Consider the following 144179-nt stretch of genomic DNA (forward strand, 5'->3'; position numbering starts at 1 on the left):
ATACTCTTATACATAAGATAAAATACATATACTACTTTACACAAGGGTTATTAATCTGAGGTCCATGAGTTTGTATAGGTATATATGCATATATGTGTATGTGCTTATGTGTACACATATGTATCTGTATTTCAATATAATTGGTTTCCTTTATAATTCTATTATTTTATGGATTTAAATAAAATAAAATAAAATATACTCATAAGAGTTTCATGGGTTTCATTAGGATTCCAGAAGAGTTTATGTCCTGATTTAGAGTGACTATATGCATGCACATATATATATATATGTCTGTATTTCAATATAATTGTTTTTCTTTATAATCTTATTATTTTATGCATTTAAATATGTTATACTTTTAAGGGGCTCATGGGTTTTAAGAGGCTTTCAGAGGAATTTATGCCCTGACTTAAGAGTAAGCCAAAAGAACACCATAATAGTGTTTTTATGATAGAAGCTATGTTGGTATTTACCAGTTATGGTTTCTCTATGTTTGTGGCAAGGAAGAACAATAATAAAAATAATGAATGAAACAATTTAAAAGTTTGCTATTATTTGGTGCATTATTGATAATGCTAGGAAATGGCAGTGTTAATTTAATTAAGGATAACTTACTGATGAAGATGCCTAACTTATGAGCTGGTTCCATTTCAGTAACAAGTTATAATAGAAGATCCACTTTTAAATCTTGGCTCTGTCTCTTACTAACTTCAGGACTTTATGTAAATCATATATATTCCCTGATTTTCAGTTTTCTCATCTGTAAAATTCGGGTAACACTATTCATAACAAACATCACTCATTAGCCTAGTTTATTTTGGCTAATTTGGTAGGAGGAAATGGAACTTAAGGAAACACTACATAGCTGTATGGGGATAGGTTTGCTGTCAGAGTTTCTGGAGTGTAAAATTGTTAAGATTCTACAGGAGAACTGGGTAAAGAGAAATTTTGGGGCAGTTACAGACATGTGTCTGCTCCCTGATTTACAGCTTTCCTCTCTGGAGACTTCAGAGATCTCCTTTCTTCAGTTCCTGTCCTTTTCAGTTGGTGGATTCAGTTTGACAAAAATACTCAGTCTTCCAGAATCTGCTTTCACTGGCATCGTAAATTTAGAACTGGAATGGTCCTTTAGGCTAATGTAGTCCAAGTCCCTCCTTGTACATTTAAAGTAACAAACCAAGAAACAAATATAACTTGTCTAAGATCACACAGTAAGTAACAGGACTGGAGTTCAAATCCAGGTCCTTTAAATCTAATAAATTCAAGGTTCCTTTCTTTCCCCAATCTCTTTCCATCTTAGTTTTTCATTATGTGCATTATTCCCCTCTTTTCTTCATTCTAACCTCACCAGTCATAAACCCGTGAAGATTCCCTATGATGAGTGAAGTCCAAGGGCAAGTAGAACATGATGTTTTGAGAGCATCATTTGGACTCAATTGATTACTATACTCAAAGTAAGAAGTAACTGTAGGTGTGCAATGGGGAGGATGGTTTTTCCCTTTTATTCTGATTTCTCTCTTACAACATGACAAATATGAAAATGTTTAAAATGATTGTACATATATAACTTATATCAGATTGCTTTTTGTCTTGGGGAAGAGGGAGGGAAGGAAGAGAGGAAGAAAAAAATTTAGAACTCAAAATCTAACAAACTGAAAACTGTCTTTATATGTAATTTTAAAATAAAATATTATTTAAAAAAAAAAAAAAAACAAAAGAAAAAGAAAAGAAACTCCTTGCACAAATGAAATTATAGGCCCCATTAAAAATAAATTGTCATCTTGCCTTTAGCATGATGTGAGCCCAAAGCATTCACACAGATTTTTGAAATGAAAGAATTGTTTTCAAGTAATGAATAATATAACAAACAATCTTTCTGGTTTATCAAAATTACAAAGAATTTATCATCACCCACCCCAAAGCTTCATTCCCATTTCTTACCCCTCATTCAGGGGTCAAAGGATTCTACACAAAGTCCCTCTTCCTCCACATTATGATCCATATAACCCAGTTTTTTAATGTAAACCCATGAAGAAATAGGGTAAAGCCAGAACAAAATAGGAATTCTGACTCAGGGCTTCTCTGTTCCTCCAATACACTGTTGAGCCTGCTTTACACAAAGAGAGTTACTCCCCAGAAGGTAGAATGATGTGGGATTGGAGGCCCATATAAATAAAAAGTTAGAAGAGAATTAAAATTTAGGTATTGAGTAAAAAACAGAAGGTAAAAAGAGTTAAAGGTGACTCAGAGGTGGTGATAATGGGGGAGGCATGACAATGATGAAGTACAGTCAATATATAGGAGTGCTGGGGGATTACACATTATACATACTAAATTAGAAGCTGAAGTCAAGAGGAGGGAAAAGAAAGAAGATAAATGAAGCTGTAAAGATGGTGCACTAAGTTATGCAGAGAATTGAAGGTAAAAAAAAATAAGCTTTAAGAAGTTGAGGAAATAGGAATATATAAATAAATGGGGGAGGAAAACAACAGAAGAATCATCAATCAATATGCTTTTATTGAGCAGGACACTTTGCAAGCATAGGGCTACAAAAACAAAGGTTAAACAGTGATGATCTCAAGGAATTTATTATCTATATGGAGAAAATAAATTAGAGGAAGGAAGGAAGGAAGGAAGGAAGGAAGGAAGGAAGGAAGGAAGGAAGGAAAGAAGGAAGGAAAAGAGGAGGAAGGGAGGAAGGAAGGAAGGAAGGAAGGAAGGAAGGAAAAAGGAAGGAAGGAAAAAGGAAGGAAGGAAGGAAGGAAGGAAGGAAGGAAGGAGGAAGGAAGGAAGGGAGGGAGGGAGGAAGGAAGGAAGGAAAAAAGAAAGGAAGGGAGGAAGGAAGGAAGGAAGGAAGGAAGGAAGGAAGGAAGGAAGGAAGGAAAGAAGGAAAGAAGGAAGGAAAAGAGGAGGAAGGGAGGAAAGAAGGAAGGAAGGAAGGAAGGAAGGAAGGAAGGAAGGAAGGAAGGAAAAAGGAAGGAAGGAAGGAAGGAAGGAAGGAAGGAAGGAAGGAAGGAAGGAAGGAAGGAAGGGAGGGAGGGAGGAAGGAAGGAAGAAGGAAGGAAGGAAGGAAGGAAGGAAGGAAAAAGGAAGGAAGGAAGGAAGGAAGGAAGGAAGGAAGGAAGGAAGGAAGGAAGGAAGGAAGGAAGGAAGGAAGGAAGGAAGGAAGGAAGGAAGGAAGGAAGGAAGGGAGGGAGAAAGAAAGAGAGGGAGGGAAGGAGGGAGGGAGGAAGGAAAAAAAGGAGGAAGGGAAGGAGGGAGGAAGGAAAATACTAGCAATTGGAGGAATCAGGAAAGGCTTCAAGCAGAAGGGAGCAATTGAAAATAGAATTTCAAAGAAGAAGTAGAGAGGTAATACATTCTAAAAATGGGGGATGGCCAGTGAAAAGGTATAGAGATGAGAGGTGGAATACTTAATAAGAGGAACCAGAAAGACCATCGTGTTCATGGAGATGATTAATATATAATAAGGCTGTGAAGTTAGGTTGGGGTCTCTTTGTGAAGGGTTTGAATGCCAAACAAATATTTATATTTAATTTTAGAGCAGCAGAGAAGTACTGGTATTTATTAGGTAATGGAGTAAATGATTAGATATGCACTATAGAAAGATCACTTCAGTAGTGTATGGAAAATGGACTGGTATGAGGAGAAAAGTGAGCTCAGGAGACTTAAAGAGAAGGCTGTTGCAGTAGTCTAAACACAAGGGGATGAAGAACAAAATTAGGATAATGTCTTGTGAATGGAAAAAAGGGGGGGGGTATATAACAAAGATATTACAAAGGCGATGATTGATTTCATATACAAGGTGCATAAGAGTCAAGAGCTGAGGATAATACTAAAGCTGTGAAGCTGGACAACTGTTGGAGTGGTGAAATCCTCAATAAAAATAAAAGTTCAGGTGTGACATATTCAGTGAAGGGGAAAATGAGTTATCTTTCACACAAACTGAATTTAAGATGCCTACAGAATATCCCCTTTAAAAAGATCTGGATAGTTATTTTGTAATATGGAACTGGAACTCAAGACAGAAACTAGGTCAGGATACATAGATTTAGGACTCATTAACTAGAAATGATAATTAAGCCAATGAGAGCTAATGAAGTTGCAGACCAAAAGAATGTAGAGATAGAAGGGAAAAGAGCCTGGAAGAGAAGAGAGAATTTCTAAAAAGGGAAAGTAGGCAACAGTGTCAGACACTAAAAGGAGGTCAGGAAGGATGAGGATTGAGAAAAAAAGAACTGTAATATTTGGCAATTATGAGATCACTGGTAACTCTAGAGAGAGGAGTTTTATTATAGTGATGAAATCACAAGCCAGCATTGAAAAATAAGTGCAAAGGGTTGAAAAATAAGTGGAAAAATGAAGAAAATGAATATAGCAAGTTTTTTCTAGGAATTTGAGAAAGAGGGGGAAAAATATACAGCAATAGTTTAAAGGAATGGTAAGATATAGTAAGGGTTTTTTGGTTTGTTGTTTTTTAAAGGATGAGGAAATTTTGGCATGCTTATGCAATACAGAAAGAGGCAAAAGAGAGGGATAAATACAAATTAAAGGTTAAAGAAGGAAGGAATGTTTAGGGGAGAAAATATTCTATAGAATATAAGAAGGGATAAATGAGATCAAGGATACATATAGAGAGGTTAGTGTCCACAAGAATGAAGGGGAAAACTCTGAAACTGTCCTCTGGGGGAAGCCATGGAGGAACTCTTGAGAAACCCCTCTGGGCGAGACTCGCCTCAGGAAATGAAGATAAAATAGTTTCATTCTGTTATCTTGGTGGGACTAGCTGCACCCTCCATTGAGCTCAAAATTACGCCAGGACCATTTCTACTTAACTCAAACTTAAGTGGTCTCATTTTACTGGAAAGCTAGGTCTGGGGGCAGTAGTCTCATTCAATTGATCTCTTATAAAAAAGGCAATTTTAAACACATAATTTGCAGAGGTCCGAAGTGGCTCAGCTCCCTTGTCTGCTGTGAAGAGACATCCTCTTCTCAGTGTTAACACCTCTGTTTATCTCTCTCTGCCAGGATTTCTTTACTAGGATTTTTATCTCTCTGCCAGGACCTTGCCACTGAGGAAGTCAGTCTCCTGGCAAAGCTGACTTCTGCAGTGAGTGCCAACAATAAACTTTCCTTTTGCCAGTCAAACTATTGAATTCTTACACATTAAATCTGCACCAACCAGAAGGGGATTCTCACACCTCAACTCTCTGCATTGCCACTAACTGCATCAAGAAGAGTTACCTCTGAAAGAAAAAAAAATAATTTAAGCAATCATTAAGGGGCAATTAAGCAGTGTAGAAAGAGCACTGGCAGTGGAGTCAGGAGAACCTGAGTTCAAATGCAGCCTCCAACATTTAAAATTTAACTATGTGACCCTGGAAAAGTCATTTAAACCCAATTGCTCCCCCCCCCAAAAAAAGAAGAGCCACCTCTTCATCAGAAGTTAGGAAAAAAGGAAGAGAGAATGGAAAATGATGTCAGTGAGTTTAAAATATAAAAATGATGACCTAGGCATAAAGAACGAGATTATAAATAAATTAGAGGAACATAGAATAGTTTATCTCTCAGACTTGTGGAGGAGAAAGAAATTTGTGACCAAAGATGAACTAGAGACCATTACTGATCACAAAATAGAAAATTTTGATTACATCAAATTAAAAAGCCTTTGTACAAATAAAACTAATGCAAACAAGATTAGAAGGGAAGCAACAAACTGGGAAAACATCTTCACAGTTAAAGGTTCTGATAAAGGCCTCATTTCCAAAATATATAGAGAACTGACTCAAATTTATAAGAAATCAAGCCATTCTCCAATTGATAAATGGTCAAAGGATATGAACAGACAATTTTCAGAGGATGAAATTAAAACTATTACCACTCATATGAAAGAGTGTTCCAAATCATTATTGATCAGAGAAATGCAAATTAAGACAACTCTGAGATACCACTACACACCTGTCAGATTGGCTAAGATGACAGGAAAAAATAATGATGAATGTTGGAGGGGATGCGGGAAAACTGGGACACTAATGCATTGTTGGTGGAGCTGTGAACGAATCCAACCATTCTGGAGAGCAATCTGGAATTATGCCCAAAAAATTATCAAATTGTGCATACCCTTTGATCCAGCAGTGTTTCTATTGGGCTTATATCCCAAAGAAATACTAAAGAAGGGAAAGGGACCTGTATGTGCCAAAATGTTTGTGGCAGCCCTGTTTGTAGTGGCTAGAAACTGGAAAATGAATGGATGCCCATCAATTGGAGAATGGCTGGGTAAATTGTGGTATATGAATGTTATGGAATATTATTGTTCTGTAAGAAATGACCAGCAGGATGAATACAGAGAGGACTGGCGAGACTTACATGAACTGATGCTAAGTGAAATGAGCAGAACCAGGAGATCATTATACACTTCGACAACGATATTGTATGAGGACATATTTTGATGGAAGTGGATTTCTTTGACAAAGAGACCTGAGTTTCAATTGATAAACGATGGACAAAAGCAGCTACACCCAAAGAAAGAACACTGGGAAACGAATGTGAACTATCTGCATTTTTGTTTTTCTTCCCGGGTTATTTATACCTTCTGAATCCAATTCTCCCTATGCAACAAGAGAACTGTTCAGTTCTGCAAACATATATTGTATCTAGGATATACTGCAACATCTAGGGGAGGGGGTGGAGGGAGGGAGGGAAAAAAAATCGGAACAGAAACGAGTGTCAATATAAAGTAATTATTAAATAAAAATTTTTAAAAATTGTAAAAAAAAATAAAATAAAATAAAATAAAATATAAAAATGATTTGAGGAAACTAATCTCCATGATCTCTTTTTTTCTTAATAAAGTATAAGACTAAATCTTCAACTGTGAGGATGTTAGAAGGGTAGTTTTGGAAACTTAGGGGAAAAAAGTTTTGAAAGACCACTTTGGGGAGTGGGATAAAGAATCAAGCAGGGAATTTCTAGATCATATAACCGACAAAATGGAGAATTAGATGTTTTCTGTAGTCCCCACTAGCTCATAAATACACAGACATACTAATCTACCAGAGTCGGGCAATTACAGCCGAATCAACAGTGTAAGGAATTAACTGAATGAAGACATTCTCATAAGAATATAGCCTTAAGTTATACTTTAATTGTGACTTGAAACTTTATAAAAACAGATAGAACTATAGCTAAAAAGTTGCAGGTGTTTGTCCCCTCCAGTTTCCCACCATCTCTTAACATTTAAGTACCTTTTTTTTAAAAGGTGATAATGGATTTGAATTCTCTTATCTGAGGATATCTGCTTGTGTAGCAGTTTTCTAGAGAAATTTAAATTAAAAGTTTATTATTATTGACTTTTATTCTTTTGTTTCCATAGTTAGATTTCCCCCAATTAAAATGTAAGCCTAGACTCCCTCAAATAATAGGGGAAAAGGCCAGGTAGGGGGTGAGGGCTTTTATGTTCAGGGACCTATTTAATCTTGTGTTTTACAATTTATGCTTTGGATTTCTTTGATGACAAACACCTTATCATATGGAAGATACACTTTCTCTCAAAATCATAATAAATCCCTTTTTGCTTTTTCTTACTCTGAGAATCTCTGATTGTTTTTGTGGATGATATTGTCCCACACAATCTGAAGTCTTGTTCCAGGATATTTCCTGTTCATGAAGGGTCTCTCCTGTACTGAATCCTTGGGCAGGTACCCTCCAGAAAGTTCTCCAGTGATCCTTGGACTCTGTTTAGGAACTCCCTCCCCTCCAATCAGGGAAACTCCTGAAGAGAGACACTTGAAGAAAGCAAAAACAGAGATGGGCCAGCAAAATTAGAGGATTAATTCGCCCAGGAGATAAACCAGTTGAGAAAAGTTTGCAATAAATCAAGTAACCCAGGTAAAGGCAAGAACTGATGAGGGGAGGAGAGACTCTGCCAAAAACTGGTGAGCCATCTGGGTGACTGGGATTGGGATTGGGAGAATTTAGGTGGTTAGAAGGCTCCCATTTGTCTTTGATAACAGGAAAATCCTAGATGGTTCAGTCTATATGGATTTTCTAGTTAGTTAGATCAGGTGAGTCCTCCAGTAGAAAAGACAAGAAAACTGTGAATCGTGGGAAAGGAACAATTAAAGTAGCTGGCTTTGAGAATGTATTTAGTATGAGATAGTTCTTTAGATATAGGCTTAAGATTTGGGATAAAGTACCAAGATGTGCCGGAAAGGACAAAAAAAAAATGATTAAATTGTTTTGTTTGGGCCTATGCCCCACTTGGAAAAAAATGTCTTCTAGCCAAAATACAGATCTTCCAAATTCTGGATGTGCCAAAAATTGAATCAGTATGTAAATTCAAAATAGCCTGTTAATTCTGAGAAGAGTGAATGTGCAGCCTTGTGGTTGCCCACTGGGACAATCTGTTTTGAGGGAGGAAGGAGAGGAGCCAGAGAAATCCTATCCTTGGGAGCCCCTCTCAGCACTACCTCCGAGCACTGCCTCCTCCCTCTACTACCCAGCCAGCTACTGCTCCTAAGGTTTTGGCTTCAGAACTCCCTTCCTTAATTCCTTCTCAAGGAGGAGCTAAAGAGGGGAGCTCAATTGATTTAAAACCATTAACTATTTTCTCTCCTCCTGGCCCTCTTCAGAGGGAACTTAAGCAAATATTAAAGAATCAAGAAAATTTTCCACTCCCCACAAACACTAGCTATTAACTTATTTCAATTGTGTATTAGAGGCAGCTAAGTGGTGCTGTGAATATCACTACTACAGGGCACCAATCCTGAAGTCAGGAGGACCTAACACGTCCTAGCTGTGTGACCTTGGGCAAGTCACTTAACCCCGATTGCTTCAGTAAAAAAAAAAAAAAAAAAAAAATCAATTGTGGACTAGAAGGACACATGAAAAAGGATTGCCCACTGAGAAGAAAGGAAAAAAAAAAAAAAAGATTTACTCTCTCAGAGGAGAAGGGGTGTCAGGGGATTCATTGAAAAAAATCCACCCAGAGCTCTTGATAAATTTAAGGGTGGGACCAGACAAAGAGGAACTGGTTTTCTTGATAGATACTGGGGCCATTAGATTTTCTGTAACTCAACTGCAACAGAGGTCCAGATTGTCCAAAGAACCTCTTAATTTGGGGTGTAAAAGGAAAGAATTTTATTGTACCTCTTACTGAAGTTTTGGAACTAGACTATGCTGGGGTCCTGACCTTGGGGAAATTCCTGCTAGTCCCAGAGTGGGGTGTAAATGTTAGGAAGAGATTTAATTACCAAATTGTCTATCCGATTGATACTGCAGAGAACTCTGATTATCCCAATTAGAAGAATGTTGTTATTGAGAAAGGAGGAAGAAAATAGAATTAATCCTGAGGTTTGGGCTTTGCCTCATGATAGAGGCCAAGTAAATATAGCTCCCATAAGAATTAGATTGAAGAACCCAAATATGGTGGTTAGAGTCAGATAATAATAAAGGAATAAAGCATTCCTTTGGAGGGAAAAAGAGGACTACAACCAGTAATCCAAGAATTAGTAATAGAAGGATTACTTGAACCCTGTATACCTCCCTTTAACATCCCAATACTACCAGTTAAGAAGGGAGACAGATCCTATAAATTGGTGCAAGATTTAAAAGAAATTAATAAAAAATCCTTTCTTATCCAGTAGTACCAGATCCATATACAATAATGGGAAAGATTTTTGGAACCTGTAAGTGGTTTAGTATTATATACTTAAAAGATGCCTTCTAGGCTTGTCTGCTAGACCCTGAAAGCAAGAATATCTTTGTCTTTAGGTGGTGCATTCTACTGTAAGGATAAACCGAATCCCTTCCAGGGGTCCTCAAACTACTGCTTGCAGGCCAGATGCGGCAGCTGAGGACGTTTATCCCCCTCACCCAGGACTATGAAGTTTCTTTATTTAAAGGCCCACAAAACAAAGTTTTTGTTTTTACTACAGTCTGGCCCTCCAACAGTCTGAGGGACAGTGAACTGGCCCTCTATTTAAAAAGTTTGAGGACTCCTGCGTCTGTTGGACAAATACTAAAAACTCTTTTGGGGAAATTTAAAGCTCTCCTAGGTATTCAGATCATGCTATATGTTGATGATTTATGGTCACTGGAGAAAAAAAAGAGATTAATGAGGCCTCTGTTGAATTGCTAAACTACTTATGGAGGGAGGGGCTCAGTCTCAAAAGTAAAGCTATAATTTGTGGAAAGGGAAGTAAGATATTGGGGTACCTAATTATTGAGGGGAATAAACTTTATGTGCTCAATCAAGCCCTGAAATTATGGGAAAAAAAAGGAAGGGGATATTTATACTGATTCTAAGTATGCCTGGAGGGTAGTGCTTGTGTTTGGAAAATTTTGAGAAGAAAGGGGTATGGTCAACAGTAAGGGTAAGGAATTAGCTTACATTATTGTTGCTATGATTCTTGAAAAAACTCTTACTGCCTGAGATCTTTCCGCCATTGCACATGTAAATGGGTATCAACCTGGTCAGTCCTTTAAAGCTAGAGGAAACCTTCTTGTAAATAAGGAAGCAAGAAGGGCAGAATGAAAAACCTGAACAAGTTGACCTCCTGTTGCCCTTGATCCCCTCCTTTCCTCTAAGTCTAGCCATTCTACCTGTCTCAGAAGAGAAGAAATGATGAGTTGGAGAGTTGGGAGCCCAGAAGAACTGTAATGGTAAATAGTACCTCCCTGATGGCCCTGAAGTGCTGAATATAGCAAATATAGGCAAATTTTATAGCAGGGTAGCCACTGGACATCCAAAACCTGTGTAATGCAATCTTGACCCATATCTCCTAGCCTGTGTACCCTTATATACCACCTAGTGAAAGGTTGCTTTATTTGTTAATGACAAATAAGTCTGCCCTGAATAGGTACCAGTAAGAGGAAGGGCACCCCCAACCCCATCAGACCTTTTCAAATCATACAGGTGGACTTTACTGAGCTACCCTTGGTAAATCACCTTGACTGGGGGAGCCCCAAACTCTCTCACTGTCTCTCTCAGACTTTGGGGAGAAAGTTTGGGAATCCCTCAAAGAAGCTCTCCCCTGAGAGACCTGCCCTAGGGAATCAAGATAAAGTCATTCTGTTATCTAGGTGGGGCTAGTTGAGTCTGGAACTGGAGAATTCCAACCCTATTGAATTGAAGATTAGCTCAGAGACTCATTCAATTCCAAGATTTTCTCTGATTCCAGTACAAATCACACCCAGCTTCCATCAAGAGCTGCTAGCCTAAGCTTCTATTATAAAATGAGCCAACGTGGAGCTCAGTTTTTGTAGAGGACCTAACATGCCAAGGAACTTCTCTTTCCCTGGCATAGCTGCAACCTCTGCCTGCTGAAATGATATTCTCTTTCAGCGTTACCCTCTTTTATCTCTTTCTCACCTATTTTACTAACAAGACTTTATAGCTCTCTGTTGGGATTTCTCTGCTAGAAATTCTCTCTCTCTCTGCCAGGACTCTTCCACTAGAAACTTTATATTCTCTGCCAGGACCTTGCCACTAAGGAATTCAGTGTTTCTATTCATGCATAGCAAAGGCTGACTTCCCAATGACAATAATAAACTTCTTTTACCAGTCTAGCTTTTCAGATTCACAAATTCCTTTACAAAGAACCTATATGCAGCCAGAAGGGAATTCCCACAACTCCCTACTCTGTATCGAATCCTAGGGGAATTTAGGGGAGTCAAAACTCTTCATTTGGTTCCCTGAACCCCAAACCTGCCACTAACCTCATCATTTAACTCCTGACCATCAGGAACCCTGCCTTCATCATTTCAGTTCCCTCACTGAGAATCCCAAAATTTAGACCTCATCATCAACCTCAAATATCTGCTTGTCATAATAGACTAACTGATCTCATGGGCCTTCCCAGTGACCAAAACTACAATTCAGTCTCTTAGATCTTATTGGAACAAATTATTTCCAGATATAGGATGATGGAGAGGATAGATTCAGACCAGGGGACTCATTTCACCTCTAAAGTTCTCCAGTCTCTAACAAAGGTCTTGGATATGACCCAGGAGTTTCAGATTCCTTGGTATTCTTCTTCCTCAGGTAAGGTTGAAAGAATGAACTAGGAAATCAAGAGGCACTAAATTAGCATTAGATGTATGTTTTCTGGGAAAGCATTTGACTGTGTTGCACAATAAAGAGCTGATTGCTCAAACTCTACCACGAGGATTTCCTGTACAGAAATTTCAGCCTGGGGACTGGGTGCTGATCTGAACGTGGAAAAAGGGAAAATTCATTCCCTCCTGGGAGGGACCTTTCTAAGTCTTGCTGACATCAGACACCGCTGTGAGAACCAAGGAGAAAGGCTGGACTCACCACACTCCAACTGAGGAAGTAGTTCCCACGGAGTGAGACTGTGGATTCAAACCATCCTGTTGACCTCCTGCTGGGTAGATACATGAGGCTTGAGAATATGTGTAAGAAGTTTGTGATCTGTCTGTTTCCTTAAGCATTTCTGTTGTTGCTGACTTTAGTGAAAGACATTTTTACTGTAATTACTGAGAATACACATGGTGGGGTGATAGATGACCCCAGATAGGAGTTGGGGGTACAGAATCCCAATTTGTAAAGATTGAGCAACCTGGAGAAGGAGGTCCAGTTAGACAAGGATGGACCCCAGTAGAGAAAAAGGACAAGCTAGGTCCAGAGGGATTGGAGTCTAAGAACAAGCTGTTTGAGCAATTGTATCAAGAATGGTATGAGAGGTCTTCAAAAGATAAATAAAAGCAGAGGGATTGTGAGGAATTAACTGAGTAAAGATACTCTCATGGGAAAATAGCCTTAAACTATAATTGTGATTTGAGACTTTATAATAACAAATAGAGGTATAACTAAAAATTGCAGGTTTTTGTCCCCTCCTGTTTTCCCACCACTTTTCAATTAGCATAACTTCTTTTAAAGGTGATGATGGCTTTGAATTCTCTTATCCAAAGATATCTGCTTGTATAACAGTTATCTAGGGAAATTTAAATTAAAATTAAAAGTTTATTATTATTGACTCGAATTCTTCTGGTTCTGAGTTAGATTTCTATGACTAGAATGTAAGCCCAGACTCTTTCAAACAATGGGGAACCCAGGTGGGAGTAGGAGCTTCTGTGTTCAAAGACCTATTTAATCTTGTGTTGTGCAATTTATGCTTTGCTCTTCTGTGCTGACAAACACCTTGTCAAATGGAAAATGCCTTTTTTCTCGAGATCGTAATAAACTCTTTTTTTTGCTTTTTGTTACTCTGAGGGTTTCTCTTTTTGTGGACGATACTGTCCCCCACACAGGCTTAGGGAGAGGAACAAAAAAAATCCCAATTAAAAAAAAAAAACAGACAAATAATGAAAAACATAATTCTAATTCTCATATTTTAAACATGAATGAAACAGACAGCCCAATTAAATCAAGCAGGATGGATATTTATTAAGCACCTGTTTTGTGCACCGCATTGTACTAAATAATTCTGTACTGGTGATACAAAGAAAAGTAAAAGGTAGTTATCCCCTGCTCACAGTATAATGAGAGAGACAACATGTAAACAATTATGCACACTAGAATTAAGAGGGATAGGAAAGACTTCCTGTAGAAAGTGAAAGAGATCCCATATTGAATAAAAAAGCAGAATCCAATAATCTGTTATTTACATCAAATACATCTAAAAAGTAAAGCCATATATAGAATAAAAATGGTAATGTAGGAAAAAAAAATTTCAAGAGGATCCAAAAAAAAAAAAGCAGGAGTTGCAATAGTGCTATCAGACTGATGAGATGCAAGAATTGAGGGTAAGAGATCCCCTAACAGCAATGGGTTCTCCTTGGCTGGTTGTGCAGGTTTTGCGAAAGAATTCACAAACCCCAATAAATACAGGCACAAGGTTTGTGGCAAAGAATGGGTTTATTTATGCTAAGAAGACAGCTTTCTTAGTGGGCAAAGAATCCTGTTAGGATAATTTTGGAAGGATGGGTTTACACTGAGAAGAAAATTTCTTCATTAGTGGGCTAAATCCAGAAAGGCAGGCCTTTCTGATTAGGAATGAGCAAAGGTGAGTTAACAAACCCTTAATTATTTTAGCTTTAGTTTTGGCCTGGGGCTGGAGAGCTGTTTGAGCCACTCACTAGTGAATGTTGACTATGCCACAGGCCAAGATTTCCAGTTGAATTGTCTGGGAATGGTGCAGGGAGGGTTTTGAGAGTCAGGAACACCCTTCCCCCAAAGGGGACACAGTTTACATCAGGGCCCCTCCAAAGGTTAAAGGGGACACAATTTACACCAAGACCAAAACAAAACAATTACAATATAGAGATAAATTAGATTACATTCTGCTTAAAGGAACCGTAGATAATTACCCAAAGTCAACATTTAATTAATATTCCAAATAGCATAATGCCTAAAAACACAAAAGAAAATTATAATGCATTTCAAAAATATAAATAAGAATGTACCAAAAAAAAAAAAAAAAACATTCAAAGCAGCTCTGCATGTATATGTGTGTGTGCATCTGTTTCTCTGTGTATCTTTCTTCATTTGAGGAATAGTAATACAAAAAGGGTTACACGAATTAATGAAATATTATTGCTGTATAAGAAATGTCCAAAAGAATGGTTTCAGAGAAACCTAAGAAGACTTGTATTAACTGATGAAGAGTGAAAGACATAGAAACAAGAGAACAATTTTTACAATATCAACATTATTTTTTTTCAGGTATCAAGGAAAATTTATTAAAGAAGAATCTTTTTTTCTTTTTTTTTTTATTTACAAGTTATATGCATGGGTTATTTTACAGCATTGACATTTGCCAAATCTTTTGTTGCAATTTTTCCCCTCCTTACCCAACCCCTACTCCTGATGGCAGGTTGAGCAATATATGTTCAGTATGTTAAAGTATAAAATAAATACAATATAAGCATACATGTCCTAACAGTTATTTTGCTGTACAAAAAGAATCATTGTTTGAAATAGTGTACTATTAGCCTGTGAAGAAAATAAAAAATGCAAGCAGACAAAAATATAGAGATTGGGAATTCTATGTAATGGTTCATAGTCATCTCCCAGAGTTCTTTTGCTGGGTGTAGCTGGTTCAATTCATTGGAGCTGATTTGGTTCATCTCATTGTTGAAGAGGGCCATGTCCATCAGAATTGATCATCATATAGTATTGTTGATCAACATTATTTTTTAAAGCAAATTTAAAGATTTAGGAATCCTGATCAGTTTAATGATAAAAGATTAATTCCAGAGGACTGATGAAGATGTATACTATCTATGCTTAAATAAATAAGATATGTTTTCAGATATGACCAATTTTGGACTTGGTTTTGTTGGGTGTAAGGGAGAAGAAGGATTGGAATAGGTAAGAGAGAAACAGAGAGGAAAGAGACAGAGACAAAAAGGTAAGAAGAAAGGCATGAAGACAAGCAAAGACAGAAAAAAGAGAAAGAGGGACAAAATGAGAGAGAGAAAAAGCATTTAAAAAAAAACACAGAACATTAACAAATGAATTCAAAACAACAAAAACAAGGAAGTCTTGAAATTAGGAGAGATATAAACTAGAAACCAAAAAATAATATTGAACATATAAACAAAACTGAAAGTTGGTTCTTTGATTCTCAAAATTTGTAATCTTTTAACTAACCTGGTTTTAAAAAATAGGGCAAAAATCAAATTAACAAAGTGGAATCACAACAAAAAATAAATAAAAAGGATGATTATAACCTAGTATACAGTTAGTTCTCAACAAAACTGAGAAAATAAAAGAACACAAGTATACAAAATGCCCAAATTAACATAACACCAAATAGTAATCTTATATAATCTAATTCTACAAAAGGAATGGAATTATCTATAAAGAAACATGAAAGAAAGACTCCCATTGCTAGTAAATTTAGAGGAGAATTCTGTCAAATACTGAAAGAACAATTAATACCTATGCTTTATATAATTTTCAAAAATTAATTAAGAAATTATTTTACCAAATTCCTTTTTATATAGCTCTAATATGTAAACAAAGAATAAAACAAATAAAATTAAATGAATATCATTAATAAATATTTATTTTAAAATTTTAATAAAATCTTGATAAAAATATTATGTTAACTAAATAAAATCATTTGTTAACCTAGTTGTAGATGTAAAGATAGTTCAAACATTATGAAAACAATTTACATAATCACATTAAAAGAAAATCTAAAACCACATGATTATTTTAATAGATTCAGAAAGAATTTTTGAAAAAGCACAATATTTGTGCTAAAAAAAAAAAAGAAAACCTTTTTGAAGCTACAATATATAGGCTGGGGAGGTCTTTTTTTTACATGAATATGACTATATATACACAAACACACAAAAACAGACAATATAGACAATGGGATTGCACTAGCAGTTCCCAATAAGTACAGTTATAAAGTAAAAACATTTCCTGTCTATGCTATTATTTGATAGTTACTAAAAATTTAGCAACAGCCATAAGGCAAGTGAACAAAATTAAAAGCATAAATACACATTTAAAAAAGATAAAACTATGCTGAGGACTTGGTAAATGTTTATTTGGAAAATATCAGGGAATCATCATAGAAACTAATTGACATAATAACTTCAGCAAAGCCTCAGACTACCAAATATATCTACTAAAAAGCAGTAGAATTTCTATATAATAACAGTAACAAAATTCAGGAAGTGATACTAGCAAAGGAAATTTCTTTCAAAATAATTATAAAATGCACAAAGTATCATCATCAAATCATATTCAATACTTGTATATATTCTTCTACAAAATGTTCTTTAAAGAAATAAAGAATAACAAGTAGCTAGAGAAATATTCAGTGCTCATAGCTGGAATATACACCAACATAATAAAAATAACAATATTATCAAAGTTTAAATACAAATTTAATATTATAGCAATCAAACTTACTAAAGAGATATATTAGAGTTAGATCAATTAATACATTTTACTTGAATGAAAGATCAAAACAGAAAAATAATTTTAAGGAAGTGTAGGAATGAAGAAAGAATAATACTTCTAGACCTCAAACTTATAAAGCAACTTATAAACTTGTTATAAAGCAACAAATTTGCAAAGATGGAAAAGACAGGAATAATCAGTGTTGGAGGGGTTGTAGAAAGACAAACATATTGTTGGTAGATCCATGTTTAATTGTTTAATTAATTCTAGAAAAAATTGAATTATGAAAGTAAAGTATATATATGATTTTTTAAAAAGTGTATATGTATATATATATATATATATATATATACATACTGGAATACTGCTGTGCTAAAAGAAAAAAATGAATATGATGAATATAAAGAATTATGAAGTTTAACATGAACTAATGCAAAATAAAGTTGAGTCAATAAAACAATAGATACTATGACTACAACCATGTAAATCAAAAGAACAACCACCGCAAAATAAAATGGTTATAAAATTAGACATAATAAAATGTATATAATTAATATATATTATAATAAATAAGAGATACTTGAAGATAATTCATAAGCTATTTTGTTGAGAACCCGGTCCATATAGTATAGAGTATTGAATATCACATTAAATTTTCTCAATGTATTGATCAATTTTGCTAATATTTTTTCTATTCCTTTTTTTAAAACTCTTTATAATTGGGGGGGATTCTTTGTTATTCTTTATGGGGGAGATAGAGAAAAAGGGGGAAATCTAGTCAATCTAAAAATTAAAGATAACAGTAAAAATCCATTTAAAAAAATAATTAAAATAGTTATAAAAAAAAAGAAAACCAATCTCTTTCTATACTGATGATTCAATTGAGATTAAATAACCTAACTTTATAATGGATCTAGCAGGTGTAGTTGTATGTCTTTCTCCAGCTGCATTCTACAGCATGTTACTAGAAGGGAAAGAAGTGAATGACAGGAGTAATCCAAGGCTGCAGTTTGGCCAGGCATAAATGCTAATAGGAAAGGAAACAAAGGATTCAAGAGTATATTAGTATTATATTGAATTAGTTAACTAAAAGTAGCAAGTTGAAAGGAAGGAAAGCAAAGTATTTTAAGAGTTTTGAGGAGGAAGAAGATTTTAAAGGTCATGATAAAGACAAAGAAACGGTTTAGGAAGAATAAGGTTCAGAGAGAACTATAATGAAAAGAGGTTATAATTAAACTTTCAAATGTTAGATTTCTTAGTCACGAAAATGAAACAATTAAGAATGATGGCAAGATTGAGAGTGTAACCATCCTCTGTAGTTGAGGCAGATTAGACAAATAGGCTGTGGAGATTAAGGAATTTGCAGATTAGGGTTTTTGAAAAACATCAACATTTCTCTGGATGTTCTCTGGCATAAGGATCATAGGACTATCTTTTTCCAGCTAGAAGGGACCTTAGGTGTCATCAATTCTTCTCCAGCTCATTTTACATAAACTAAGGCAAACAGAGTTAACTAAGTGAGATTGAATTTGAATTCAGGCATTTCTGATTCCAGGTCCAACATTCTATCCACTGCACTACTAGCTGTCTTCAATGCTTATTTCTTTTTTCTGTTCCTTAATTTTTCAAAGCTATGTGAAATAGAAATGTTTTTAATGGAAATGTTTCTATGTAAAATGTTTCTATTAAAAACTCAAGAAAAATTATTTTCCCTCAAAGCCCAGGCATAGTACCAACTCCCATTCTTACTCTATGGACATGCTCACAGGTAGTTCTGGTGTTCCCAGAGGGGAATATGACACACTGCTACAATTCACTTTCTCTTTTAAAACTCCTAATACTGGGGGAAAGGTATACATTACTACTCACCATAGTGTTTCCTGAGACCCTACCTGTACACTCCCCATTTATATGAAACCAGTCACTCTGAACACCATTATTTCAAACATAAACCATTTATTTAGCAATAAGGCAAAAGCAAGAATAATCATAACATTTATTTAATAGAAGTCAAGGGTAGAAATAACCATAATATTTACCTAATAGAAGGCAAGGGCAGGAATAATCTTAACATTTACTCAACAAAAGTCAAAAGAAGTAATAATATTAACATTCACTCACTAGGAAACCAGAGCAAGAAGGATTATATTATAACTATCCATCTTTGAACCTCGATCATACCATTCCACCAATGTATCTAGTGTTTAGTAGGGAGAAACCTAGCAGGGAGATATGAGTAGGGAAAATGAAATGCCTTGGGCAAGAGGCAACTGGAAGATATTATTCCTAAAGAGATCAAGGAAGATCTTGACACAAAACTGCTCTTCTGGAAGCTGTTCCTCTTTTCCTCCCTGATGGGCAAATGTCTTAGCTGGGTACTGAAGAAATAGTAGTATCAAACTCAAATAGAAATAGATCTCTATGGACTACATATTGACCTAGAAAACCACAAATTAATATTTTCTATATTGTATTGTATTTTTATTTATTTTATCAAACATTTCTATTGACATTTTAATCTGATTCTAGTGACACTTGCTACAGGCAGTACTGTGATACTTATATGTCAATAGAGTTACAAGCAGTTTCTTTATGCCAGAGGACTACCAAATTCCTCAACTCTTCAAAAAAACATTGGATTTTGCTTTAGCTAAGTGATTCCAAGCCTCTCCTCATAGCAAATCACAGCCCAGAGCAAAACATACTGTCTTTCACTATGGTTTCACTCCTCAAAGCAGAGGCAGAAGAACTCAGATGCTCCAGAGGATTCTCTTTTCTCAGACTATAGATGGCACAAGAGAGCAATAAATGCAAACAACTCTACTTATCATCAAGATTAAACTCTCCTCCAAAGAGCCTCCATCTTCTCTTAAAAAATAAATAAAAATAATAAATCATGAAACAATGCATCCCTCTCAATCAAAAAATTCCCAACAAGGAGCCACAGAATCCAAAGTCCCAGCTGGATGCTTTCCTTATTTTCTGTCCTGGCTTCTTTGAAACAGACACCTTCCATGATCTTCTCATTTTCCTACTTTTTCTTTTTCTATCTCTTCTTATATAGTTTCTTGTCCTGCTGACTGCATAACAGCTTCTAATAATAATTAGATCTAATATCTAATAATAATAATAAAATTCTAATCTAATAATAAATTATGACTGATTGAGGGAGACTAGTTTAAACTAGTCTCCCTCAATCAGTCATAATTTTCCACTTTGAAATAATTCAAGAAAATCTATTTTTCTTTTGTGTGAACCTAGCTGCCCTTACATAATCTTCTCATAGTCTCCAAACTGTTATGGGATTTGTGTGGGACAGTAAAACAGAGACTCTCAGAGTAAGAAAAAGCAAAAAAGGATTTATTATGATCTCAAGAGAAAGGGCATCTTCCATCTGACAAGGTGTTTGTCAGCAAAGAAGTGCAAAGCATAAATGCCAAAACACAAGATTAAATAGGTCCCTGAATGCAGAAGCCACCCCTTTTCCTCCCATTGTTTGGGGGCTTCCAGGCTTACATTCTAATCAAATCTAACCCAGAACCAAAAGTATACAAGTAATATTCAAAATCAAATCCACCTTTAAAAGAAGTACTTAAATGCTAATTAAGAGGTGGTGGGAAATCAGAGGAGACAAACATCTGCACTTTTAGCTATAGCTTTATTTATTACTGTAAAGTCTCAAGTCACAATTATTTTCCCATGTGAGAAAATAAACTATTTTCCCATGAGAGTGTCTTCACTCACTTAACGCAATTGTAATAGAGTTACAATTACAATAAACTTTGCCCCTTAACTTGGAATGGGTTCAAGTCTGCAAATTCTTTTGAGACACTTCACAATGCAAGTCTGTGACCCCAAACTTTTGGGGTCCCCTTCCCAATCTCAACATTTGGTGGCCCAGTACAGAGTCTGGCCTCCCCTGGCTTGATTCCCTCCTTGTCAAGGTAAGCCCCCCATTTTTTCTCTTTCACAATCCTATAGCAAGATACTCCAAGCCACTGGGAGAAGGTTTGTCTGGACCATCGTGAGCTCCACGCTTGGCAAGTTTTCCTTGACTGGGAACACCCAGAATGGAAATTCTTGCAATTTTCGGCAAAGTTAACTTTGCCACCTTTTCATCTTGTCTAGGGTGCCAGAGAAGATAGTTTTTGGCAAAATTTTATGGCTTTTGGCAAAGATAGGACAAGTCTTTTTTCATGTCATTTTGTCTGTGTCTGCATCTCTGTGCAGAATGTCTGTGACATGTTTGTTCTGTAAGTTAGATTTTGTTACCTAGAAAGATTTAAAATGCAGGGAAAAAAAAAACTTTATGCTATAGTTAGAAGGCTGGGAAAATTTCTTTAAAAACCCAACTTTTTTCTGTAGACTTCAGCTTTGTCTAAGTGGGGGGCTACACAAAAAGTTAGCTAATTAAAATTAAAATAACATCTTAGATTCTCAAAATTTTGAAAGCAGTAATTAAGGAGTTTGGCAATTAGTCATTTTTAGATTGCAAAAAAAAATCTGAAACATTGAGGATACTTCCAGGAATTTAATCCATTCTAGAAGAAAAAAAAGGGAAAAACAAACCAGGTAAATGGCAACTTTTTGCCAACCCTTCCTTGACTCCTATCTTATTTTTTGGGAAAGCACCCCAGAAGGTATTAAGGTTCCCTCTCCACTCCATTCAATAATATCTCAGTTGTGGGGATTACTAATAAGATCAATATAACCCAAGTCTCTCTGTTTACTAATCCTTCTCATCTCAGATCAGATTAAAACTCAAATTATGCCTCACCTGTAGAAATAAGGAAAACAAAACTGTGGGGATCCCACACAACCTTCTTCAAACACTCCCCAACCCAGCTTGGGGGAATGGAGTTGGAGTGAGGGTCAGGTACCATGGTCAGCATTTCAGGAGCCCTTGCACCTGAATCTACCATCAAAGGGATATCCTGACACCAGTCACCCAACTTTCAGCAGTGTCTGTCCAGAAACTGCCTGGGAAGAATTCAGGTACCCCTACCTCATGCAGAAGGGCAGTATGAGGTGAGAAATCAGTCAGCCTTTGCATTTGGTAAGACCAACATTCTCTGTCTCAATTGTGGATATGTATTAGCTATGTGATTTATGGCAAATTGTTTTACCTCTGCCAAGTTTTCTAATTTATGAAGAGAATTAATAGTTGTTGCTGTGAAAACCATGATTGCAAAAGTGCTTAGCATAAAACATGCTAAATGAATCTTAACTGCTTTATTGGGTATAATTGCTTCATATTTGATAACTTTATGGGGGTTTTTTGGTGTGACCAACAAACAAATGATTTCTATGTGTGTGTAAAGTAATTTGGAAATTTGTCTGATGATAGTGTGAGGGATGTAGAAGACCTTTACCCAAAATGACTACTCAGAGATCACTCAGTAGAAGGCAGAAAAATTGTTTATTGAAAACCTCCGGAGGATGAGCTGTCCCATCGTGAGATAAGAAAGAGAAAGCTCGCAGTAGGGGGGCTAAAGAAGTAGTAAAGATACATCGCTTTTATACAAGAAATTACATCACAAGTAAGAGAGCATTGAGAAGGGGAGGGGGAGGCATCTAATTGGTTATTGCTATTTGGGAAGATTGGAATGGAAGGTTTCTGTTTCCCCGAAATCTCCTGATTTCTAGGAAATAGAAAGTCAGGTCTTCAGGCTTAATCAAGCAGACAGTGGTCCAGCTAATAGACTAAATATCAATAAATGTCAAATACCAATAAATGTCATCAGCTCAGGTTAAGTAAATATGTTTCTATCTGGCCAAGATTCAAGTAGATATGAGCCTGCACATATTATACAGGTCGTAGGGGAGACACAGAAATAATAAAATACAGAAAAAGAATTCATACATTCCTGTAAGTTCTTCACTTTATCTATTCCCCACAATAGTAAAAGCAATTTTAAAGGAGTCCTAATTAAAGCCCACTAAAGGGATATGTAAATTATAATCTATTTGCACTGATAGTATTAACAGAAGAATTTGGAAATTTTAGGAAAACAGAAAAGCAGTTTTCTACAACTTTAAAAACTCTAGTTATCTAGAGTCACACTTCTGAAGGCCCTGTCAAAAACTGGCACCTTTTCTTTTTTTTTTTTTTTTGGCACCTTTCTTGGCTCACAAAAGAGTCATTTGATTTGCATAAATTGGAAAATAACCAAATTGTAATTCAGTTTGTCTAGGACATTTAATCAAAATCTAAGGAATCTCATTAACAAAAGTTAAGTCAATTTTTAAAATCTGTTCTAAAACAAAAGAGAAGCTCATTTAAAAGAATAGAAATTACAACTAAGATCATTTGACTATTAGGAAAATTTTAAAATTGTTAACTAAGTTTCTTGGAGTTATTATCATCATATTAAGTTTATCTCCAAGTATGAAGTGTGTAACCCCTTGCCCTCTTCATAGAGTGGGGGGAGGTATCAAACAGCACAGCTCATGAAAACACTGAGAATAGTTGAGGTGGGCAACAGCAAGCTCAGCCTCTTCCCTTAATTTGTAAAATTGCCAGTTTTTTTGAAACTATCAGAGTAAACAAGGTCATCAGCCCTGAGAAATGAGCCTGTTTAAGATTTACAGTTTCTGAACAAGGAATGCGTTTACTAAGAATCTATAAGCCTGTATAATGGTTGCTCCTTTGCACCAGGATAGGTTTAAACATATAAAGCATGTTAAGCAAAATCTCCTATGGGTTCAAGTGCTGATAAACTTTCACTATGTCTAGCCCTAAGCTGATATTGGTAGAATTTGTTGTTAGATCTCTTGGGGCTATAACTGATATTCTTTTGAGTTCTAAATTGCTTGATCATTGTCAGTAACCCACCATTACAGAGAAATGTCACAAATTACTCAGAGAATGCCTTCCTGAAGTGTCACAGATGGCTGTCTTATCTGACCAAGAGTTAGGAAGACGACCTTAGTCTCTGCTTAAGGTAGGATCCTTCTGACTCAGTTTCCCAGTTCTGTTTCTTTGTTTCCCACCTGGTTATTTCTGAGTCTGGCTATGAGGTGGAGTTATTACTTAACACTTCCTACCTGTGTGATCCTGGGCAAGTCACTTAACCCCAATTGCCTCAGCAAAAAACACATACACACACACACACACACACACACACACACACACACACATACACACACGTCACCCAGCTTTTTGCAGAGCGACAATGGCCCAGCCTTCATTTCTCAAATAATTCAAAAGGTGGCTGAGGCACTTAAGATTAGCTTTCTTTCTTTGTTATTTTCCTTTTTTTTTCCCCCAGGTGTACCGTTAGCAATACTCCAAGGATGAGAGCTTTGCTCTTAGTATTTTTTCTCCAGATCTTTCAGTGTCACTCAGTGGGCCCCTGCCAGTGGTGAGATAAATCCTTAGTCCTCCCTGGACAGTGGGGGCACTCAGGATTGTTGGGTTGCCCTCAGCATCCTCAAGGTAGCCCACATATGCGATCTGATGCATTATTTGCAAAGACCCTATTCCCAAATGTCACCATCCCCACCCTGGATAGCAACCCATTTGTACTAGTTACCCTCCCAGGGGAATAACTTTAACCTGACTATCCCTTGTTTCCTTGTTAGAAAGGATATCTTATTTACATAATAATTATAGGATGTTCCAAAATTGTGGCAAACTCATTCATTATGCTTCTACAATACCTTCCTGGAAGCTTCTTCATAACCTTCTGAGAACTACATTCCAAATCCTGAAGCCAGCCAGTGGAAACTTCTCTATGGCCTATACCAAGCTACTCAGTTGAAAAAAAAAGATGCTCTCCAATCTCTTGTGAAATCTATTTTCACAAGCTAGGAGAAACAATTAAACAGATCTGTCAAATATGTCCAGTTTGTGCCCAAATAATTCTGAAAGGGCTGAAAGACCCCACCCCATCCTGAAGCCTATTTGGATGAAGGGTACATTAGGAATGGGCTGGTTGAGGGATTTTACATATATACCCCCTCTCAGGGGCTTCAAGCTGCTTTGAGGGTTTTGTTGTCACTTTTACTAATTGGGTATAAACCTTTCCTTGTAAGACTGAAAAGCCTCAGAGGTTTTTGTTATAGGACATCAAATCTATTTAAGATTAAATCTCCACTCTGCATGTCATCTTCTTTATCCAATGCTTAGCATCTTTTAAACATTATGACGCTTGCACCCTAGCTCCCCTGAGTGCTCCTTTTGCTGTGTCTAATGTCACTACTTCAGATACTGCCCCCACCTCTTCAAGGAGACAAAAGTGGGAATTTTAGGGAGAGTATTCTTTAGTATTTACCCTGGGAAAAGCTGTTTGGATGATAGCCTCATCTGTCCTCCTACCCCCAGTCTTTTTCTAGGTTGGGTTCCTGGCTATTATCCCTTCTAACTCCACTTTTAATTAATTTTTTTGCTCTTATTTGGCCCCTGCATTTTTAATCTACTTGTGAGATTTGTTTCCTTCAGGATCCAAGCTTTGAACTCCATCTTGCCTCCCTTCCCTGTACTGGACCCCACTGGGCAAAGGGACAGGTCTATACCCCTTATCAACATGAAACAGCTCCAGAAGATGAGACTTCCCTCCATTTGTCCCAAATGAATTTAAGGTTCAAATTGCTTGAGATGGGAAACGAAGGAATATAGCTGCTAGGGAAATATAGCAGTGATTTTTGGGGGCTTCTCTTCTGGCAATCTGATTCCAAAGTCCTCGGGCTTTGTCTCCCCCCAACACACACACACACCCTAAAATCACAGAATTTTAGAATTTGAAAGATCTCAATTGCCATCTATGTTCTTTGCCCTTATCAGGATAAAGAGTTATATCAGCAAGAAAAGTAAGCTCAATCAGAAAAACTACAATAATGAAAATAGAAACAACAATGAAATTAAATGGTGCAATCACAGCTTGTGAATATGCACTAAACTTTCTTATACCAAGTTAACCAGAAGCAATACAAGGTAAATAAGAAGATAAGTAGGAAAGGTAAAGGAAAATAAGTAAAAAAAAAAAAAAAAGGCAAAGGAGGAACATTCCCAGCAATGATTTCCTGAAATGGTGACCTTCTTCCCAAAAAATGAAGTTTAGGGATAAAAGCAAGGATCAGGGATGCAGGTTTCAGCTATCACTTTCTCACTACAGCAGAAACCAAGAAACAGAGCATATGATCACTCCAGTAGAATATTATGATTTATTCAAGCAGAAGAGAGAAATGGGGAATGTTAAGAAATCAAAATTCAATTGACATTGCCATTATTACTATGTAATTCTAAGTGAATTATTTGGTCAATGGAATAAGAATCACAGAAAATCCAACCATAGATACGTTTGTGCTTATTTATTTTGGGGAGTGTTCAGTAAAACAATAAGGAACAAGTTTATTAAATTGTGGTGACAATGTTTTAGGATCCAAGTACAGATCCAACTTTCCTTCTAATTTACTGACATTTGACAAACTCTGGCTTTTCAGAGACTGAAAGTACTCTCTTTTGCACAGTGGGTGGCAGCATGTCCATGAGGTTCAAGCTCAGCATTGCCTAAGGACACAGACTAGAAATTTCTGTTCTCCATTTTAATATTTTTTTCCAACTTCCTTTGTCACTATAATGCACTTGATCTTACTTTGAAGATTAACAAGCAATTACAAGGATTTCTAATTGAGTTCTTCCTTGTATCAAGTTGAAATATGCTTTCCTGTAATTTTATGATAGTGTATTAGATTTATACTTTAGGGTACATAATATCTTTTAATTCAACAATAACATGAAGGAGGCAGAAAATATATTGAATAGAATTTTGAAGGATAAGGAAACAAAGTCTCACAAAGTTTCAAAACTTTGAACAAAAACAAGAATCTGGATGAAGTAAGTTCAAACTCATTTCTTTTTCTACTAAACCAAGATGTCTCCCAGAAATACCATATATCAAACTTAATTCCGCCTTCAGGATCAATCAAAAATAGGTATAGTTGACCCTCTGGGTTAATTCCCCCAGTTTGTACTTGAGGACTTGTTTTTGATTCCTAGAGGGTTTCTAATATTCCCAAATTTGAGGATACCCTCTGGGTCTGTATTCTTAAAACAATAGCTTACAAGGATAAAGTTAGATTAATTAGCTCTTAGAGGAAAACTCTGTGATTTTGATCAAAGAAATTTTAGTAGTTGCTATTCCCAAACTGGGGGAGAAGGATGTTGGTAGGGGGAGATTATGCCATTGAAAGGGACTATAGTTTTCACAGAGGGACAGTTTGGTTGCTGAAGGGTAAGTTTAAAAAGATTTGCATAAGAAAAACTAATTTTAAAAAATGAACCTTGGTGAGGGAAGCAGTGGGAAAACAGCATCTCTGATAAAACATTGAGAGTTACAAATTGATTGAATCATTCTGGAAAAACAATTTGTAATTATGCCCCTCAAAAAAAGTTACTTAAAAATATCTTAAGATATGTTTATTATTTTTTCTTTTCTGAATTTTTATTAATATTTTTATGCCTTACCACATGGTCAACTTTGGTAATGGTGCTATACAAAAATTAGAAACATGTATACTACTTTTAATTCCCATTTAGTGCTTTGGATAAATTACCTTACTATTCCATTTTGCAGATTATTTTTATGTCTCAAAGAACTGTATCTATTAGTGCTTTAAATTGCACTCATATACCATTTTAATAGTTCTCTATAGTTCAATTTTGTTTTGTTATTATTCTCTTCCCTCTCTTAAGTCCTCCCCCTTTCCTCTCCCTGTTCCAATCTATTTCTTTGTTTTCTTTAATGAATTTCTTAATTATCTTTAAGTTTATATGGGTGTATATATGCATTGTACATGTACATTTGTGTGTGTTCAACTTTCCTTTGCCTAGTAAAGGTAAGCATGAAGTTCATGAGATGCCCACTCTATCTATCCTCATCTTAATGCTTGTATACACTTCATCTAACACATTACAATTATAAGAAATAAGTTCCTCTTTTTTTCTTTTTTATTTCTTCCCTAGAATGTTCCCATTTCCCCACTCCCTTTTCTTTACTTTCCTAAATCAAACACAACAGAACAAAGCCACCTAAGACTCTGTATCTGTCATGAGATCATAAATAAAGATCTGGAAAGAACCTTAAAGGATAACTAGTCTTATCCTTTTATAAGTTAAGTAATTTAGGACAAAAGAAGTTAAATGACTAGCCACATGTAACCTTTGTAGAGTTTTGAAAGGATGATGACCCCATCTTCCCCTGTTGAGATATAAACACAATCATTTAACCCTTTAAATTTACTCAGCTATTTTTACCTTTGTAGATTTTATCAATTTCTTATGATAATGTTTCATAGATTCTATCCAATCCTGATTTTTTTCAACAAGAATGCTGGAAAGTCTAATATTAAGCTATAAACAAAAATTTGACTAAATCATAATATATCTAGGGTTGGTTAATCTCATGCCAGCCACCACAGCCGTATGATTAACCTGAATTAACAGAAATAACAGAAGATTTACTTTTTTTTCTTCATAGGATTACATTTAGTATTTCTAGATTAATTACGCTCAGTCATAAGCCTTTTTTTTTCTGACATAGTATATTGTAACAACTGCCCTAGCATCCAGTACACCCCAGAATCAGCCAGAGTCAGGCAAAAATCTGTCTCTATTCTTGGTCTTAGAGACAGGATTGAACAGGATGGAAGCAGAATCTCCTCAATCTGCTTTCCCCCTCACCTGCCACTGAGATTGTGTCCCTGGCTAGCTTTTCTCCACCCCCTAGTCCCTCTTACAATCCTCTATACACCAATCATTGAGCCAGTACAGATAGGCGAAAGGACCATTTTCCAAGCATATGCCCATAGAGTATCGTCCAATCAGAAGTTAGCCTCAAGCGCTCAGCAGTTCCGACCTCAGGGCATCAACCCAATAGTTTCAGCCCTCTACAGTATAGTCCTAACTTTCCTGTTCTTTAAAATATTTGCTGTATGATCTTTGTGATCCTAATTGTTACCTTTTAATATTTGGTTTCATTCTTCCTGGTTACCATCAGCTTTATTTCTTTGACCTGAAAACTCTGGGTTTTGGCTATGATATTTTTGAATATGTGTAATTTGGTGTTTGAAGAAATAACTAATTTTGATTTTGCTATCTGTACCTTCTAGAGTTGGACAATTCAAATTTTCTGGAAATATTGAATCTTGGTTTTTATTTTGGTCATGCTTTACAGAGTAAAAAGATACTTAGTATTTTTCAGGTAACTAGTTTTTGAAAACATCTTTCATGTTTAATTTTTTGTCTTTTAATGGCTTTTTTGTTATTGTTATTGAGTAAATGAAATTTTAGTTTCTGTTTGTTCCATTCAGTGTTCTAATCCACTAGTTTGGTAAGGCTTTCCAGTTTCTCTTCTAAACTTCTCTTCAAAGTATTCTAATTTCCTTCTTTATCTTTTGTTTCAGCTCTTTTCTTCTAGCCAATATTGTATTCCTTGTTTATCAATAGAGTTTTTAAATTATTATAGAATTATTGGCATAAAACAAATCATCAAAGAGATCGCAGTAAGAGAAACATCAAAGAGGACAATAAATAAGAACTAGAAGAGACCTCAGAGATTGTCTAAATCTTTATTTAATGGGTAAGGAAGCTGAATCCTAGAAAGCTAAGTGATTTGTTCAGTTACTCAAGTCATAAGTATCCTAAGAGAACTACTATATCTCTATCTCTATATACTCACACAGATGATCTTCCTTTGGGAAAACTTTAAACAATAAACTGAAGATCCTAAAGCATCTCAAACTGTCTCAGCAGGCCTAAATTATCCCATTGTGAAAAGCTGTTTATTTATGACATCCCCATCACCAGCCTCTCACATGTTTTGTTTTATTTAACAATTCTCTTTGGCATTTGTTATCTACAGCTCCCTTTCTACAACTTTGAGATAAAAACAAAATACTGGCCTGCCTATCACAGAGGGCTTTATCAGAGGCAACAGCAGACTTCTGACTATTTCCTCAAAATCATTCCTCTTCACCCATTCACCCATTCACCTAAGGTAAGCATATTCCAGAAAAAGATTTATTGACTTTCCCCCCCCACATTAACAAAGGTTTCTGTTTTACAGGCTTCTGGGAATTTTCCACACCATGAGACTAAAATACAAGTTTAAAATACAAGTCAAATACAAGTTTAAAAACTACTTTATAATTTTTACTTAATATCAACACTGGGTTGTCTTGCTTTAGAAAAATGGAAGTGGAATAAAGGACATCAAAGAGATGTATGACAGGAAAAAAAGATAGGGTGATTATGTAGCAAACTTGCATACAGCTATCTTATATGCTTTAGTGATATCCACACTCTTCACTCATTCACCCATTCACCTAAGGTAAGCATACTCCAGAAAAAGATTTATTGACTTTTCCCCCCACATTAACAAAGGTTTCTGTTTTACAGGCTTCTGGGAATTTTCCAAACCATAAGACTAAAATACAAGTTTAAAATACAAGTCAAATACAAGTTTAAAAACTACTTTATTATTTTCACTTAATGTCAACACTGGGTTGTCTTGCTTTAGAAAAATGGAAGTGGAATAAAGGACATCAAAGAGATGTATGACAAGAAAAAAAGATAGGGTGATTATGTAGCAAAATTGCATACAGCTATCTCATATGCTTTAGTGATATCCACACAATATCCAAGAGTTGAAATAAAGGTCCCAGTCTGATGGATAAGTTCCTAATGGGAGGAAGATTTATGGGAGGACATAAGAGTCAAATGGGATGAGAAAGCATAGATTGGTTTAGTAAAGATATAACTCCACTAAAGTGAATGCAAATATGAAATAATGGCTCCATCAAAATATTAAAACAAGGAGATTTGGCAGTGGTTATATTGTTAACATTCAGAAAACCAAAGAAAATTACTTTATTTTGTAATCATAAAGTACATTGCAGAGCAACTTCTTCCCACTTCTCCAAAACCAAAACCACATAGTTGCAGGCTTTTATACTATTCAGAAGTCTAATATTGATATAGCATAAATGCTTTTTTTTTTAAGAAAAGAATGAAAAGATCTTGGATATGGTGAGCACTGAATAGTATCACTAAATATTAAATTGCCTGTGTCTTAAAAACAGGAAAGGCCCTCAATAGAATAGGCCCTTTTAGAATTAGCTGTTTAGCTGTTTATATATGATTTTAGAACACCAAAATAAATACTAATTTAGAAGACAGAAAAAAAGATGAGAAGATAATGGCTCAAATTTGAACTATTAAACAAACTGGTGACTTAAAAATGAGAAATAGAAAAATGTAAATACATTACCTCTGATTATATAATTACCTCCATAAAGAAGAAGCCAGAGAGAGACAGCTGACAAAAACTAGTTTAGAGGCTGAAGAACTACTATGGAGGCACTTGGTAGTGATGATTCTCTTGGGGGGAGCATGGATAGACTGCATCTCTGCTGAGTTCTCTTCCAATTTTAAAATTCTGCAGTTTTATCTTTGAATTCTTTTAAACAGACGCTTTTAACTTTACTGTATTGAGTGTTTTCTTCAGTTTATAGTTCTTAGAACTATAAAAATGTGGATATCCTTTGACCCAACAGTGCCATTACTGAGTTGGTATCCCAAGGAAATTATAAAGGAGAGAAAAGGACCCATATGTGCAAAAATATTTGTAGTAGATCTTTTTGTGCTGATAAAGAATTGGAAAATGAGTAGATGCCCATCAATTGGGCAATGTCTGAACAAGATGTGGTACATAAAGGTAATGAAATATTATTGTTCTATAAAAAATTATGAACAAGCTGATTATAGAAAGGCCTGAAAAGATTTACATGAACTGATGCTGAGTGAAACAAGCTGAACCAGAAATACATTGTACACCGTAACAGCAAGAATGCATAATGATCAACTATGAAAGGCTTGGTTCTTCTCAGTAGTTCAGTGACCCAAAGTACTCCCCATAGACTTTGGATGGAAAATGCATCTGTGTCCAGAAAAAGAACTATAAGGGGACAGAGTGTAAAATCAACATATGCTGTATTCACTTCTTTTTTCCGTTTTTTTTTTCTCTCCCATGTTTTTTCCCCTTTTAATCTGATTTTTCTCTCCCAACATGATTCATAAAGCAGTTTATTAAAAATAAATAAAATTACTACAATAAAAGTTTATAGATCTTGGCACAAGGGAGGCATTTAATAAATGATGATTGTTGATTGACTGATTGATTTACTTATATATCTCCCTGACTGCTGTATTAGAACTTTGTTAGAGCCAGTTGGTACTTCTTGTTGGTTGTTCTTCATTCACTAAGAGGACCATGACATCAGGGAGGTGATTTCATGACATGCAAGCGAACTGTACTTAAGTGCAGGAAGGCTGTGCAAGGTCACCTGCCTTACTTCCCCCTCCAGAGCCACCTAGGGCCACTTGGTGCAGTCTTATAACACACTAGATTCTGTCCTCTTTGTAGCCATTGTCTGGGTTCTGTTCCCACTTCTCTAGGAAGTGCCTGTGAACAAAACCTTTCCCACAGCACAGTCCCAAACCAAAAAGTTATACTGGTCATGTTCTTTATCTTGAAGATGCACATGACTGGAAAGACCAAGGAGGGCTTCCCCTCCCCAAGAGGTTTTTAGCCTCTCAAATCCTAAATCTTTACAGGATTTTATCTTTATGCAGCTAAGTGGAATAGCAGATAGAACATTGAGCCTGAATTTAGGAAGACCTGAGTTCAAATCTAACCTCAGACACTTACTGGCTGTGTGATCCTGGCTGTGTGTGAGGCTTTCATTTCTGCCTCAGTTTCCTCATTTGTAAAACAGGAATCATAATAGTATGTACTTCTCAGGGTTGTTGAAAAGATAAAATGAGATGATGTGTATAATGTGCTTTATAAATTTTAAAACACTGTATAAACTCTAGCTTTTATTAATCTGGACTTTTTCACTCACATACACTTTTTAGGCTTGTGTCCCTATCCTTGCCCCTTGCCCTATATTGCCATTTATCTCTTCAAATATATATATCTTATCTGCCCAATTATATTATAAGTTTCTTAAGAGATGGGACCATATCTTAGACTTGCTTGTATCCCCAGGACAGCCTAATTAATTCCTTGAATATATTAGGGACCATGGTGGTAAGAAACACTATTCATTTTCTCATGTTCCATAGGTCTGAGGTAAGGAAAGATTTTCAGTCAGGAAGCTAATACTGGCCCAGGAAATTAACAAGAAGCTGTGTTGTGGCATTCTTATTAAACTTTTAAAAAGGAATAAGGTTTTTGTTTTTTTTTTTTGGGGGGGGGTGTATGTGTCAGACACAGAGGGCATTTCTGAATTTTACTTAAGTTCAGCAATAACAAACAACATTCATTTTAATTATCCTTAGAAAATTCTAGATGAATCCTGAGATGGCAAAATTAATGCATTATCTTTATTTTTAACAGTTTCATCAACCACATTTTCACTTTGCTGGAATTTCCTTTCTAGTGCCAAAATGAAAATGAAATTAAAATATTGAACTATAAATAGGAAGTACTCAGAGGATATAGCCTTCTGAAAGCTATATGTTCTGAATAGAAAGCATTCTAGTTCAACTTATCTGCCAATAATTTTGGTTTCCCAAAGTTCACTTTAGTCTAATATCTGAAATCCAAATCAAGGCAGGACTTCTGTAGGTTATGGGGCTAGTCTTTCCGACTCCAGTCAAGTTCTCTGAGAACTATGATCCAAGAAGAGGGTTACCTTATGATATCTTGTTTTGGCAGATTAGCAGAGTCAGGGCAGTAAAGACTAATCTCAAAAAAGAACTGGGACCTCAGATACCAAGTCAGATACCTGTCCAAATTCATATTCCATAAGGAATTTCCATCTTACTCTCACTCACTTTTTAATCTTTTGTATATTATCTTTCCCCATTAGATTGTTAGTTCCTTAAGGGAAAGGATTGTCTTTATTTGGATTTCCAGTGGTTAGCAAAGTGCCTTACACATAGTTGGTATTTATAAATGTTTATTGACTACTGACTACATGAAACATAACTATTGTGTCCAAACCTCTGAATTTTTTACTACCACCATCACCGCCCTGGTATTTGGAGAATAAACTCTACATCAAAAACATCACCATTCTTCAGTCCATCATGATAGATCCTGGATGATAAAGGGGCTAAGCAACTGTTAGCTATAGCAGGCAAATTTGCATTACTTGTTTTGATCTCAGTGATTTATATTCCAAATGTTTCTTGGAAAATACTCCTTTGGCTAGCTACCTCCAGAGAGCCTCTATTTGCCATCCAACTCAGTTTAACTATAACTTAGTCTATATTTTCCTTTGTCTCTTTAGAACCTCAATTCTTTGTACTCTTTATCCTTAATTCTTCCTTTTAACATTCTTCCCTTCTTTTTTTGAACCCATGGAAACCTGACTCTTTCTAAATGACACTGGCTACCTTCTCCAGTGCTAGTTCCTCCTTCTCTCAGATCCTTTGAAATTCTTAATCTCTGCCACCACTTCTAGAACTTGTATCTGACACCATCACTCAGCAACTTCTCTGCCTTCAAGGTTCACTCCATCCTGAAAGGTATTAGCAATAGGAGTTAGTTCTCCTATTCAATAATTAGGATATGTGCTGTCAATCAAATGGCTTATTTCATCTCTCATGATATATCACCCAATATCAGCTCAATAACTTGGTTCTCTTTCAATTACTTCAAGAGCTAGCTGCCATTAATCCCTTAATTCCTTCCCTTTCTATTTGCTAGCACTTTTCTCTCATTTGTTTAGGAATTAGTAAATTATTCAATCCTACCATCAGTCTATGTCAATCCCCTTTCCCTTTATTACATCTCCATCATATTCAAAATCATTTACAAATACATACTTGTATGTAGTTCTTTAATCATATAACAACCAATAATAAGAAATTTATCAAATAAAAGCCAGTCACATCAATACACTCAGTGAATATGTTGCTCATCCCATTAAATTCTATCAGTCCTGACATCAACTCCAACATCAAGCAAGAAAAAACTCTGGAAGTTCAATTCCTCTCAGATGTCTCCAGTTGGATATTTCTCCAATACTTTACTGTCAAGACAAAATCTCTAAGGCAGATCATGGTTAGATTTTCTATCAATACAATGAAAGTAAAGATGCAAGGATGCAAAGATCCAAGGCTTGAACACACAAAGTAGAAGCAAATACTTGGCATAAGTTCCTAAAGTCCTTACTCCCCATCAGTCTTTTTCTCGTATCTTTGTCTCCCTAATACTAGCACAAATTATGCTGTAATTTCCTATGAGGAAAGAGACACATTACATGCTATCAGAGTCCCTTCCAGAACAAAATTTTCAAGTGTGAAAAGTAAAAGGGTAGCAGTACTTGTACTTGATGATCATTTTTAAACTTTCTTTACTTTCAAAATTGGTCATTCCCTTCTGATTCTACATCCCTGCCCTCTATCTGCCACCCCTTTATCAAGTGCACTGAATCTAAAAGTGCAAAACAACCAGATAAATCAAAGTATCAGTGCACTAGCAGGGATCAAAGTGCCTGCCTCCTATACATACAAATTTATTATTGTGCTCTAATAACTTTCAGAACACTATGTACTCTTTTGTAAGGAGTTCAGTACTTGTCTCATATACTCTCTACAACTCAGCTCTGGTCTTATGTTCATGAATTTTAGCTAACAAACTGATGTCCCCAAATAGTCTGACTTCCCAGTTCATGAGCCTCTTCAATTTCCATGATTTACAAATCCACTTTACTTCAGTCTCACACTGAAATGATCGTGCCTTACCTATATATGCATCTAATAATGTCCAGTGCTATACTACATGTCTATTGAAATGTCTCTGTCAGTATACACAAGGTCAAATGGAAATAGGAAATGAAAGTTCTTAACTAAGAAATCATGTTTGTGGTTTTCCTCTCAGGAAAAAAAAAATTATATATACTTCAGGAAAGTGGAAAAAAAGTCATTCTATTTGGAGCTCAGAATCCATTACAGAGAACATTTGAAAAGTGAATTTTTATACATAATCAAGTTATTCCAAATATTCCTTCTCTCCCGAATCCCAGAGTGCCAATCCATGTGATAAACTATTTTTAGAAAGATAAAAATCAGTCCAATTGATTAATATATTGAAAAATTCTAAAAATATGTGTAAGATGTAATACCTGTGATCCTCCAGTCTCCATAAAGGGATAGGTATGGGGTATCCTCTCATATATATTCATTCTAATCCTACTTAATCTTTATAATTTTGTTACATTCACTTTTTATTTGTGTGTGGGTGATTTTAGTTGTCCATTTATACTGTTGTAATCATTATGTGTGGTATTTTCTTGGCTCCACTAAATACTTACTTGGCTACTGTATCAATTCATATAGATCTTTCCATGCTTTTCTATATTCATCACATACATCACTTCTTACAGCACAATGATATTCTATCATATTCATATCACATATCACAATTTGTTTGACCATTACCCAATTGATAAAAATCTATTTCATTTCCAGTCCCTTAGAGGGATCAGTATTAATGAAGGTGACAGTAGGGCAGGTTACTTCTCCCTGGGAAAATGATCTTCTGAATCAGAAAGAAAGAGAGAGTTTATAGCCTTCTTTTATTGTCCTCATCCTAAGCAAGCCCTCCTGACATTCAATGTTTACTACTTATTTACAACATTTTCCAAAGTACTTGCTAACCCCTTTCTCTCTGACTGAATGAAAGCAACTGATTCATTGAAATTTTCCTGTTTTAGGACATCAGTTCAAAGCACTACAATGACACATAAAGTTATTTACGTGTATCTGCAATATGTTTTGGATATGTGTTTCCAGAAAGAAAAATATCAAAAAGGAAGTAACTGTACTCTCTTTGGGAAGTAACTGTACTCTCTTTGCTTTTAAATGTGGGCATGACTTCAATTAAAAAAAAAAAAAACTTAAGGAAGGAAAGAGAAAAGAATTACACATCTTTCTTTCAAGAAATCACAAGACAATGAACATTCCAATCTTGATCCTGGAGCAATCCCACACTTGCAGTCCAGTGAAGTCCAGTGATGATGGGATATGAATCAAAATACCTACCTATCAGGTCTCTGATATTATCATACTGAGGAATAAATATTTGAAAAGCAACTGATTCCAATGAAGACTAGTGATTTGTTGGAATCAGTTCCAAATAGCTTAAACTTTAGTAAATGTTTTCATCTTAGAAATTAAAAAAAAAAAGCTCCCAATCAAGGCTTTATTTGTTTTATTGATTGTCTAAATGCTGATAATGCAGATTAAACTTAAAACTATGTCCTGAGTACTTTTTTAGAGAATCAGTTGTTAAACATTTACCAGATATCCATGGTTCTGGCTGGACACATAAAATTTTAGGACTGGAAGAGACCTTAGAGATCATATAATCCAACACCTCATTTTAAGGACAAATAAAGTAAGGATTAGAGGTAAATGGGATGGCCAAGATTACATTTCTTGGTTGCCAGACCTAGGGCTATAACTCATGCTTCCACCATCTCCCTAGTACTCTTTCCATTACACCATTCAGAGTGGACTGATCAGTGGGGGCCACATGATAAGATACAACACTTTCATCATGAAAATGAAATTGATGTCAGTACTGTTGCTGTGAAGATCATCATCAATCAACATTAATCAACAAGTATTTATCAAGTGTCTCCTATGCCTAATGTTGGGGCTACAAATACAAAAGTGAGCAGTTCCTGACCTTAAGGAGCTTACAGCCTACTAGAAGAAAGCAACATAGTCACAGATAATACTTTCATCTGTGTGTGTGTGTGTGTGTGTGTGTGTGTGTGTGTGTGAGAGAGAGAGAGAGAGAGAGAGAGGAGAGAGAGAGAGAGAAGAGAGAGAGAGAGAGAGAGAGAGAAATAAAGAGAGAGAGAGAGAGAGAGACAGAGACAGAGACAGATAGACAAACAGACTTTAACCCCTACTCTGTTCTCCTACCCCTACTCATAAGGCTGGGCCCTAAGAGGTATGACCAAGACCCTCAGCCACTTCTCCATTACACCAAGGACATGTTTAAACCTATTGAAAAATCAAAGTGTATTCTCATCTGATATATGTATCCGGTTTGGCTTTTTAACACTTCCTCTAAATGGGATCAATTATTTGATTTATTCACTCATTCCCTTTCCTCTTAACATAAAGAATAAATACAAAGTGATTTGGTTGGGGTCTTTGTGGAAGAGGGAGATTTGCAACTAAAAGAATTAGGAAAAGGGGGCAGCTAGATGGCATAGTAGATAGAGCACCAGCCTTGAAGTCAGGAGAACCTGAGTTCAAATGTGTTCTCAGACACCTTAACACTTCCCTGTTGTGTGACCCTGAGCAAGTCATTTAACTCCAATTGCAAAAGAAAGAGAGAGAGAAAGAGAGAGAGGGAGAGAGAGAGAGAGAGAGAGAGAGAGAGGAAGAGAGAGAGAGAGAGAGGAGAGAGAGAGAGAGAGAGAGAGAGAGAGAGAGAGAGAGAGAGAGAGAGAAAGAGGAAGAGAGAGAGAGAGAGAAAAGAAAGAAAAAAAGAATTAAGAAAGGCATCTTGAAGGATTTCAAGCAGATTTAAAATATTAGAGGAAAGGAGAAAAAGCATTCCATGCATGTGATGGGGAGGGAGGGTGCAAAGGCACAGAGATGAAGAATGGTATGTCAAGATTTTCCTTTTGAATCTTTCATCTGGCTGAAAAGGTATTGTATCTTATTGTATCAGTCACCAATCCTCTTTGACATATTATGTTTTTTTAAATATATTTTTTAACCTTTTACGTATCATGGGGACCAAATAAGTAACCAAGAGCCACTGGATTCACATGCTCCTTAGAGGGTAATCCATAGGAAAGGACCAAGGCATAGTCCCATCCACATATGTTTCATAGATAGTACTTCAACTAATTCCCTGCTCTCAGAGGATGGACCAAAAAGTTATAGTTCATGATGGAAGCAATTGAAATGAAAATAATGGGGAAATGAGGAAAGTCCTGCCTTTAGAGAAGGAAGTGACTGAGCTAAATAAGGGGAGAGGTAAGGCGTGGTGAAGAAAAAAATGCTTCTATAAAAGAAGTGTGGTACTTGTTAAAGTCACTGTTCAAGCTTTATTCCTGGGATTGACCTCCTCTCTAGCTCAGAATGATTCTCAAGGTATGATTATGTTACAGCTCTTTCCTTTGGTTTAATTTTCATTTCTTTATTCTTCTTTTTCCAGTTGTGTGATATTTTTGTTTTGAAAATGGCTTTTACTTTTTTTAAATGGAAACTCTGATTTATAGATCACCCACAAATACTAATGTCTTCCCTCAAAAATATCCTTGTATCTATTTTATTTGTGCTCATATGTTTATAGAATATAAGCTCCTTGGAGAAGTTAAACTTTTTCATTGTTTTTTCTTTGTAAATTCTGTGCCTAGCACAGCACCTGACACATAGTGAATACATTATAAGTGTTGATTAATTGATTGAAAAATTGAATGCATCTTTTTCTTCATTCAATACCATAACTATAAGAGATATAGTTAACTTTTTTTACATTAAGAAAATAAGTATACAATAAAAAAATTAATCAACTCAAATGCATAAATAGTATCCTATTTCTTGTCTTTCAATAGGAAAGACTGAAGGGAAGGATAAAGTAAAGAACTTGAAATAAAATGTTTAAACTTTAAAAAGAGATTAGTAAACATAATATTACTTATTATACCCTTTAAGCATAGCTAGCTAGAATCTTGGAAATCATTTAGTTCAACCCCTCTCCTTTTTCATAGGATGTAACAGAAGTCCAAAGAACTCTAGTGCTTTGCCTAAGGGCAAACATATAACAAATAATAGAGCCAAGATTGGAATTCAGGTTCTTTGACTCCAGAATGAATGATTTTCCATTTCACCACACTACTTTCTCAGCTGCCAAGAAAAAAAATCAGTTAGATCCAAAAAGTTATTTTCAAGACAAGCAGAAGAAAGTAAAGTTCACAGATTGTTGAGTAGTCACTTATTTCTTTTTATCTCATTCTTCTTGAATTCCTGGCCATTTCTTTTAGGGCTAATGTAAGGTTATTTGTCCTTTGGAAACATGAGACACCTTGGCATAGTGGAAAATGAATTGGTCTTATACTCAAGAGAGATCAGAGTTTTAATTCCATGTCTATTATATGCTACTTGTGTGGTTTTCAGCAATCTATTTAAGTTGTCTTAGCTCTAGGTTCCTCATTTGTAAAATATAGGTGATAATATTTAACATAGCTATCTCAAAGAACTGGGAGAGAGAGGAAAAGGAAACTTTATAAATTGCCTAGTACTATATAAATATGAATGACTATGATTATTTAAAGGTTCCTAAGCAGGCTTCTTTATGGAATAGCCTCCTCCACTATTCACTATTAACACCTTCCAGCTCTAAGGTCCTATGATTTCTATGATTGAACATCATCTTGTGAATATCCAACTCTTCCCCAACATCATAGAGCCACTACTGGTTCCAGTAGAGAAAAAAGGAACTGGTACACTATCACTAACCAACTCCAATGAAAAGAGAAGCTTGGAAAGAAGCAGCATTTAAAAAAAAAAAAAAACACTGGAGTTCCCAGAAATAGATACAGCTCTGTTGGTAAATCTCCAAAGTGGCTGCTGTCACAATAATTTCTTCCTCTTTTTCCATTTTAAATTGAATTTGCAGCAATTTCTAGAGCATAAAATGAGAATGCTTCTTACTATGCCTCTCTTGAAGTAGCTGGTGGAATAATGGATGGAGCACTGGCATCAGGAAGACCTCAGTTGACCCTGGGCAGGCCACTTAACCTGTTTGCCCCAGTTTCCTAAACCGTAAAATGGGGATAATAATGGTTTCTATCTCCTAGGGTCATTGCAAGAATGAAATGTTTGTTGTGGTTGTTCAATTGTTTTGGGGGGTTTCTTTCAGTCATGTCCAACTCTTTGCCAAGAAACCCCAAATGAAGTCACAAAGAAACAAGTGATTGGCCACTTTCTCCTTCAGATCATTTTACAGATGAGGAAACTGAACCAAATAGGGCTTAATGATTTTCCTAGGGTCATACAGCCAGTAAGTGTCTGAAGCATAGTTGAAGCTGAGGCTTTCTGACAGGGGGCCTGTTATCCTATCCATTGCATCACCTAGCTTCCCTTAAATCAAATGAGACATTTGTTTAAAAAAAAAATGCTTAGAATAGTGTCTGGCACATATAAATGCTTACTCCTTACCTATCTTCCCATGGTATAGTGAAAAGAACACTGGCTCAGGATTCATCGACTCTTGATGCTTACAATCAATATGATTGGATTGGATATGTCACTTAATTCCTTTTAGACATAACTTCTTCATCTGCAAAATTAGGGATCTGTAAATTGAGATGGCCACTGAACTCCCATCCTGTTCTAGATCTATGACTTTTAACCTATTGTCCGCCCACCCAATCCCATTTCAGAGACTTCATTGTGAAAATCTCAACACACTAGCTTCTATTAATATTAAGCCTCTAAAAAGAATGAAAAGTAACTCATCATGTGACAAAAAAAGTCATAGTGCCCTATACATAGTAGGTCATTTTTTATATACCTATTTAGTAAAAATATTAGAGATGCACTTAGATTTAGAGACAAGTTAGTGAACAAGATGCTTAGCTGAAAATAATTGAGTCCATTTGTGACAGTCTTCCCCATCTTGGCTTCAAAGAAAAGACAGAATGTATAGAGGTGGGAACTGATATTGAATGCCCAAAAATACAGGTATATCTCTTTGTAGTCAATTGGTGTGTTCTTAGAAAATTACATACAATTGCATTTTTACCTTTTTTGTTGTTGGTATTATTTGTTTGTTTGGTTTTTCTCATGGTATTTTTCCCTTTTGATCAGATTTTTCTTATGCCGAATGATGAATATGGAAATATATTTAAAAGAATTGCACGTGTTTAACCTACATTGGGTTGCTTGCTATCTTGGGGAAGAGAGAGAGAGAAAAAAAATTGGAACACCAAGTTTTGCAAAGATGAATGTTAAAAACTATCTTTGCATGTATTTAGAAAAATAAAATACTATTAAATAAATAAAAGAAAAAAATTTTTAAAGAAAACTACATGTAACAAAAAGGAAGTCAATTTTAATCTCAAAGAATAGAAAATGTAGCATAAAAGCTTTCTCCTGCTATGAAAACAGGAGAAATATACTATAGCCAAAAATGGTTGTGACATAAAAACAAAGAACTTAAATAAAACTTGTTTTTTAAAAGTACATAAATCAAATCTATTTTACATTATTTTTCAAAAAAGAAGTTAACATTAAAAACCTTGTCATGATTCTTTTTGTAAAGCAAATTTATGAAATAAAATTAATGATCCATCAGTTAATCTGTTTTGTAAGGATTCACTAGTTTGGTGAAGTAGGAAATACATGAAGCACCTGGAATCAAATCTGAACTCTGCCATAGCCATATGAGTGGTCACAGACAAGTGTCTGCACCAATCTGTGCACCAAAATTCCTTCTTTATAAAAGGAGGGCAATGGTTCAGGTGATTTCTAAGATTGCTTCCAGAACTCAGATTCTGATACAGTGTCTCTGTATATTAGATTCACTAAAGAAGGGCACATATATACAAGTAAAAATGATGAGTCCTCTTGTAAGAAGTAAATATGGAAGTAAAAATGCACAACATCTGCTGCTCACTGAAAATTCTTTCCTTTTAAGTCTGTCACAGAAAGCTTTGCCAGTATCATTCATGGCCTAAGTGTACAGCATCTGACAGACCGAGTCCTTCAGAGAAGCAAGAGGATGATCCTGGATACTCTGGGTGTTGGCCTATTGGGAACCAAGACAGAAGTTTTCCACAAAACTACACAATACAGTAAAGTAAGAGGTCAAAAATATGTATAATTAGTGCAAGTACGCCTGATGAACAAAGTAATGTAATATATCATGCACAGTATAATATAAAATATAATATGAGATGATAATATAATATCAAATGACATAATATAGAAGGGGCAGGATATTGTAGCAGATTGGGCTTGGAGTCAGGAAGATCTGTGGTCATGTCCAACCTCTGAAACGTTGTGACCACTGGCGAATCACAACCTCTAGTGCCAAAGCAAATATTCTACCTCCCCGCCAAACCTTCCCCTTTCCCTTACTACTTACTATCAATCCCTATCTATCAGGTCATACCAGTTTGCAATCAACATGTCATCCTAGACTGCTCGTTCTTTTTCACGTCCCATCTCCAATCTGTTACCAAGTCTTACAGATTCCTCTTATATGCATCCCCTACTTTTCCTTGACGCAATCATCACACTGGTGAAGGGTCGCATCATGCCTGGACTAAGGCAATAGTCTTCTGGTTTGTCTCCCTGCCTCAGATCTTTCCCCACTCCATCCCATCCTCTACCTGGCTTTCAATCTCATACTATATTCTCCCTTCTCCATAATGCCAGTGACTCCCTATTATCTCTAGATTCAAATATAAAATCTTCTGTTTGGCATTTAAAGGTTTTCATAATTGGGCCCTTCCTATATTCCCAGTCTTTTTACACTTTATTCACTTCCATGTATTTTATGATCCAATGACATTGGCCTCTTGGCTGTTACTTGAACAAGATACTCCATCTTCTGATTCTGGATTTTTGATTTGTTTTGTTTTTGTTGTTAAAATAACAACTGTCCACTATATCTGAAATGCTTTCCTCTAATCATCTCTGCCTCCCAGCTTCCCCAAGTTCTTTTGAATCTCAATTAAAATCATCAAAAAGCCTTTCCCAATCCTATTTAATGGAGAAGGGAAAAGAAATAAGCCTTTATATAGCCCCTTTTATGTGCCATGCACTGTTATTTCCTTTGTCCTTGCTATTATTATCCCCATTTTACAGATAAGGAAACTGAGGCAATCAGCAGTTAACTGACTTGTTGAGGTTCATGCAGTTAATAAGTATCTGAGAACACATTTGAACTTAGGTCTTCCTGATTCCAGACCGAAATTTCTAGCTACCACACCATCAGCTGACTCTAACAGCACCTCTACACGTTTCTCTGATGCTTCACTTTGGTGATTAGCTCTAATTTATCCTGCATATATCTTGTTTGTATGTTGTCTCTCCCCATTAAACTGTGGGTTTCTTAAAAGCAAAGATCATTTCTGCCTTTCTTTGTAAGCTTAGCACTTATCATAGTGCTTGGTATCACATAATTGGTACCAAAAAAATACTTTTTAACTCTAAAACTATAAATTTCAAACAAGTTTCTAAACTACATCAGTAAAATCAGTAGAAGTACTTTATATAATTTCTTTATACCAATGAGATCACAGGTCTAGACAAAAATCAGTTACATATACATATACACATAAGATATGGAATTGCATATATACATGTGAGTATTATACATAGGTGCTGGTGTGTGTGCCATGATAGATACAAAATATAGCAACATATACAATGTATAGAGTAAAAATAATAAACATGTCTATGATATAGATACATATAATATATATATAGTAAAAATAATGAACTTTGTATAATATGTATAATAATGTATATAAATATAATAAAATATAGGCACTTATTTTTCATTTAGACAAAATATGTCCAGCATGTCTATAATAATAAATATTATATCATAGAGACAGATTTCTACAATATAGGCATTTTGAGTAATTTTTTTGGATCAGACTTTTGATTTCATAGCTGTATGGAACTCCCCATGAGATGAGAAAACTCCCTCTACCAAGCAGATTGGTATTTTCTTTGTACCTCAGAGTCTTAAATAGTTGCCCGAAGATTTTTAAGGATATATGTGTGTGCGAGTATGGATATATATGTATGGATTCATATATATTTGTATATATAATAACTTGCATATTTATGTTGCATAATATTATTCATAATATGCCTATATAGAGAGATATATAGATATATTTGGGGTCACATGGAATAGTGAATGGCAAGCTGGTCTCTGAGTCAAGAAGACTTGGATATAAATCTCAGCTCTAGCACAAAATGGATATTAGATCTTTGGCATTCACTTCGCCTCTAAGTGTTCCATACCATGCTCTGGAACTAAATTGCAGAGCAGGGCTCAATTTCAATAGTAGATATTTCTCACCAGGAGCTCTTTACACTGATAAAATCATAGATCTAATTTTTAAAAAAAACCACACACACATATAAATATAATACACATATATAAAAACATATATAAAAAGTAAATTCTCATTAATTTAGTACTGAAAAGTTTTTTAAAATGTGCAGATAAGTCAAACCTTTCTGTTCCTGAAAGTCCATCTGCATCAGGAACTTGTATAAAAGGCTGACAGTCTTCTCTAATCTATATGAAGGAAGAATTAAAAAATCCTTTGGGTCAAAAAAAGAAGAAATTTATGGAATGTGATTTACATTTGTCATCAAAATTAGTTAGAATCATGACCCCAATCATGAAAGAGGAAAGAAAAAGCAAAAGAGAGATGGTGACCTGATATCCCAATTTAACTCTTCTGCTTTTGTTCCAGATCTACAATGCTAATGTATCCAGCTGTGTCTGGGGACATCCAGACCTCAGGCTCCCACCTACATATGCCGCTTTCGTGAATGGAGTAGCTGTAAGGATCTTTATGCTGCTTTTCAAAGTCTCAAATATTCATTATCACCAATTTATCTGTGTTGTTTCTAAAACTTTTTAAAGATGCTTTTAGAAGCATCACAAGATAAAATTATGAACACATGAAGCAAAGGATTTGGGGAAAAGGAGGTTTTCATGAAGTACAGAACACTCCTAAGATACCCCAACTATAATTCTGAATTCTTTCCCTAGGGGAATCTTCTCTGTGGCAAAAGATTTAAAAAAAAAAAAAAAACCCTCAATGCCAAAGCGCCTTCATCTAGTGGAAAGCATAAAACAGTAATGACCATAAAAGAAGAGCTTACTATGAATGATACTGACACTTTTAAGAGGATTTCAGAATGGAGACAGAACATTTTCAGCAGAGGTTATCAGGGAAAGCTATATGAAAGAATGAGCATTTAAGCGCAACTTTGAAAGGTTTCAAAAAGTAGAAAGTGGGGGCATAGGTCAAAGAAACAGAAAGTAATAGTGTTCGGAGTGCTAGCACTAGGAATCAGAAACCTTGACCTTGAGAATGCTTCAGACCCATACAACTTATATAGTGATAGACAAGCCTTTTACCTCTCAAAAACTACATTTTCTCCATCTGTAAAATGGGTATGACAATACTTGTATTTTCCTGATTTTCTTTACAACAGCTTAGAATTGTTGTGATGTAAGCACTTCAAACAAAGCATTATATAAATGTAACAGCAAGGAAAGGAATTTGGAGGTTAATTTTTTTTAATGTGGAAGTAATTGGAAGAAAAACTGGGAAAGTAGGTTAGGGGCCAGATAATAGAAGGTCTTGAATGTCCAGATATAAAATCTGAACATTACTTGGGAGGTTTTGAGGAGCTTTTGAAGACTTTTTTTTTAACAGGAGATTGAAATAATCAAAGCAATGTTTAGGAATATAGCATGACAGTCTAGAGGTGTGAAAAGCCTGAAACTGGGAAGACAAATTAAAAGACTTCTGCAGTAGATCAGACATGAGTCATATGTAACTGAGCAGTGCAGCAAGTGGATATGATAAAGAAGGGAATGAGGGAAAGATTATTGAGGGAAAAATAGCTAGACTTGTCAACTAACTTGATATAAAAAGTAAGGAAAGGAAAAAGTCAGAGACAACTACAAGGTTAAGTCCTGCATGACACAAGAAGTAAGAAGGGAAAGTCTCTTTAAGAGAGAAAATAATGAGTTCAGTTTTATAAATATCAAGTTGCATCTAATAGCAAGACATCCAAGTGGAAACATCCAGGAAAAAATTGGAAATGAAACAAATAAGTATAGTAATAGCCACAGATTTTATTTGAGAAGGCAATATTTGGAATGGGAAGTATTTGGCCCAGAAGGAAAACTGTTTCTTTCCTTTCTCTGGATAAAGATACTCTTTTCCATCTCTTCTCTTGTGAGACTTTCTTTCTAGCCACTGGGCTCAAAACTTCTGGGAGGTGCCTCTTTATATCAATACAGGAAGAACATCATCCTTGTCAATTGTCAATGAGTGAATGGAATGCTGTTTCTGACTTACCAATGTGACCCTATTACTATCACTTAGATTTAGTGTATCCAAGATAATTCATGAGTGGTGCTTTTATGCTTTCAAGAAAAATCTCAATGGTTCCTTTCAGTCCCCAAATAGATTTCTCTTTCTTTCTTCCTGTCCCTTTACACTTTCCTTCCTGTCCCCTTCTGTCCCCAACTCTCTTTCTTTATGTCCTCCTACCTCTTTCCCCTTCTTCACTTCTTTCTCTCTTCCTCTTTACCTCTTTGTTTCTTTCTGACTCTCTCCTCCCCCTTCCACTTTCAGCTGCCTTTGAGTAAATGAAATACATATAGACCAATAATGTTTTGGGGTTAACCACAGTTTTTTTTTTTTTTTTTTTTTTTTGATACTGGCTCTAAGAGACTAGGTAAAGAGTTAAGGAACAATATAGAAACTTTCAACATAGATAAGTTTTAGAAGCTTATATAAACATGGTTCCAGGAATTTTCTCTATATTTATAATTCTATAATTACTAAATTTCTGATACAATATTTGAACCCAGATCTTCTGACTCCACCATACCCATATCATGCTCCTTCCTCAGACCTTAATAAAAATATAGAGAACCTAATATAAAATCTCATATCTGACAATGTTATCTTCTCCTCTGTTGTTTTTAGTCCATTGGGACTGAAGGGAACTGAATTTGTATGTCTGTGTGTTTTTCCTCTCCTACAAAGATTCACTCAATGGATTTTGATGATACATGGTACCCTGCCACCCATCCTTCAGCACCAGTACTTCCTGTTCTCTTGGCTTTATCAGAAGTTCTACCTCAAAATCCCAAGGTCTCTGGACTTGACCTGTTGCTGGCTTTCAATGTTGGGATTGAAGTACAAGGCCGATTAATGCACTTCTCCAAGGAAGCCAGTGACATACCAAAGAGGTATGAAGATAATTTGTCCCCAAGTTAAGCATAATTGCATTATTCCTTGCTCCATTTATAAACTAGTTGGTATTTTTAGGGCTCCAGAATAATCTAATTTACCTGAGATGAAATCTATTTAATACCAAAGGCTAATTTTAATCAACAGGTGGTATCACTAGCCACTATCTTGGTCTTATTTATCCACAAAGATCAGCTTTTAGCAAATACTGACATATAGTTAACACAATAAATACTTTTTAACTGATTGATTCATTCACCTGACCATCATTAATTCTACTCCATTTAGGGAAATTGCTGGTAAAATGCAGACTTTCTTTTGATTCTTCAAGAGTAATCCCTAGATCCACTTCCCTGTGGTGGGGCTAATCTTTTTATTAACCAAAGGGTGAGATCAGTGAGGATTTTACCTACTCAGAATAGTTCTGAAATTTCTTACCTACAAGAAAACTTTGCCTTAATCTTGAACCTGCTACATTTCACTGAGCCCCAGTCATGTGCACATAATGGAATTAGCCCCCATTTTAAACAAATGTGTGGATATTAAATATGGTGTTCTGCTCTTTTGTATAGTAATCAATAAGAAAAATAAATATTCTGTAATAGAAAATCAGTCACACAGCTGGAGACCAGGATTTCTCCTAAAGCCAGTATTCCCCCAGTATATAAGCATGCTCTCTATTTAGCAGTTGCAAGAAAGACACAATTCTGTGTATTTTGACTCTCCACAACCATTATCTGCTACATGGAGGGAAAGAAATAAAGGGAATATAACGCAGTTTACATCTAAATGTTAATTCATAGCTTCTAATAGAGCCAATCATTAGATAAAAGAATGCTGCATGTGAGTCTTAGTTCTTCTTTATGGCACAATGAATATTGTGAAAGAATTCATTGTAGAATGAACCTCCTATAACCAGCAGTGTCCCATCTTTGTCAGGGACTTCCAACTTCTTTTTGCTAAAACTAACTGTAGAGTAAACTAAACTATCCTTACTATCATATCCCACCATCCTTTGATCTCTTTAACTTTATTTGTAATACTGCCTCATTGACTGTCCCGTCTACCTCATTTCTTTCTTAGATGTTCCTTGTGAGTTAGTTGCTAAAATTGATGCCAAAATCCCAAGTCAAATTCCCCAGAAATTTTTATTTCACCATATAAATTCAACAATAAAAATTTCATTTTGTATTTGATCATGCAAGAGTAAAGGATAACATTGGCTAACCTTTGCAAACCACTGCCTGCTTTGTCTTTTTAATAATCCCCCGCAAAAGTTTAATCCTCAATGTAATATCAATTTCTAATGAAATACAATTAACTAGCCTGTTCTGTGTTCTGCTTTCCAGATTCCACCCACCAAAAGTTGTGGGAACTTTGGGCAGTGCCGCTGCTGCAGCCAAGTTTTTAGGGCTTGACCAGACAAAATGCAGAGAGGCCATGGCAATTGCCGTTTCTTATGCAGGGGCACCCATGGCAAATGCTGCCACACAGACCAAACCTCTCCATGCTGGCAATGCAGCCAGACATGGGTTAGAAGCTGCTCTCTTGGCTTTGCTGGGCCTTCAAGGGAACCAGGAGATCTTGGACTCAGAGGCAGGATTTGGGGCCTTCTATTCCAATTACACCCCACAAGTCCTACCAGCTTTGGAATCTTATACTTTGCTGTTAGACCAACAAGACATTGCCACCAAGCGCTTCCCTGCCCATTTAGGAACACACTGGGTGGCAGATGCAGCTGCTGCTGTGAGGAAGCACTTGCTCCCCACTGACAGAATCAAAAGAATTGTGCTCAGAGTCCCTGATGTCAAATACGTGAATAGACCTTTCCCAGCTTCTGAGCATGAAGCTCGGCATTCATTCCAATTCATTGCCTGTACTATGCTGCTTGATGGGGGCATCTCAGTACAGTCATTCCACAAGAGCCAGGTTGGCAGACCACAAATAAGGGAGCTGCTTGATAAAGTAGAGTTGGAGCATTCACCTGACAATCACCCTAACTTTGATACACTCTACTGTGAAGTGAGTATCATTCTTGAGAATGGAAAAACCTTCACAGAACGCTGTGATACTTTCTATGGTCACTGGAGGAAACCACTGAACCAAAAAGACTTAGAAGAAAAATTTAGGGCCAATTCTTCTACTGTGCTCCCCTCTGATGCAGTAGAAGGCCTTATAAAGGCAGTGAACAGATTAGAAGACATAGAAGATTGTTCTTTGTTAAACACACTCTTAAAGAGGCCTTATCTACCAAAGAAAACTTCAAAATGTACTCAGCATATGCTTTCCAGTCATATCTTCTCTTGATACTTCCAAGTGATTGAAGGGTTTGGGCACTTTAAAGAGTCAGAGGATGATAGATTTAGAAATGGAAGCACCCTTGGAGGCCATTCAGTACACTCCCCTAATTTTACAGTTGAGGAAACTGAGGCACAATGAGGTTATTTGTCCACAGCCGCATAACTACTGTCTGAGAAAAGAAGTGATCTCAGGTCTTCTTGACTGTCCACTCTACCTTCCAGCTGCCATGATTTAGTAATTGCTTTCAAAAGGCAAGCACCTGAAACTTGGATTCCCTATCAATCAACAGATTAAATAAACAATGTTAAGTCAGACAAGACAAACCCAATTCAGACACAAATCTCACTAGGCATATATGGAAACCACAAGTTTATCTTGGTAGAAAAGTAATAGACATATTTCTTGAACAATATGAAGCATTTTCAAGATAATGTACAAATTGTTCAAGATAGCAGGAGAAAGTTCCAAGACACTCAAACAATGACAGGATTATATACCTGAAGCTAGAAGAGACTTCAGATCCATTGTAGTCCTAACGTTTCATTTTGCAACAACGGAAACCGGGGTCCAGAGAGTATGAGTGTCAGAGGCAAGACTAAATGAAACTTAGTCAAGGAATGCCTTGCCAGCCAACTTTCAAATAGAGGGACTTCCAAAAGCTCCATATCCAAGGAGAAATATCCACACAATAAACAGTTCCTTAACTCTAGAGAAGAGGTGTACAGCTTCCTAGTAAGAGATTTCTTAATTAGTCCCAAGCTCACCCTCCCCAAAATTCCATGATGGCATAAATCCTAGCGGGTGGGGGGGGTGGGGAGGGGAAGAAGAGTCAACTTTGTTATTTAAATTATGCCAAAGTACACTTACCTGGCAAGAGATCCTGGTAGCCAGATACGGAGATGCACATGCTTAGGACTAATGAGCCAAGTAACAAGCTATGTTAGAATTTGTGGAAACCAACAGATGAGGGAATAATCGGAAGCTGTCAATTCTTAGAGAACTTGGGCAAAAATTAGTTAATTTTTTTGTGCTCTTTTACCTATAAAAGGACACCTAATTATTGTAATCATACTTTTAGTCCTATTTTGTTGAAATATATATTTATATAGATAAATATAGATGTACTTGATAAAGTATGGATATTTTGTATCCATACTCTGAGTATGTTCTTTCATCATTATTTACACTATGTTTATTTATACTTGGTTTACCTTGGTAAATTGGTTTACATTGCTCCTCAAGAGCAGGGACTTTGTATTGTTTCAGTTGATATCTCTTTTCTCCTCCTCCTCTGTTGGCCCTCAATATTCCTACTCCTAGCCCTCAGATTTAACCTATGAAGCATTTAGTAGGCATTGTACTCCTTAATTAATAAATTTTATTAAACTGTCACATGCTATACTTCTCATCATTCATTCTAAATAAGAAATGAAAACTGCCACCTTCCAACCCTAAAGAAGGAGAAAGGAAGCAAAGGGACGCAATATAATTGATTAGCCAGAATACTATGAGCTAACAAAACTGACATTGATAGTCCTTCAAACAAAATATGTCCTGCACATTAGCAACCATAGGTGAATGGAGCCACATTAAGACAGTGACAGTTATATTTACCCTTCCACCCTGGCCCAAATGGCAGCATAGAAGTGCTGGCTTAGGAAGCAGCAATAACCTAAGTTCAAGGATAACACTGGCTAGCAATCTAGAGGCGGCTGCCTTCAATTATGGTCTCAGAGTAGAGATTGAAGATAACATGTAGAAGTGCATCAGCATTTCACTAGTGTTTGGAATTTTTTATACTAGTCACTGTTCTTTTGGAAGTCAAAGCCTTCTAGCAGTCAGTCAACAGCTAAGACATATTAAGTTCTTACTATGTACCAAGTTCTGTGCTTAGCAGTTGGGATACAAGAAAGGAAAAAACATAGTCTCTGCCCTCAAAGACTTCACACTTTAATATGAGAAATACCATGCAAATAAGTACATATAAAATAAACAGTGAAAATGGAATGCAGCCTCAAAGGGGAAGGCGCTTATCAGTGGAGAAGACCTAGAAAGGCCTTGTGAATCTTGAAAAAAAAGAAAAAAAGAAAAATAAAAAACATAAAAATCAGGAGATGACAAAAGGAGAATATTCCAGACATGGGAGTAAGACAGTGAAAAGGCACAGTCATGAAGTGTCCAAAGGCCAACATATAAAGTAGAGAGTAAGTTTTTCTATCAGGTGTGACAGGCATTATAATTTGAAAAGCAAGGACATGAAAGTGTTGACCATAAAATAGTGCCTGATCTCAGCCACATAGTACTGCTACTTCTCAAAAGCAACCTCAAACATGCCTAAGAATAGGAAAGATATAAAGAGGTATTGCCTAGGGTACAACTACTACTTCTCTTATGACACACAAATATAATTACCCAACTCTTCAATGTTCTTTGTTCTATGATATCAGGCAGCTTGTTGGACAGCCCCATACACAAACCTTCTCCCAGTACACAGACAATCCCCAATTTCCTACTATAAGTATTTGGTTGGCTAGACCAATTGCAGTCAGCCACAATCTATCCAGTGGTTCTCAAACTTTTGTTTTCACCTATTAAAGATTATTTAGGATCTCTCCAAAGTGTTTTTGTTTATCTGGGTTATATTTATAGATATTTACCATATTGGAAATAAAAACGATTTTTCAATTTGTAGACTCTCTAAAAGGGTTTCAGAGATCCCATGGATTCTTGAAGGGGTCCTCAAACTATGGCCGCGGGCCCGATACGGCAGCTGAGGATGTTTATCCCCCTCACCCAGGGCTATGAAGTTTCTTTATTTAAAGGCCCACAAAACAAAGTTTTTGTTTTTACTATAGTCCGGCCCTTCAACAGTCTGAGGGACAGTGAACTGGCCCCCTATTTAAAAAGTTTGAAGACCCCTGCGAGACCATACTTTGAGAACCATTGATCTATACCAAAAGGAATATCTGTTGAAAGTCAAATAAAAAATTCTAGCAGTATACTGAGAAATCAACAAACAATGAATATATTTAAGATTTAGGAGAACTCAGGACCCCATATAAACTTGTAGAGATCCATCTAAGTACCTCATAAATAGATCTTAAGGCATCTATTTGGGTCAGGTTGTACATCCAGTTCTCCAGCCAGGAAAAGGCTTGGTAGTGATAGAAGGAAGACAATACCTTATGGATGTAAGTGATACACTGGGTCATATCCTGAAAGTAAATTAAAATGTCATCTTGATACAATATTGCATCACAATCCAGTCAATCTCAGAAAACACTCTTCATGAAGTTTTGGAATACTAAAGTTATGTTGCAACTTTTTTGAGTTGTAACCAGCCATGTGTTTCCTGGCTAAACAGAACTCTCTATGTACAAATGTCCCTTGCATGTGTACCATCTCCAACACTGAAGGTGTGCTAATCTCTGTGTGTGTTGTGTGTGTGTGTGTAAGAAATTTTTATTGGCATTAATTGTGCTATGCTTTTGTATTTTCTGCTTTGAACATGTATACTTTCTAAGTGTAAAAATAAAGATGTGATTTTATAAGGATGTTGCTCCACAGTTTCTTCAAGTGAAATCATTTTCTGGGAATCTCATATATGAGAAGAGGGGCAGATGCAACATGTGAAAGGGGGCTGAAATATGACAAATAGGAAAGTAGTGAGAGCACCTAGCTGCCTTCAATGATTTGAAATCACCAGTCAATAAATATTTATTAAGTATTTACTATGTTCCAGGGATTGTGTTGAATGCTAGAGACATAAAAGACAAAAGATAACCCCTGCCTTCAAGGACTTTACAATCTAACAAGGGAAGTGACGTATGAATCCCCCAGGTCCAAACTGACCACATTATGCTGCAATATGAAGAGGTTTGGCTCAAGATTAGAAGGACATGTGTGTTTAATTTCCACCTCTGACAGTTACTACCTGTATGAACACTTAACATCCCTATACCTCAATTCCCTCAGCTGTAAAATGAGAGAGTTGGACTATATGGTTTTTAGGATCTCCTTCTAATCTGGCTCAAATATGTCAAACATGGTATATAGAACTAGAGAAAGGCACATACTATTTCACTTCAAAATTTAAAAAAAAAAAAAAAAACCTTAGGAGAATGCAGCTTTCATACCAAGGCCCCTTAAGTTTTCCTGGAAGAATTCTAAAATGTAACTAAATGGATGCTTAGTAACATTCTAAAAGAAAAAAAAAAAAACAATGATTACAATAGACTATGCCAGACTGACCTCATTTCCTTTGCTCTGCCAGGGTTGCTACATTGAAAAATCAGAGGAATAATATAGACACAGTTTCACCAGAATCTTTCAAGCTATTGGAGAATATAGAAACAATATGAATTTGGCTTGCAGGTTTGGGGGTTTCAGATTTCCTGAAACTGATCTTCCAAAACTGTTCTGAGTGTGAGAATCTAAGGATGATAATATAGATACTTTCCTCTTATAACCATTCCCCAGCTAGATTACCCTCTAAGAGTCTTTCCTTGCTGTTGGTCTGAGGGACCCAAAGTTATTTTGTCTTACTGCCTTCCTCATTCTTTTTCTGAAAATGTCCACACTTTATTCCCCTGGAAACTGCTTTCTCATTTCACACTATCCTTTTTTTTTTTTTCCTGATATCTGCCTAAAACAGATTCTACCAGCTATCAGCTTTAATGGTGAAATTGTTTCAGCCACTTAAGTGATTTTCCTGAATAAAGTTAGATGATATTATTCTGTTAATAAATGCTAGGATCCCCTTTTATCCACAGGATCAATAAGACCCTTATTTTGACATTTAAACTCCTTCACAACCTTCCTGCCTTTCCATATCTAGCTACCTTTGCATTGTCCATTCCCAGTGCTTGGAACTCTCACTTTAACTGCTCTCTCTTAGCTTCCTTTTCTTTCATTAAGACCAGCTCAAGTTCTTACTTCTGTTCCTCCCAGTACCTTCTCTGAAATTAGCTCATTTCTATTCTATGTATATCTTATATATACATAGTTATGTTCATATAGAATCTCCCTTAAAATGTGAGCTACCTGAAGACAGAAATTCTGAGGGGTTTTGCCTTTCTTGTATCCTTAAAAACTTAGCACAATCTGGCACATGGTAAATTCTATATAAATGCTTGTTGATTGAATATCTCATGCCATATATACAACTGTTCATGAATTTCAATTTCACCTAACATTGTGTTTTGGTGAAATTAAGGAATAATCAAATGATGTTACCAGGTCTATTATATGCCTGCAGCAAAAGAAACTTATAATCTTAATAGCCATAAATATGGGCTGACTTTTGCTGTTAATATCACTTTAAGACATTTTAATGAGAATGTGAGATGACAAATCACTTTTTAAAATATATTTCACTTTTATAGCAACTTATGTGGAAAAACTAATTAAGAGTGCTACTCACCTTACAACAGAGAGGTGATGGACTAATATGAGACACATTCTTGGCTGTGGCTAATATTTGAATTTATTTTTCTTGTTTAGATGCTATAACAGTTTTTGTATTTATTTGGGAAGGAGATAAAAGAAGAAAAAACTGCTTGATGATTGAAAAACAATAGCTTTTAAACAAGAAAAATTATTTTAAAGAGATCAATGTAATAATTGAACAAATATTTATAGGATATCTATTTTGTATAAGATCCTAATCGTTAATATCTTCCTTGAAATTCCCCTAATTTGAGGACTAAAAAGATAACTCTCTTTCTCCTCAAATTATATTCCATTTACTTATCTGTTTGCTTTTCCCAAAGAAATGTAAACTCTTAAAAGACAGGGACTGCTTTTAATTTATATTTTTGAGTTTTCAGTGCCTAGCACACAGTAGGTGTTTAGTAAAAATACTGGATGAATTGAATTGGATAATTCCATTTTATTCTTATATATGTTGCTGAAATTATGCCAAAAGCATATTCCTGTTAATGATTCACAAGAACTGGCCAAGTAGATCAAAGGATATATATAATTCAGAGAAAGTACTTTGCAAACCTAAAAGTGTTGTAAGTGCTATTATTAGTAAGTATCCTTTAAAGATATCTCAGAATAATAACAAAACCCAATCAATGCTACCAGTTATGGAAGACATAGATTTGTATTGATAATTTCTCTCTAAATCAGCATTATCTCTACAAAAGTAAGAAAGAGATGTCTAGTACCTTGGGCACAATTGCAGAAAACTGACAGAAAAAAAAATTTTACTTTAAACAACTAATGAAATTATTTCAAGCAAAGTACAGAAATTCAAATACCAAGTGTTCTCTTTGTCACTCTCAAGTTCAGTCTGAGACGCATGTCATATTTACAAAAAATTAAATTTCAAAGCCAAACCAACCTACTATGTAGCCATTGGCACCTGTGAAGGATCCAACTGGCAGTTCAGGAAAAAAAATTTGGAACATTTGCTATACATCTGCTTGAAAGATAGAATTACAATGTCTTCTTCTAGCATAAGAATAGTAATTTGCTTGTCTTTAGACTTGCTTTCTCAGTAAAACAATGAATGTTATTTAATGATACATGGTCAAAAAATAATGTTTAAGTTACCTTTAATCAATATGTAACACAGAATCCACTTGGCTATGATTAATCTTTTTTATTGGTACAATCAAGAACATTCAAATGTTTTATATTTAAACCACTGCTCTTATGCCAAACTGATGCTGAATAAAAGCCATAATCACAAATCAAATAAGTTTTAAGACTTCTCCCACCATTGTTCCAATTCCATCAAAAATCTCATGCAGAGGGGCTTTGCACATGAAAGCACAAGTAGTGACGATTTTGTTGGTAGAATCTACGTGGGATTCACCCACATCCTTACAAACATGTTTGCATCCAAGTTCTTGTATAGCAATGGCCGTTTCTGCATCAGGAAACCTATTGAAAAAAAGAGAGATGATGTATGGTTGTATGCAATAGGGAAGTTCTGACTGGCTCACATTAGCCCTCATTTATGAGATGCAACATTAAGACCAAAGTCAGGCAACAAAGACGAAGTCCTCTGTAAAGATAGCACTCATTCTTAAACTGGAAAGATAAAATTTTTCAACTTGACACTGAAAACTAAGCATCCATTAATGTTACAAAAATAGCTAAGTATAACAAATTCAATGACAAATGATTATAAAAAAGAATTATTTGGTCCACATAATCAAGCAATATAATATAACAAAATAGAATGAAAAAAATTCTACTGCAATAAGCCAGTGATGGAAGGAGGAAAGGGATAGAGGGAGAGGAAGCATACTGTATCTTGGATATGATTAAAAACTATTGTCCTTCCCACTTCAGATCAATTCAATTCAAATCAACAAACATTTCTCAGTACCTTCTATATTCCAGGCACTGTTCTATCTACTGGTTAATCAAAGACAAAACAAAATGAATTCTTGCCCTCAAGAAATTTGGAACCTACTGGAAGAACATGACAAAAACACTAATATTTAAAGTTTATATAAATACAATATAACTACAAAGTAATTTTGGGAGAGGGATAAATAGCTAGAAGAATCAGGAAAGGTTCTTGTAGGAGCTAGTATTTAAACTGAGTTTTGAAGAGAGTCAAGAGGAGGAAGTGAGGAGAAAGGGCATTCTAGGAATATTGGATAGCATATAAAAAAGCAGAGAGGAGAGGGGATAGCATGTATGCTAAATAATAGGTACTGTGAAGAGGGAATAATATGCAGTTATTCTGAAAAGAGAGGTAACCAGATTTGAAGGGTTTTAAATGTCATGCTGAAGAGTCTGGAAGGGCCTGGTCACACCTGTGTTTAGTAAAATCTGTTTACTAATTTGACAGATGTATTAGATATAGAAAAGACTAGACACAGGAAATGAAGTAAGAGACTACTGGAACAAGTCAGGCAAGAGACAATGAGGGCCTGAACCTGTAAGATAATTGTGTGAATAAAGAGGATATGATAATATGAGAGGCACTGTAAAGATAGAATGGTTTAAACTTGGCAACTGATTTGATATGGTAAATAAGTAAGAATGAAGAGTTGAAGATGACTCCAAGATTGAGTGACTGGAAAAAATGGTTGTCCTCAAAATAGAAAGGGAGAAATTAATGTAAGGAAGTTGGATTTACAGGAAAAGACAAGTTGTGTTTTCAATCCGTTGAGTCTGAGATACCTAAAAGATGAATGAATATATGTCAAACATCAACTATGCACAAGCAAGCAATGGAGATAAAATGACAAAAGCAAAATAGTCCCTCTCCTCAAGAAACTTACTTTACAAATATGGCTTGCTATTACATTTACAAAGGTAAGTACATAAAAAAACAATTTCAAGAAGTCAAAGATACTGACAACTAAGGGAAGTAAGTAAGAAAGGCAGCTTAGTACCTGAATTGTGCCTTGTTCCACATTTCCACACACATGTGAGATGATTGCAGTTAAAAAAAAAAAAAAAAGCATTTTGGCAATATAATAAAAAGGCCAGTCTTATATTCATTTGGGAAAAAGAAATCAAAAAGCATAATGGCATGCTCAGTCACAAGTAAACTTTTAGTCATTTTTCTTACCTTCCATCCACATTTTTATCATGGCCAACTGTAACTTCACAACCAGGGAAGACTTTGGCTGCCAGCACAGGAGATATGCAGCACAACCCAATGGGCTTCTTAGCACTATGGAAAGCCTGCAGAGTAGCCTTCACAATATTGTTGACTGTACAATCCTTTCCATCCACAGCCCAGGAGCAGAGATTCTTGGCTACACCAAATCCACCTTGAAATATAACAAGTACCAGGACCATTTAAAGCAACAAAGAACCAGGATCTAAAGAATATTCTATAATACTATGGGAGGAATTGGGAAGCCAGTATACCACATTAACAGCAGAAACTTGAAAGTGATATAGAATTAACTTTGACAAAAAAGAAAAATCTAGAAGGAAAAAAAAAAGCAGCAGAGCAACCTGGATTTGATAATGTGCTCTGAATGCCAGAGAAAGGGAAAGCTAACATAAAAAAGATACTAAGTAACACGGTAACCCAGATGACACATATAAACACAAAAGAACAAAGACTGTCATTCTGTCTAAAGGGAACTGGCCCAGTGATAGTGCTTAACAGAGGAGAGGGTATTAAATATTATTATCAAGCTTCAGTAACAACCAAAAACCAACCCAGGCACAAGAAACAAACTGACTTTACAAGTAAGAATCCAGTTACATAAAGCTAGATTATAGAAGCTGATAAAATTAATTTATTTTATCTTTTACCAGTAATACAAGTTCAAAATAGGAAGCTAGGAGCCTTTTATAAATACATAGAATTAATTCTTTTTGTAAAAGATATTAATTTTTATTTGGAACTTAACAAACAGCAAGGGAAAAAAAGGCATTTCCACATACACAATAAAAGGGATTAAAAGAGGATTACACATGAAACTGCTGATCTCCAATATACATAGATTACTTTTCTCTACATATAAGTATAATAAATTCTACCTATAGCTTTCAAAACTAGTATGCTTCTCTGTGCTTCTTTCTGGCCTTCCATAACTTACTCTTTTTTTTTCTAATTAAATTTTATCTTTTCAAATAACCAAACTCTATCTTTCCTTTCTCTCCAAATTTCTCTTCACAACCAAAAAAAAGAAAAGAAAGATCTTGTATCATCTTTGTATATTTAAGTAAAACAATGGCTGGGGGGGAGAGATGTATGTGTGTGTGCGTATGTGTGTGTTTGTGTAGAAATGTATTGTGTTCAAATCTGTCAGATGGGAAGTATGTTTGCACATAGTCAACACTTGTAATTTTTTTCATTCATTCATTCATCATAAGCTCTATTGAATAAGTGATCAGTGTTCTTAAGTCTTTCAAACAAGTTTGAAACAATTTTTTACCTTATTATTGTTCTTGTATAAATTGTTCTACTTCAGCTCACTTCATTATGGATTGGTTCATATAAGTTTCTAGGTTTCATATAAATTACCAGATTTCTCTGGACTTGCCCCTTCATCATTTCTCATAGCACAAAAGAATTGTACCACATACAAACATCTTCAGTCATTCCCCAATTGATAGTCATCCCCTCAGTTTCCAATTCCTTGCCACTACATAAAGAGCAGGTATAAATTGAACATATGGGTCCTTTTCCTTTCTTTGATCTCTTTGGGGTACAGGCCTAGTAATGATACTGTTGGGTCAAGGGATATACAGAGTTTAACAACTTTGGGGGCATATTGTTTTCCAGAATGGAGAGCCCACTTGGTAAGTCCACCAAAAATGTTGTATCTTTTTCTAAAGATGTCTCAGTCTCTTTCCTTTTCCTATCCCTATTCCCACCTCAACCTCCAATCCTACTGGATAAAAAAAGACCTTATAACAAATATGCATTGTCAAGCAAAACAAACTGCCACAATATCCATATTCTAAAATATATGATTTAATCTAAATCTTGAGACCACTACTTCTCTGTCAGGAGGTGAATGATATGCTTCATCAGACCTTGGTCTTGCAATGATTAGAATTTTTAAGTGTTCAAAGCATAATAAAGAGTGAATTCTTAGAAAAACGTCAATAGTTTATACTGAAAGAGTACCAATCCAACAGAGAGACCTATCAAAATGTTTACTCCTACATTTATTCTGAACTTTGCCACAAAATAAAATCCTTTAACATCTGCGATTTCACTCCCATGGGTATTTCTTCCATTGATATAGATCACAACTATATCTTTAAGTAAGTATGTTTTTCACAAGTTGCTAGAGCCAAATATATTCATCACCTAATGGCCAAATTCTGATGAAAAGCCTCTGAAAACATAAACAGGCTGTCCTCAAGGATCCAACCCACTGTCCAGTACTGGTTTGTTTTCCATTTACCAGATATATGAGAATTTGTCCTCTATTAGTAAGACCTTTAAAGACTCCAGGGTATATCCATAAAGTGAGAAGATTTTGTAGAGGCACAAAGTAAAAAGAAAAATAAGAGTACCTGAATAAATCAAATTTATCAAAAATACAATCTCTCCTTTCAAAAAACTAAAATAGTTTAAATAATTGAGGTGATTTAAATGTTGTTCTCTGAAGGTCAAAATATCTAAAAATATTAGAATGCCAAATCAGCATCAATCCTCAAAAGCAATCACCACAGAGAAGTTTTGAGATAATCTTGGTTGCTACAAGGGAATAAGAATGACCTACTTTGCCATTTATCAGTTCATTTTGTAGATAATACTGCCAAATCACCTGCAATCTAAAAAACAGATATATTGTATATTGACTACAATAGTGATCCCAGATTATGGTTTTGGAATACATCAGAATATCTTGGATATTCTGGGATATACTTTGAAGAAATGTTACAAATTTTCAGAATTGTCTCAAAAGAATTAATTTTATAATTTTAAAAATGTATGCCATACTACACTGCCATAAAGAGTAGGTAACAAAATCAAAAATATAAATTATTGTTTTTCAATACTATAATAAGCATTTATTAAGAATCCATTATGCATAAGGCACTGGGAATACAAAAACAAAATGAAAAATAGCTAAAAGCTACCATTCTACAGACAGGATTTTAAGCAGAAAAAAACATTAACAACCATTGCTTGGCAACAGAGAATCACTGAATATTGGAAGACAGAATTGGATATAACACTTTTGACAGCTATATGGAAAAGGCATTGGAGGCAAAAAAGACTATAAACAGGGAGATCAATTAATCCAAATCCTCAAAATAAAAATTAAATTATATGAGTTAGGCAAGTCAATCTCATTAAGAATTACTATGAATAAAGATGAATATTTTACTTTGTAAGTAGATTCACAGACTTTTAATCCTGGAAATGAAAGGTCCCCATGAAGAAGAAAGAAAATCCACAGGCTTTAGAGACAGAGATCCTGGGGTTGGCTCCCAGCTCAAAGTGATTAGTCAATCACTATTTAGATGAACCTCATGAATCCCAGGGCTGACCCAGAGCTGAAAGACACTTTATAGCTCCTCTAATTCTTAGATTTCTCACTTATAAAACTAGGATTGACCTTTAAAGTGCAATCAAATCCTTAGTTTTATGATCATATGACTTTAGGATCCATAAATCCAATCTCCATTTAATTAATGACAACTAAAGCCATTCATAGCATTAGCCTACACATTGCTTGCTTGAGCCAAGTTTAAAATTCTTTATCGTCACTCCCATATCACTGTTCTTTCCAATACACCAGAACTTCTAGTAGTTTTCCCTCTAAACAAAATATTTTAAAACAGATAAAATAAGAGATTTTAGGCCAACTTACCAGGGAAAATAACAGCATCAAACTCATTGACCTTCAGGTCTGCCAAATCTTGAATATTACCTCGTGCAATTCTGGCACTTTCCACTAACACATTTCTCTTCTCTTCTGTTGGGTTGCCAGACAAGTGATTAACTACATGCATCTGTTCCATGTTAGGAGCAAATACCTTTACCTTTAAAAACAAAAATGAAAAATAAATGGTATTGTGTCACTATTTTAAAAAAAAACACAAAACCTCTTAAAGATATGAAAATAGAAATCTAAGTTAAAAAGCTATCCCACAACTGTGTGGGCTCTCAGAAACAATACATGGCATAACCAGGCACACAGAGAAGCCAGGGAACTTATAGGTGCTTTCTGGAGAAGATAAATAAACCCTCATCCTTGTCAGTAAGAAACTGAAAATCAAAAAAAGTTTTAATAAATATATTTGTAAGATGGAAATTATAGTAGAAAAAATATTGGTACTTTTCATAATGTTATTACTGAAGATGAACCTAATTTTTAATTTTAATATTTCATTCTGTCTTCAATATGAAAATGATTTTATAGCTACAATTTCAAGAAGCCCAAAAACACATGGGAGTATACAGATCAAGCCATTCCCTTTTAACATACCAAAAGCATAGTCACTCCTTGAGTTTATGACCATGTATTTTGTTCTAAAAGAAGAATCTAAATGAATTTTTTAAAAGAGTAAATGGAAGGCTCATAGTAAAAAAAAACAAACAAAAAAAAAAAAAAAAACAATTGTTCACTTTATTAATTTCTAAATCCCATCAAACTCTGGCTTACTAATTTCTAAAAAGCTGATAACTTGTAAAGACTATATATATTAAGTAATCTGTTAATAAAATATTAAATTGTAGTTAAATATACCACTAAGTATTAAATTTAAATGTCATCTCTTTTTAAATTTTTTTTATTTATTAAAAACAAATGAATCCCTATCTTTGGTGTATATAAGTGAAATTCTAATATTTGTGTTTATGCATCTTCTTCACACACACACTTTTTGGAGCAAAGGTTAAAATTTTACAAGGAAAGGAAAAATACAAACAAAAAACAACCCATAGACACATGGAATGAATTCCTGTTATTTTACAATGATTCTTCATACATATCTTTGCCTTAAAAAGGCATTTCATTTCATTCATTATTTCATCATTATTAATATCTATTCTGTGGAGGAGTTCCAAAAACTGTACTTTAAGACTTCACAATTTATATTCATGAAGCATTTATCCTTTGCTAAAATAAGCTATATTTTAGCTAAAGACCTGGGACAAGTCACTTACCTGTTGAGAACTCATATTCCTCTCATTTGAAATGAGTATTAAGATTAAATTATCTCTGAGTTCTGTTACAATGCTTAAAAAAAAAAAATCTATGACCATGTAAAATGCCTTTTCTATTAGTTTTTTTTTTTTTTTTCTTAAGGAAAATCTAGGTTATATTATATGCCACCTAGTTACAAACGGTATTATTACACGTTAGAAATTCCCAGTTGCAAGAAACAAAAAACAAAGTTTCAAGGACAAGACCATATAAAAATAGAAACAAGGTAATCCTGGACAAAGCCAGATGGCCATTTTTAAAAGGTGTTGGGTTTTGGAGCGGGAAGGCAAAATACGGGAAGTGGCATGGAAGATTTAAGGGCTACAAGGGGCCGTTTCCTAAAGTGGTCCCTCGGAAATGCAGTCCTTATAATAGCCTTCTCTTTGTCTCGAATATTTCTGCTTCCATCAGGAAACTCTATTTGCACTGCATTCGAGAAATTTGGTGATTAGGGCAGAGCATGAAAACAGAGCAAGAAGCACGTTCATTGCAATTTTTTAAATGCTATCACTAGCAAATAAATAGAAAGAAGGTGTGTATGGGAAGTGAAGGAAGGTAGGCCTGGTAAATTCATCCCGTTTTCCTCATTTCAGCCCGAGACGATATTAGAGGATTGGCCAAGATAATAGCTTCCCAACCTCGGCCCAAGCCCTAGCCCCAACCCTCGCTGCTGCGGCCGGTGCCGGGCTGTGGGCGCTCTCTAGTCTAGGCGATCCAGGCCAAGTTCTCTCTGTCCTTCCCTCTCTCCCTTCTTCCTTCCCCGGAGTCCCGCCCGCCCCTGACCTCAGCCCCGCTGCGGCTGAGATGAACCAATACGGCCGAGGCTTCATGCAATTCGCTGCCATCGAACACGCCGCAGCCGGCCAGGACCAGGGCTACTCTCCGCGGGGCCATGATGTCCGGGATGCAGTCACCTCGCGGGCGGACTGCGGGACTGCGGCTCTTGGCTGGGCTAGACAGCGTCACTGCGCAGCCGGATGGGGTAACCTCACTCCCCCGGACTCGACCGCGGCCCCTGGAGGCCACGAAGAGAAAAGCGAGAAGAAAGTTCAGAAGTTACTGAGTATGACTGGTCCCTTTTAAAAAAAAAAACTGTATGTGGGTGTAGGCAGTGGAGGGGAACCAAGAAGTGTGTGTGTGTAAGAAGTAATTATTAAATGCATAACCATGAACTATCTGTGTATAAGAATTATTAAATGCATAACCAAGAAGTGTGTAAGAATTATTAAATGCATAACCAAGAAATGTGTGTAAGAAGTAATTATTAAATGCATAACCAAGTGTGTGTATGTAAGAATTATTAAATGCATAACCAAGAAGTTGTAAGAATTATTTAATGCATAACCAAGAAGTGTGCATAAGAAGTAATTATTAAATGCATAACCAAATATGGGTTTGTAAGAATTATTAAATGAATAACTAAGAAGTATGCCTAAGAAGTAATTATTAAATGCATAACCAAGTGTGTGTATGTAACAATTATTAAATGCATAACCAAGAAGATGTGTGTATGTTTAAGAAGTAATTATTAAATGCATATGTGCCCAGGTTCTGTGACAGTCTCCAAAGATACAAAGAAAAGCAAACATAGACTTTCCCTCAAGGAGTTTATAATCTAAAAGGGTAGAGCCTGTTTGTTCATCCATAGAAACAGGGTGGATTAGGTGATCTCTAAGGCCCTTCTTGAATAGTGTAGTCTGGAAATGTAAAGTAAGCTGGAGACACCAAGTGGATGAGATGTAGAAAAAGAGTCCATTGGAGGTAGAAAAGTTCTTTCAACAAAAGTTAGTTTGGATGGTTAGTTAGGATTAGGGTTAGGGTTAGGATTAAGATTAAGGTTACCCAACCCTGGGGAGGAAGGATATGCCCTCTTGGTCAGAATATATGCTACTAGCACCAGAAGAGCATAACACCATAGGGATGGGCATAGTTCCATGAAAAAAATCTACCATTATGATCATCCAGGAAATTTTGAAGGCCTGAATTGAAGTCCCAGTTCTATAGCTTACCAGCTTGTAAAAAAGAAGAAAAAAAAAATTCTTTATAAAGACCCCTTGAGAAGGTAGGAATACTGGGACAATAATGCATTATTGGTGGAGTTGTGAATGATCCAACCATTCTGGAGAGCAATTTGGAACTATGTCCATAATGCTATAAAATTGTGCATACCTTTTGACTCAGCAGTGCCATTAATGTATCTGTATCCCAAAGAAATCATAAAGGAGAGAAAAGGACCTACATATACAAAAATGTTTATAGCAGCTCTTTTTGTAATAGCAAATAATTGGAAGATAAGTAGATGCCCATCAATTGAGGAATGGCTGAACAAATTGTGATATATGAAAGTAATGGAAGATTATTGTTCTTTTTTTATTCAAGCTTTTTCTTTTCAAAAACATATGCTTAGATCATTTTCAACATTCACCCCTGCAAAACCTTGTGTTCCAATTTTTCCCTCCTTTCTCCTCCTCCCCTAGATGACAAGTAATCCAATATATGTTAAACATGTGCAATTCTTCTTCTATACATATTTCCACAATTATCATGCTTCAACAAGAAAAGGCAAATCAAAAAGGAAAAAAATGAGAAAGAAAACATAATGCAAGCAAACAACAAAAAAAGTGACGATACTATGTTCTGATGCACACTCAGTCCCCACAGTCTTCTCTCTGGGTGCAGATACCTCTCTTCATCATAAGAGCATTAGAATTGATCTCAATCATTTCATTGTTGAGAATAGCCTCATATATCAGAATTGATCATTGTATAATCTTGCTGTTGCTGTGTACAATGTTCTCCTGGTTCTACTCATTTCACTTAGCATCAGTTCATGTCAGTCTTATTAGGTTTCTCTGAAATCATCCTGCTGATCATTTCTTATTGAACACTAATATTCTATAACATTTGTATACCATAACTTATTCAGCCATTCTTCAATTGATGGACATTCTCCAAATGATGGGCATCCACTTAGTTTCCAGTTTCTTTCCACTACAAAAAGGGTTACCACAAACATTTTTGCACATGTGGGTCACTTTCCCTTTTTTATGATCTCTTTGAGATATAATCCCAGTAGAAATACTGCTGGATCAAAGGGTATGCACAGTTTGGTAGCCCTTTGAGCATAGTTCCAAATTGCTCTCCAGGATGGTTGAATCATTTCACAATTCCACTAACAATGTATTAGTGTCCCAGTTTACCCACATCCCCTCCAACATTCATCATTATCTTTTTTCTACCATCTTAGCCAATCTGAGAGGCATGTAGTGGTACCTCAGAGTTGTCTTAATTTCTAATCAATAGTGATTTAGAGTACCTTTTCATATGACTAGAAATGATTTCAATTTCTTCACCTAAAAATTGTCCATATCCTTTAATCATTTATAAATTGGAGAATGGCTTAAATTCTTATCAATTTGAGTCAATACTCTATATATGAAATGAGGCCTTTATCAGAATTCTTGAATGTAAAATTTTTTCCCAGTTTATTGCTTCCCTTCTAATCTTGTCTGCATTGGTTTTGTTTGTACAAAAAATTTTTAACTTAATATAATCAAAATTATCCATTTTGCATTCCACAATGTATTCTAGTACTTCTTTGGCCAAACATTACTTCATTTCTTCCACAGATCTGAGAGGTAGACTATCCTTTGTTTTTCTAATTTGCTTATAATTTACTCTTTACGTCTAAATCATGAACCCATTTCAACCATATCTTGATATAGGGTGTTAGGTGTGGGTCAATGCCTAGTTTCTGCCATACTAATTTCAATTTTCCCAGCAATTTTTGTCAAATTGTAAATTCTTAACCCAGAAGGTGGGGTCTTTGAGTTTATTAATCACTAGACCACTATAGTCATTAACTATTGTGTCTTGTGAACCTAACTCTCATTCTTAGCCAGTACCAAATGGTTTTGATGATTGCCACTTTATAATATAGTTTTAGAGGGAAGCAACAAACTGAGAAAACATTTTTACATACAAAAGTTCTGATAAAGGCCTCATTTCTAAAACATAAAGAGAATTGACTCAAATTTATAATAGTTCAAGCCATTCTCCAATTGATAAATGGTCAAGGGATATGAACAGACAATGGAAAAAAAATGAAACTATTTCTAGCCACATGAAAAGATGCTCCAAATCATTATTGATCAGAGAAATGCAAATTAAGACAACTCTAAGATACCATTACACACCTTTCAGATTGGCTAAGATGACAGGAAACAATAATGACCAATGTTGGAGGGGGTATGGGAAAATTGGAACACTGATGCATTGTTGGTGGAATTGTGAACAGATCCAACCATTCTGGAGAGCAATTTGGAACTATGCTCAAAAAGTTATCAAACTCTACATACTCTTTGATTCAGCAGTATTACTACTGGACTTATATCCCAAAGAGATATTAAAGAAGGGAAAGGGACCCACATATGCAAAAATGTGGCAGCCTTCTTTGCGGTGACAAGAAACTGGAAAGTGAATGGATGCCCATCAATTGGAGAATGGCTGGGTAAACTATGGTATATGAATGTTATGAAATATTATTGTTCTGTAAGAAACAGTCAGCAGGATGTTCAGAGAGGCCTGGAGAGACTTACCTGAACTGATGCTAAGTGAAATGCACAGAACCAGGAGATCATTATACACAACAACAACAACAACAACAACAACAACAACATCATACACAACAATAACAAGACTATACAATGATCAATTCTGATGGACACGGCTCTCTTCAACAATAAGATGATTGAAATCAGTTCCACTTGTTCAGTGATGAAGAGAGCTATCTACACCTAGAAAGAGAACCATGGGAACAGAGTGTGGACCACAACGTAGCATTCTCACTCTCTCTGTTATTTGCTTGCATTTTGTTTTCTTTCTCAATTTTTCTTTTTCTTTCTTCTTGATCTGATTTTTCATGTATAGCAAGATAACTGTATAAATATATACATGTATATTGGATATAACATGTATTTTAACATATTTAACATGTATTGGACTACCTGCCATCTAGAGGAGGGGGTGAGGGGAAGGAGGGGAAAATTTGGAACAAATTTGGAACAAAACGGTCCATGTTGAAAAAAATTACCCATGCATATATTTTGTAAATAAAAAGCTTTAATTAAAAAATAATAATATAATATAATTTTAGGTCTGGGACTATTATTGTTCTATAAAAAATGATGAACAAGTTGATTTTAGAAAGGCCTGGAAGATTTACACGAAGTGATGTTGAGCGAAACAAGCAAAACTCAGGAATATATTGTACACCATAACAACAAAAATGCATGATGATCAACTATGAAAGACTTGGTTCTTCTCAAGGGTTCAGATATCCAAAGCAATCCCAATAGACTTTGGACAGAAAATGTCATCTGCTTCCAGAAAAAGAACTTTTTTAATCTCTCCATGGTTTTCCCCTTTTGTTTGTTTTTTTCTCTCCCAATATCATTCATAAAGCAATGTATATTAAAAATAAATAAATTTACTAGAATAAAAAAAGGTCCCTTGACCACTCTGGCTTTGAATTCAATTAGATAGAAATTTATTAAGCACCTACTATATGCTGGACATGGAGTAATAAAGAGCTGAAAACTACAAATTGCCAAGATGGAGTAAGTACTGACCTCTGAGAAAGTGGGACTTTCCTAGGCTATGATCTCCCATACCAATGAAATTGTAGGCCTGTTTATTTTCAGTATCCTTATATTCAAGGTCCTAAGATCATCTGACAGAACTAGAGGGGTAAATAATCTGTAATTCCCTTATAGCTCTAACTATCTGTATGATCCTGTAGCATCATAGGGCTTACAACCGTTATCTGAAAGGTTCTGCGCTCCAACCACATGTTTCATGGAACTGGGTATAGTAGCAAACATTAAATCCTATCCACAACTATTAAAATTCCCATATAGTGATATGTAAGATTTTGAACAAGAATTTCAATAGACATGTGATGGAAAAAGAAAGTGTACTATGAAGACTGAATGTGGATCACAACACAGTATTTTCACCTTTGTTGTTATTTGCTTGCTTGTTTATTTTTCTCATTTTTTTTAACCTTTTGATCTGATTTTTCTTGCATGGCATGATGTATGTGGAAATATGTTTAGAAGAATTGCACATGTATAACCTATATTGGATCACTTGCTGGGTAGGGAAGAGAAGGAGAGAGGGAGAAAAATTTGGAGCATGAGGTTAGAAATTGAAAACTATCTTTGCATGTATTTTGAAAAAAAAAAATTTATTATTAAAAAAAAAAAAAGATTTTCAAAGATGGACAGAAGCAGCTCCACCCAAAGAAAGAACACTGGGAAATGAATATAAACTGCTTGCATTTTTGTTTTTCTTCCCGGGTTATTTATACCTTCTGAATTCAATTCTCCCTGTACAACAAGAAAACTGTCCGGTTCTGCACAAATATATTGTATCCAGGATATACTGTAACCTATTCAACATGTAAAGGACTGCTTGCCATCTGGGGGAAGGGGTGAAGGGAGGGAGGGGAAAAATCGGAACAGAAATGAATGCAAGGGATAATGCTGTAAAAAATTACCCTGGCATGCGTTCTATCAATAAAAAGATATTAAAATTAAAAAAAAAATCCCCACTGACCAAAAAAAAAAAAAAAGATTTTGAACACGGTCATACAGCAGTGATCTGTTGTGAAAGAGACATTCATTGGTATAGAACTTCTAACTGATATAGTACTTCTCATTTAATCTCTCTGGATGGGCTGGGGATGTCCTGGAATTCCAGTAGATTCTACATTAAAATGCAAATGGACCTACCATCAGCCAGCCAAAGACTGATTCTCTTTTGAAACTAACAGTCATTCCAATTCTAAGGACATATAACAGAATTTGAAGCCTCTTAAGAACTGTTAAGAGGTCCCCATACTTGTCTTTCTGAGTTGCTATATTTTTCATAAACACTAGATCCAGATCATGCAGGAGGGCCTGAATGTGTCAAGGACAAAGTCCCTGACACCCAACTGACATAATTTGTTATCTGCATACTAAATTGGCCTAGTCTGCCCTAGACTGAGAAATTGCTTGTACAACTAAGACTCTTGTAGATAAGCAGCCTAGCAGTTCCAAGAGAAAAGAATTTGACTTTGCCATTGATCTACTCCTCCCCTTCAGGGGTTCTGTCCTTTTCCCATTTTTACTGTTTAATTTCTGTAATTACCATGGGATTCTGGGAAGGTCTTTGTGGGGATCCACTGAATAGTCTCGCTGCTGCCCCAGAATGAGATCCAATGAATTGTCTGGTAGTTTCCCCAGATAGCTTCTATGTAATTAACCCATTATAATTATCAAACCATTCATATAATCATAAAGGAACTCCTTGCCTTTTTCTTTGGTACAATGATCTTGTCCCTTGATTTGGAAGGGGAATGGGGAAAGGAAGCTTAGTTCCCTTGGTAGGGAAATTCCAGATCCTTCATCAGGTATATAGGTATATAAAATAGGTATACAAATTAAACATTTACTGATAATAAATCATAATTTTGTGACTCCTCCCCATTTTCAGTTAGGAGATCCCATATGAGATTGCAAACCATGACTTGAGAAGGTAGGTACTATACTACAAATAGCTCCTTGTCTCATATCGTGAAATTTTCTTTTTGACATGGATAACTTGCAGAATCAGTATGCAGATGGCCACAGTGTGATCGAGAGTATGTCAGCCTGTGATAAGAAAGACCTTACAATGACATGTACACATAGATTTCTACAATAAAATTTTAGAAGTGCCTGAACAGATCAACTGTTACTTTGGATTGTTGAATGGTTCTTTATGAAGAGTGTCAAGTAGGATGCCTTGAGTCATTTGAGCAAGTCTGTGAGAAGTGATATCAGAGTTTACTATAATATAATTTGTTCCACTGATATACCACTTTTTCTTTGCCTGTACCAGATTATTTTGATAATTATTACTTTATAATATAGTTTGATATCTGATACAGCTGGACCATCTTTCTTCACTTTGTTTTTCATTGAGTCCCTTGACTTTTTGTTCTTCCGGATGAATTTTGTTATTATTTTTTCTTATTACATAAAATAACTTTTTGATAGTTTGGTTGTTATGGTACTGAATAAATAGATTAATTTAGGTAGAATTGTCTTTTTATTATTTTATTATTGACCCTGAAAATGATGAATAAACTTAGAACTAAGCAGTAGAACTTTTGAACTAAAAAAGTCTTTAGTTTAAAATCTGTTTCTAATTAAGATTTAAAAGTTAAAAAAATCTGCTGTTTGACCTCAGAGGCAGTGTGGTACCGTGGAAAGAGTGTTAGGTCAGTCAAAAGATATGAGTTTAAATTCCATTTCAATCATTTAATAGCAATATGATCTTGAAGTTGGAACCACATGATTTATTAGGTCCCATCCAGGACTGATTTTATGAACTACAAACACTGAATCTCAGTTTTCTCATTTCTCATAGAACTGAGTTATATAAGGGATTTTGAAAATCTTAAGGAACTGTGCCACAGTTCCCTTTTATTGTTCAATATGAATGGGAAAGATGGTGGGGTTTGCGGTAGGATATTTGAAACTCCGCCTGCAGCTCAGTAAATATAATAAGATATAATTACAGATTTTGAAATATTAAGATTTTAACAATGTTAGCGACTGACACAAATACAGAATCAGTCATTTGAGGCTGGAAGTGAATGAGATAAGGTGAGATCTTTCAAGACAGTTGTGAAAATCGAGTAAGGCTTCATCTATTTCAAAGTTTGAGTAGACCTGAAGGACTTTAAGCATTAAAGTGTCTCCTCCCTGCTATTCTCCTAAGGGCATACTTAAAGTCTCCTCCCTGCTATCTTAAGGACATACTTAAAGTCTCCTCCCTGCTATCTTCCTAAGAGCATACTTAAGCCCCCTTCTTGTTATCCTCCCTATTTCAGCCAAATATGGGCAACTATGTACTTATTGATCAAGTTCAATTTCTTGGGTAGTTCCCGCGTTTAGAATGTAAGATCCTCAGCCAATAAGGATGAGATGTGGTGGGAGGAGAATTTGCGTTAGGGATTAAAAGCGTTGACCCTGCCCCCTATGGTGCTTCCTCCCTTCTACTGTGTGCTCGATTGCTGTGACGCTCCTTCTCGAGAAGGTATAATAAATTTTGCTTTGCTTCTAGAGATCTATCCAGTCTTTTTTTGTTAAATGGTTTCTGACCCACACAGAAGCAGCTTCAAGGAGCAGGAACTCTGATAGCAAAGAGAGACATATGTAGACTAAAGAGAGTTCTAGCCTTGGCAAACAAAACTTGACACTGAAGAGAGGATTCCAAAAAGATAGAAAATAGTTTGAAGTCCTGTAGTGCAACATTCAAAAAGGCATTATAGCCTTGACCAGTACAGTAGGAGAGAAGTGGCACTCCATCTATATCTTAACTGAGGATCTTTTCTATCCTATAACTAAGTACACCTCCTTTTATTAACTACATAGTGATATGGTCTATGACTATCTCATTTTATTCCATCTTGGAACTCCAATTTGTGGAAATCAGGCCTACTTACAAGAAGTAGGAGTATGAAATCTGGTCTTCCAAAGTGTTCAAAGGTAATAAGAGTTTACATTCTCTCCTGGATGACAGTTACAAGAAACTTCTTTGGATTGTATCTTTACCAGGAAACTAATTAGCCATCAAATGCTGCTCATCAAACACTCAATTGCTGTTTAAAAAAAAAAAAAAAAGTACTTTGAAAAAATAAAATTTAGCTCAGGAGTCTCCACCAATTTAGCCACAAACTTTCCTTGAAAACTAGTAACCATAATGAAATCGGCATCCAAGGCAAAATGTTTTAAGAGACCTGAAGACAGCATACTGCATTTTTGTTTCTAGTGATGGCAGCTATGTTCATAAAGTGAAGATTGGTCTGCTTTCTAAAGGAGCCTGAAAGAAAGCTCTACTTTCTAAGTAATCAGGAAGAATGTTTGTCTTAGAGCAGGGGTTCTGAAGTGGGGTATGCAAAATTTTAAAAAAATATCTTGACAATTATTTTAATTGTATTTCCTTTGTAATCTTAGGATTTTAAAAATTTTATTCATTTCAAAACATTATTTTGAAGTGTCTGTAGGTTTCATCAAACTGCCAATGGGGTCTGTGACACACACAAAAACTCAAGTCACAAAGAAGAGAGACAAACTAAGAGCCACTTCTACAAATTACTATTTTAGAGAGGGAGGTGGGGGAGAGAAGGAACTGAAACCCATTTCCTCAAATCATTATCGACAATTAAAGTCCACTCATTTTGATGTTTTGGGTGGGGGAGGAGAAGATCTAGGAATTTAATATATGAAAGGATAAAAATTGGAAAATGTTGCTACAGAAAATTCTAATATGACTAATGAACTAGACCAGCAAATAAATTAAGAAACCTTAAAAAATCCTATTACTGGGACATTCAGTAATAGAGAAATAACTGGAAATTACTGTGGGTTGGTGATCATCCAACGAGGGAAACATTTATTGAATTCATATGAACAACAAAGATGTCTGGTGCCTTTGATGCAAAGCCAGGGATTTGATATGTCTAAATGTGTATGTATGTATCTATGTGTGTATATGTATAATAACACATAGCACATATGTATGACATATTATGGTGTATATATTTTATATTTTTATTAAAACATTTTATGTATTGTACATATTGGTTATGTATATATTACACACACATATATATTCATATATGTATATATATATGTATATGTATTGGCCTATAGTCTTTCATCTAATCAAGAAGGATTTAAAGTGAAAATAAAGCAGAAAGTATAGGAGTAGTCAGGTATGAAAGAAAAAAGTTCCTATTTTTCTGACAAGTTAAGTAAAACAAGAACCAATAGTTAAAACCAAGAATTCACAGTAAATAATATTCAAGAAGAAAGGCAGCAATAAAGCTCATAGTTTATGATATCTAAGCAAGAGGGTAAATTCGATCTCATAAATATCACTGATAACTGGTAGAAAGTGAGTTATGACTGAAATATGTCAATGAGAAGGTATCTATTACTAAAAATGAACAAAATGGATTTTTGAAAAAGGACAGTGGAATAGCATTGTAAAATAAAATATAATTAAGTAACATTCAGGAACTATAAGAGTTTTATGCTGTCAAGCATCAATTGAGGGAGAAGCAGAATCATTATTGTCATGAGTGTATATAATAAATTATCTGGATAGAGGGAGGAATTAAGTGAGAAGTTTAGTGATCGTGTCACACTTTAGAATAGAGATATAATTTTGTAATGATGGGCCAATCCATCTTTTGACATTTGTTGGAATATGATTTGGAGAGATAAATCAATTGGGAAACTATTGCAATAGTTCTGAAAGTTTAGGAAGGAGAGCTCTAGTAATTGGGAGTCTCTGGAAAGACTCCGGTAGAAGATGGAGATGATGAATTATAGAGATAATGAATTAAAAGAAAGACTGAACTACTCAAATCTAAATGCTTAGCTACCTATATCAGGTCAGGACAAACTGCACCCTAAGGCAGTAAATTAGTCAAGCAATAAGCTTTTATTAAGTGCCTATCTACTATATGCCAGGCACTGTGCTAAATGCTGAAAAAAAATTGAAAAAGAGCTTAAGGAGCTTATATTATAATAAAGGCACTTACATTCTAAGAGTTTATATTCTAATGGCATAATTGACAAATATGTTTGCTGACTTATTGCTGGGTGATCCTTGTAGAGAATGCTGGAAATAGTCAAGACTGAGATGATTTCATCTTACTTGTTGGAAGTAGTTGTTTGCAACCATACCTCTAAATCCTAATTTGGAGGGTCTGAAATATGGCAAATAGTGACTCCTAGACATGAAAATTGCAGAAGTTTGTTTTTCTTTGTTTGTAGCATTTTTTATGGAACTAAGCATGTCTTTTGGCCCCTCGCTAAAGAAAGTACATGATCTATGCCTCATTCTGAGCTGGTTGTTTGATTTTTTTTTGGCTGGGACTATTTCCAAAATGATTAGACATTGATCCAGATATTCCTGTCCACTCGGGAGGCTAGGAGAAGAACTAAAGAGAAAGATTTTTTTTCTTTCCCTTCCTTTTCTCAGCAATTGATTTGGATATCTGACAGTTCTTTTTTAGATTCCTACTGAGGGAAATCCTCATTTTCAGATAAGGAAACTGAAGCTTAGAAACATGAAGCTATTTGCTCAAGGTCACACAGTTAATCAGACTTGTACACAGGGCAGAACAACACAGAGAATCTGGGTTTTGAGCAAAAATTACTGAACTTAGCAACCTTTTTCTAACAGGCACACGCATTCACCCAATCCTAGGAAAAGAAACAAAAAAAACCATCATATTCTTGTTTTCCTGTGTTGTGTGGGTGTTAGTAAAGCTTGGGCCTCAGTGTGCATCAAGGTTTAAGTAGGTCATTCAGGCTTTGGAGGAGCAGGCTTTAGAGGAGCAGCTCTTATGTTCATCTTCAATCATCTCCATCCCCCAGTGTCTGGCACACAACCCAAGACAACTCATACTCTGAGCTGATGGTAGGGAAGGCCTGGCTTTAGGCAAAAGGTGAAAAAGACCTTAAATCCTATGCAAAAGTCTCTAAGCAGATTGAATAGCTATCAGTCAGGAATATAATAAAAGACATTTCTTTAGTAGGTGGGAGATTAGAACTTTTCAATTCAACTCAATAGAAACTGAGATGGGTATAATAAGCTTTGGTTCTACTACTTAATAGAATTATCTGTTTGTGAAAAAATGACATAACTTTCTGCTTGAAAGGGGATTAGGAATGGTGTTTAATGTGGAGCCATTCATTCTGGAATTTCCCCTAAAAAATAAAAGAATTCTTCCTAGGCTTCTAGTGGTCCCATTAATATCTATTATACCAATATAAGAATCTCAGAAAAAAATGGGCAAGAACATAGAAGGATTTGGGATTTCACTTCTTTTGGAAGGCAAAGAATGTACCTGTAGCTGATCTGTGAAAATAAAAATGGAATGAGATGCTGTGGGTAGGGTGGTCTGAAGGAAAAGGATCTGAAAAGAAAAAAATTCAGTCAAGGAAGAGGGCAATTCAATTCAATTTAATAAACAGAACTAAGAGCAGAAGTAAGACAGATTAGGATCCATTTCCTAGTACTTCTGCATGAAAGACATAAGTCAGCTTTTCTGACTGTTGAAATCCTCCACTATTATCTTTTTAAAAATCAGTTTCTCTTCAGTGATACGTAACCAGGCTTTCAAATGCAACGTGCAACCCTCCTTAAGTTAGCATTGAAAACTTCTCAATAGGTAAAAAAAAATAAAAAAATAAAAAAGATGTACTTTCCTTTTAGAGAATAGAGGTGTCGGGGAGAAGAGATCACAAGACTGCAGGAAAATTGAATGAAGGCAATCTAAATAAAAAGTTTTGGCAACAGAAATCAGTAGGGGGAACAGAATCTCTAGGTCTGGTGTTTCCCACAGAGTAGAAAAGGGGAGCTCCAGGACTGGGTTTCCGCAAACTCATGACTCTTTCATAAGAGATGAGTGTGATGAACTTGAGTGTCTGACTGTATTGCTAAGGAGCGATGAATAATACTAAAATGTGTATGACTGTTATTGTAGGGATTTTCTTGAAAAAAGCCAGGCTCATTTTGTTACAAACTTTATTTTACACTGTATATCTTTCAAATATAGAATTGAAAGCTGAAAAAGAGAGAAATCAGTTTACCAGATTCGTATTCCCCCTTTCCTTTCAGCTTGAGATTGCTGGTAGGGCTTTGGGGAAACTAACCTGACTTTGACTGTTTTATAGAGGTTGTAAGATCAGATTGTTTAAATAAGTTGTTCCCAAAGGATGGTCTGTGAGCTTCTCCGTTATCTGTAGGCTGGTCTTTTGTACAAGAAATATTTACAAAGGTAAAGTCTAGGCTTGTTTTCCGTTGACAAAGATCATTGTGATATTCATAAAGCTAAACAAAAAACAAAGCCAGACAGTGCCTCAAAGGGTCATAAATTGAGCTAATGGGTCTTAGAAGATCACCCATTCCATCTGATCGTTTTACAGCTAAGAAAACTGAATCCCATAGTGGGAAAATGACCTTATTAGCACTTATTGAAATTAGAGCCATTTATCCCCTCTTCTTAGGGGGAGGGGAAGTGTTGAGTGGCTTCTAGTTTTGTCTCACCAAACTCTCCAAAAGTACACACCGCCGTTCCTTTCTCCCTCCAACTCCCCAACTTCAATCATTTCAGAATAATAATTGTATTTCACAACAATTCCAGGAAAAGAATGTCACCAGACCACTAGGATTTGAGATGATTGGTACAAGGCAAAAAGCACTGGCTCTGGAATTGGGGGACTTGGATTCAAATCCTACCTATCAACCCCGTTTCGTCTCTGGGCCTCGGTAAAAGTAAAGCTAACCTTTTAGATAGTTGATTACAATCTTCCGGAAGCAATAGGCCCAGTCTACCGAGAGAGGAACAATGGGACACCTCCCTCTCCGCCCATCACGAGGGAATTTTGGCTGTTTCTTGAGTGACATCTGAGTGAGAAACACGTGACACAGAATCTTGCAAAACTAGATGTCAGGAAAGCTCCAGACTGAGCATGCGCGGACTGCTCCACGCATGCTCCGTTGCTTTGGGATAGCTTAAAAAATCCCTAGCTCAGAGACCTTGGAAGCCCAGATTGTTAGGGGGCGGTTGTGATAGTAGCGTGGGCATGGGGACCAGAAGGGAAGAAGGGAGAGAGTGTGGCGGCCAGGCACGCTGGACCGTAGCGTTGTTTTGGCTGACGGTGGCCGCTAACTTGTCTTCCGCTTGGGGAAGCGGCGGCCGCCAGCAGCGGCAGTGGCCAGTGCCCTACAGGTGAGTGCGCATGCGTCCAGGAGAGGCCAGAGAGCGCAGGAGGTCACGTGCTGCTGCGCGCGCACTTGCTGGGTGGCAGAAGTTGCTTTGGAATCTCTATTTGGATTTTTAATCTCTCCAATCTTTTACCTCACTACACTGGCCCAGGATCGGATTAGGTTGGCGGGGGGGGGGGGAGAGGGAAATCTGTGGGGAAAATAAGAAAAAAGGCCAGAAACTGGAAAGGTTTTGTTTTTTCTTCCGGAATTCCTTTTCCTCTCCGAGCTTTTAAAAAAAAAACTCGGGGGGCAGCTAGATGGCGCAGTGGATAGAGCACCAGCCCTGAAGTCCGGAAGATCTGAGTTCACATGTGGCCTCAGACATTTAACACTTCCTAGCTGTGTTTCTCTGGGCAAGTCACTTAACCCCAATTGCCTCACAACAACAACAACAAAATTAGGCACGTAATGAAGAGTAAAACTTGGATATTGGTGTAGGAAGCGGTTGGGAGCAAAACAGATTTTTCTTCTTGGAGAAGTTCTGTGGCTACTTAGGGTAATGACAGTTGCCAAACTTCAAAATAGACGAACCGAACTAAGGGTATATATGGACATCGTGATAACAGGGTTGTGATGAGACTTAGGTAAGCAGCTAGTTAGTGTAGTGGATAGAGCACCAGCCCTGAAGTCAGGAGGACCTGAATGCAAATGTGACCTCAGACACTTCCTAGCTGTGTGACTCTGGGCAAGTCATTTAACCCCAATTGCCTCAGGGAAAAAAAAAAAGGATAAAAATAAATGTACATAAAGTACTTTACAATCTTTAAAGCAGCGTGCAAATATGACAATTATTGTCACGTATAAAAAAATAGTCGATGTGATGGCACAGATTAATTGCCTGTTACCCCCTTTTGATATTCTTCTTTCTGGCTTTCTCTATATAGAGGGATACTACTCAGACACTGAGGAGGCAACTCGGTGGCACAGCTCATAGATCACCAGCCCGGAATCAGGAACCCCCCCCCCCCCAAGTCTAACTTCAGACCCTCACTAGCTGCATAACCCTGGGCAAGTTAAAGTCTACTTAAGAAGGAAGTGGCAAAATACTCCGGTTTTCTTGTCAGGGAAAATCCATACAGGGTCATGGAGAGTCAGACAGGATTTAACAACTCACATTGCTGCTAATGAAACCACCAGAGTCAGGCCTCGTGTAACAATGAGGGGCATTAATCTGGATGTAAGAACACCTGCTCTGCATAGCTATATTGTGTGTGTGTGTGTTTTTAAATTTGTTAAATATTTCCCGATTACATTTTGTTCTGGCATTTAGGTGTTTGACACTTCTAGAGTATTGCATTCTCCGTTTAAAAATTGGATGCCCCAGACTGTTTTGTGTATTCATGAAATCTTAAGGAATAAAAGTTCATTAATAAATAATAGATTTAGAGATGGAAGGGATTTATATGGTGTCAAACAAATCAAGCTCAAATACAAATAAAATAGATTTAGAAAACCACAAAAAACAATTTGTGTTCTATTTTTTTCATTTATGAAACATTTCCCATTTAAATTTTAACGTAGAGTTTTATGGGCCTATGAATCTGATACCTGTGATCTAATTTTACAAATTTGATTTTTAACTTTTTAAAAATATTTTTTCTATATGTTGTCAACTGGCACAAAGTGTCTAATAAAATCAGAGTATATATGCTAAATATTGATAATTCATGGCATGTTAGTACTAAAAGAGATTTGAGATTTTTTAGTCTCTTCATATTTAGTCTCATTTTAGTCTCTCTTCATTTTTAGCTTTCTTCATTTAGTGGATTAGAAAAGAGAGCCAATAGTACTAGGCTTCTTATGTCCCTAAATCCAAAAGAATCGGATATATAGAGATACAAATATGTAGACATATATCACAGCACATATACATCTTATCCTTAAATAAGGAGACAGGTATCCTGTTAGGAACTGTAGGAAAGGGAACTTTTCAAAGAAGCATACTAATTAAATTAGGGGAAGTGGAGGTAGGGGCAGCACTATATTCTATACAACATATCTCTTCAGGAAGTAAAATAGCCTAAGTAGGGTACTTGCAAGCTGCAGAGTAGTATCATTATGCTTTGGTGATGGGAGTGCTCAAAGGAGCTCCTGATAAATCTTCGAAATCACAAATCCCGTCTGTTAATTTGTTCTTGGTCTTACTTTCTGGGATCGATCAATCAGAAGACATTTATTAATTACTAGGCACCGTCCTAAGCACTGGGGGGATATAAACAAAGGCAAAAACATAGTCCTCCAGAAGCTTACATTCTAAAAGGATAGAATAAAAAAAAAAGTTTTGGGGTTTTTTTTTGCCTTTACTTTCAACCATTCTCACAGCAATCTTGTGAATTTGGTAGTAAAAAAACAGAAATTGGACCTCTGGTGTCACTGATATATGGGACTCTACTTCAGGAAACTACCTATCAATCACTAAAGATCAAAACTTTTTCTGCATCCCATTATTGTTTATTCAAGTCTTTAAATTTAAATTTTTTTTCTCATCTCCTCCCTCTCCCCTCCAATCCCCCCAAACAATTCTCTTGTAACACAAACATTCATTCATAATCAAGCAAAAAACTTTCATCATTGGCTATATCCAAAAAATATGTCTAATTTTGCATCTGTCATTAGTTAGAAAATTTACTTCATCATCAACCCTTTGGAATTGTGGCTGGTCATTCCTTGTCACCTATAGTCTTTGGAGAATTGACTAAGAACATTAGAGAGAGAAGCCCATTTTACATGCTAAGAAAATAAGGCTCAGGTCAACTACATCCATGTTTATACAGCTATTATGAACTAGAGGTGGGATTCAAAACCTCATCTTCTGGTTCTGATGATCAGCACCCAATGGAGAGTGGATGAAATCCAGACTTGGAGTCAAGAAGACTTGATTTTGAATTCTTTTTCTGTCACAATCTGTGTGACCAAGTCAGGAATTATTTATTAATCACTTAACTTCTAAGGTTCCGTATTTTCATCTGTAAAATGGAGACTAGATTGCTGCGAAGCTCAAGGAGAAATCTATGTAAAGTTCTTTGCAAATTGTACAGTATTTTATCAATGTCAATTATGTAATCTTTAGTGATAGGTTTTGTGGGATAGTAGATAGAGGGCTGGACTTGCTAATCACAAAGACTTAGGACCTTCATGTCTTGCCCTTGCTATCTGTAATTGTGGGCAAGCCATTTAACCTCTCATAGACTATAAATATATTACTATTTGCCTTGTTGCAGGAGTTTACGCCCACAAAATCATGCATTTTTGAAGTATTGACAAACCATGTTTAGACCATCTCAAGAAGATGTTAAAAAAAAAAAAAAGTATTTTGTAAAACTTAAGAGTGCTGTGTAGATATTTTTATTGTTACTTATACAATCTAGTTGTATATATGTTCATTATCCTGCTGTATAAATAAAGAGGACTTCTCTTTAAACAAGAGATAGAACAGGAAGAAATAATAATGAAGGTTGTATTTAATAGGCTTTTTTATATTACATAAAAAGTATATTCACCATAGACTTGGTCAAATTCCTCTCAAGTTCTTATGTTGAACAAAGTGAGCAATGATGGAAGAATAATTACATCATGTTTAGCTTATTATGTCTAATATTATAGCTATATTAACTTTTATTTAGCTACATAAATCTAGTTGGCATGATTTTTTAAAAATACTAGTAGAATATTATTGGAGAATATACATATTTTCTCCTTATTTCCTTTAAGGAAATCAGACAAAACTCAAGGTAACCTGAGAGTAATTGGAAATAAAATTCCAAAATATAAAATTAGAAGCAAGCATGAATTCATCAAAGTTTTTTTGTTTTTTTGTTTTGGTTATTTTGGTATTATAAGTTATGCTTACATTTTCTTAGCACTTTTATAATTATAAAATCCTTTAACATGTTACCTAATTTTGACCTTCATAATAACAGTTCTGTGAGGAAAATAATATAACTGGTCCCTATTTTATAACTAAAGAAATTGAGACTCAGAATAATTAAATGAGCTGTTCAAGATCACATAGCTGGAAAAGTGTGACTTGAATCCCAGATCATTTAAGCTTTATAAACCCCAGTTTCCTTATATAGAAATGGAGAAGGTTGGAGTGTTTATCTAAAATGACCTTTAAATTAAATTTGGATTCTTAATTATATATGGTCACATCAATTCCTTTCAAGTTTATATTTATATTTTTTTCTTTTTTCTTAAGGCGTTTTGAATTCCGTCCTAAACCAGATCCTTATTGTCAAGCTCAATATACTTTCTGCCCAACTGGTTCTCCTATCCCAGTTATGAAGGATAATGATGTCCTAGAAGTTTTTCGATTACAAGCCCCAGTATGGGAATTTAAATATGGTGATCTTCTGGGACATTTGGTAAGGATGGACCTTTATTTTGTCATGACTGAATTTTTGAGTGCGGTTTGATTTGGGAAAAACAAGATAAATTCTTGGGTGTGTGTGTTTGTACATATGTTTGTACATATATGTACAATTTCAGGAGCATTGATGTTATGGTCAACAAAATAGATTGTGCTAGTTCCAAGAGACATTAAAGCTTTCATATTCCTATGTACTTTTATAGTATGTACATTATCTATCATTCTAAGTTCCCTAAGTTTTACATATTTGTGGTGCTTAAATTTCTTTGAAGTATTGCTTAGTGTGTTGAAATATAGAGCATTTTAAGCAAATTTATATTACTTTAGCAAGTATAATATGTCCCTACTGGGAGCTAGAGATGAGATCCCAAGGCAAGAAACAGCATCAAATTATTCTTTCCTCTTTTTTTGTCTTTTGTATATCCTTCCTATGTGATAAGATTTGGAGAAGGGGCAATAGGAAGAGAGAGAATAGAGGAGGTCCAGACTGTTGATAGTAGCATGAAATTGAGTACTTGGTGGAAGCTTCTGAGAATTTAGTGATGATTATTTTATTTACAGCTCTCATATTATATAAAAAGTATATTCACTATAGGCTTGAAGGTTAAATTTCTCTCAAGTTCTTATGTTGCATAATGTGAGAAAAGGTGTTGGAATAATTATATCTTACTAGCTACATTAAAAAAAATTTTTTTTTAGGAAAATAACCTTGGTCAAAAAAAAAAAAAAAAAAGACCAAAGGTTTCCTAGTCTTTACACAGCATCATCTGATGGGGATTTTTTTTTTAAGTCTCTGGAAAGGGGAGTGGTTTTTCTAGGTCAGACATTTGATCAGACTCGATGTATTGTTGTACAACTCCACCTCTCATTTCTGTGCTTGATCTATACACCAACTAACCAGCATTAATTACCTACTGGGTACTAGGCAAAAAAAAAAAAAAAAAAAATCCCTACTTTGAAGTAACTTCTATTCTCCCTCTTAAAATCTATGCCACTGCATCAGAGAACTCTCTTTGGACTGTCCAACATTGTTTAAACTCCAACAAAAGTAAAGATTGAGAATATTTGAAGAACATTGTAAAAACCTTAATATTCTCTAGGATGCCCTTTATCATAAATGAATTCTGTAATCCAGGATTACAACTATCATGATGTAATTATCAGTAGTGAAAATAACTGTAAAACCAGTACTTCTGTAGTTTTTCTATTTTCCTATTATCACATAAATTGATGTACAGCACTTCTTATTTCTCCAGCTCTCAGCTTGGACATACCATTCCCTAAATTGAAAAAGAACCATTGTAACACCCTTTCCCACTAAAAAGAATCCAAGAATTTTGTCCTGGAGAGTATTCTAGCACAAGATGGGGTTAAGCCAGGGAACAAAAAGCCACAGCTTGGGGAAAATGAGAATGTGCAGAAGTAAAACTTTCAAGTAGCTCATGTTCCAGGTGCCTTGGCCAATCTCATTTATTAAGAACCTACCATGTCAAATGCTATTTCTAGGTATTAGAAAATAGTTTCTGCAGATTTGGGAATCATCTTTTAAAGATGGATATTTGAATATCTAGGGAGTAGAGATCATCAGCAGGTTATTAAAGAGTCTAGAACAAAGATCTGAGGGACACCCAAACTTAGAATACAGATGATTCTTATTTTGTAACTATTTTTATATCTGACATTTTTACACAGAATATTATGCATGATGCTATTGGATTCAGAAACGTTTTGACAGGAAAGAACTACACCATGGAATGGTATGAACTTTTCCAACTTGGAAACTGTACATTTCCTCATCTCCGACCTGAAATGAATGCCCCATTCTGGTGTAATCAGGGAGCTGCCTGTTTTTTTGAAGGTATTGATGATATTCACTGGAAAGAAAATGGGACCTTAGTCCTGATAGCAACCATATCAGGTAGGTTTTGAGAACATGATAACATTTGACTTACAGCATAAACATACAAATATTAAAACTAGCTTTCATTAAGAGTAATTATTTTTCTTCACAATTTTAGAGGCCAAGGTAAAATATGTTAGAACTACTAAATTTTATACCAAAATATTATTCATGTAGTTTATTGCCTGTTGCCACTGGAAACTAATAGAAAATTATGGCTCATAATTTGGTAAATTTGTAAAAAATTTGGCAAAAATGATTTAAATATTGAAGTACTATTTGAGCCTCTGGAATGCTTTTGTTCCTAGAAGTGGTATTGGTAAGAAATGGCTTGGGAAAAATGTGTTTAGGGTCTTTGTAACTGAGCAAAGTTTCCCATTAAGCTATTTTTAAAAGATAAAACAGATGTTATATTATTAACAAAGCTGCACTCCTAGAGTCAGTTCTTTTCTGTAATTTTTGCTCTCAGTGACTAAATTTGAAATCCAAAAAGCATTACTATGTTATTTCGATTACTGTTTAATATTAAGTGTGATAAAATTAAGCTATCTCCCTGTTTGCTATAAGGAAGCTAAAAAGCTTAGGTTTAATGGCCTCTCAACAACTAACAACAAGCCTTGACCTTGGGCTAGCTCCTTACTCCTGGGATCTCTGAAATAAGTATTGGCAATGAACACATGAACAGTATATAATCTGATTATGACAGGGTATAGTGTGATATCTGTGACATATAAGAGGTATGCCTGTCATGTGTATGTGATTTCTAAGCAACCCTCTGAAGCTCTGAATTATGAGTTTTTAATTATAAAATTAATGAATTACGAAGGCAATGTGCCTGGCAACATGCAGTATTACTATGGGCAAATCAACTAACTTTTCTGTCTCTTCTTTTGTAACTGGGATTTTATAGAGTTGGTGTTAGGCTCTGAGAATTGTATATGAAGTACTATGTAAGTAAATATCAACTGATATTATTCTTTTACCTTTCTTACATGAAAAATGGTTTGAGATATTGCTTGCTTTGATAAAGATGTGAGCATGAGTTTGGATGTGCTGTGAAATCCAAATATTTTCATTTATTCATGTCTATTATAGATACATGTGTTTATATATGAGATTTAATTATGTCTTTTTTTTTAATAGGAAAAATATTTAACCAAATGGCAAACTGGGTGAAACAGGATAATGAAACAGGTATTTATTATGAGACATGGACTGTCCAGTCCAGTCCAGAAAAACAGTCAACAACATGGTTCGAATCTTATGACTGTTCCAAATTTGTGTTAAGAACATATAAGAAGTTGGCTGAACTTGGGGCCAAATTTAAGAACATACAAACCAACTACACCAGAATATTTCTGTATAGTGGAGAACCTACGTATGTGGGAAATGAAACCTCAATTTTTGGACCTGCAGGAAACAAGTCTCTTGCTACGGCCATAAAGAGTTTTTATTATCCATTTCGACCTCATTTGTCAGCTAAAGAATTTGTGTTAAGTCTTGTAAAAATTTTTGATGCAGTGCTGATCCACAGGCAGTTTTATTTGTTTTATAATTTTGAATATTGGTTTTTGCCTATGAAGTACCCCTTTATAAAGATAACATATGAAGAAATCCCTTTACCAAACAAACAAAACACCAGTTTCTAAAGTACTGGGACTCCTGAAGAAGGAAATGTCAATATATTTTCTTGAATATTCAGGGAGTAATTTGGTCCTATTATGAATCATTCCAGGTCTCTTCTTTCATTTAAAAAAAAAAAAAAAAACCTTTCTAGTTTTTGTAAGTGACAAGGAGATAAAACTTAAATCAACAAATCCTTTTGCCTGTTAATATCTATTGAGAGCTTAAAATACGATATTATATTGGTAAAAGTTGGCCTCTTGGATTAACTGGATTTCTAAGTTAACACAAAAGAAAAGTAATAGTATCTGGGCTATTATTAAACAGATTATGTTATAGTGTGCCTTTTACATAATAGGTGCTTAATAAATATTTAAGTATATATAATTACTACAATGCAAAAGTTATATCTTCTGTTCTTCATGCCACTTAGGACTTTTTAATCAGTATCCTGTGTTGTAATAAATTTAGACTGCCTTTGGATCTAAGTGCCCTGAATGAATTTTATTTATTGGAGTTTCTAAGACATTTTTTCTCCTTAAACCTAGCAAATGTGAAAGCTCATTTTCTCACTATAGACTTTCAGCTTCAGAATTTCCTGGGATTTCAGTGTCACATTTTAAGCTGGGAACATAGTGCTTCATGGTTTGTCATTAAACATCTTAGAACCAGTGGGCACAATTAACCCTTAATATGTTTTACCTCCCTTCCCTAACTAGCAGTGATATGTAGGATTAAGTAACAATGTTCACATATCGCATTTAACTCTCTGAAACACTGTATTTCTTGGGTATACAGGTCTATGTCATAAATTCATGACATGCCCCAAATTACAATTTTTAGTCCTTTACCTTGCTCATTAATCGGTTTTAGACATAGACAGTTTTTGAAAAAGCAACCTTGTTGAAAGGATGGCTATATTGTAAAGTATTCCTCTAGAGGGCAAATTTTAAACCTCATACACATTTTTTAAAAAACCAAATAGTGTAAGTTCATATACAATCCACTCTGGGTACACAGTAAATAACAAAAGGCAGGGGGCTGCTAAGCTCTAAGCATCTGTATTAAGTATAAGTTAAGTTGTTAAACATTATTGAAAAATTAAGTATCTTTAGATGTAATTATGATGTTGCCGAAGGATATTATGAATCATATCATATCATACTTTGTGTGATGTACAAAGTTGCTAGGAGAAAATAGTTGTTGGGTTTTTAATTCATGCAATGAAATTTTGGTGTTGTATATTTGACAATATATTTATCATTCATACCAATGAATCTTATTTCAAATTATATTGAATGTAGGCGTAAGAAATCATATGAAGGAAGGTTACACTGAATTCAGACTTAAGTCGTAGTCAGAAAATATTTAGATGTATCAAACATTTACCTCAACATACTAAAAAGTATTGTATTTAATAATATTCTGGGTTATTTGCAAAAAAATTGCAAATTTACACAGTAATTGACTGTTAAATATGAGATCCTCTCATGGAGATTGGAGCTATCATATTTCTAAGTTTAAACTATTTTAAATATATCTCTCAAAATCATTTTATAAAAAGAATGCTATATTATGAATTCTTTTCAGTAGCATTAATTATGTTCTTAGGTTTAGTGAGTGTACTTCTGGGGCTTTTGCTTGGTACTAGTTCTGATAAGTTGATAAAATTAATTGAAATAATACAATCAAAACAAAAATAAGAATTATGGTATTCTTAAGAAATAATTCTTTTACTTCTAAAAGAAAAAAATTGCAGTTTTTAAAAGCCTTAAGCTTATTACTATATTATAATAAAATCTTAAATCTTCAGAGAATGGGCTTTTAAAAAATCAGCAATGAGACTATTTGATTTATAACTTCACACATTCTGCATCAGTGATAGAGTGTATCATGTAATCGAATGGTGACATGTCTACTGCCACACAGCTTTGAGACAAAAAGATCTCTACGCTGATTGAGCACATATTCAAAGTAGGTGAAACCTGATTTGACTTGTTCAAACCACTTCTCTTTCTCTTCTCTCAAGCAGGGACCAAGTTTTTTCTCTCCCCTTAAACAGAAAAGGATGATATTTATTTATACTTGATTGATGTTTTATACATATATATGAATGTATTCCATTCAAGATGATTAAAATCAAGTAATTATTTCATAAACTTTTTTCTGTGAAATGAAGAGCCTTATTAAGTTAATTTTAGATACAACAAAAAGGGTGGGGATATATTTTGCAATCAATTATATTTATAAGAATAGTTGTAAAGGTACTCCTACAATTTTTTGGTGAGAGGCTGAGAGAGTCTGCAATCTAGAAACTCTTTTGGTGTGGTATCTCACTCCCAATCTCTGATAGGAAAGTTCAAAATCCACTAGATTAGTAGTCTTAAATCCTATATCCAAATCTTGTTCTACTTACTTCAATATGAATTTCTACATGCGTCAATTTCCTCATGTAAAATAATACAGAAGTATGCTGCCACTGAAATATATAGTATATTACCAATTATGTTGGATTTACCAAACAAAATAAAACCCAGAACACACAGCTGCTTTTGTTATAAAATATAAAAATCCTTTTCCAGAAAATTAAGATTTTCCTATGGTAATAAAAGATTTCTTAAGGCCTTTAAAATCTGCCACGAAGATGAATGAAAACATTAGTAAATGAGAAAGATTTATTAATTAATAAAAAATTGGTAGTTTATTGACAGAATTAAGGGGAATGATTTCAATAATGCTTTATATATAAAAATTCTTCTCACAGATCAAATTGATCTTGTATCCCTAAAAGCGCTCCCCCCTCTCACCTACATATTGGTGAGAAAAAAAATGTTCGAGGGCAGGGGATTGTAGACAAGTTTAACAAATTTGAAACGTTTTAAAATTGTGGATTTGCAAAATGGTGAGAAAAGCAAAATTAATCTTTTAGGGATACTTATAACTAATTATAGTTCATTTTCTCTGCTTAGAGGTAGAATGTAGTGCTAATTTTTGCCACTGTCCTACTTCTGGATATCAATTGTCTATAGATTTTTTTCAAAAATAATTATTCTTCAACAAAATTTGTGTTCATATTAAACTGAGCACAGATCAAATAAAATTTCTCCAAACCAGAACATTATTGAAGCTGGATCTAAAACTTGAGTTTTAAAGTCAGAAAATAATTTTTAAATGCTTATGTAGCTGTTTGATTATGGTAATACATCAGAATTAAGAACTATCTTTATTTTCAAATAGACAAAAAAATATTGAACATATAAAGTATAAGTAAAAATTTATCTTAAAGACTATGCATATTTTTATAAATTGAAATTAAGTATCTCAAGCATAATACAAATCAATTTTTACAAAACGTAAATTTCCAAATAAAGCTTTGGTTATTAGGATGTATGTTTGTCAAAACCATTTACTGAAGATGTTCTTTTAAAATACTCCAAGTATTTAATAATTATTTCTGTTAAAAAGTCAAGCATATGTGTTTGTTCATATGAGCATGTAAAAACCATTATTGTTTACTTGTTACTTATTTTTAAATTTGGGCCATTATATTGTTTCTGCTTATTTTACATATAGCTGAAGATTAAGTTCTTGTTTCAAAATCCTAAGGCGGATCAAAAGTATTTAGAAGACCTTAAACTACCCTAATCAATATGCAATCCTATTTTGAAATAAATAAAATTTATAAACAGCACCCACAACTACTAAGACAAACTGTTTCTGAAACACTGATGAAGTACTTTCAAGCATCAATTTATAGTTTAGGGAAAAAATACTTTAAAAAAATGGATAGTTAGTGCTCTTCCAATTTCTCCCAAAGAGGGAAATATTTGGCATTAGTCCCCAGAAGCAAGGTTATGTAAAGACTAAGAAATCCAGGTGTTTACTTCACATTTTTAAGGGCTATACAATATATCATTATCTTTGTATAAGTGGTGACAATTTAAAATGACACTTTGAAGTAACAAAAACTTCATTTAGAAAATAACTCATTTAAACTGATGTGATTACCAAGTACAATAATCTACTGAAACTTCTGTCTTTTGTTAGTCCACTTACCAATATTCACTCAAAAAAAATATAAACTTAAATATGCCTTTTAAATTTATTATAGCTCACTCTAAAAATATACATTTGGAGCTCCGTGTATGATTAATAAAAACCAAAATATCTTACACAATTTAGCTGTACAATCTCTAAAAGAAAAATAAGTCACCATTAAGACTTACTTATTACAATCTGATCATCTTTTATACAATTTATAAACATTTTAGAGTTTACTTTATAATTTTGATTTGGCTTTTTAAATAGTTTGCCATTATGAATTTCAGATACAATATAACCTCAAAACTAGTTTAAACAATATACAAAAACCAAAGAAAACTGGTTTAAATATTCCTTACTTCACATACAAATAAATGACTCAAGTGCAATTTACAGAATAACATAGTACAAGATAGACTTTATAAGGTTAGTAGATTACAAAGCAATTTCCAAAATGTAAATTAAATGCTTTTCATTCTACTCTTTGTGCATTTGCCTTGTGGTAGTTTGATCTTGGCTCTAATTTGTGTTCTTGTACAACAGCCACTTTGTTAAATTTACCATTTACCTAATAAATGTATACATATTTCCCCCCTCAAGAAACATGTTCAGTAAGAAAAAACTGGGCTGTGTAAAAAACTGCAAAAATTTGGCCAATCTTCATGAACAAAACGTACCTACACCCATGTCCCAAAAAATCTTACCTTCCTGAGCTATGTCTGACACCTTATAACAGGTGTATGAAGACCCTAAAAATTGTCAATTTTACATTTTAAAAAACTGCATAGAGAACAAAACATTTTTTGGAAATCTATTACTACTTCTTGGATTTCATAATCTGTAGTAGACAAGTTTCGCATACTTAACATGTTTAAACTTTACAACTGCTGATTATTCTTATATTTGAATCACTACCAAATTTTCTACTGACATCTGATTGCTACTGGGCTAACGAAACAGATTTTTTTGACCAAATCTAGCCCATGAAATCTTCCACATTATTTAAGCCTGTTGTTTAGTCACTGACTGAAAATATCAAATTTCTATGCCACAGTCATAAAATTATTTTAAAACCATGTTAAATAAGCTTCCCCTCCCCTCCTTTTAACAATATGGTATGCTCAAATTTAAGGTGCTATTAAAAGTGCCTTTTGGCTTAAGATCTTTACCAAGTGGGCATCATGTCTGGAAACCAAACTCTACCAAGATGCTTTGATACTTCCCAATGAATCTGCTCCAAACTATACTTTTGGTCAGGAATTAGGACTTCTTCCATAATGGATAGCTGAGACAAACGGCCACCACACAACTTCACAAACTCAACAAAGGCACTGCAAGAGACTTCACATTCACCTAGTCCAATAGCTGACAAATTTTTGCAGCGTTCTGCAATGCGAATTAATTCCTCATCCAGTGGTCGTAATCCATTAGCACATACTACTAGTTCAACTAAACGAGGGCATGTCATTCCAACACGGCCAAGAACATCTTTACTTACTGATCTGCCAAAATAAAGATGGGTGGCAGGAATTTCATAACGAAAGAATGGGTCAAATTCTTCTTCATACAAAAAAAAATACATCACTAAATTTACTTTAGGTGAATGTCTGACAAAAGCATCCCAGCTGCTCTTCTGAATTGTATGGAAATGTGTCTGTCCCGGATTTTCACTGACTACATCAATGCGCAAGTGTTCTAATCTGACGTGTTTCTCAGAAGACAAAGCCAGAAGCAGCTCATCACTTAAGAGGTGGTAGTTCAAGGCCAGTTCACGTAAGCCATGACATTGGTCAGCCACACAAAGGATACCTTGGAAAAGAAAACAAATTCTGCCAATTCACAACTGAAATTGTACTTTTGAATAAATTATTAATTACAATTTTAAAAACAATTATTAAGACAGATCTACAATGTTTTACTGTAGTTTTAATGGGATGCAGCATGGTGTAATGGAAAGATCATTCGCCTTGGCAGACAAAAGACCTGGAGTTCAAATCAGCTATGCAATTCTGACCTACTTAGTCTTTTAACTTTTATGACTTTCAATTTTCTAATATGGGGTTAAAAACACTTTTGCACTACCTACACGGTAGTTGCTAGGAATAAATGAAATGGCCTATTTAAAGTACAGTGTAAACCTTAAAGTGCTATTTGTATATCTCATAGCCAAAAAACAAAGAAAGGCTCTATATGCACTAAACTATTTAGAGCAGTTCTTTGTAGTGCAAAAGAATTGGAAGCAAAATAGATATCCCTGAACTGGAGAATAGCTAAAACAAACTAGCACATGAAAGCAATGGAATATTACTGTGTTCTAAGAAACATGATGAATGAAGAGAAACATGGAAAAATGAATGCGAATAAACAAAGCCAGGAACTATAAAAGGTAAATATGGAGCAAATGTTAAAAATATTGTGAAATTATAAAGAACAACCTTAACCCCCCAAAAGTCCACAGGGTAAAATACTTAAGATTTTTTTTTTAATGTTCAGTGTTGCTAATTTTTTTTCCCAAAAAACTGTTATAAGAGGAAAGTATGGGAGGTGAAAAATAGGAACATTCAGACATATAAAAATGTCAAAACTTATTTTTTAAAAATGCTATTTGGAAACATAATCAGTAATAGGAAATGTCAACAAAGTCTGAATATCTTATGAATAAATTTTTAATAATAGCTTTGAAAGCTGATTATTGATTTAGATTAACCTATATGCTTAATCTTTATTTAGCTAATCAAATCATAATTCTATAAAGTAGAAGTTCTAAAACTTTATTCTTCAGTGTAAACACACTAAATATTTAGAATCCCAAGTTCAACAGTTTCATCATCCATAAAATGAGCTGGAGAAATGGCAAATCACTCCAGTAACTTTGCCAAGAAAATCTGAAATGGGGTCATAAAAAGTCTAAAATGTCTGAAAATAATGGAGCTATAGACACTGATTTTACCTACTCTATTGGTAGGTAGAAATCAGAAACAGCACTTAAGTAAGTGTAAGCTAAGAAGGGAGTCCATTACTGATTTTGCTTAAACATTTGACAATATCCTTTAGTATATAATAACCAGAATTGAACACAATATTTAAGATGTGCCCTAACAGTGCAGAATACTGTTTGTTAAAATCTTCTGTTCCCTTTTCATAACTTCATTGAGAATATTGCTGATACACATATTTCAAAGATATTGTTGATATGGGAAAGTTAATAACATTTTCTTAATCACCTTTTTAAAGTAATGGATTTATGATTTCACGTCTGATTAGCAGACACCCTTTTCTCAATCCAGATAGGCACCTGTTCTATCTGAGGGGGCTACTTGGGGCACAAACAGATTAAAAAATTTACAGAGAGTCATACAATCAGGATGTCAGAAGTTGTATCCAGGTCCTTCTATGAAAATAGCTATCTATTCATGATAGTATGCTGCCTCTCCAGAAGTATAAAATACAGCACCTAAAAACAGGCTCCCCCATTCACTAGTCCACACCGAGAATATTGTGTTCAATTTTGGGCGTCACAGATAAGAGATACTGACACATTAGCAAAAAAAGGAGGGTAATATGTTAAAAAGCCATCTCAAAAGGAATGGCTAAAGGAATTTGTAATACTTAAGTCTCAAAAAAAGATAAAAGGGAGAAAATAGTAGCCTTTAAATGTCTGAAAAACTCACATACAAGAATATGTTTACTCGCAATGCCCCCAAAAAGGTGAAATTTTTTAATTTGTTGATTTAATATACCATATAACTTTTATTTAAACTGTAATGAGCAAAATATAACAACATACCTGCTGGAGAGACATGAGGACAACTGCTCATTTTTAACAATTTGAGCGTATCACTGTTGTTAGCCACTAGTACCTTGAGAGATGGATCATCTACAGGTGTATCATCAATCTTTAGTGAAGACAGTGACTTGGAGTTTACAAACACAACGGTCAGTGCAGAGATAAAATGAGACTATAGGGAAAAAATCAGATCATCATTTAACTTTAAAAAAAAAAAATCAAGTTTCCATATAATACAATAGCAAACATGTCATTCCAAAATTTATGCTAATTTGCTGCTTCAGTAGTTGCTGCCATTAAAGAGGGAGGAATGTTAGAAAAAATGAAATAAAGAGAAGCTATTCATTTTCTTTATTTATGTTTCCAAATAGTGAAGAAAATCAAAGATACTGATTGAGAATGAACAGGCTCAGAATGAAGATCCCTTGAAGTTACTGTGGTTACTAGCAGCAGAAGGGAGAAATTATTTCTATCAGCTTATGGTGATGGTACTACTTAAATACATCACAGTACTCTATTTGGTAGCCAGTGTTAATGTAGTAAAATGTAGTAAAAGTAGTCTACCTTTTTTGTTTTAAGACCTCAACACTATCAAAAAACCTTCATATTCAAAATGTATGTAGCAACCAAATTAAAACTAATAATAAATTCAGACGCTATCAGAAACTAGTTGAAAATGCTGGAATTTGCAGATCTTATAAAATTTGGTTCTAAAAATCAAAACATTATTAATAAGCATGATAAAATTAATTCCTAAATTGTTTTCTAACAACTACAACTATACAAAAAGTGGAAAGGAGAGAAGAACCTCAGGAAGAAATGAGTTCTCTATCACCGAATACCTTCAAAGGCTAAACAACCACTGAAGGGATATTATAGAGAAGATTACTGTTCAGGAATAGGATATTCTAGATGATAAGGTCATTTCCCATTCTGAGATTAAAATTTAAAATATATTTTGCATAAGGATAATTGACTAATCTCCAGTCTTTATGAACAGCCATAACAACATTTGTTGGACAAGGAAATAAACCTGATTAGCTACTATGGACAAACTGGGTAGGAACAAGATTCAGAAGATGCAAGCCAAAGAATAGAGAGAGTGACACATGCCCTTACATACCTTAATTAGCTTGTGCTCTCATTCAGAATCTCTCAAGTCAGAAAGGTATCCCAATTATTTACTTGAAACCAGATCTCATGAAGAATTCCCTTCCATTATATGCCCAGAAAGTTGGTAGCTGGCTTTTCTTAAAGACAGTTAATATGATGAGGAAGTAATTTCTAAGATGATCCAACCAACCTGTTTCCCAAGCTCTCTCTAGATTTTTCTTCTCATGACCCTAAATCCATTTCCCACAACTCTTCACCTTGGGGTTTTTTTTTTGGGGGGGGAGCCAAACAATACTTCTTTGACATGACTGCTTTCAAAAGTTAAAGACAGTTTTTATTGTCACTAACCTCCAGACTGAATATCCTCAGTCCCTCCAACTTATCCTGGTCACTTTCCTCTATATATTCTCCAGATCTCTCAATATCCTTTAAATCTCTCAAAATCCTTTAAATATTCCAGTTATGGTCTAGTTCCCTAGTTACAGACATAATTCTTCATAATGCTGTTTAATATTACAACAGATTTTTTTTTTGGCTGTATGATAATACAGCTGATTCACATACAGCCTACAATCTACTAAACTTCCAGATTTCTTTCATATAAATTGCTATCTAGTCATAGCTACCTCCTATCTTGTTCTGAATAAGTTGACCATTTCCTTAACTCAACTTTTAGCCTTATTACATTTCATCCACTAGTTTTGGCCTAATTCACTCTAGTCATTCTCAACATGTGGATCCAAGAAGTCAAAGCTATTTGCATAATACTATCAAAAACTTTTAATTTCTAACAAAGTAAATGTTATAACATCCCCATAATGAAAGGTTTTGGGGGATCCTTCTGTATTTTTAAGAGGGTAAAAGGGTTCTAAAATTAAAAAAAAAAAAGTTTGACAATCATTGCTGTAATCTATTAAGATTATCTTTGGAGAGGGACAGCTACATGACACAGTGTATAGAGTACAGGAGCCTTTGAATCAGGAGGACCTGAGTTCAAATTTGAGCTCAGACACTTAGCACTACTAGCTGTGTGACTGGATTTATCACTTTAGCCCCAAATGCCTCTCAAAAAAAATTTATATATATATATAAAAAATGATGCAGCAAGTGAACATTGCCAAAGCTAGTAATGCACAAGCTCTTGCAGATTCTACCATGCTGGAAATGTTTTAAGATGGCTTCAGGAAAAAGAGAACTAGTTTATTTTCTAAGAAAGGGACTAGGTAATCATCACCAGAAGGCTGACAACCTACTGATGAAACTCTTTGGGTCAAAGCAATGCATAAAAATGGGAAAACTTTTTTTTAATGTTCCTTAGTCCTTTGAGACTCTTTTCTCTTTCTATATTGATGTTGGAAAGATGGGGGGGGGGGGGGGGAGGGGGAGGAAGAGGGGAAGAGGCATGGTGTCCTAAGAATGACAGTTTTTAGGCCTACAATAAAACCTTAATTTGATAGCTGGTACTCTAAAGTGACATCCTTAATCAATGACGAATTATAAACATTTTTGCTAGAGTAGTTGAATCATATGAATCATTACATTCTTGTAATAAATGAAAACTGAAGGAAGAAAAAATTTTGAACTAAATGGAAGGGCAGGCAATCCTTGGAAAGGCAAACAAGAAAACTGGAGTTGGTTTTACTGTATTCTCAAAATTTTAAAAGATTTATCATGGGATATTTGATCTTCATAGATAACAATGCTAATTAAAATAAGTGCAGCTTACACAAAAACATTAGTTGCTTAGGATGAAAGGATAAAGAAAAATTCAATGGAAAAATGTGCTAAGACTCTCCAAATCAAAACAATATCTACGCTGATACTTGGTGACTTAAATGCAAAAGAACAAGGATGGGAAAAGTGGCCAGGATGGATCAAGTAAATATATAGAAAGCAGGGATTCTTTTTTTCCCCCTGAAGCAATTGGGGTTAAGTGACTTGCCCAGAGTCACACAGCTAGGTAGTATTAAGTGTCTCAGGCCACTTTTGAACTCAGGTCCTCCTGACTTCAGGGCTGGTGCTCTCTTCATTGCATCACCTAGCTGCCTCTAGTATACAATTGATCTAGGGTTCAAGGATAATTTTCATAGTAGTCAGTAAAATATTTTTTAACATTTAAAAAAAATTTTTTTAACATTTTGATAAATATATTTCAGTATAATTTTCCTTGTAATCTTAAGTATTTTATCTTATGAATTTAAAAATATTTTGTTCATAAATTTCACCAGATTGCCAAAGAAAGCCATGAAATTTAAAAGGTTAAGAATCCTTGACATACAGGATATCTGTGATGAAAGTGATATAACTGACAATACTGGGAGACCACTTTACCAGATACCAATTTATACACTATCTAAAGGAAGAGAAGATATCAAAGGTGTAGGAAAAAAATATCCCAGATCTAATTGATTCCAATACAAGATGAAAAAAACATCAGCTACCACCCAACTATATACCTGTTCTGCCATCTATACTATATCTTTACAGGGATAATCTACACATGAATTACAAACATCTTCCATGAGAATATTAGAAAAGAATAAATACGTTTTCTAGAACAATATTCCACAATAGGCCAAATCTATACCATAGCACAATTGACAGAAAGATGTAGAGAATAAAAGATCTCATTAAGGGGTGGAGCCAAAATGTCAGAGCTTATAAAATCAAGAACTTATTCAACCTCTTCCCTGAACCTCTCCAAATTTCTTTAAATAATGACTAGTTGAATTTTAAAACTTTTCAGAACGCCCAAAAAGATAGAGCAGAACATTTTCCAGTTGAAGACAACTTACAAGATCAGCAGAAAAAGTTTGTGACAAAGGGGTGGTAGAGCAGTCTTGGTGCTGGCATCAGTCCCAGCCGAACCCTGGGACCAAGTATCAGCTAAAGCAAGACCTCTGAATCAGTGCCATTATAAATGACTTCCAGATCTCTCAGCTCAGAGATACCAAAGAGGATTTGGAAGGTCAGCAGCAAAGACCTATGGAACCAGAGTGGTAGCCCACTGCAATTCCAGCACTGCTCTGCCCTGGCCTTAGGCTTAGAACCACCTCCCTACCTGCTTCTACCACACACCCCTTGCCCCAGCATTATGAGGCCAGACCTCTGAATCAGTATCAGTGATAGAAGCTTCTGGACCTCTGAGCCAGGGGACACCAGGAAGGACTTGAAAGGTCAGCCTTTCAAGGTCTGTGGAATCAGGGTAGGAGCCTAGTGCACGATCCCAGTACAGACCATGCCAGCACAGCCCCGGCCTTGGCTTCAGCAAATCAGGAGTCTGGTGCACACTAGATCTTACAGCTGCAGTGCGGTGGGTATATTCCTAAAAGTTCCAGGGAAGACAAGAGTGCTTGTGGATCAGGTTCCTAGAAGGATCTCTGAAAACAGCTGAAGAAGCTTGGGACAGTGCACCTTCCACTCTGGAAACAGGCCTCCACTTTAACAAAAGATAGGAAAATGAGCAAAAAACATTTTTGCTGATCATTGAAAGGTATTATGATGACAAGGAAGATCAAAACATACATTCAGAGGATTATAACAAAGTCAAAGCTCCTACATCCAAAGCCTCCAAGAAAAATAAGAATAGGGTTCAGGCCATGAAAGAGTTCAAAAGGAATTCTGACTATCAAGTAAGAGAAATAAAGGAAAAAATTAGGAAGAAAATTGAGAGTGCTGCAAAAGGAAATACAAAAGGCTAATGAGAAGAATGCCTTAAAAAGCAAAATTGGTCAACTGGGAAACAAGTTACAGAAGCTCACTGAGGAAAACAATTCCTTAAAAATCATAATTCAAGGAGTGCTAGGTGGTGCAGTAGATAGAGCACCAGCCCTGAAATCAGGAGGACTGATCTCAGACACTTAACACTTCTGTCTGACCCTGGGCAAGTCACCTAACCCCAATTGCCCCAAGGAAGAAAAATAGAATTCAACAAATGGAAGCTAATGATTTCATGGAAATCAAGATACAATAAATCAAAAAGAAAAAGAAAAAGAAAAAAAAAAAAAATTTTAATGTGAAATATCTCATTGGAAAAATAACAGATTTAGAAAATAGATGTAGGAGAGGTAATTTTTAAATTATTGGTCTACCTGAAAGTCATGATCAAAAAAAAAAAAAAAAGAGCCTGGACATCATCTTTCAAGAAAGTATCAAGGAAAACTGTCCCGATATTTTAGAACCAGAGGATAAAATAAAAATGAAAAGACTCTATCAATCACCTCCTGAAAGAGATTCCAAAATGAAAACTCCCAGGAATATTATAGCCAAATTCTGGAACTCCCAGGTCAAGGAGAAAATATTGCAAGCATCCAAAAAGAAAAAATTCAAGTACAGCAGAGCCACAGTAGGAATAAAACAAGATTTAGCAGCGATTTAGCAGCTTCTACTTCAAAGGACCAGAAAGTTCAGAATATGATATTCTGCAGAACAATGGAATTAGGATCACAGCCAAGAATCACCCACCCAGCAAAATTGAGTATAATCCTTCAGAGGAAAAGGTGATCATTTTAAAAGATTCATTATGCTTGTTTGTACATTACTGAAAAAAGATTCAACTTGTATCAACACCTCACAGACTCTTTACAAAAAAAAGGTCTCTCACTCACTGAGCTGGCCCCAAAGTTGAAAAAGAAGAGCAAAGGATAAATTGCTCTTACTTACCCCAAGATGATCATTTTAACAAATGCTTATCTTTTCAGTACAAATATTGTTATTGTGTTGCTGTATGGCAGTAAACCGTATGTTTGCCAAAACATTTATAAATTCTGATAAACTACAAATAAGCATCATAAATAGAACAATGGAAAACTATATGGTGAATGTGAGAATATAATAATTAAGAAGAAATTTTTAAAAAGAAAAAATAGGAACAAATGTATGGCAGAAAAAGAAGATGGGATGGTTGGGTAAGAGTGAAGGATCACAAGAAGACAGAGCCAGACTGCTCTACTGGTACTTTACAGATATTAGAAGAAAGTGTGGAAGACCTATAGCCTACTGACTGGACATCATGTATGAACTTTTGGGAGACCTTGAATCAGAATTGCACTGTCACTGGAGGGAATTCCTGAATCAACAAAAGCACAGATCCATTTGAGTATCTCACAGTCAGGAAAAAAACAATCCCTACCTATTTGAGCTGGGCAAAAATGGAATGGGCTACTTACTACCTTTAAAAGTGGTAAGTTTCCCCTCTTTGGAGGTCTTCAAGTAAAGGTTGAATGACTGCTTATCAGCATTTCATAAGGACTTCTTTCACAGAGAGGTTAGACTATATGATTACTGAAGTCCTTTCCAACTCTAAAATTCTTTTGACTATGAATTGTGTTTTATAATCAATTAAAAAGTACAACTGGACTTTATACTTTCTACATTCTTTAATCAATGGTATGATAGTAAGTAAATATGCATTCAACTATGGAATACCATTTGAAAAATCCTTTTTTCTCTAAAATCCTCACTAAGAATGACTTCAGTATGTGTAGATGATTCTAATCAAGAGTGTACGTATATACAAAGAGAAATTCCATTCAGAATAACTGTTGATACCATAAAATATTTGGGAATCTATCTACCAAAGGAAAGTCAGGAATTATATGAGCAAAATTATAAAAAAGTCTCCACACAAATAAAGTCAGACTTAAATAATTGGAAAAATATTAAGTGCTCTTGGATCGGCCGAGCGAACATAATAAAGATGACAATACTCCCTAAACTAATCTATTTATTTAGTGCTATACCAATCAGACTTCCAAGAAAATATTTTATTGATCTAGAAAAAATAACAACAAAATTCATATGGAACAATAAAAAGTCGAGAATCTCAAGGGAATTAATGAAAAAAAAATCAAATAAAGGTGGCCTAGCTGTACCTGATCTAAAATTATATTATAAAGCAGCAGTCACCAAAATCATTTGGTATTGGCTAAGAAATAGATTAGTGGATCAGTGGAAAAGGCTAGGTTCACAAGACAGAATAGTCAATTATAGCAATCTAGTGTTTGACAAACCCAAAGCCCCTAACTTCTGGGAAAAGAATTCATTATTTGATAAAAACTGCTGGGATAATTGGAAATTAGTATGGCAGAAATTAGGCATGGACCCACACTTAACACCATATACCAAGATAAGATCAAAATGGGTCTATGACCTAGGCATAAAGAACGAGATTATAAATAAATTAGAGGAACATAGAATAGTTTATCTCTCAGACTTGTGGAGGAGAAAGAAATTTGTGACCAAAGATGAACTAGAGACCATTACTGATCACAAAATAGAAAATTTCGATTACATCAAATTAAAAAGCCTTTGTACAAATAAAACTAATGCAAACAAGATTAGAAGGGAAGCAACAAACTGGGAAAACATTTTCACAGTTAAAGGTTCTGATAAAGGCCTCATTTCCAAAATATATAGAGAACTGACTCAAATTTATAAGAAATCAAGCCATTCTCCAATTGATAAATGGTCAAAGGATATGAACAGACAATTTTCAGAGGATGAAATTGAAACTATTACCACTCATATGAAAGAGTGTTCCAAATCATTATTGATCAGAGAAATGCAAATTAAGACAACTCTGAGATACCACTACACACCTGTCAGATTGGCTAAGATGACAGGAAAAAATAATGATGAATGTTGGAGGGGATGCGGGAAAACTGGGACACTATTGCATTGTTGGTGGAGTTGTGAACGAATCCAACCATTCTGGAGAGCAATCTGGAATTATGCCCAAAAAATTATCAAATTGTGCATACCCTTTGATCCAGCAGTGTTTCTATTGGGCTTATATCCCAAAGAAATACTAAAGAAGGGAAAGGGACCTGTATGTGCCAAAATGTTTGTAGCAGCCCTGTTTGTAGTGGCTAGAAACTGGAAAATGAATGGATGCCCATCAATTGGAGAATGGCTGGGTAAATTATGGTATATGAATGTTATGGAATATTATTGTTCTGTAAGAAATGACCAGCAGGATGAATACAGAGAGGACTGGCGAGACTTACATGAACTGATGCTAAGTGAAATGAGCAGAACCAGGAGATCATTATACACTTCGACAACGATATTGTATGAGGACATATTTTGATGGAAGGGGATTTCTTTGACAAAGAGACCTGAGTTTCAATTAATAAATGACGGACAAAAGCAGCTACACCCAAAGAAAGAACACTGGGAAACGAATGTGAACTATCTGCATTTTTGTTTTTCTTCCTGGGTTATTTATACCTTCTGAATCCAATTCTCCCTATGCAACAAGAGAACTGTTCGGTTCTGCAAACATATATTGTATCTAGGATATACTGCAACATATCCAACATATAAAGGACTGCTTGCCATCTAGGGGAGGGGGTGGAGGGAGGGAGGGAAAAAAATTGGAACAGAAACAAGTGTCAATATAAAGTAATTATTAAATAAAAATTAAAAAAAAAAAAGAGTGTACGTATACAGACAATTTTCAGATAATGAAATTGAAACTATTTCCACTCATATGAGTGTTCCAAATCACTATTGATCAGGAAATGCAAATTAAGACAACTCTGAGAAACCACTACATACCTGTCAGATTGGTTAAGGTGACAGAAAAAAATAATGAATACTGGAGAGGATGTGGGAAAGCTGGGATATTGCTGCATTGTTGGGGGAGTTGTGAATGAATCCAAACATTCTGGAGAACAATCTGGAATTATGCCCAAAAAGTTATCAAACTGTGCATACCCTTTGATCCAGCAGTACTACTACTGGGTTTATATCCCAAAGAGACACTAAATAAGGGAAAGGTACCTGTCTGTGCCAAAATGTTTGTGGCACCCCTTTTTGTAATGGCTAGAAACTGGAAAATTAATGGATGCCCATCAGTTGGAGAATGCTTGGGTAAATTGTGGTATATGAATGTTATGGAATATTATTGTTCTGAAAGAAATGACCAGCAGGATGAACACAGAGAGATGAATACCAGAAGATGAATACATGTAATGGAGACTTACATGAACTGATGCTAAGTGAAATGAGCAGAACCAGGAGATCATTATATACTTAAACAATGATACTGTATGAGGATGTATTCTGATGGAAGTGGATTTCTTCAACAAAGAGGAAGATCTAATTCAGTTCCAATTGATCAATGATGGACAGAAGCAGCTACACCCAGAGAAGGAACTCTGAGAAATAAGTGTAAACTGTTTGCATTTTTGTTTTTCTTCCCAGGTTATTTTTACCTTCTGAATCCAATTCTTCCTGTGCAACAAGAGAACTGTTTGGTTCTGCACACATATATTGTATCTAGGATATACTACAACATATTTAACATTATAAGACTGCTTGCCATCTAGGGGAGGAGGTGGAAGGAGGGAAGGGAAAAGTCAGAACAGAAGTGAGTGCAAAGAATAATGTTGTAAAAAATTATCCAGGCATATGTTCTGTCAATAAAAAGTTATAATTTTTTTAAAAAGAGTGTACATATAGTTAGTAAGTCAGGACTAAGGTTGTTAATATTCTATCCAGTTAACTTTTTGTTGTATCAATACAGTCTGAAATTTTTTCCCTTGCTTTTTAGTGTCTTTCTTTTTTTCCTTAAGGCATCTTGTGAATCAATACCTAGACATCTTAAAATAATGTTGTTTCCCAACATACTTATCTAATCTAGGTACTTTCCCCATTTTTGTATTCTTTAGTGCCATTTCTACACTCTAGAAAATAATATCTGAGACTGTGATTAGAATCTTGTGATTAGGAACTATAAACTCCAAGTGTAGTAGAGTTCATTTGGACTGTCCTTGATGGTAAAAAGTTGGCTACGAAAATCTATGCAGACATTTTTAATGGAAAAAACATTTCTTCTGTTTGTTGTCTTCCTTTTATTTTCCTCCCTGGGATGACTTTGTTGAGTTGGGTTTCTTTCCAAGTTTTCATTAAACTGCTTTTACTCTCCACTGGCTCTGTTTCATAAGATAAATACTCCTTTCAAAATTTTCCATTGTTCTCTATTAAAAAATTTATATTAATTAATATTTTCCTTTGGTTTTCTTCTTTCTCTACTTTATGAAGTGTTTAATAATTAAGGCATTTTCTGAACTCTCATGGTCTCCCAGTAGGAAAATTCATATTTGTTAAACTAGTTCCTTTCTTTTGATCTGAATGAGCCAGAATTGAGTTGCTTTAACTACAGACCATACCTTTTTCCTCATTTTTATTCCTTCTAGTTCTGTTCCAATTTTGATCCTCCACAAAATTCTGTCCCAATACCTCACAGTGTAGAGTGCTAAGTCCTGGAAGATTCTACAAGAAGATTCTACAAATATAATCCTGGCAAAAAAAAAAAAAGTCTGATATCTGAGTACTGACTAGCTTAAATGTATGAAAAGGTGTATTACTAGTAATACTAGTAGGCCAGATATTTGGTGATGAGTTCTTTAGCCAAGGCAACTCATGAAACAAAGTTACAAAATGATCCCATGTACTTTCTGCTTGTGCAGTGATAGTAGCAAAGGTGATGGGGTGGTTATGAAGGGGTGAGATTGAAAGCTAACAATTAGTTTTTAGTTTATCAATGAACTTTAGCTTGATTGTTGGTGATTTTAAAATATTACATACTTATCCAGTAACTAACCAGTTGAATTTTTACTATAAAAACATAATTGTACTGATATTAACATTCTTTCTATAAACCAGAGAATTTATTGCTGTTTGTTTTCAGTTGTGATCGATTTTTAAAATTTCATTTGGAGTTTTCTTAGCAAACATACTGGAAAGATACTGGAATGAGTTGCCATTCTTTCTCCAGCTCATTTTACAGACAAGGAAAATGAGGCAAACAGGGTTAAATGATTTGCCCAAGGTCATATGGCTAGCAAATGCCTGAGGCCACAAATCTTTTCGACTCCCAGCCTGGCACTCTATCTACTGTGCTATACCTACTTATACCTACACTGAAGCTAAACTGAAGCATAGGTTCTTCTTAAAAAGGTGAATTAAAAAAAAAAAAAAAAAAAAAAAACTAAGTTGCTGTTAACATGCACCAAAGACACCAATTTAACATCATTTGCACATTTCAGGGCTCATAATACTAGTTAAAAAGATTATCATGAAAATAAAATAATGTAGCCCATGGAGCAATGTTGGTTGTGGAAAAGAGATTAAACTGAATGAGGAACTAGATAAGATCCTTTACATAAAATCAACATATACTCTGATACTTAGCAATTTCAATACCAACATGGGAATAGGTAAGAATAATGAGAAATGCAATCTACTAGGGAAAAAACATGATCACAAATGAGAGAAACTAAAGACTTGTAGATGACACAGAAGTCTCACCCTTTATATCAATACTTAATTTAAGAAAAGAAACAGATATGGGACATGGCAAGCACCAAATAACATTAGAAAATGATACTGATTTTTTTTAAAGGACATGACTAGTTATTGATACAAAAATCATTCCTGTTCAGTGGTTTGTGTACAGTCAGACCACCAACCTGTTATAACAATCTTCTTTCTACTAGTCTTTTAAAAATCTAAGGTAGGGGCAACTAGTCAGTCATTTGAACCTGAGTTCAAATCTGGTATCAGACACTTAACACTTCCTAGCTGTGTGATCCTGGGCAAATCACTTAACCTCAAATGCCTCAGCAAAAATAATAATAATAATAATAATTTAATTTAATTTTAAAAATAAAAATCTAAGGAAGTCAATAGGTTTCTATACATCAAGATCTATCTTTTTTAGACATTTCCTCTCATTTTTTTTTTATTAGAATTTTTTGCTGTGTACAGAGAATTTTATTATTCTTAAGAGCATCCCATTTGTCCTGGACTAAGTTCTCTAAAACTTTAGGTTCATAAGTGTATACCTATTCTTTCAAAAAAATAAAAATAAACAAGCAAACAATTGTATTTAACATATACTTTAACAATTGTATTTAATATATACTTTTAACAATAAGTGAAAATGGACAGTGAGAATCTCACTGGCATTTCAAAAGTTTAAAATCAAGTTCATCATCTTTCCCAAAAACCTGCTCATCAATCCAAAACATTATTTCTCTTCTTGTAACTATTCTCATTTCTTAAATGTTCAAAATCTTGTTATGATTTGATATTTTGATTATTTTTATTTTTCTTTATTCTTCAAATATAGTCTATTCTACCTTCTCAAAAATCTCTAGTATTTTCTCTTTCTTTCCCATCTTTTTTACCACCATTCCTAGAAGCATGGCACAGGGTTTCATTCTTATCTATAATACTCTTCTCTACCTTCTCTATAACTCCAGTTAAACTGGAGAGTAGATATGCTATTCCCATGTGCATCCTATATTTTCCCACTTCACTGCTTACTTTTATTGTCTCTTCGCCCTGAAATGATCAAGTCCTCTTCCCTCTCACTTAATGAATTTCTACTTGTCCTTTTAAGACCAAGTCAAATGTCACTTTGAACAAGCTCAACTATTACATTCAACAATGACTTCTCTTCCCTACTCCTTGGGATGCATGTAATATTAAATCATTTTATTTTTAATAAAATTACTTAAACTAATACAGATATACCTTCACTAAGATTACAAATTCCAACACAAGTAAAATCAGAAGCTTTAAGCTACTTAGGAAAGATATCTAAAGAAATGCTTATGATGTATGCAAATTATCCCCAGGTTTTAAATGCAGATTTAGTGCTAAGTTTTTAATCACTTCAAATTTAACCAATTTGCTTTGATAATGCCAAAAAACAAACTATATTTAATTTTTCATACCTCAAAGAATGGAGGCTGGAAATAAGTCAAAATAGAGTTAACAAGGAAGAAACTAACTTTTTAGGGGCAATTTTTCCACTTTCCTACTTTTTCATATTTCCATTTGTCAATTCAACTGTTTCATCTTTACTTTATATAAATTATGTCAGCAGGCTCCTTAATCTCTCTTGTAAATCCTGTCATATTTTCACTTTACCAATGTAGAATCACCACCTACTGGAAAAACAGAGTAACTAGAATATGTAAAGTGGTTTGTTTAAAAAAAAAAAAAAAAAAAAAACTCATTCTATTCAATTACTTCTCAAGAAAAAGAAGAAACTGGCCATGGCTTATGCATACTGCTTTTCTTTCATTCCCCTCTTATTCAAGAAGGCAAATACCTAGGGTAACATTAAAAATTTTCTATCAATAAAAAAATAAAATATTTACCTTTGGTAAATCCATAAAGCTTGGCCGAGCAGTAGAAATAAGTCCAAGTGTTTTCAAAGAACAATTTACGAGTTGAGATAAAATATCACAAGCTGCTTCAGCTGATTCCTTGCTGCTGTCCACCTAATGGAAATAATTATTTTAGTAAAGTTCTTTAAATTTGCAAAAGAAGTAAATTTAATTAACATTTTAGAATAATACATATTAGAGACAGCCCTGAAGGCAGGAGGACCTGAGTTCAAATATGACTTCAGACACTTAACCCCAATAGCCTCAGCAAAAAAAAAAAATAAAATAATAATAATAATAATAATAATACATATTAAAGACTATTCTTAGAACCTCCCGTCTACATAATAAAACTTTAGATTTGCAAAAAAGTTTCACTGAAATATATTTCCATGACTCTCTATGGTACATATTTCTTTGGTTCCCAAGGAACTGAAATTAAATCAATTATTTTCTGAGAAAGTGAAGGTGACATACAACATTAGAATCACTAAATTTGTACTCATACAGTCCTTGGATAGATAGGGATCTTCAAATAAGATGATCTGATTTCCTCAGAAAATAGCTGCTACAAGACCATTAATTTTAATTAAATTACACTATTATAGGAAGCAGGGAAAATAATAACACTTCACGCCTAATCCTATTAAGACATCCATATGAACTACTCTATGCTATTTTAAACAGTAACAATTTAAACTATCTTACCTTGAAACTGACATACTGTAGATGATTTGAATGTTTTTTAATAATCTGCTTTATCAGCTCTGGATGTGTAGCTTTCAAATAAGATGTAGCTGGTTGGTTAAGTTCAAACTCAAAGCACCTCCACAAGTCAGGCATATGAAATACCTGATTCCAGTTTCGACAAACTTGTGATGCATGAGCCCGATCAAGAAGGGGTAAGTATTTAAATATATGTAGAATAATGTCCTGAAGGAGATTACCCCAATCACATGCTTGAGAATGCTCACTGGTAGTTCTCCGTTTCTTGGATTGTTCTCTACTGTCCTCCTCTGAAGAAGTTTTGATTACCCCAATGTCTTTCCCACTTCGTTTCATCCTATTAAGGAAAATACATCAAATGTTTCTTTAGTCCTGTGTAATTTTTACACAAAAATCCAAATTTTATATTCTTCTTTCTAAATCATTTCCACTAAAATGAATATAATGGAAGATTATGTACCCAAATACAAATAAAAGTACAATGGCATAAAAAAAAAAATGACCTAACAGAAACCAGATGTAATTCTACAAAAGATCTGGGTACAACTGTTTTTTGAATAGGCAATTTAATACATTTGGAAAAAAGTTTGAATAAATTTTCAAATCAGAGTTAATAGATAATATTTAAAAGTAATGTTTTACCACCTACATAGGTAGTTGAGGGTCATCAATCAGTGTGAAAACAGGCAATTTCTGGAAATATTTTCTAGAATACTTTGAAATGTCATTAGGAGATTCTTCAGCCTCCAAGAATCATCCCAAACCATTCCTTTAAATCTCAGTCTTGAGTTTGATCCTTTAAGGGTTAAGACCCTTGATATCCCAGTAGCCTAAAAAAAACATTTACTAATGAAAAACCAAATCGTTCATTTCCTCCTCAAGCCTGTATTTTCTTCGATCAATATAAAACTAATTAGTACATATTAGTTTAGGTTGACTGCCTATTCTTTTTCTTTATTCTGAACTTGAAACACAAAAAATAAAATTGTGGAGCCTTTTGAAAAACACTTTAGAGGAGGAGAAAAAGGATTGTACATGAAAACTAGAAGAATTTGTTTTTCCTTTTTAATTAAAAATAAATTAAACATAGAAATCTTGAAGCTGGCCTTCTTATTTCCATGTGGTCTTCCTACTGTTCTCTTCAGTGCCTTTTAAAAATATGCTTTAATTATCTCTTTTCTATTTTTTGGCAACCCTATTGTTAACCCCTCCCTCCCATCCCCCACCCAAATTTAGAGGAGAAGAGAGGAAGGCAATCTCAAAACAGAAGAAACAGGAGCAGAGCTAAAATAAAAAGAAACCCTTAGTTAATATATGGATCTGATTACTATTCCTTTTCTTCTCTGCAACTTCAATCCATTACATCTATTTCTAACTTTCTTAGGCCCAAGATAACAGTCCAATCTCTTTTTTATTTGGCAAATCTTCAAATACTTAAAAATGGCTTGTCTCTCCTTCCCCTCCCCCCCCCAAACAGTCTTTTATTGTCCAAGCTCTCATGAGAGATGTAGAGCTGACAGGAATCACAGAGGACAACTAATCCAACCTCCCCCATTTTATGATTCAGGAAACTGAGACCAAGGAGAGACAAATGACTTATTCAAGGTCACACAGGCAGCCAACATCATACCAAAATTTGAACCCAGGTCCTCTGACTATAGAGCCAGACCTCTTTTCCACTATATTCCACTGCCAGGTCTTTCAACCAATCCATATATGGTCTCAAAAGTCTTTGGCTGTCTGATATACTCTCTCTAGGATACTTTTCAAATTATTCAAATCCTTACTAAAAAGTGACACAAAATAAATATGAACTAAATATGCTATCCCAGATGTCATCTGACTATAGCAGAACCCAAGACTCCACTGGCTTTCCAGGCTGTCAAGTCACAACATGAACTCATATTGAGCTTTCAAACCACTAAAACTCTTAGATCAGAAAAACTGATCTTTTTCAGAAAGATCTGCTATTTAATCACATCCTGTACTTGTGAAACTGAATTTTTGAACCTGAGTGTAATATTTTACTTTCTGGGGAGAGGGGAAAGGAGGGTGTAGGAGGAAAGGTAGTAAGGAGAGGATCCAGACACTCCCTATTTCATTGGTGGGGAAAAAAAAAAAAAAAAAAAAAAAAACTACTGGTCAAAAACTTCTAACTTTGCAAATCATTAACTATTTACAATTTACATTCTTAAAGATAATTAAGCAGAGCCTTCTGAAACTATAAGTTGCAACCCTATATGGAGTTACATAATGAATGTGAAATGTTGTGGAAAATGCTGTGAAATTATGATTACCAGTAAACATTTGATTTATATATCTATTTTATGTACCTATACATCTTGAGTTGCATAAAAATTTCTCTAGAGAAAAAGGGTCTCAAGTAGAAAAATTTAAGAAGCCTTGGCCTATCAAGAAATTAGAATACTTGGCTGAAGTCATATAACCAGTATGTTAGAAGCATGCCTTAAAAGTCAGGTTGTCCTGTCTTTGGGGGCAGCTTTATAAACAATACAACCACAATGCTTTTCATTTTTCTTTGTTAAATTCCATCTTATTAGATTCAATCCAATTTTCTGGCCTATCAAGATCTTTCTGGAGAAAATCATCCAATGTGTTAGCTATACCTGCCAACTTTGAGTCACAATGAAATGAGATACTAAAGGAAGACATGGACAGTGAGATGCTAAGACTAAGTAGATAACAATCAGAATACAAGAAGTGAAGATTATTTCATTCTTAGATTTTGTGTTCCGACTTTTATTTTTCCTATATTGTAGTTACTCTATGTATCTAGCTTGATATTTATACTTGAAGCAATTTTCTCTCTCCTATTTCTATTCAAAACACCTTTTGGTAAGATTTCAAGAATGGGAAATAATTTTTTATTCTATTATCTTGTTAGGTAGCCAGGAACTTTTTATCCTCAATTTTAACATGTTCAGAAATCCAAATTCCATTTAGACACTAACCACTTTTTAGTATCTGAAATTTCTAACTAGTACTTCTCAAACCAGTCTCATTCTAAAACTCTTGTGTGCTACTGGCAAGAACTTTTTTTAAATAGCCTGAATTCCTAAGGTCTTCAATTTCTTGTTTAAGACTTCATTAGCAAAGTTTCCCAATTCCTCTTGACAGTCTAGTTTGTATCCATGTGAAATTATAAGAAATAAGTAGCATACATCAAGCTTGAGGAGTCTTAAGAGGTTCTCTGTTACACCCTAGTTACATTCCCAGAAGACATCAGACTTTGGGATAGTTGCTCCACAAATCAGCGCATCAGCATCTCCTATTGAAGAGTCACCAACTGCAGTCTTTCACTGATGATCTCTCACCTGCCGTAATGTGTGGATTCACAACATGATTCCTTGGAGGATAAGCAGATTCTTCTTCCTCCTCAGACCATTCTATTCTGATGCTTCTTCCTCAGAGATTCCTTTTATCTTTCCATGAATAAAAAATGAATAAAGTAGCCCAATGGGTCTTTTCTCCTTTTTTTTTTCCTTAAATAAAAAATTTGAGAACACTACCATCAAGCCCACTTAAAAGATTACTCTCTTCTATAAGTAAAGAGCAGATAGTTCTAAAAAAGTGAGTTATGTCAAGGGGAAAATATTTACATATTTACACTTCCAAAGCAACAAAACCATTTATCAACTGCTCAAGTTTTAAAGGAAGACAGAGGATGGAGAACCCCAAAGCAGCAGGAGAAAAAGAGATCTAAATGGAGAGCAATAAGAGAATCCTTTTAACCAGGGCAATCCCTGGGACACAATGGGATTTTCTTCACAAACCAAACACACAGCAAAACATATATAGAATATAACTCCTACATCATTTGCTCTGATCCATTATATGCAAGTTTTACTTACTTTTTTGTTTGTCGAATTTGATAATTGGCTTATATTTTAACATCTAATATCATTCAAGAATAGTTTCACCAAAGAAACATAGTTTGCTATCATAGAGAAAAAGGAAAGCAAACTGACTAATAGATTCAAAAGAAAGATAATGACCTCTCTGAATGCCATGGGGTCAGTATACCACAAAGTCTGGTAAATTCAAAAAGTACAATACAAGTAACATTTTTTTTAAAATAGTATACTACAAGCATAATTCAAAGGAAAACATAACTCAAATATATGAGAGAACACCTCCAGCACAATCTTTTAATAATGTGAGAGATCCAGCAGTTACACATTACACAAGTTTTCAGACTTTTCCAATATACCAATCAGTTGTGCTGATATATTTTGTCTTAAAAAAAAAAAAAAGTTTTATGATTTGGCTCTCTGGGAATGGAAAGAGATATCATAGATAACCAATATGACAAAAAACAATAGCATGCCAGAATTCTGATTCATTTTCTTCTAGTACATCAGGAGAAAATATCTTCTGACTCTCAAATTGAAGGGAAGGAAAGAAGGAAGAAAAAGGAAGAGTGAGGAATAAGATACCTTGGGCGTACATTGCAGTAGGTACTTATTATTCAATGCTATAACAGTTGAAGATGTTGAGATCTTAACTACACATTAAAATGAATTCAGAAATTATTAAATAGAATCCAAAAAGAAGTCATTAATGAGTTGAAATCAAGTTGAAAGGAGGTGTTGAACGCTTCTGTAATCTTTTTTTTTTTTTTTTAAATGATGTGCTATTCCCAATTTTATCAACTGATTACATAGCTGGCTTGGAAGAAAAGCAGAAAACATAAAAGACAGAGTTGTCATGGAGACAGAAAGATCTAGGCTAAAATGCCACCTCTGATACCTACTGACTGTGTTATCCTGAAAAAGTCACTTAACCTTTAAGTACAGATCTATATTCAGTAAAGGAAGTTCCTCACCAGAGGCCCCATACTGACTATAATTAGGTCCAGTGGATAAAAGGAAGGCTTCTAGGGAGTATTCTCAACAGATTAAGTGTCAGGATGCAAAAAGATATTTAAAGTTTGTATAATGGGCTGAATTTAGTCAGGTGATATTTAATAGTTCTATGTTTGACTGCAATTGTTCTAACTTCCAAGATATTTAAAGTATTGGTTAAATGTATATGAGCCAGCTTTGCCTCAGAAACCCTTGACCTACCAATTTATATCCTTTGACCACATATTCAATGAAAAATGGCTCAAATTGGGTTAAGAAAAAATGGTAAATATTGGTCAGTATTCTGGGGACATACTTATATAATGCTTTTGGTGCTAAGTGTTCTTAAAATTGTCCTCAAGAATAGCCAACAAATTGTAAATAGATTTTATATTTTCTTATATAATTGATTTTTTTAGAGTAGGTAAATAATTTTTGTTGAGAATGCTCTAAAAGGATTTTTTTTTAATCCAAAAGGAAGGCAATGTTACTGGCATATTGTTAATCAAATTTATCCTTTCTGTTCAATTTCTCTAGGAGTAGCAATGGCTGGATTTGATAAGTTTGTAAGATTTGAAGCTGAAATTAATAATTATTAAGTGCTAGACATTGAGGTAATTAATAAAAGGGCAAAAATGGTATAAGTCGTGCCCTAAATAATGAATATACATTCTACTGGTAAAATGTTATAGACAAATAAATACAAAATATGGACCAAAAATGAAACTCAGAGGAAGTGATTTATCCAAGGTCACACAATAAGTAAAAAATGTATTGAAATACTGGCTCCATCCAATTGAATGGACAGTTACTATCTTTGCTGTTCTTTATTGTCATTAAAAATTGAAATATCTATGTAATCTTTTTTTTTATAATAGGCTTCCTTAAAGTTATGATGTTTCATGTTGAAGGTCAAATGAGACAATAAATGGTCTCACAGTTTAAAAAAAAAAAAAAAAAGGAAAAGATGACAAAAAAGAAAAACGGCAAAACACTGGAGGGATTGAAGGTAAATAAGTATTGTGATGAATTGCTAGAGGAGGTATGAATTGTTGTAGCCATTCTGGAAATCAATATGGAGGAATGCTCCAAAATTCGCTAAACTGTGAAAATATCCTTCTAGACTTATATTTCAAAAAAATCAAAGAAAAAGCGGGGGGGGGGGGGGGGGGGGGGAGGGGGGGGGTTGGGGAGGAAGAAAAATTTAGAACACAAAGTCTCATAAAAAAAGAATGTTGAAAACTATATTTACATGACTCCAGGGCTGGTATTCTACCCACTGTGCAATCTAGCTGCCCCAGATGATAGTCTAGACAACCTTGATGTACTCCCATCCTTATCAGACCACTATCAAACATAGTAAGTCCATTTCTGGGCATTGTATTTAATATATTTACAAACTGGCTACGTATTTTAGTAGGCTACACTACTGTATAGTTTCTATGCAGTATCCTGCACTCAAAAATAAGATTCAAAGAATAAGAGAATGCTTACTTACAATAGCTACTGAAAAGTAAGACCTATATGAGGATATCCTCTCTGTGAGACCAACTTCAATGAGCCTTGCAAATTATCTCTAGTTGATGAACCAGACTAAGAAATGAGACATAATATCACATCGAAAAAAGAGTGGGGGTAGGGAAAATTCAAATAATCTATACTGAGAAGTTAACTGAATGGTTTAAGACAAATGACAAATTCTTATAAACAAAGATTGAATTCAAATAAGACTCTTTCAAATGAAAACATAATGTATTATAGAGTGTCATTGTGACCCTTTTTTTTTTTTTAAACTTTAAACACATCTTGAAGGCTTTCTTTAGTTTTAATATAGATTTGGATCAAAAATAAAACACAATTTGCTAGAGTGCTTTAAAACTGCTAAAGATTTTAAGAAATTGATATACTAGAAAAGTTTTTTAAATTCCCATTTATAGTTCTTTTAATAATTTCCTTCAAACATGAAAATTACAATAGAACCAATTAAATCTAAATTTAAATTACTTGCTTTATATCTGGAGTATATGTTAAAAAACACACATTATAGTCAAATTCTAGGAAATTAATTGAATAAAATTCTTCTTGTCCTGAAAATGCCCTTCAATTTGTTTTCTATTCAGTATACAAACTTAAAGGTGCTCTGAGTTTGTTAAAATAATAATAAAAAAATTTTTATAAGAGCACACAAATTATAATTGCAGCATTACAATTATAATTCTGTATTTTTCAAGAACAAATGAGATATATATCACATTATTTGATGCTATTCAGTCATTTCAATTGTGCTGAATTTGGGGTATTCTTGGCAAATATTTGAGTGGTTTGCTACTTCCTTCTCCAGCTCATTTTGGAGATGAAGAAAGAGTTAAGTGACTTGTGCAGAGAGTTACACAGTGGCCTGTGTGTCTTAGTCTTGAGTTTAACATTTCTGAAGCTTGTTTTGAATTCAAGTCTTAACTCCAGTTAACAGGTTAACTCTTAACTCTTAATTAACTTCTTAACTTTAACTTAACTTCTTAACTAACTTAACTCCAACTTCTTAACTGGGCCCTATATCACATATTATCACTAAATATGTGTGTGTGTGTGTGTGTGTGTGTGTGTGTATAGTAATAATATATACTTTTTCTGTAAGTGAAAAAAATCATAATAAGCTGCTTATTAAGGTATAAGATAAACCACTGAATTGTAAATACAATGTCAATACACAATGTAATATTAAGTCCTTTAAACCAGAGGTATCCAATACAATGAGGCCCAAAACAAGTCCCAGAACCAGAATAAAATTGATATCAAGGAGACAGTATTACATTTTAAAACTAAGTTATTAAGTAATTCACAGAGATGCTTATGGCTGTAGTACTCATTCTGTTCTTTTAAAGTTTTTATTAAAGCACTCTCTGGGTAAATAGTATCTTGCTAGGTCCTTTGAGAAGTAAACAATTGAACTATTTCTTACAATCCAGTAAAACGTGCTTTCTAAAATAAATACTAAAATATTCAAATGCATTAAAAATGTTAAATAACGTTTCCGTAAGGAAAAAAGAATGGTTTCCTACAGAAGGTACCATCTGTATGGACTTTAAAAGATGGATAAAAATACAAAAGAGGGAGAGGGCAGAGCATGTGGGGCAGGAAAGGATAGGGTATGTTCAGAGGACAGCAGCAATAGGATATTAGTGATCCAGTTTGTCTCTGTCATGGAGCTAGAGGTGACTAAAGGTTAAAAACATGGCCTCTAAAGCTATAGATTGGGGAATAGGGATATGAATGGAAGAGGTGTTTTTATATATAGTGTCTAGAACACTAGGTAAAAGTCTATATTTTATTCTATAAGTTAGCAGGAAGCTAATTTTAGCTTCTGAGCAAAGGAGTGACAAGACCATATCTATATAAGGAATATTAGTTTGGCAGTGCAACTGTGGCACTTTAACAATTAAAGACAGGAATGAATACCAGTTATAAGATTATGCTACAATACTTGAGATAGGTAGTCAAGAAGTGTAGTAGTGGGAAAGAGAGAAGATAACTAGTTAAGTTTAAGGTGAGGTACAATGAAGAGTCAAAAATAATACCAAAATCTCAAAAAGAAAAATAGTGATTGAGGCTAAAAAGAATTAGTGGTAATTTTTTAAAAATAATGAAATTGACTCACTTAAGTCTTAAGTGTGTCTTAAGTGTGACATAGCAGGGAAAAAAAAAAAGCTAACGTGATATTAGGCTGCATTATAAACATTCTGTACAGAATTCAGGAAGTAACAGTTCCATTATACTCTGCTCTAGCCGCACATCTGTAATACATCTACCTCTGGTTGCCACATTTTAGAAAGGTAAAGCTACAGCATATTTTAAGAACAACCAGAATAAAACTAGGACATAAAACCATGCCATATGAAAGTTGCTAGAAAGAATATTCAGCCTGGAGGAAAAAAACAAAAACAAAAAACTTAGCCAACTAGATAGCTATCTTCAAGTAGCTGGAAAGAAATATAATCCAAAAGGATTAGTCTTGTTTTGCTGTTCTTGGGGGCAGAACTAAGAGCAACGAGTAGAAGTTGATCAGATGTTGGCCTTTTGATCTAGAAGGGACCCAAAAGTCATCTACTCCTACCCACTTATTTTACAAATGGGAAAAATGAAGGACAAAATCATTAAGTGACTTTACAAGGTCATACATATAATAAATGGCTGGGCTAATTTAATTCGCATTCTGTCTCTAAGCAATAGTACTCTTTCTACTGTACCCTGCTATTTTCTATTTGTAGGAAGATAAATATTGGCCTGATATAAAAGTCAAAAAGCATTTTAAGCAGCTACTCTATGCCAGTGAGTGGGACTACAAAGAAAACGGCAAAAACAATGCTCTCAGGATTTAATGGGAAGATAACTTGTAAATTGCCTTGTGTAAAGATTTGATCAGAATAAAAGGGACTATTGATATTTATTGGACTAAGACAAGGTTGTTAACAACCAGTTAAAAGTCCTATATACTGAATTACAATTTTAAAACCAAACAGTAATTTTAGAAGTCAGAGTTAATACCTAGTGCTTTAGAAACAAAAGTTTTCTTTCTTCCAGTCTCTTATTCTATGGGAAAGGCAAGTAGGGAATGTACTGAGAGCCAATCACTTCTTTTTCTTTCTGGTCATCTATATACACAGAACAATTTTCTAGAGTTCTGAAGTACAGTTCATCTTCAAGCACAGGTTGTACAGTAATTTGTTGGAAATGGTATAGAAGTCATTCTTGTTAAGGCATGATTTAGACTGGATTAGAGATTGAGAAAAGGGGAAAAAAAAACTATCTGGATTATGAATGTGTTGAGTGAACAGCATATAATTAAGACTTTATTTTTAAATTTGTTTTTGCCAAGAAAACACAATTTATTATTAATATACCATCTATTTATCTACATTAATTTGGACCATCTTCAAACTTTACAAAGTTATAGATACCTGAAAGTCCCCACTGGTTGCAGTTAACTCAAAGAACTATTTATCTCCCACTTCTGGTCAATTTGAGAAGTATTTTATTCTCATATTTAAATAGAGTAGTACAGAACAGATTTTTTTTACAAAACAACAAAAATCAGGCCTTTACAGGTACACTTGTTAAATGTCAAGTTACCACCTTTTCTTACTACGGAAGTTTTTAGCACATTGCTTTTGTGTATAGCTTTTCTAGGTTCCTAAATGTTGTAAGGAACTAAGAGTCTTTGGATTTGAACTATAATCATTTAGTAAAATGCCAGAAATGCAGTCAAAGTTTAAGTTAAAACAAGTACAAGGCTAAAAGAAAGGTTTTCCTTAAAAAAAACTGGGCTAAGTTGTAACATTTCCCCAAAACTACAGAAAAAAATACCTTGATCATATTCAAAACTAACTAAAGGAAAAGTCCTATGATTTCATTAGAAGGAACTCCCCGATGTAGCAATTCCTTTTATTAACGAAATTTAAAACTTCTCTTTGGAAGTTGCCTAAAGCAGTGGTGTCAAGCTCAGGGCCAGCAAAATTCCAGTCCTTACCAATGGAATGTGATTAAAATGTCATTGGGAGGGTCAATGTTGAAAATTTTTCTTTGTAGATTTTGAAAATAAAGTTTTAAGAAGAAAAAAATGTAATTAGGAAATGGTAAACAAAATAAAAACATAACACAGATAATGTAGGTCTACATTCAAGTCAAAACTGTTTCTATTTGAGTTTGACTCCATTGACTTGGACACTGAAAGGTTAACTTACCATGGTCACAGAGCCATTATGTTTCAGGCAGGTTAACTCGGGTCTTTCTGGTTACAAGATCAGCTTTCTAAAGATTAATATTATGCTCCCTCTCAAGTCGGAGGTGTTCAATTTAAGGCTTATTTGCAGAATGAAGTATGTCTGGGCAAGAGTCCATTTTTCTTATTTATCTTTTGTTTTGACTAATGCTATTCAACTCCTGCCTGACATATATTCCTCTACCCTTAATTTTGGGAATATTAATCTCTCAGTGTCCCAGACAACTCTAAAAACTAAAACTTTGCTGAGAAATTTTACCCAATGGTAAATGTTTAGCCAATTAAGAGGTCTAGATTTCAGTGAAATTACAGGTCTAGTATATTAGTACTGACTAATATTAAAATTAGCGGAGCGTGTACTTCCAAAGTAAGAAGGAAAACAATGTAACTCAGACACATCTGGATGGCAGTTTTAAAGCCAGGAGGGTGCTAAAAAAAAATATCCAGGTAAAGACACCAAAAGGATAACCCACACAAAGAAAATTAGTTGATTGTATTTTAATAAACTTTAATAGATAACAAAGCATCAATTTCACAAAGTAAACAAGAACCAAAGTTAAAAAAAAACTCGGGCCCTCCCAACAGAAGGCATATTAAAATGTTTAATCTTTCATCATATTTCTTACTTTGAAAATGATCCTCACAATTGGTTTTCCAGTTCAGCATAAATGAAACAAAATTAAAGGTGTAAGGATAACCAGGTTATTCATCATTAGCTAATTTCCGCTTCAACAGACGGTCCTCTTCCTCCTAGTCAACCTGCCAAAGCTCGTGCCTTCCCCAGAAACATACGGACTATAATACCGTGTGTGCGTAGGATCGGTGTATAGTAGCATCTTTAATGCTACTCATTCCAAACTCCACATTCGGGAGACCTTCCCCGCCTACGCGCCCCATCGGAAAGCGGCGCCCCACTTCTGAACCCCGGACGGGAGGCGCCCGGTCTGAGCAAAAACAACCAGTGGGACTGGGGCGCGGTCACAGTAACACGCCCCCAGCTCACCTGGCGGACCTGTTTTCAGTGCACTGTGGGGGGAGGGGGAAAAAAGGGGGACCGATCAGAGCGATCCCCCCTTCCGCTTCGGGTTCTCAGCGGGAAGGGTCCGGCTCGCGGGGCGCCCGGACCTCCCCTCCCCCAGCCCTCGGTCTGCCAACCCCCCCCCCCCCTTTCGGGGAGGTCGCGGGATGGGGGTGGGGAGGAGGGCGAGGGGCGGCCGGGACGCAGAGGCTCCGTTACCTGGTGCTGGTGGCGGCTTCCCTCACACGCCACCCCCGGCTCCGGAGGCGGCGGCGGCGGCGGTTGCTCCCGCTGCTCTCACGTCAGGCCCGCCGGGGCCCCCTCTCCGCACACCGGCCGCCGCGGCCCCTCGCGCTCCGCCCGCATTCGAGCCCGAGACTGGCGCGGCTGCCCAGGCTGCACCGCCTCTCCGGCCCCCGGGGCCCTCCCCGAAGCCCCTCCGCACCCCACTCTCCGATGCTCCGAAGGAAGCTCTGAGCTTTGATCACATCCACTCCGAATCCCTCAGCCCCAGCTCCAAAAAGTCCCTGTCGGAATGCCGCGGCCACAGCCGAGCTTCCCTGCCCTCTCGGTGCCTCTCGGCCGCCCTAACACTCAGTCCAAAATGGCGCTCGCTGCTGCGGCCGCGCGCCTCGACTCTCCCGCCCCCACTCCCCAGAACTGGCCGGCGAGCAGGCGCGCTCTCGCCAAGGGCGGCCGAGGAGCCCGGATCCGAAGCAGGCAGTCAGAAGAAAACTAGAGGCCACGCCCCCAGGCCTGGAGCATGCGCCGTGATGCGCCGCGGTCTCCTCCGAGCTCCCTCCCTAAGATTTCAGAAAACTCCAGATTTTTGGAAGATGTACTTGTTTACTAGGTTTTTAGCTTGCAACGGGAAGGGGTGGAGCGTGCAAGAATCCCGCAGTTTTCTTACCAGGAAAGTGTAGGCCCAAAGTGTAGAAAACGGAGGTTCAGGGATTTAGTGATTTGTCAGCATGGTTGTGTTTGACTTAGACCTTGAGGTTATATTAAACTGAGTCCCCACGGTAACAGTGGTACTCGAGCGTCTCCGCTGAAACTGGGATACTTTGCCAGTTTTGTTTTCCTTGAGTTTTCCTAAGTCATCTTTCCGATGAAGTGAATAAGACCCCTGCAAAAGGTCACCTTCCTGCTAGCAATCCAGTCCACAATTTACTACACACGATCTGGATGCCAAGCTACAAATGTTAACTCTAAGCTTATTTTGTACAATTAGCATTCCTTGTTTTGAGACCTTCGCTATAAGCGGTCCTCCTTTTGTCTTTATTAATTTCCAGTTCATTAGGAACTTTGCTATCCTTATGACTGGCAAAATATGACTTTATATACTATAAAAAACTATTCCCCTTGAATAAAGGATGGATTTCAGTCTGTGAATTCATTACAGATGACTCTGCAATCCTGACTTCATGAATCTCATCACCTCCTGTGATGCAGACCATTATCTTTCCTTTCTTTATCAGATAATCTGGTGTTTGAAATCCAAAACCTTGGAAATGAATTTTTTAAAAAATGTTGTAACCCCCAGTGCTCAGCATAGTGGCTGGTACATATTCTTTGTGACTTAATTTGGTGTTCTCTTGGCAAAGATATTGGAGTAATTTGACATTTTCTTCTCTGGCTCATTTTACAGATAAGGAAATAGAGGCAAACAGGATTAAGCAGTTTGGGTCACATGGCTTTTAAACTGAAGTCTCTTAAGCATTCTCAGCATTGTACCACTTACTTTTCTTTAATGGAATGGAGTCTTGTGGAGTACTGAGTGAGTACCCACTCCATGGAAGTATTCAGGCAGAAGTTGTTTAAGCCAAAGAACAGCCAGTGATGTTTAGAGAATCTTTGACCTGGAAACAACCTTGAAGAACATTTTCATTTTATAGATAAGATATATGTGGGACACTGAAATTACTCATCCAAAGTCACGTATGTAGCTAGTTACCTCTAAAGTTGGAACTAGAATCTTGGTCTCTTGATATCAAGTTCAATCTTCTTTGTATCACACCAGAAGCATGAATTCCATCCAATGAATTTAGTTGGGTCAGATGACCAAGTTACTTCTATTTCTGAGAGTCTGTAATTGTTTTATTAATGTAAACTTAAACTGTCAAACCCACCCAAACCTAAGGAAAACACAGTGGCAAAGTTGCCTGCCCAATCCTGTCCAAAAGCCACTACCCAACAGCCTAGCAGGAAATGTCCAAAACAGTCTATTTAGGAGTCAATAAAGTCAAGTTTAGCTGAACCTCTAGAGACCCAGTCCCTGGAAAGAACCAACGGAACTAAAGAGAGGAGTAATCTAAAGTGAATTTTGTGAGGTCAGCTTAAATGAAAGAAAGAGTTTCATAGTGAATTTTGTGAGGATTTTTGAGAGACAGTTCAAGGCACTGCAATTCCAGAGTTGTGAATTCTCTTGGCCATACATATCTGCATATATGTCTCTGTATTTTGGGTTTCTTTTTACCCTCTTTCCTCTCCTCCCTCTTCCCTCTGGATTCTGGGTATATTTATGCAATGTCTGCCCCTAGTTTAGGGTTATTTATAAAAACTCTTATAGTTGTACCATTTGTATAAATGCCTATTCTAAAGCTCTTAGTCTAGTGGCTAATTATTAAGGTGATACACAGTGGGAATTCATGAGAAAGTTTTTAGGAAGATAGTTGCCCTCAGGGTTATCTTTCTAGAACCCTTGAAAAATAACAGCTACTCTATAACTCCAACTCACACCATTTGAATTAAGCCAATGAGTCTCAAGGAATATTAAAGATTATTTTACCTAATATCGGTTGATTTTCTCTTAGAATTAGACAAAACTCCAAGAAAAGGGGAAGAAAAAAACATTTTCAAAACACCTACTATGTTCCAGGCACTGTGCTATTTTACATGTTATTTCTTTGATCCTTATAACAACCCTATTAATGAGGTCCTGGGACACTAGGTGAGGTTGGCAGAGAAAACCTGAAGTACTGATAAGATTATTCCCTGAGGCAATAAGGGAAGGGCACTGATGGAGTTCAACCTTACAAGGTCCATAACCTCTGGAAGTCAGGTAACTCTTTAATGTATCCAATTGACAAGTGTGAATTCTGTATGACCTGTGAGCCCTGTAAAATTATGTAAAATCACAAAAAAGTCTCCTTTAATCTATAATCCCAAATGATCTGGCATCCTTTCAGAGCAAGCAAAATAAGCTTTCATGGGGGAAGTCACAACCCCAGGCAAGATTTCACATTTACTTGAAATTTCCCTTAGACTCATTTATGAGTCTTCAAAAAAAGACTTTTGCAGATCACTTCTTCTTTGAGAATGATATGCCCTCCAAGAGAATCCCTCTTGGTGTCTCTTTAACAATAAAGCTTTTTGCCATAGCTCTGGGTTTAGCGAATTCTTTGCTCAGAACTGGAGCTTTGGAGAGAAGGAACCCCACCCATTCCTGCCTAACCTCTTCATCCATACTCTCATAGCTCATCATTTGGTGGCCCATCCTTGAGCTTTTTATCCAGGAGAGTTTTTCTGGCTGAGGTAAGCATACCATACCACCATTTCTATAGCAGGGGACAGCTCAGATTTCCCCGGACACACAGGGTTGAGCTGTCTAGGGCTTTGCGCTTGTGCAGATTTGTCTCTCTGAGGACATTTGGACAGGCAACTTCTGTGGATTGACAAATAGCCCTCTTACCAAGGGGAGCTTTTGTCACATCTTTCTGTTTCTCTGGGGACACCTAGAGCAGATGAGAACTATAGAACTGGGAAAGCTTGGGGCTTGTGGAGGATAGGTCAGGTTCCTTCCTCCATTCCTAAAGATTCTCCCTTAGGCTATCTCTTAAAAAATAGGGACAAATTTGGCTTGAAAGATTTAAAATTGAAAAAGCTCATCTATTGTTGCAATGCTGTCTGGCCGCAATATAAGTTATACAACCAGGAGGCATAGCCAATTAATGGCTTAATCAATTTCACTACTACTAGGGAACTAAACTTATTTTGCAGGAGACAAGGTAGATGGACCAAGGTTCCCTATGTTCAGACCATCATGGGTCTGTCTCAGGACCCTAAATTAAGATTAAATTGCAGAATGTTGCTAGTTAAAATTTACTGCAGGGGAATTGGAGATAGAAATTGATCCCCTAAATGACCCCCTCTTTTCCATTCCTTTAGGGGTACAAGGGGCTTCTGCCCTACCCCAAGGCCCTTTCAGCAAGCTGCTCCCAAACTGCCTCCAGAGTCGCCCCCTTAACAGAGGAGGTGTGTGGGAAAAGGTGAAGAACTTACAGCACATATTGATCAGAGACTGTTAGCTAAAGTAGATCAAGACTATAGGCTTCTATGGAGTCACATGATTTTAGATAAGGCCTGGTCTACATTCCATTGCCCAACATGGCTGAAGAAGCTATATATCACATTGTCTACTACATTCCACTGACCAACTAGGGGAACAGTAGACGTATGTGACCAATCACAACATAGCGAGGGCAGGATTTTAGAGGTTTTTTGCCTGAAATGTATAAAAGCTATAAGCATTTTCAAGGCTTCAGCCCTATCCTGCTGTGAAATTTGGCTCACAGACCAGGGTGGGAGCCGCTTTTTGAGATTCTAATAAATAATTCTGCTTTCTCTGAGTGATCTCTGTAGTAGTCAAATTGGGTAGGTCTTTTTATCCCAAACAGGGGAATTTAAGGTCCCACACTAGCCAACTCCCCTCTCTTCCAGAGCCGGACTCTGGGACCATCCCACTCCTTAGTCCTTCTCATACAAGAAGAGGCCCTCCCTTCTCCTCAACCTATTCCCTCCCACCTCCTTCTGAGGCTGCCCTGCCCCCAAGCCTCTATCCTTCTCTTACTCCTCCTCAGGAGCCTGATTCAGCTACAGCTGTTGCTCAGGACCTTGAATTGGCTGTTTCTAAACTCTACCTTTTGAGGGAAGTTGCCAGTCCTGGGGGAAGCGGGGGACAGGACTCTTAAGAGTGCAGATGCCCTTTTCCATGTCATATCTTTCCCAAACTAAGAAGAAAATGGGCAGATATTCTGAGGACTCCACTAAGTATATTGAGGGGTTTAAATTACCCTCTAATATGATCTGCCCTGGGGAGATATCAATATCAATATCATTATCTCCTCTTGTACTATAGAGGAGAAAAGGAGGATCTGGGACTTGGTCTAGAAGTTTGGGGATGACATGGCTGCCTCCTCCCCTGCTAGATGTCAAGCAGGGGCCATAGCCTTGCCACTCTCAGACCCTGGGTGGAACTAGCAGGAGGGGATCAGGGACAGGGAGAAGAGGGATCATCTCCTAACCTGCTTCATTGAGGGCACGAAGAAGGGGATTAAGAAGCAGGTTAATTATGTGAGGGATAGAAAATGCTATCCAAAAATGATTACTCAGAGACCTTTCAAAGTAAAAAGCAGAAAAGTTGTTTAATTCTCATGAGAATGAGCAATTCTGCCATGAGGAGGGAAAGAGAGAAAGCTCACGGTAGAAGGGCTAAAGAAAGGGATAAGCTATGCAATTTTTATAGGTTTTAGTTACAAAGGATTACATCATGAGTTGGAGAACATTAAGAGATTGATGCCCCCCCCCCCTTTAATTGGATGTTATTCCTGCCAAAAACAGCAGATTCCCTAGTTCCAGGAGGAAACATACATCAGGCAACTAATTGTCCAAACATTGATAACTTGAACAGCGATAAATGTCATCATTCGAGGTTAAATACATATGTCTAAAATCTAAATACATATTGACTACTACTCAACATACTTATGCAGGTCACAGAGACCTAGAGAAACTAAAAATACAGAAGAGGAAGTTAAATGTCCTTGGAAGTTCTTCACTTTATCTCTACACCACTCCACATAGCTGGAAGTTCTTCACTTTATCCCTACTGTACCCACACAATTATGACAAGCTTAGAGAGATCACCCAAGCAGCTGAGGAAAAACCCTGCCCTCTTTCAGGATCACCTTGTAGAGGCCATGAGGAAATACACTCCTCTGGACCCCACTTCTCCAGAGGGGACTACTGTCCTTCACATGCATTTTATCAATCAGTTTTCCCCAGACATAAGATGGAAACTGCAGAGTTTGGCTCTAGGGCCCCAGACTCCCATGACTCAATTATTGGAAGTCACCTCTGGGGTATTCAATAATAGGGATCAAGAGGAGGATCACAGGGCCAGACCAAAGAATAAAGAGCAGGTCCAGATTTTGGCTGCCACTATTTCCAAAGAACACAGGGATTCATGCTTTAGGTGCAAAAGGCGCTGCCACTGGGCAAAAAGTTGCCCTCTACAAAGTCAGCCTCCAGGTCCTTGCCCTGGATACAGACAGGAAGGACATTGGAAGAGCGACTGCCTGGAGAGGGATAGGGCCACCATCTCCAGCCTAGCCCTCCAGAATTCTCAGAACTTGGATTGATGAGGCCCGGGGTTCAGTCAGGCCCCCTCTTACTTCATCACCACTGCCAAACCCAAGGTCACTTTGGACATGGCAGATAAGCTCATCTCATTTCTCTTCGATACAGGGTCTCTCTTTTTGTTCTGCTCTTGAACTCGGGTTCCACTTGCCTTTCCCTCTCCTTCCCCTCCCCACCCCCCAAGGTGGTGGGGCTTGATGGGAGAAATTGGAACTATTTGGAAACTTTCCCTCTGACTTGCCAGTTCGGAGAGCTATTGTTTGCACATTCCTTTCTAATTATCCCTTCCTGTTCCACTCCTGTTACTAGATCTAGACTTGATAATGAAGCTGGGAGCCCAATTCTCTCTGCTGAAACCTCCAAATAATCTCTTCATACTCCTTTCAAGACTCTCCCATATTGTATATGAAATCTGGGAGAACATAGACTCCTCTGTGTGGGATCAAGGCATCCCCCACAAGAACTATGCATGCAACCCCAGCCCTCATTAAGCTGCGGGGATCCTAGTGTTTTTCCTTGTAGATGCCAATATCCAATTAAACAGGAAGACAGAATAGAATTACAATTTCTGATTGAAAAGTTCCTTAAATTTAAACTCCAGATTCCCTGCCAGTCTCCTTGCAATACTCCAATTCTTTCTGTTAGAAAAGCCAATAGAGACTATCGCCTGTTGCAGGATTTCAGGGCAATTAATGAAGCAGTCATTCCAATCCATCTTCTAGTGCCCCATTCATATATGATCCTCATCCAGATTTTCTACCCTGAATTTTAAAGATGCCTTTTTCTTCATTCTTTTGCATCAAGATTCCTAATTCATTTTTGCATTTGAATGGGCTAAGCCAGGGGAACTACTTTGACCCGACTCTCCCCTGTTTTCTGGCTGAGAAGGATCTCATATCTACACATCACCACACTACAGAGACTGGTTGTCTCCATTTCCCATAATGGCCAGGTTTATATCCCTGATGCTGGGACACTGACCTGTACCACCAAGTGAGTGTGATCTCTCTCAGGACTGCTGCAATTTCACCTCGGCAACTTGCACCAGCTGCACAGGTAGGTCACAGGCCAGGTGCACTTATGATTATGCAGCTCCCCAAAGGGTAACTGTGGGGAACCATTCCAGGATTATCCTGGCAAGCTTCTTCATCATGCTTCTATAGCTCCTCCCTTAAAGATCCTCCAAAACCTCCTAAAAACTAACATTCCGGTTGACAGAATGCTATGTGACTATACTCATCCATGGGGCCATGTAGTGTTCTTTGGTTCAGTTTTCTGAGGATCTCTGGGAGAGCCTTCTTTTCAGTTCATTAATCACCATAAGAACAGCCAGGTGTTAAAGTCCAAATGCTTTATTATCTCCTTCCTGGGGCTGGGCAGCTTTCTGGAGAGCCTTCCAGACTGGCCTTGGTCTCATGGAGAAATATAGGAGAAGGGCCACCAGGAGCCTCACTGAAGGTGGAAATGAATCTCTGTCTCCTTGGCTCCCAAAGCGTCTCCTCTGTGGCTCTCAGCCTCGGCTCATATGCTCCACACTGAGTATAAACCAAATCATTATATCACTAGGAAATAATGGTTTCCTTCTTAGTTGGCACCTTGTAAGAATCCTTGTTTCAAGTTCAGAGTTCTGGCCCCTAACAGGGCCAAGCTACCAGAAAGCTACTACAAAATCTGACTTTAGATTTGCTTCCTTCTGTAAAGGGAGTTCTCCGTTCCACTCCAGTGTCTCTAAGAGGCCCGTTAAGAGGAATGCCTCTGACTGGGATCCTCCCCCACCTGTGATTCTCTCTACCTGGTGCCTGACTCCTTTCAAACACTACAGGTCCTAAATCGTAGGCTACTTTAGTGCCCTTTTCACTATATATAACACCAGTGCCCCAGACACAGCCCCCATCCCTCTGAGGAGACAAAAGTAGGGATTTGGGGAAAATGTTCTGTGGTATTTGAAAAAAGGGGCTGGGATGCTAATTCCCTGGTTGGGTACTTAGAGCATGAAAGCATTCTCTCCAACATAACAGCCACAATCAACCAGCTTGCCAACAAAACCGGCATACTCTTAGGGAGATCCAGGAATCTCTTGGCTCAGCTAACATGGTCTTAGATAACCGAATGGCCTTAGATTACCTCCTTGCCTCTAGTGGAGGTGTCTGTGCTCTGGCCAACACCTCTTGCTGCATGTATATTAACAACTCAAAGAAAGTCGAGCTATACACTGAAAGAATCTTATAGAAAGCTTCCTAGATGCAAGATGTCCATGAGCAGTTTCTCACACCTCTCCAGTCTTTCTCTGGATGCAATTCCTGGATATGGTTCCTACTGGCCCCTAGACTAACTCCTCTTCTGATTATTATCCTTTTGTTCCTATTTGGCCCCTGCATTACCGATTGCTCGTGAGATTTGTTTCCTCTAGGCTTCAAGCTGCAAACTTCCAACTTCTCCTGCAACCTGGGGATCATGAGACAACTGATGGGCAAACTCAACATCCACTGGATTCCGCAGCTTCTGTTTTCAGATCTTGTTTCTCTCCTTTGTGCACGACCCCCCATTAGGACCAGCTCTATGACCAGTTTCAGCAGGAAGTAGCTATAGAAGATCTGAGACCCTCGACCCTTTTCCCAAAGGAATTTGCTTATTGCTTGAGGGAGGAGATGACCAGAGTGAACTCTGTATGACCTGAGTGAGCCCTGTAAAATTAGGTAAAATCACCAAAAATGTCTCCTTTGATCTACAAATCCAAATAGTCTTATATCCTCTCAGAGCAAGATAACTTTCTTGGGGGAAGTCACAATCCCCGGCAAGATTTCACATTTACTTGAGATTTCACTTAGACTCATACATAAAATGAATGTTCAAAAAAAGACTTTTTGCAGATCACTTCTTCCTTGAGAATGATATGCCCTCCAAGAGAATCCCTCTTGGTGTCTCTTTAACAATAAAGCTTTTTGCCATAGTTCTGGGTTTAGCGAATTCTTTGCTCAGAACTGGAACTTTGGAGAGAAGGAACCTCATCCACTCCTGCCTAACCTCTTCATCAGTACCCTCATCCCTCATCACAAATAGATGTTAAACCCCTGAGATTAAATGTTTCCTATAAATCTATTCATGGCCCACGCCATTTTTGCTTAATCTCTTTTGGGTTTGCCTCTTTCAAGACATTCTACTTCGTGGTGTCTTCTCACCCCTCACTCATGCCCCATGGTATCTTTCTCCTCGTTGTAGCCAACTACCTATTTTGGGGTACTAAGCTCCTCTATGGATTCAGCCTGCCAGCTAATGGCATACTCACACCTCGTTGTTTGTTCCCTTTCTCCTGCTTAATTGTGAGTTCCACTAGGGAACTTGTCTTTTCCCTTGTTGATTGTTAACCCCTTTTCCTTAACCACAACTATATATATAATTATATAACTAAATTGCCCTCTTCAATTTCATCATTTCTTGCCTACATCAATCTCATCATTTGGTGCTAAATCTCAAACACATCATTATTAGGGAGGAGCTGTTATCCTAATTTTCCAGTTAAGGAAACTGACATAGAGATTAAGTGACTTGCCCAGGATTATATACCTAATAAGTGTCTGAGACTGAATTTTAATTTAGGTCTTCTTGATTCTAGCCTAGCTGTATCACCTAATTGTCAAAAAACAGTTTAGTGACTAACAAAAATATTATGAAAGACCACTGAGTTTTTGTGTAGCCACAATCAAGCATGTTATGGCTTAAAATGTCTTTATGCTATAATGGGGAACTGAAGCACTTACCATTGAAGCAGGTATTAACTTTGGCCTTTTCCTTTGGGACATGTGGTTTAGCCCCTTAAGAACATTAGCTAATGGAGTAAGTCCTGTTTGGGTTCTTGGTCCCTGTGACTGGGGCTAAGTCAAAGATAATTCCTTGATGGAGGGAGAAGTAGGGAAGGTACTCAGGAGACCATAAGAACTTTTGATCACTTTGTGATTCTGCCAATTCTTCCTTGGATTGTGATTGCTTCAGGGGAGGGAGGAAGAGAAAAAAATAACTCTCCCTCTGCCCCCAACTCCAAGGGAGACCTGGAAGGATCCCAGAGATGAAGAGGCAAAGAAGGGACCAATGCTGTGGAAGAGATCTGTTCTGGAATAGAGTAAAGTTTGAAGGTGCTCTAAGAGAGTCTCAAGTTCTGAGATTACCTACTGAGAATACAGTTGGATAGGTGAACAGAAAGAAAACACTGACTTTTCTCCCCTTTCTATTTTTATCCTTATCATCTGTAGCCCCAAGAAAGGGTCCTGGAGACTTTCCCTTATTCCTTTCCATGAGTTAGAAGTGGTTTAGAAATTTTCCTACTATCACTTCTAAGAGTTAAGAGGGCAAGTAGTAAGAAGTTTTAGGAGATGGCAAGAAGTAGATGGCTCTGTATTGGAACATGTAATCTATTTCTCTTCAAATTCAGTATGTCAATTTGTGATGATCACAATATGTAAAACATTTGAGTCTTTTGGATGTGGGTAAAGTTGTGATTAAAGAAAGAAGATCTGAATCAGAAAAGGTAAGAGCTAAGAAGCTATCTACACACTGTATGTTCAATGTTTTAATATGGAATTTAGTTGTCTTGATATGACTTTCAAGAAGACATCTCTAGTATCTCTTCTCCAAGGGAAATTTTAATTCCTGCCAGGTGGGGAAGTAGGTGTCTGGGAACTCTACTTTCCTCAGAGAAAAGAGCCATTGGACTAGAATTATATCTATCTTCTCCTTTAGATAATATTAGTCTAAGGGAAATAACTTTAAGATTCAAACTAAACAACTGATCACGATTAATGGAGAAAAGGAAGGCTCTAACGGTTATATCCAAGCCATAACTTCTTTTTATTTTTATATATATTCTTTTATTAGATGTGTAACAAACAATAACATTATATAATTTTGTTGTTTTTAGTTGTTTTTTAGTCACATCTCACTTTTTATGGCTCCATTAGGAGTTTTCTTGACAAAGATATTGGAATAGTTTGCTATTTCCTTCTCCAGCTTATTTCACAGGTGGGGAAACTGAGGCAAACAGGTTTATGTAATTTGGATAGCTAAAATGGGAGTGGAATTGAAGCATTAGAAATATCATCCCTCTATTGAGACAGGCAGACCCAAAATAATGAAGCAGTGGTTGCTGCTTTGTGATTTCTGACTAGCTGCTTCCTAGACATGTTTTGTGAATTACTCTTCAGGTAACTAAAATTATTACTTTTAAAAAGCAGAATTAGAGCATTGGAATATAAGTACATCTTCTGTTGACTGGCTGAAAACATCTGGGGACAAAGCCAATAGTAGCAAGCCATAACTTCTTTCCCACCAGATACCAGTTTCCCAATGAACACATATAGCAAATAGCAAAGGAATTCAATTATCCAAGTCAATAGCAAGTGAAAATCAGAATAAGTATACATATGACAAAGGGTAGCTAGGTGGCACAGTGGATAGAGTGCCAGGCCTGGAGTCAGGAAGACTCATCTTCTTGAGTTGAAATCTGACTTTAGAAAACGACTAATTGTGTGACCCTGGCAAATTTCCTCATCTGTTAAATGAGATAGAGAAGGAAGGCAAACTATTTTAGTATCTTTGCCAAGAAAATCCCAAATGACTTATGAAATGTTGGACAAAACTGAAAACAACTGAAAATAATAATATATATCAAATAATAAAAGTTGAAGGATCTCTCTCTTACTGAGCTAAGATAGAGAAAAAGAGAGAAAATACTCATCAAATAGAGAAAATTCTTTAAAGTGTCTAATATAATAGCTGGTGTTAGGAGCCTGACAGTCTTTCAGCTGCTCTTGTGTTAGCTTCTTTCCAGAGCCCCTCTCTCTTCAGCAACCTGAAGACAGATTGGCATTCCAGATTTTCTCTCTTGAAGCTAGAAGCCAGAAGAACCTCTCCTATCTCCCTCCTACCAACTCTTCCACACTCCTCATGCAGATATAGGGTATTGGTCTCCTCCATTGAAGAAAAAGTTCTATATTAATAAGCACTGAGACTCATTACATATATAAGATAATATTTCTATTTCATAAATTAATTTATAATTACTTTATTAATGCAAGTTAAATTCCGTAGCTTGCCAGTGCTTTTTTCTTGAAGCTATAGGTTTGGAGATGAGGGTAATGGTGGGGAGAAAAGCAGTCTGGGTATATACCAAAAAAAACTCCATCTTTTCCAAAAGTTTATACTGTGTATAACCTCTATCAGATTGCTTATCTCTTGGGGTGGGAAGGTAAGAGAGAGAAAGGGAGAAGAAAAAAAATTGGAACTCAAAATCTTACAAAAATGAATGTTAAAAACTATACTGTAGTTGGTAAACATAAAATGTTAAATGAAAAAAAATTTAATTTAATTACAAAAAAAGAAAGAAAATCTATGCTGCACATATACCAGAAAAACTCTGAAAAGATCACTAGTCTCTATTTGATGAATAATTAATTGAACTCCCTTGATGAATAATTAATATTCTAGATGGCTAGATAGAGTAGTGAATAAAATACTAGACTTGGAGTCAGGACAATCTGAGTTCAAAGGTAGACTCAGACACTAACTGAATCACCCTAGACAAGTTGCTTAATCTCTTCCATTCTTGATTTAAATGGTGGTAAAAATAGTACCTACCTTTCAGAATTTTTTAAAGATTTAAAATGTTATATAAATGTTAACTGTAATATTATAGTAAAGAGAATTAAAAAACATGAAGGGAAAGGTGGAAGAATGTGCATAACATTAAACATAACATAAAACAAACTTAACTAGATATAGAATTGAACAAATGTACAAAAGAATTGAGTATAAAAATACCTTTAATTCAATTGGGAAACAGATAGGGGAAGAGAAAGAAGACGGATGTTGAAGAGATAGGGTGGGTACAGTAGAATTAAAAGTTAAGTCAAAATAAAATTAATATTTATTCTTATTTTTCCTGATTTATTTATTTACTTATTTATCCTGATAATGAAGGAAAGGAAGAGTAAGAAATAATACTGGGATCTGAATGAAGAAAAGAGAAGAAAGGTATAGTAGAAACATTTTGTTTCAATTAGAAATCACCATTGTTTTTCATATTCCTCTTTTAGCACCTTATTCTTCTTTGTAAACAACAACAAAAAATTGGATGTAGGCCAAAGAGAAGAAAAAGTATAAAAAGATATGATGGCAGGAAATACACAACTAACAATCATAGCTGATTTTGAATGGAATGAATTCACCCATAAAAACAATGAAAAATAATGGAATAGATGAGGAAGGAAAAGCAAACAAAATATTGTTTAAAAGAAACATGCATGAAACACATAGATTCAAATCAGGTTAAAATGAGGAAACAAAGTAGAATATATTAGGTATTAATTGAAATTTTAAAATAGGAGTAACAATTATGACCTCAAAACAAAGCAAAACTAAAAATAAACATGGTTAAAATAGATGAATAGGAAAATTAGAATACATTTAAAGATACCATAATCAATGAAATATTGACTATATATAAATATATATAATATTTTAATATTATATATTATTTTTAAAATATATATATGAAACAACAATGTACTAACTACTTAAAGGGAAAAAATCAAATTACAGAGTAAAATAGACAGGAAATTTAAAATAACGGGGATCTCATAATAGCCTTTTAGATCTATTCCAAAAAACGAACAATATAGAAATTAATGATCTGAATAAAATGTTAGAAGTATTCAATATGACAGGGTTTTTTTTGGTAATTACTGAATGGAAATAAAAAGGAATATATATATATTTCAGTTCTAATAACACATTTATCATTGATCAGAAATATTAAACACATCCTTTAATACAACAAAATATAAATTATATTCAATAAAAAGCCTTTGAAGAAAGGATTAAAATTTAATGTATTGGATTACCTACCCATTTATTTGGAACAAATCCTTTTTTTTTAATTTTATTTTTTTATTATAGCTTTTTATATACAGAACATATGCATGGGTAATTTTTCATCATCGACCCTTGCAAAAACTTCTGTTCCAATTTTTCCACTCCTTCCCCCCACCCCTTCCCCTAGGCGTAAGGTAGTCACTTGGGACAAATCCAATGTCTCATGGGATGTTATTAAGACTTAGGTATGGATTGTGTGATGATCAACTATGAAAAACTTGGTTCTCAGCGATTCAGTAATCCATGGCAACTCTGACAAATTTTGGATAGACATCACCATATATATTCAGAGAGAGAACTATGGAGACAGAATGTAAATCAATACATGTTTTGTTCACTTCTTTTCCTTTTTTCTTCTTTTTTTTTTTGCTCTTATGGTTTTCCCCATTTGTTCTTATTTTTCCTTCCCAACATGATTCATAAAGAAACTTCCATTTAAAAAATTAATGTACATGTATAGCCAAAAAAACGAAAACAATAAAAAAGGGGGAAAAAAAGACTTAAATATGTTTCCATGAGCACCCTGCCAACTGCACTAAATACTCTCAATAATGAAAGTTATCTGTTCTTATCTGCTCTTTTGGTGAAAAGAAGTTAAGCTTATTAGATAACTGTCCATTGAAATGATAGAAGATCTGTTTCATGTAGGACCTCATAGGGTTAGTATGATGACTAATGAGTTAACATTGTAAATAACAAAAAATTAGTCAGAACACAAAGAAGCTAAAAATATAAAAGATTATTGCTAAATTCCTTAAGCTAAAAAAAAGGTGGGAAAACTTAGTATCTTCCTCTGTCATGATACAACAGTCTTCTTTCTTTTCCTTCTGGTTTTCTTACCCTGGAAATTCACTTCCTCCCTGGCTTTCTTTAAGTTAAAATCCAACAGTTCTTCCCAAAATCCCTATATTAAGGAAAGTGTCCAAGTCAGCATGTCTTCATTCTTCTCCAGACAACCTTTTGACTCTTAGAACTTGGTCCATGGTGCCCTGACATGGGTAATTTTTTCTCCCTTCTCTTCATATCATCTCAATACTCCCTCCAACCCTCACTATCTCCATCCCAGCTTTTTAGTTTCCTTTTATGTATTGTCTTCCTTTATTAGAATGTTTCCTTGTGAAACAAGGTTGTCCACTATCATCATTACTATTCAATATTTTATTAGAAATGCTAGTTTTGGCAATAAGAGAAGAAAAAGAGATTAAAGGAATTAGAGTAGGTAATGAGGAAACTAAATTACTACTCTTTGCAGATGATATGATGGTATACTTAGAAAAACATAGAGAATCAACTAAAAAACTATTAGAAATAATCCACAACTTTAGCAAAGGTGCAGGATACAAAGTAAATCCATATAAATCATCAGCATTTTTATACATCACTAACAAAATAGAGCAACAAGAGATACAATGAGAAATTCCATTTAAAATAACTGTAGGACTTCCGGTTAAGATGGCGGAGAGGAGGCTCACAGCTGCATAAGCTCCGCGCTTTCTCTCACTATCCACTTCATTACAAGCCTCTGAATCAATGCTTGACTGAAAAAAACCCACAAATAGTTACCAAGAGAAGCCATCCTTGAGATCCGCCAAGAAAGGTCTGTCTTTACTGGAGGGCTGGGGCAGTTTTAGATCGGGCGCAGGCTGAGGGCAGCGGCAGTGAGAGCACGGGAGCAGAGCTGAGAGGGGGTGGGGAGTGATCGTAGCCGTCTCTGCGGGGAGAGCTTCGCTACAGGTTTGGAACCTGCAGCAAGTCAACAGCCCAGCAGAGAAGCTAAAAACACCGGGGCTGAAGAACACAGCCCCAAACAGCTGGAGTCTCTCAGGACCTGGCCGCCCCCCCTTCCCCCCCCTCAGTGACTCAGCACGCTTTGGGATCTCAGAGCGCAGGCGCAGCACAGTCCTGCTAGTGCCTCACTGCTGCCCCCTGCAGTCTGTAGAGGAAGCTCGGTAACACACCCAGCTCCCCCCCCCCTCAAAGAAAGACTCCAGTTTTTTCTGTTTTTCTTTGGTAGTTTATCTCTGATTAATAGACAGAATGAGCAAGAAGCTGAAGAGGACTTTAACCCTTGACAGCTTCTATACAGATAGAGAGCAGACTCTAAATCCTGAGGAGACTAAAAACAGGCAGTCCCCAGGTGAATCCCCAAAGGAGGAGATCGTCTGTTCTTCAGCACAGATGAACCTCATAGAAGTGATTAAAAAGGCTCTCACAAGGGAGCTAGAAGAAAAATGGGGAAAGCAGAGTGAGGCTTGGGAAAAGGAGAGGGAGGCTTGGCAAAAGAGCCTGGAGAAAGTTAAAGAGAGAGTGGATAAAGAAGTAAAATCCTTGAAAAATAGGATTAGTGAACTGGAAACAGAAAACAGCTCTCTAAAAAACAAAATTGGCGAAATGGAAAAAAATTCCACAGAACAAAAGAACTCAATTGGACAATTAGAGAAAGACTTTAAAAAAGTGAGTGAAGAGAATACTTCACTGAAAATCAGAATTGAACAAGTGGAATTGAATGACTCGAGGAGACAAGAAGAATCAGTCAAGCAAATCCAAAAAAATCAAACAATGGAGAAAAATGTGAAATACCTTCTGGGGAAGACAACAGACCTGGAAAACAGATCCAGGAGAGACAATCTGAGAATCATTGGACTCCCAGAAAAACATGATGAAAAAAAGAGCCTGGACACTGTCTTCCAGGAAATTATCAAAGAGAACTGCCCAGAAGTCATAGGAACAGAGGAAAAAATAAACATTGAAAGGATTCATCGCTCACCCACTGAAAGGGATCCTAAAATCAAAACACCAAGGAATATAGTGGCCAAATGCCAGAACCCTCAGAAGAAGGAAAAAATATTGCAAGCGGCTAGAAAAACCCAATTCAAGTATCAAGGAGCCACAATAAGGATCACCCAGGATCTGGCAGCATCCACATTAAAAGATCGAAGGGCCTGGAATATGATATTCCGAAAGGCTAAGGAACTTGGTATGCAACCAAAAATAACTTACCCAGCGAGAATGAGCATCCTTTTCCAGGGAAGAAGATGGACATTCAACGAAGTAAGCGAATTTCATCTATTTCTGATGAAAAAACCAGAACTTAACAAAAAGTTTGATCTACAAATATAGAACTCAAGAGAAATCTAAAAAGGTAAAGATTAATCTTGGGAACTATATTTTGACTATATAGATGTATAAAGAATACATGTATACCTTGTTCTAGAAATTGATGTGGAAAGGACATTGTACCAGAAAAAGGGTAAAGTGGGGGTAGTACATCTCATGAAGAGGCATAGGAAACCTATTATATCTGAGAGAAAGAATGGAGGGGGATGAATATAGTGGGTATCTTACTGCCTTCAGAATTGGCTTTAAGTGAAAAATCTTAAGACATATTCAATCTATGGTGAAACTTCTCCCATCTCATTGAAAAGTGAGAAGGGAAAAGTGGAAAGGGAAGGAATAAGCTAAGCGGAAGGGAATACGGGAACTGGGAGGGAAAGGGGTAAGATAGGGGGAGGAACTCTAAGGCGGGGGGAGGGACACTAAAAAGGGAGGGCTGTGAGAAGCAAGGGGTGCTCACAAGCTTAATACTTGGAAGGGGGGGAAAGGGGAAAGAAGGGAGGAAAGCATAAACCGGGGTTAACAAGATGGCAAGTAATACAGAATTGGTCATTCTAACCATAAACGTGAACGGGGTAAACTCCCCCATAAAGAGGAAGCGGTTAGCAGAATGGATTAAAAGCCAGAATCCTACAATATGTTGTTTACAGGAAACACACCTGAAGCGGGGAGATACATGCAGGTTAAAGGTAAAAGGTTGGAGCAAAATCTACTATGCTTCAGGTGAAGTCAAAAAAGCAGGGGTAGCCATCCTGATCTCAGATCAAGCTAAAGCAAAAATTGACCTAATTAAAAGAGATAAGGAAGGACACTATATCTTGCTAAAGGGTAGCATGGATAATGAAGCACTATCTATATTAAACATATATGCACCAAGTGGGGTAGCATCTAAATTCTTAAAAGAGAAACTAAGAGAGCTGCAAGAAGAAATAGACAGTAAAACTATAATAGTGGGAGATCTTAACCTTGCACTCTCAGAATTAGATAAATCAAACCAGAAAATAAATAAGAAAGAAGTCAAAGAGGTAAACAGAATACTAGAAAAGCTAGATATGATAGATCTCTGGAGAAAATGTAATGGAGACAGAAAGGAATACACTTTCTTTTCAGCAGTTCATGGAACCTATACAAAAATTGACCATATATTAGGACATAAAAACCTCAAACTCAAATGTAGTAAGGCAGAAATAGTAAATGCATCCTTTTCAGACCACGATGCAATGAAAATTACATTCAACAAAAAAGCAGGGGGAAGTAGACCAAAAAATAATTGGAAACTAAATAATCTCATACTAAAGAATGATTGGGTAAAACAGCAAATCATAGACATAATTAATAACTTCACCCAAGAAAACGATAATAATGAGACATCATACCAAAATGTATGGGATGCAGCCAAAGCGGTAATAAGGGGAAATTTCATATCTCTAGAGGCCTATTTGTATAAAATAGAGAAAGAGAAGGTCAATGAATTGGGTTTGCAATTAAAAATGCTAGAAAAGGAACAAATTAAAAACCCCCAGTCAAACACTAAACTTGAAATTCTAAAAGTAAAAGGTGAGATCAATAAAATTGAAAGTAAAAAAACTATTGAATTGATTAATAAAACTAAGAGTTGGTTCTATGAAAAAACCAACAAAATAGACAAACCCTTAGTAAATCTGATTAAAAAAAGGAAAGAGGAAAATCAAATTGTTAGTCTTAAAAATGAAAAGGAGAACTCACCACTAACGAAGAGGAAATTAGAGCAATAATTAGGAGTTACTTTGCCCAACTTTATGCCAATAAATTCGACAACTTAAATGAAATAGAAAAATACCTCCAAAAATACAGCTTACCCAAACTAACAGAGGAAGAAGTAAATATCCTAAACAGTCCCATCTCAGAAAAAGAAATAGAACAATCTATCAATCAACTCCCTAAGAAAAAATCCCCAGGACCAGATGGATTTACATGTGAATTCTACCAAACATTTAAAGAACAATTAACTCCAATGTTATATAAACTATTTGAAAAAATAGGGATTGAAGGAGTCCTACCAAACTCCTTTTATGACACAGATATGGTACTGATACCTAAACCAGGTAGGCTGAAAACAGAGAAAGAAAATTATAGACCAATCTCCCTAATGAATATTGATGCTAAAATCTTAAATAAAATATTAGCAAAAAGATTACAGAAAATTGTCACCAGGATAATACACTATGACCAAGTAGGATTTATACCAGGAATGCAGGGCTGGTTCAATATTAGGAAAACTATTAACATAATTGACTATATCAATAACCAAACAAACAAAAACCACATGATCATCTCAATAGATGCAGAAAAAGCATTTGATAAAATCCAACATCCATTCCTAATAAAAACACTTGAGAGCATAGGAATAAATGGACTTTTCCTTAAAATAGTCAGGAGCATATATTTAAAACCATCAGTAAGCATCATATGCAATGGGGAAAAACTGGAACCTTTCCCAGTAAGATCTGGAGTGAAGCAAGGTTGCCCACTATCACCATTATTATTTAATATCGTATTAGAAACACTAGCCTCGGCAATAAGAGTTGAGAAAGATATAAAAGGAATTAGAGTAGGCAATGAGGAAACCAAACTATCACTCTTTGCAGATGATATGATGGTATACCTAGAGAACCCCAGAGATTCTACCAAAAAGCTATTGGAAATAATTCATAATTTTAGCAAAGTAGCTGGCTACAAAATAAATCCCCATAAATCCTCAGCATTTTTATACATCACCAACAAAACCCAACAGCAAGAGATACAAAGAGAAATTCCATTCAGAATAACTGTTGATACCATAAAATATTTGGGAATCTATCTACCAAAGGAAAGTCAGGAATTATATGAGCAAAATTATAAAAAAGTCTCCACACAAATAAAGTCAGACTTAAATAATTGGAAAAATATTAAGTGCTCTTGGATCGGCCGAGCGAACATAATAAAGATGACAATACTCCCTAAACTAATCTATTTATTTAGTGCTATACCAATCAGACTTCCAAGAAAATATTTTATTGATCTAGAAAAAATAACAACAAAATTCATATGGAACAATAAAAAGTCGAGAATCTCAAGGGAATTAATGAAAAAAAAATCAAATGAAGGTGGCCTAGCTGTACCTGATCTAAAATTATATTATAAAGCAGCAGTCACCAAAACCATTTGGTATTGGCTAAGAAATAGATTAGTGGATCAGTGGAAAAGGCTAGGCTCACAAGACAGAATAGTCAACTATAGCAATCTAGTGTTTGACAAACCCAAAGCCCCTAACTTCTGGGAAAAGAATTCATTATTCGATAAAAACTGCTGGGATAATTGGAAATTAGTATGGCAGAAATTAGGCATGGACCCACACTTAATACCATATACCAAGATAAGATCAAAATGGGTCTATGACCTAGGCATAAAGAACGAGACTATAAATAAATTAGAGGAACATAGAATAGTTTATCTCTCAGACTTGTGGAGGAGAAAGAAATTTGTGACCAAAGATGAACTAGAGACCATTACTGATCACAGAATAGAAAATTTCGATTACATCAAATTAAAAAGCCTTTGTACAAATAAAACTAATGCAAACAAGATTAGAAGGGAAGCAACAAACTGGGAAAACATTTTCACAGTTAAAGGTTCTGATAAAGGCCTCATTTCCAAAATATATAGAGAACTGACTCAAATTTATAAGAAATCAAGCCATTCTCCAATTGATAAATGGTCAAAGGATATGAACAGACAATTTTCAGAGGATGAGATTGAAACTATTACCACCCATATGAAAGAGTGTTCCAAATCATTATTGATCAGAGAAATGCAAATTAAGACAACTCTGAGATACCACTACACACCTGTCAGATTGGCTAAGATGACAGGAAAAAATAATGATGAATGTTGGAGGGGATGCGGGAAAACTGGGACACTAATGCATTGTTGGTGGAGTTGTGAACGAATCCAACCATTCTGGAGAGCAATCTGGAATTATGCCCAAAAAATTATCAAAATGTGCATATCCTTTGATCCAGCAGTGTTTCTATTGGGCTTATATCCCAAAGAAATACTAAAGAAGGGAAAGGGACCTGTATGTGCCAAAATGTTTGTAGCAGCCCTGTTTGTAGTGGCTAGAAACTGGAAAATGAATGGATGCCCATCAATTGGAGAATGGCTGGGTAAATTGTGGTATATGAATGTTATGGAATATTATTGTTCTGTAAGAAATGACCAGCAGGATGAATACAGAGAGGCTTGGAGAGACCTACATGAACTGATGCTAAGTGAAATGAGCAGAACCAGGAGATCATTATACACTTCGACAACGATATTGTATGAGGACATATTTTGATGGAAGTGGATTTCTTTGACAAAGAGACCTGAGTTTCAATTGATAAATGACGGACAAAAGCAGCTACACCTAAAGAAAGAACACTGGGAAACGAATGTGAACTATCTGCATTTTTGTTTCTCTTCGCGGATTATTTATACCTTCTGAATCCAATTCTCCCTACGCAACAAGAGAACTGTTCGGTTCTGCAAACATATATTGTATCTAGGATATACTGCAACATATCCAACATATAAAGGACTGCTTGCCATCTAGGGGAAGGGGTGGAGGGAGGGAGGGGAAAAAAAAATCGGAACAGAAATGAGTGTAAATATAATGTAATTATTAAATAAAAAAATTTAAAAAAAAAATAAAATAAAACAACTGTAGATAATATAAAGCAGGAGTCCTCAAACTTTTTAAATAGGGGGCCAGTTCACTGTCCCTCAGACTGTTGGAGAGCCAGACTATAGTAAAAACAAAAACTTTGCTTTGTGGGCCTTTAAATAAAGAAACTTCATAGCCCTGGGTGAGGGGGATAATCATTCTCAGCTGCTGCATCTAGCCCGCGGGCAGTAGTTTGAGGACCCCTGGTATAAAGTATTTGGGAATCTATCTGCTAAGGGAAAGTCAGGAACAATATGATCAAAACTACAACACACTTTCCACACAAATGTCAGATTTAAACAACTGGAAAAATATCAAGTGCTCTTGGATAGGTCAGAAAATATAATAAAGATGACAATACTACCTAAACTAATCTACTTATTTAGTACTATACCAATCAAACTCATAAAAAGCTATTTTACTGACCTAGAAATAACAACAAAATTCATCTGGGAAAAAAAGTCAAGAATTTCAAGGGAATTAATGAAAAAAAAAAAAAAAAGCAAATGAAGGTGGCCTCGCTGTACCAGATCTAAAATTATATTATAAAGCAGTGGTCATCAAAACCATTTGGTACTGCCTAAAAAATAGAGCACTTGATCAGTAAAATAGGTTAGGTTCACAGAACAAAATAGTTAATTACTATAGCAATCTAGTGTTTGACAAACCCAAAGACCCCCAGCTTTTGGGATAAGATTTCACTATTTGACAAAAACTGCTGAGAAAATTGGAAATGAGTATGGCAGAAAGTAGGCATTGACCCACACATAACACCATATATCAAGATAAGGTCAAAATGGGTTCATGATCTAGACATAAAGAATGATGGTATAGTGGAGTAGCTAGGTGGTGAACACCAGCCCTGAAATCAGGAGGACCCAAGTTCAAATCTGGTCTCAAACACTTAATACTTCCTAGCTGTGTGACCTTGGGCAAGTCACTTAACCCCAATTGCCTCAGGGGGAAAAAAAAGAATGACATTATAAACAAATTAGAAGAACATAGGATAGTTTACCTCTCAGATCTATAAAGGAGGAAGGAATTTGTGTCCAAAGAAGAACTAAAGATCATTATTGATCACAAAATAGATCATTTTGATTACATTAAGTTAAAAAGTTTTTGTACAAACAAAACTAATGCAGACAACATTAGAAGGGAAGCAATAAACTGGGGAAAAAATTTTACCTTCAAAAGTTCTGATAAAGGCCTCATTTCTAAAATGTACAATTGACTCAACTTTATAAGAATTCAAACCATCTCCAACTGATAAGTGGTCAAAAGATATGAACAGACAATTTTCAGATGCAGAAACTGAAACTATTTCTAGTCATATGAAAAAATGCTCCAAAGCACTATTGATCAGAGAAATACAAATTAAGACAATTCTGAGATACCATTGCACGCCTCTCAGATTGACTAAGATGACAGGAAAAGATAATGCTGAATATTGGAGGGCATGTGGGAAAACTGGGACACTGATACATTGTTAGTGGAACTGTGAACAGATCCAACCATTCTAGAGAAGAGTTTGGAATTATGCTCATAAAGTTATCAAACTGTGTATACCCTTTGACCCAGCAGTATTTCTACTGGGATTATATTCCCAAGAGATCTTAAAGGAGGAAAAGGGGCCCATATGTGCAAAAATGTTTGTGGCAGTCCTTTTTGTAGTGGCAAAAAACTGGAAACTGAGTGTATGCCCATCAGTTAGAGAATGGCTAAATAAATTATAGTATATAAATGTTATGGAATATTATTGTTCTGTAAGAAATGACCAGCAGGATGATTTCAGAAAGGCCTGGAGAGACTTCCATGAACTGATGTTGAATGAAATGAACAGAATCAGAAGATCATTATACATGGCAACAAGAAGACTACAATGATCAATTCT

The 144179-nt window shown here is 35.6% G+C and overlaps 4 protein-coding genes across 7 annotated transcripts; 2 read left to right on the forward strand and 2 right to left on the reverse strand.

The window, feature by feature from the left end:
• Nucleotides 1–32973: 32973 nt before the first annotated feature.
• On the forward strand, nucleotides 32974–51604 carry ACOD1 (aconitate decarboxylase 1). The gene is made up of 5 exons (XM_051990536.1): nucleotides 32974–32979; nucleotides 42574–42735; nucleotides 45383–45472; nucleotides 47705–47910; nucleotides 49261–51604. The coding sequence occupies exons 1-5, from the start codon at nucleotides 32974–32976 to the stop codon at nucleotides 50216–50218; spliced, it is 1422 nt and encodes a 473-aa protein (XP_051846496.1). The 3' UTR covers nucleotides 50219–51604.
• Nucleotides 51605–56807: 5203 nt separating this feature from the next.
• On the reverse strand, nucleotides 56808–64793 carry LOC127553323 (glutamine amidotransferase-like class 1 domain-containing protein 3, mitochondrial). Of its 2 annotated transcripts, none has more exons than XM_051983943.1 (4): nucleotides 64606–64793; nucleotides 62485–62656; nucleotides 58758–58962; nucleotides 56808–57106 (listed from the first exon to the last, which is right to left on the reverse strand). In XM_051983943.1, the coding sequence occupies exons 1-4, from the start codon at nucleotides 64714–64716 to the stop codon at nucleotides 56914–56916; spliced, it is 681 nt and encodes a 226-aa protein (XP_051839903.1). In that variant the 5' UTR covers nucleotides 64717–64793; the 3' UTR covers nucleotides 56808–56913. The 2 variants fall into 2 exon arrangements, with proteins under 2 accessions (XP_051839903.1, XP_051839904.1); XM_051983944.1 differs by lacking the exon at nucleotides 64606–64793 and adding an exon at nucleotides 63783–63812.
• Nucleotides 64794–78326: 13533 nt separating this feature from the next.
• CLN5 (CLN5 intracellular trafficking protein) lies at nucleotides 78327–111781 on the forward strand. 2 transcript variants are annotated; one of them, XM_051983948.1, is made up of 5 exons: nucleotides 78327–78667; nucleotides 82904–83069; nucleotides 84767–84992; nucleotides 86118–86168; nucleotides 111678–111781. In XM_051983948.1, the coding sequence occupies exons 1-5, from the start codon at nucleotides 78522–78524 to the stop codon at nucleotides 111746–111748; spliced, it is 660 nt and encodes a 219-aa protein (XP_051839908.1). In that variant the 5' UTR covers nucleotides 78327–78521; the 3' UTR covers nucleotides 111749–111781. The 2 variants fall into 2 exon arrangements, with proteins under 2 accessions (XP_051839908.1, XP_051839907.1); XM_051983947.1 differs by lacking the exon at nucleotides 111678–111781 and having other exon boundaries at nucleotides 78357–78667; nucleotides 86118–90288.
• FBXL3 (F-box and leucine rich repeat protein 3) lies at nucleotides 90686–120428 on the reverse strand. Of its 2 annotated transcripts, none has more exons than XM_051983946.1 (5): nucleotides 120331–120428; nucleotides 108435–108789; nucleotides 107718–107840; nucleotides 94426–94597; nucleotides 90686–92447 (listed from the first exon to the last, which is right to left on the reverse strand). In XM_051983946.1, the coding sequence occupies exons 2-5, from the start codon at nucleotides 108786–108788 to the stop codon at nucleotides 91804–91806; spliced, it is 1293 nt and encodes a 430-aa protein (XP_051839906.1). In that variant the 5' UTR covers nucleotide 108789; nucleotides 120331–120428; the 3' UTR covers nucleotides 90686–91803. The 2 variants fall into 2 exon arrangements, with proteins under 2 accessions (XP_051839906.1, XP_051839905.1); XM_051983945.1 differs by lacking the exon at nucleotides 120331–120428 and adding an exon at nucleotides 111788–111921.
• Between the last annotated feature and the right edge of the window lie 23751 nt (nucleotides 120429–144179).

This window comes from Antechinus flavipes, chromosome 3, assembly GCF_016432865.1.
Source record: "Antechinus flavipes isolate AdamAnt ecotype Samford, QLD, Australia chromosome 3, AdamAnt_v2, whole genome shotgun sequence".
NCBI lineage: Eukaryota > Metazoa > Chordata > Mammalia > Dasyuromorphia > Dasyuridae > Antechinus > Antechinus flavipes.

Bases quoted from the DNA above. Each gene is read 5' to 3' on its own strand.
- LOC127553323 (XM_051983943.1), bottom strand. From the start codon at position 64,716: ATGGCCCCGCGGAGAGTAGCCCTGGTCCTGGCCGGCTGCGGCGTGTTC. The intron at 62,657-64,605 runs GTCAGGGGCGGG...TTGTTTTTAAAG, and splicing joins TCAGCCGCAGCGGGGCTGAG to GTAAAGGTATTTGCTCCTAA. The intron at 58,963-62,484 runs GTAAGTTGGCCT...TTATATTTCAAG, and splicing joins TGATGCTGTTATTTTCCCTG to GTGGATTTGGTGTAGCCAAG.
- FBXL3 (XM_051983946.1), bottom strand. From the start codon at position 108,788: ATGAAACGAAGTGGGAAAGACATTGGGGTAATCAAAACTTCTTCAGAG. The intron at 107,841-108,434 runs GTAAGATAGTTT...TATTTCCATTAG, and splicing joins TACAGTATGTCAGTTTCAAG to GTGGACAGCAGCAAGGAATC. The intron at 92,448-94,425 runs GTATGTTGTTAT...TTCTTTTCCAAG, and splicing joins TCCTCATGTCTCTCCAGCAG to GTATCCTTTGTGTGGCTGAC.
- ACOD1 (XM_051990536.1), top strand. The intron at 45,473-47,704 runs GTAAGGATCTTT...TCTCCTACAAAG, and splicing joins CTTTCGTGAATGGAGTAGCT to ATTCACTCAATGGATTTTGA. The intron at 47,911-49,260 runs GTATGAAGATAA...TCTGCTTTCCAG, and splicing joins GCCAGTGACATACCAAAGAG to ATTCCACCCACCAAAAGTTG.
- CLN5 (XM_051983947.1), top strand. From the start codon at position 78,522: ATGGGGACCAGAAGGGAAGAAGGGAGAGAGTGTGGCGGCCAGGCACGC. The intron at 78,668-82,903 runs GTGAGTGCGCAT...TTTTTTCTTAAG, and splicing joins CAGTGGCCAGTGCCCTACAG to GCGTTTTGAATTCCGTCCTA. The intron at 83,070-84,766 runs GTAAGGATGGAC...ATTTTTACACAG, and splicing joins GTGATCTTCTGGGACATTTG to AATATTATGCATGATGCTAT.